The 144,179-nt window shown below is 39.9% G+C and overlaps 2 protein-coding genes across 2 annotated transcripts; both read left to right on the top strand.

Annotated features, from left to right (window-relative positions):
• Positions 1 to 9,309: 9,309 nt before the first annotated feature.
• On the top strand, positions 9,310 to 20,118 carry TMEM244 (transmembrane protein 244; the record flags this gene model as incomplete). The annotated part of the gene is made up of 4 exons (XM_081944486.1): positions 9,310 to 9,376; positions 14,776 to 14,901; positions 17,864 to 17,908; positions 20,024 to 20,118. 4 exons carry the CDS (start codon positions 9,310 to 9,312, stop codon positions 20,116 to 20,118), a joined length of 333 nt encoding a protein of 110 aa, XP_081800612.1.
• Positions 20,119 to 53,360: 33,242 nt separating this feature from the next.
• ARHGAP18 (Rho GTPase activating protein 18) lies at positions 53,361 to 120,605 on the top strand. Its single transcript, XM_081945866.1, has 15 exons — positions 53,361 to 53,632; positions 86,981 to 87,180; positions 90,711 to 90,946; positions 93,925 to 93,997; positions 98,480 to 98,637; positions 99,803 to 99,968; positions 102,189 to 102,280; positions 103,856 to 103,933; positions 105,993 to 106,152; positions 109,879 to 109,961; positions 111,107 to 111,313; positions 112,263 to 112,427; positions 115,944 to 116,068; positions 118,335 to 118,396; positions 120,169 to 120,605. Exons 1-15 carry the CDS (start codon positions 53,490 to 53,492, stop codon positions 120,258 to 120,260), a joined length of 2,040 nt encoding a protein of 679 aa, XP_081801992.1. The 5' UTR covers positions 53,361 to 53,489; the 3' UTR covers positions 120,261 to 120,605.
• The last annotated feature ends 23,574 nt before the right edge of the window (positions 120,606 to 144,179 follow it).

Here is a 144,179-nt window from a genome sequence, read left to right as displayed (position 1 = left end):
ATTTCCCCTGACAAACACGAAGGGACATTGTATCATGCTTGGTAAAATATTTTGGATCCAAATACACACACTGTTACGCACAGACGTACGTTGTTAAATTTACATGTTTTCACATGCTCACCGGGGATTGGTTGCCCAAACCCCGGGAAGTTTAAACAACTGTCATTGGCCGGCTGGTCTGCTGGAGCTCCTTAATTTACATGTTTTCACATGCCCACCGAGGATTGGTTGCCCAAACCCCGGAAGTTTAAACAACTGTCATTGGCCGGCTGGTCTGCTGGAGCTCCTTAAATTACATGTTTTGACATGCTCACCGGGGATTGGTTGCCCAAACCCCGGGAAGTTTAAACTACTGTCATTGGCTGGCTGGTCTGCTGGAGCTCCTTAAAAGACGAGCTCCAGCAGTCCAGCCAGCAAAGCGCAGTCACTTATTCTTACAATAAAAAGTGCTGAAACTCACTCGGGCCTGTCGCCTGCTGCTTCTCACTGATCTAACACACAACAATACAGAGAATTTTAAAGATGAATATTCAGTTGACAGAACATTTTCTTTTTAGGACTAATAGATACATGGATAGAAAAATAGTAATGGAAGATTATTTCATGATTATTATGGTGAGGTTATTATACGTACAAAGATGGAAAGATTCGGCACTATCCACCATGGGGAAATGGTTGGTGAAATGGACTAAAATTGCTCCATGGCTAAATTTACTTCTTTGATCACAGGAGGATCATGATTGACATTCATCAATGACTGGAAACTCCTGATGGACTTTTTGCATAAAAAAGAAAATGATTTTATGACTTACAGTTTTGATGATTAACTTCATTGATGGAGTTACAGAAAGAAGGGAATTATATTGTATATATAACTCTGGAGAGGAGGCTCATAAGCCTTTACTTCCTATTTCTTTAATGCTTTCTGTCCCTTTCTTTTCTTTCTAATGCTTTTTCTTTGTCTCTTCTATTCCTTTTTTTGTCTTTCACATTTACTTATCTTTTTCTTTTAATATATTTCTTACATTTATAATTTTTTAAAAAATAAAAACTATTTTAAAAAACTCTTTTAATTTTTTTTAAAGAAAAGACTGTTAAGATAAATAATAAAGGGTGACCTGATTTATCTTATGCTTCACTGTATAAATCTATGGTTTATGTTTTTTTTTTCCAGCAATAGCAATTTTGCATTCTTTTAAATACCACAGACTTGTTTTTTAAAAAATCTATTTAGTTTTCCTTGTCTTATGGCCACAAACCTGATAGCTAATAATGGGAAACTAATCTAATTTATATATTATACTACAGTAATTGTTACATACTAGTTTCAACTATAGTGGTTTAATCTCATTGGTCGAAGGGTCTGACAGCTCCCTATAAAAGGGCTGCTGTCAGGCTCAACCTTCGCTGGATTGTTCTCACTTGTTGTACTTAATAAAGAGGTGTTGCTACTGTTAAGCCTGTGTGTGCCTATCCATTACCCAATCTAACACTGGTGACGAAGGTGGGATTGGAAGGCAACTAGGCAAACCAAAAAGAGCGTAGCAATCCAGCAAGTACATCCACCTCAGAGCTCAGTGCGGCTTCGAGCAGCCATTTTTGAGTGGCAAACTCAAAACGCCCTCAGGAAACAAAATGGCCATGCATGCCCCACCAACTCCGTATGACCCAGTCACTGAGCACTGGGACTCGTATATGCTACAGTTTGACTGCTTCCTTGAGGCCAACGACCTCATGGGCCTTTCTGAAGGCCGCAAGAAGAACATGTTCCTCGGTTACTGTGGATGGGAAGTGTTCAAAACTGCCAAAGACCTGTCAAAACCAACGCCGCTGCAATCGGTCACTTGGTCCATGCTTCAGCAGACGCTGAGGACCCACTGCGCTCCCAAGCCATCTACACACATTCGCTGGCATGAATTTAACATTCGCAACCAGCCGGAAGGTGAATCAATCAACGAGTTTGTTGCGGTGCTACGAAAGGCTGTAGCGTACTGCGAGTTCCAAGATCTAGATGAACTTATTCTTGACCACATAATATACGGTGTGCGGGACATTAATTTGCAGAGGAGGTTACTTGCCACATCTGACCTCACTCTGCAAATTGCCTTGGACGAAGCCAGGGCATCAGAATCGGCTGCTAAGTCTGCAGAAACCCTGCAGCGCCAGGGCACTTCGCAGGACGTGCAGAAGAGCACACGCTCACATCGCAAGGCTGCAGAGGCCGAGAGCTCAGAAGGCGAAGAAGATGACAGTTGCCGCATGCGCAGTAGCCGCACCAAGCTGGCGCGCAAATTCAAACCACGTCTCCCGCCTTGCGCTAGCAGCAGAGGAGACCATGCCAGATCGTTTTGCCATTTCTGCAATGCTATCTGCCAGCACTGCGAGCGAAAGGGGCACATCGCCAAGGTTTGCCGAAGCAAGCACCCCCTGACGAACTGGCAGCCAAGAAGCCGACCTAACCGCCAGCAGAGGCCTGACCAAGGGGCATGGCAGCCACCACCACGGCGCTCAGAGGGCAACACCAGAGTCACCTACCATACTTCAATTGGCCAAGTCCGCACAAGGCGGTCAAAGAAGCTGAAGGTCACAGTCCTCATGGAGGGCTCTCCATGCGAGATGGAGATCAACATGGGATCATCACTGACCATCATGCCGTGGTCTACACTAAAGCAGGCTATCCCTATCTACATGCCCCTGACATCCGCTTTCGCAATTACCAGGGGAACCGAGTCCCCATCATGGGCCAGGGCACCTTCAACAATTTCAGCGGCCAGCTCCCAGTGACGGTGGTCAGCGGAAACCTGCAGAGCCTCCTGGGGCTTGACTGGTTCGAAGCCCTGGGGTTAGAAGTGACCGGTGTCAACAAGAGCACCGACGAACTACTTGCAGACCCTACCCCCAAGACCCCAGTTTTTCACATTGACTGTTTAGAGACTGGTTCCGTCTTGTTTAGTGACATTGCCCGCCACTCTGCCAGAGACTCCACGATCAAACAGGTTTTGAACTGGGTGTGGAGGGGGTGGCCCAAGGGGCCTGTTGGGTCTGATTTCAAAATGTATTATCATAAGATAAATGACTTATCTGTTGTAAATGGCAGTTTGCTGTGAGGGGACCGGGTCACTGTTCCACCCAATCTGTGCATTGCAGTATTAGAGGCTTGACACGTAGGGCATCCTGGAATTGTCAGGATGAAGTCTTTGGCTAGGAGTTATGTGTGGTGGCCTAACATGGACAGGAAGATCGAAGAATGGGTGTCTACCTGCACACCGTGCCAGGAATCCAGACCAGCTCCCCCAGAGGCGCCCACTAAGGAGTGGGAGCGACCTCAAGCACCATGGTCTAGGGTGCACATTGATTTTTCTGGCCCAGTTCATGGCCAGACATTCCTCATAGTTGTGGACGCCTACTCAAAATGGTTAGAGGTAGTCCTGATGACCTCCACTATGGCAGAAGCGGTCATCAAGGTGCTACAGAGACTTTTCTCCACGCACGGCCTGCCCGACATCTTGGTCTCTGACAATGGGCCCCAATTCACAGCCATGTAATTCGAGACCTTCTTAGCAGCTCAGGGAATCAGGCATGCCCTGGTCATGCCATTCCATCCGGCCTCCAATGGTCAGGCAGAGAGAATGGTTAGATCTGCAAAAGAGGCCCTCTCTAGGATGGACCCGGGAGATTGGCAAACACGGGTTGACCATTATCTGCTAATTCAACATATCACACCCAGTGCCACTACAGGGAGAAGCCCCTCCGAGCTTCTTATGGGTCTCTGGCTAAGGTCCCACTTAGACCGGCTACACCCAAACTATTCTGCTGCATCACCCCCTGACTCCACAAGCAAAATTCGGAACTTTAGCGTAGGGGATTCAGTTTACAACTATGCCGGGGGAACTCTGTGGATTCCTGCCACAGTGATAAAGCATCACTGGGCCTCGCTCTTATCTCGTAGAGCTTGAGGACGGTCAGAATTGGAGAAGGCACATTGACCAACTCCGTAGCCCCCTCTCCAACTCCACTCTTAGACAACCAGAGGTAACTCCTGCACGGGTTAGCCAAAGCCATACCCAAAGGGAGCAATACGCCACTCCTTCCACAGGCAGCTCAAGCTCGAGGGTACCGAGGAACTTATCTGGTTGTGTTGCAGGCCTGCAGTGAGCTCCGAGCGAACCAGCTCTAGAAGCTCCAGCCGCGGCCTGTGAAAGGTTCCAGGAGCTTCCACCAAGCGGAGCTGCAGAGCAAACAGGTCCATCCGACCTGCTCAAAGAACACCTTCTGACTGAACTGTGCAGGTCAGCAGAGCTACTCAAAAACCCGCCTACCTGTGTGACTACGTCACCAGTAGGATTGTTCCATCTAAGGGGGGGGGGGTGTTACATACAAGTTTCAACTATAGTGGTTTCCACCAAGGTCCTCTGTTCCGGCAGGAACAGAAGTTTAATCTCATTGGTCGAAGGGTCTGACAGCTCCCTATAGAAGGGCTGCTGTCAGACTCAACCTTCGCTGGATTGTTCTCATTTGTTGCATTTAATAAGGAGCTGTTGTTACCGTTAGCCCATGTGTGCCTATCCATTACCCGATCTGACAGTAATATAAACGTATTTGGAATTTAGACAAGAAATGATCAGAAGGATTCAGTGTGGAGGATTGTGGGATGATATTTCTCTATTTAAAAAAAACTATTATCAAACAGAATTACAGTACTTTGTGCCCATCTCTTTACAATCTAGCCAACAACATTAATGAATGAATATTATGCCATTTTAATAGGATGGCGGGTTATGGATTATCTTCAGGGTCAATTCAGATGACTTGCTGGAATAGAGTTCCAATGAGATTTTTTCTTGTTCTCATTTTTTTTAACCCTCTATCAATTGATGTTTTGTAATTAGGTGACATATTGTTCAGAGGTGCGGTGGCCTAGCAATTAAGAAACAATGTTTGTGGACTGGAAGGTTGGCACTTTGAGATAACAGTGTTCTGTGTGCCCCAGCTTATAGTCATGCTGGCCAGAGGTGGTATTCAGCAGGTTCTGACCAGTTCTGGAAAACCGGTAGTGGAAATTTTGAGTAGCTCAGAGAATCGGTAAATACCACCTCTGACTGGCCCCGCTCCCATCTATTCTCTGCCTCCCGAGTCCCAGCTGATTGGGAGGGAATGGGGATTTTGCAGTAACCTTCCCCTGGAGTGGGGAAGGAATGGAGATTCTACAGTATCCTTCCCCTGCCATTCCCACAAAGCCACGCCCACAGGACCTGTACTAAAATATTTGAATCCCACCACTGATGCTGACCACAAGATCACGGAAGTGTCTTTGGACAATGCTGCCTCCCTCAGCTAGGAAATGGAGATAAGTACACACACATACACCGATTAGGATATAACTGGACAGGGAACTCTCTCAGCTAGGAAATGGAGATAAGCACACACACACACACACACACACACACAACTGAGTAGGATATAACTGGACAGGGAACTCTTTACCTTTACTTTTTGAAAGTATATTGTTCAGTTTTCTTTCACTCAGTATTGTAATATTACTGTCCCTACGGCATTGGGCTAAAGTGTTAAGTCATCCGATCTCTAGGAAATATAGTAGTATATTGATTAGTGTCTTCAGCTGTCCATTTGTCTTGCTATTTTGATATGTATTTTTTATGATTGTTTTTTTTAAATTTCTGCCCAGAGATATCCTGAATTGGGTGATTAGACAAGCTGAAGAAGAAGAAAAATAGGATATAAAAGTTATCACTAGGCTTAGACTCAGACCATAACAACAGAAAAGTGACATTCCTTTACAACCGACCACATATCTATTTCCACCTTTCTCTACATTATAACCTGATATATTATAGATGATTCAACTTTGCTGTACATCAGAAAAACTAGTCTCTGATCTGGGAGAAGTGGATGCAACCATTGTTCCTTGCTTGCCCTTGTCCAAGAATAATATTCTGCTACTGATCTTGTGGGCTTGAAATTCACCATCTGCAAAAAGCTCTGGTAGAATATTTATGAGGAATTAATTCAGCCAGTGGGAAAACATTTCAGTCTCCCACAGTGCTCTGGACTAAATCAGATGTACAGACCTTGCTATTCACACATTTTCTAGCTTGGCTAAAAAAGAGATCGCTTTATTGCTACTAGTTATTTTAGAGTGAAGTGGAATAGAAGCCTGGTTCCCCCTCCTCAATTTTGCCTCCCCACAAGCTTAACAAATAACTCAAATCCAAGAAAATTCACAGAAATAACATTTTCTCATTTTATTTCCCTGGCTATTTCTCTTCTCCATTAAACTTTTAGAAGGTTCAATGGTGCTTAGGAATGATTTGGGATAAGAAGAAAAGGGGGCCTCTTCAGACTAAAGGTCACGGGTGAACACATCATGTGACGTATTGTGATGTATCGTGACGGTTTTTGTCTTTGCGGAGCTGGGGTGGGCGTGGCCTGTACGTGATGCATGCAGCCCATGGGCCACCAGTGACAGGCCTGCTATAGGTTGTCATTGACTTACAACACTTCGCTTAGTGACTGTTCAAAGTTGCAATGGCCCTGAAAAAAAGTGACTTATGACCATCACAGTATCTCATGGTCCTTTTATTTACATTCGGATGGTTGCTAACTGGTTTATATTTATGACGGTTGCAGTGTCCCGGGGTCATGTGATCCCCTTTTGTGACCTTAGGATGAGCAAAGTCAATGGGGAAGTCAGTTTCACTTAACAACCATGTTACTCGTTTAACAACTGCAGTGATCCACTTACCAGCTGTGGCAAGAAAAGTCATAAAAGACACTAAACACATTTCTCACTTAGCAACATAAATTTTGGGCTCAGTTATGGTCATAAGTTGAGGTCTACCTGTACTTCAGGCAGGACAAGTTGTAAAAGGAAGAGTGGTGAGAGGCTTTACTTCTATTTTTACTTTATTACCTTAGGATCCCAGCTAATAATTTCTTTATAATGTTGACTAGTCTATACTTTGCCAATCCCAAAGATGACAACACTTCCATTTTATTTTCTTGTGTAAGCTTTTCTTATTATTCATATGCCTGAAGAGACATCTAATTGCACACTCAGCCATTCTGAAAAAATATATTTAGCACTAAATCATGGCTTTATTACCTCTAGGGCAGCCTACTGCAATGATCTTTACATGGGGCTGTCTTTCACAACTATGCAAAAACTGCAATGGGTATAAAATACAGTTGCTTGCCTGCTTGTGGGGGAGAAATATTGCAGCCAGATGACACCAGCTTGTGGGTGCTGCATTGGCACCCAATAGGCTTTTGAATATTCAAAATGCTAGTTGTAACTTTTTTTTTTCTTTCATTCAATTTTGGCCAATTTTCAGAGACTGCCAGGACCCGTCCTTGCAGTTTTGTTAGAAATTTTTTTCAGAAGTCCTAGAACTGAGAGAGAGGGCAACTGGCCCCCAGATCATCCAGCTGCTAACTTTGTGCCTAAAGCAGGACTAGAACTCACAGTCTCCCAGATTCTAGCCGGATGCATTAACTACTACACCAAACTGGCTCTCAATTAACTTATATAAGTTTTTAGCTCTATCCCATTCAAGCAGAACCAGCCTGTTGATCTGCTGATCTAGGATAGAGACGGTCATAATTCCCTGCAAATGAGACTTTGATGAAGGAGATGAAGGAAGCAATTCAAATTGCTACTCCACTTCTGTAGAATAAACTCCCTCATCCTTGAAACGTGGATGGTTCCCTTTCCAATTGCATTTTGGAAAGTTTAGAGACAAGCTTAGAGATAACCTTTCAAGACAGAATTACACTTTTGATCTCTAGAAGATGTTACCATTACACCTCTGGATTGGTTTTTGGTTCACTCTTGCATTATTATGTTATCGGCCATTTTCATGATTCAGTAAGGAGTAAACTATGGAGAGTTGTTTTAAAACAGGGCAAAGTATAAAAACTGTCAAATATATAAATAAACCCCTTGATGCCAAAATAATGACATGCATGCAATTGTATTACCAAGCAAATGCCATTATACATTTCAATCTAAGTGTCTGGTGCTCTTATATAATTGATAGCATTTATATAATGATGTTATGATGCAGGTGTTACAATTTTCCTCCCATGGATGCTCCTGACCATACAGCCCTTAGATTTCATGCAATTAGTACCTAAGTAAGTATACCTGAATACACACACACCAGGGGTGGGTTCCTGCCAGTTCTAACCTCTTCTATAGAAGAGGTTCCACAAATCTACAGTGCCGTTTAGAACCGGTTCCAGCTCCCTCCTCCCGCCCATCCGCATATCTTCAAGATGAAGAGCAAGAGGAGGAATTCTGGGAGTTGAAGTCCACAAGTCTTAAAGCTGTCAAGTTTGAACAGCCCTGGGATTTTTTTTCTAAAGGGTTAGGGATGCAAAGGTCTTGTAACTTGACAGCTTTAAGACTTGCATGCTTCAAATGCCAAAGTTTCTGAGCCAACATTTTGGTTGCTAAGCAAGAGCGTTGTTAAGTGAGTTTCACCACATTTTACAAGTTGGCCACACCCACCCAGTCACATGGCTGGCAAGCCACTCCCACCCAGTCACATGGCCACAAGCCACTCCCACCCAGTCACATGGCTGGCAAGCCACTCCCACAAAGCAGGCCACACCTACAGAAGAGGTTCTAGAAAATTTTGAAACCCATCACTGACACACACACACAAGAGAGAGAGAGAGACAGAGACAGAGACACACACAGAGAGAGCTCCCCCCAGCTGGCATGGGACACAGTAGTCAGCCTTAGGCAGGGAGGGGCAGGAAGTGTCTGTGGTCTTGCAGGGCAGTGGGAGGGGGCTGCCAGAGAGAGAGCACATGCTCACACATACTATGATATTTTTCTAGTGATTTGGAACAAAAGATGGTTAACAAAACACATTGATTTAATTTTATTATTTATTTACAGATCATTTTGCTCAATCTGCTAAAATGTGTGCTAATATTCTACCTTGTGTATTACATAGTCCTGTGCTTTTGTTTCACAGCATTCAGGTAAGAAGACTTTAAGTATCTTTCTAAAAGCAGAAATGTGTGAAATTATGTGATGGGGGGGGGGGGAGAATTGACTTTGGCTTCATTCGTTTTGAATAGAACAGTAAATGTATATTTATGCTTAATAATTGAATTTGGTATGAAAAGGATGTTAATCATGTGACCCTATCTAATATTTGTTATCCAGTATATATGAAAATCTCTGTATTTGGGGAAACATTGGTAGAAGAGAAACGTTTTGTTCAGATATTCCTGAAGGATATATATTGACATGTTTCATATATTCACAGAATTCAAATGTTGGATGGATTTGCACCTTTTGATTTTAAGACAAAACCTTCATGGTTTAACCCCTATTATTTAGGTAAGTTTTCTTCTTTTCTATCTGTGATCATGAAACAACTAGAAGGCCATTTTCTATCAAAATGCTTCAAGCGCTTGATTTAAATTTAAATGCAAACACCAAATACAAATTATCCCACCATTAACTCCTTAAAAATTCTTCCAGGTTTCCATACAACATCAATCTAAGATGACTGATGTTGTATGGAATCTGGGAAGAATTTTTAAGGAGTTAATGGTGGGGTAATTTGTATACGGTGTTTGCATTTATGAATATCAATAGATTTGCTTTACATATTGAAAAAAGACACATGGTTTCAAGATAAATGCAGTGTGTGAGATATATAAGCTAGATGGCTTAACCTGCAGTGGCTATCTTAGGTGAGTCTGGAGGACGCAAACAGTATCAGATCTCTTCCTGTTCCTTCTAATTTGGGGATATATAATACTACATAGCTTTATGACATTTTTACTTTTTATTTCCCTTCCAAATTCTTTTGGAAAACAATCATCTTTACTCATATTGATCTAAGAACACAGAGAATAGGCCAGGAGTACCATGAACTCATGACTATTCTCTCTAGTCTAGATGATAATTTCTAGATGTTGAGACTCTAGAAAGAGTGCAGAGAAGAGCAACAAAGATGATTAGGGGACTGGAGGCTAAAACATAAAGAACGGTTGCAGGAACTGGGTATGTCTAGTTTAACGGAAAAAAGGACTAGGGGAGACATGGTAGCAGTGTTCCAATATCTCAAGGTTTGCCACAAAGAAGAGGGAGTCAATTTTATTTTCCAGGTGCTATTCTCCAAAGCACCTGAGGGTAGAACAAGAAGCAATGGGTGGAAACTAATCAAGAAGATTAGAACTAAGGAGAAATTTCCTGACTAAACAATTAATCAGTGGAACAACTTGCCTCCAGAAGTTCTGAATGTTCCAACATTGGAAGTTTTTTAAAGAAGATGTTACAATACAATAGTAGAGTTGGAAGGGACCTTGGAGGTCTTCTGGTCCAACCCCCTGCCTAGGCAGGAAACCCTATACCGTTTCAGACAGATGGCTATCCAACATCTTCTTAAAGACTTCCAGTGTTGGGGCATTCACAATTTCTGGAGGTAAGCTGTTCCACTGATTAATTGTTCTAACTGTCAGGAAATTTCTCCTCAGTTCTAAGTTGCTTCTCTCCTTGATTAGTTTCCACCCATTGCTTCTTGTTCTACCCTGTGTTGGATAACCATTTGTGTGAAGTGGTATAGGGTTTCTTCCTTAAGCAGGGGTTGGGCTGGAAGACCTCCAAGGTCACTTCCAACTCTGTATTCTATTCTGTTCTGTTCTGTTCTGTTCTGTTCTGTTCCGTTCCGTTCCGTTCCGTTCCATTCCATTCCATTCTATAATAAGGAGAAGACAAAGCTTGTCCTCTGGGAGCTGGTATTTTTTGGATGCTTGATTTCTGCAGGGCAAAGTCCAAGATTGCATGGGAGGACTTGGGAATCAGCGATCAGTTTATAGAGCTGTTCTGTGAATCTTAATATTTCTAGAAACCAGTGGGAGATTGTGGCAATCAAAATGCTTTTTCTCACCTTACCTTGGCATCTTCCATTCAGTTAGAGACACCCAAGTCACCTGGTTATTAATATAGTAATTCTAGGTGTTAGATATTTGCATAAACTGCTGTAGTCTTCACTCAGGTCTGCCGTTTAGGCGGGAACAAAGGGTTACTCTGATTGGTCGGGAGGTCTGCCAGCTCCCCATAAAAGGGGAGCTGCACGACCCCGTATTCAGCTGGATCGGATCTACTTGACTAAATAAAGAGCTGTTGTCACGATCGTCCGGAGTCTGTCCTCTCCTTGTCCGAATCTAACACTAACTATAATGAGTGAATTCATATTATGAAAAAAAAATCTCAACACCATTTAGGACCTTCATGTTATATCTGCATCCGCCCAATATTTATTTGCTCCATTAATACCTAATTGCCAACAGGGTGTTCTGTTGAGGAAAATATATTTCACCAGAAAAAAAAAGGCCAGAGGCTTGTCTAATAGGAATGAAAGTAATTATCCCAATAGATGAATTATTGAAATGGCATCTCTTCAAGTCACACATTATGGTAACTCACGACACATTAAAAAACGTTAACATTGATACAAAGCTTCTACAGATAATCACTAGCTAGACTGAAATTTTTCCCCTATGTGCCTCATGATAAAATTAGTTACATTGGTCATAGGTTGTGGCCTTGTCATGCTCCATCAACATTCATGGAAATGCAACTTTCACTATTGAGCAGTTGCATTCTGCTTAGTCACTAATTTCCCAGTGAATTATCCTTCAGGTCACATTACCCACACTAATAGCCACTCCATTAGACCTTACCTTTGCATTGTTCAGAGTACTCCAGAGCATGGGTTCTTTCTTAATCACTAAACAGATTGCAACCATTTCTACTTAGAAATGTTAGATATCACATCAGAGCTGGATATTAAATTACACCTTTTCTCATACTTAAAACTCCTGGTGTGACTTGACTCAAGACTTGGGTAGATTAAAACCTTTATTGCAGACCAGAGTAAAACCTTAACACAATGATTATCCACTGTGGAGCAAAGAAGTCTTTAGGTCAGTACTTCAAGAACTTAAAACTCATGAATGTTTCCTCACAGTTTTCAGAGTGAACAGGCATTAGGCCATTCTCTAGGGCAGAGGTCTCCAACCTTGGCAGCTTTAAGACTTGTGGACTTCAACTCCCAGAATTCCTCAGTCAAAGCTGGTTGAGGAATTCTGGGAGTTGAAGTTCACAAGTCTTAAAGCTGTCAAGGTTGGAGACCCCTGCTCTAGGGATAGCCTTGGAGATTACTTTACATAACAATTCTGTCTACTCGGAGGACTGCTGGTTCCTGCCTTATCAGCCTTAACATTTCCAATGAATAAGATTGCCTCCTAATGTTGTCTCAAAGTTCCAGATTTGTAAGCCAACAACTAGGTTATTATAGCTGTCAAGTAGCTTGAGTTTTTCCAGTCTGGGTATGATGAAAAGAGACTTGACAACTATGTAAGGGAAATGATGATTATAGACAATCTATGAAAAATTCATCTTCAATCTAATAATAGTTTTAAAAAGGTGTTTTCTTACCTTTCATAACTATAGAACAAAAGTAATTTTATGTAAGTGTCAGTATGATCAGAAGCAAAGAATAATGCCGTAAGGTTTATTATTTTTAAACTCTCATAATTTTAAGCTCTTCAAGAATTTTACCAATTTAAGTAATGTCTCATATATCTTCCTGACATTATTATTATGACATCCTCAGTAAAATGTACATCATGACAATGAAATGGAGCAAAGGTGTCAAGATGTCATTCCAGGATATGTTTTAGGGAAAACCATTAATTAATTCGTATGTATGTATGTATGTATGTATGTATGTATGTATGTATGTATGTATGTATGTATGTATATCCCTCCCTTCTTCCTCTTTCTCTTTTTGATGTTATTGGCAATTTTGTTTTCTAATTTGGTAAAATTGAATAACATTTGTTTGTTTTCTTGATTTAAAAAAATAGTGGTATTTGGGGATTGGCAGAGAGAGTTCTCTTTCTTTTCCTTTTTTCTTTCAAATCTTGGAAATTAAAAGAACAAATCATTAGCTGGAGTATTGTGCTCTCTACTTCTTTCTTTTCCTGGCCTCAGAAGTGCTGTGGTTACAGATGTGTGAAAAGAGACCAATTCCCTGGGCTTTGACCTGGGGGATTGCAGTACAGCAATTAGAGTAATGACCAGATGAACTGTTGAAAGTTGGAAGAATAAATTACAGACACAATTCTTAGTATCCTACAGAAATCAAAGTAGTATTGCTCTTCACTCCACAGATTTTCCTGATTACTGAGAACAGCTATGATTAAATGGACGTTTAAAAAAAGCCTAGGCTTTCTATTAAAATTCAGAAAACCTGCTTTCACTCTGTTATACTAAAATGGATATTGGTACTGATTCTGGATGATGCAGGATCAGCTTTTTGGAGAATAAGGTGGATTCCATGTGAAAAACCAAGCACACTGAGAAGCAACCATTCAAGACAATACTTGAATCTGTGCATTTTAAATTTAATCTTCTTCATCAGCCTACTGTTAATCTATGTAACAATGTACTCTTAAATTACTTAAGTATGTAATAGAAGTCCGATCATGATAGCAAGACTAACTATGTGCATTACATTCTTTTGGAAAGCTAGCAGCATAGTAAAAATTGTGACACTTTTCTATCTTTATAAAAATGAGGATTTAACAAGTTAATAATGTTTTGGTAACTGCCATGTCATCTATAGAGCTGTGGTGGCGCAGTGGTTTAGAATGCACTACTGAAGGCTACTTCTGCTGCCTGTCAGCTGCCTGCAATTTGGCAGTTCAAGTCTCAGTTTTCCATCCTTCTGAAATCAGTAAAAGGATTGTTGCTGGCAATATGCTGATTCTGTAAACCACTTAGAGAGGGCTGTAAAGTACTGTGAAGCGGTATATAAGTCTAAGTGCTATTGCTATAGGCAAGAAATTGTTCCTACACTATCAGCTATGTAGTTTCTTTTAATGTATTGGGTAATGCATACACTGGTCCAAACACCCTTCAAAAAGTGATCCTGTGGGACAGGATTGTCTTATTCTATATCATATCTCCTTACATAAAAACTGAGCACCCTAAACATTTGGTTTAAAAATGAACTTGACCCCACTTGCTATTCTCTCAGAGAGTAGGAATAGTTTAGGGGTGGCAGACTTATGAACATGTGGCAGGATAGAATGTTCTGGCATACCATAAATATATTGCTTCCATCGACTCCCCATAGCAATAGCAATAGCACCTAGACTTATATACCACTTCATAGTGCTTTAAAGGCCTATCTGAGCAGTTTAAGGAGTTCAGCTTATTGCCCCCAACAATTTGGGTCCTCATTTTACCAAAGGACTTCCAAAGGATGGATGTCTGAGTCAACCTTGAGCCAGTCAGGATCGAACTGCTGGCAGTCAGTAGTATTCGCCTGCAACATTGCATACTATGCCACCATGGCATCATCTATTTCTTAATCAGTTTTCCCGTCAGCAGATTAAACTGAAAAGCCCAAAAGACAATAGTAAGTGTAGTTATATACTAATACTATAAATAGAAGGCACAGGAAAAATAATAAAATTCAGTCTAAAATTATATATCTGTATCAGAGTTTGTGAGAAACACAAACCCAAATTTATCTCCAAGGATTTTGTGTTGGCCATCAGCCATGTAAAGATTACTTTACAGACTGAGGATAGCATACTGTTGTCAGACTGCTCCTATCTTTAATCTGATATTTGGAAATTTAGCAGACTTAGAATTAGAAAGCACTGAACAAAAAAAGTCCCATTTATTGTTTTAATGCATTTCTGTGTTTCTAGTTCTTATAATATCAATGGAAATAGCCTATGTCATCTCTGGCCTGCTCTTTGCCTTGCTAGTAGAAGAATGGGTTTGGGATTATGCCATTACCGTTACAATCATTCACATCACAGTAACTTCAGCAGGTAGGTATACTGTTTATTAAATAACATTACTCCATAAAAACGATAGCCGATGATTTTCGAAAGCAGTTTTATAGATATGCATTCACATTGTCGGTTTTATCTTCTTACTGAAGACGTAAAGTAGGTTAAAAGAAACAAACAGTGCCAACAGCTCTAGCACACTACAATATATTGGATTACAGCTGCTATTAATTTTAGCCAGTATAGCCCATTGCTTTGCTGTGGCAAATTACTTGAGTTGGTTAGAGGAAGGATATTCCAGAATCATCCATGCTTTCAGACAGGAGCTTTTTCTTTAAATATGTGTATATTTCCTTAATATACACATTCGCATACATATTGTATGTAATTATGTGATTTTCATCTTTTTTGTAACTCAGAAGATTAATTGCTTTTCAGTTTTTCTTTGCTGAAGGTGAAAAGGGTCACTTGTAACGAACATAAACATTCTGGCTGAAATGAAATATGCTGTACATGGAAATAATATGAGTATTGCTTTAAAATTGGACTGTAAGTGATAGCAAATGTTGAATGAATGCATCCTGGATGTATGTCACCAAGTTGGCAGGATGTGGGTGACAGTATGTTAACTTGCAAGGTAATTTCTAGGTTATAGTTTGCACAGAATAGGGTAAAATTGGCTTTGGGTGTACTTGTGACATACTCCCCCCCCCCGAAAAACAGGCCAATATTGTCTTTGTCATTAACAGGGAATGCCAAATAGGCAGAATTGAGGTTGAATAACCTAGTCTATAGCTTCTGTAGGCTACTAAACAACTTTTAGGTAATCCTTAATTTATGATGGCAATTGGGACTGGAATTTTCACTGATAAGCAATGTGGTCAAAAGGCATGCCTGCATCGCTCAGTGATGGCAATCCCTGCAGTCATGGTTGTCTTTGTTAACCTAATGCCAAGATTGCTAGGTGAGGCAATTTCCTGCTAACTTTCCCATTGAGGGAATTCATGAGGGGGGAGGGAACCCAGTGACCTGTGACCTTCCCTGCTGGCTTCCCCATTGATTTTCTGGGGAAGCTGACAGGGAAGATTGCAAATGGTGAACACATGATCACACGGCACCACAACTGGTCATAAGTGCAAGTTCATTGTCAGGCATCAAATTGCAATCATGTGATCACAGAGTTGATGGGATGGCAGAAACCCTGAGGATTGATTGTAACCACAATTTGCGCAGCATGGTTGTAATTTCAAATAGTCGCTGAACAAATGTTTATCGGTTGAGGACATCCTGTATATAAAAGCCTTGATTTGGCAAAGCCATGATATGTGGTGGAAATCACAGGGTACTTTCCATGGCTAATAGAAGGTTATGACTTGGAAATAAGAGGAGTGAATGGCAGACAGCATGTATTAACAAGGGAAAAATAGTTATGTTCTGAGTCTATGCAATTAAGAGAAATGAGAAAGATGTAAGAGACCTGAACGAAGGCAAAGAATTTTGTGGAGAAGAGTTGATGAATACATGCAAGGAAGTGAAGGTATAAGTTTAATTATGAAAAAAAAATGGCTAAACTGTCGTGAGAAAGTATGAATTGGTTGTTGTGGGTGCATATGAAATAGGAATTTATTAGTTGATGATAATTGCATGCCCTTCTCTAGGGGCTATTGGTTCCAGGGATGGAATGGAAAAAGTGTTCAATGTTTTGAATGAACCCCATGTATGTGGGAATGTTGCATCCAGGAAAGGCATGAGGGGGAGGGTAGGTGGCAAAGCTTAAGAGAGCACATGGCAGGGTGATATCAGCTGAGAATAATGCAAGGGGGTCCTTCCTTCCTTCCTTCCTTCCTTCCTTCCTTCCTTCCTTCCTTCCTTCCTTCCTTCCTTCCTTCCTTCCTTCCTTCCTTCCTCCCTTCCCTAAATCCCATCCCATCCCAGCAGTTAGGTAAATGGCTGCTGCTAGGTGGAGAGAGAGAGAGAGAGTGAAAGATTAGCAGACCGGCTGCAAAATTTTCATGGAATTTTGAAAATGAAGATCATGTGACTGCAGCAGCAATCCGGCAACAGCCAGTAGCACCAAAGCAGACACAACTGTCCCAATTTTCATTCCCTTGGGAGTCATGGCTCCTGGATTTTGAACACATTTTGTAAGTTATCCCATTTTGAGTTAGCTTGGTTCAAAAATGGTTGCCCTATTATGCCCCATTTCACCTAGTTAAAGATCGTGACAATGAGAGTTTAGCGGCATATAAATGTGCAACCAAACATAAACAATAATAGTTATATTATATGCTACCTGATATGCTACAATGACTCTGGGTGGTTCACAACAATCAGAAGAAATTACAATAAAATAAATAAAACCACAAACCATGGCAAGCTCAACAAAGTGAGTGGTCTTACTCTCCCTCTATGGATGAAGAACAAGGACTTCATGGCTTTTCTAAACCATAGTAGATTGGAAAGTCCATTGAGATAATTTGGATACAAGGTTATTCTTGTGAACCAGCACAGAACTTTTATTAATTCTGAAAGATCTGAAATATATCCCTTCCCCCAGCACATCTCAGAATGCAGTTGATTAGCATTTAATAATGGTTTAAGTCTTGACCAAAAGTGCAGCCATCACCAAGCATATTGTGGGTGTAAATTCCCACTGAACAATTCTTTAGAAGGAAAGGAGAATGGGGAGACATGTAGTATCCCCAACTACTGGTTCAGAGAGGGTAATAGATGCCTAATAGGCACATAGTACCTTGACACATGACATTCTCATCTGCACAAGAACATGCCTTTTTTAAATATAGTTTTTAAACTGTGATAATTAACAGCAATGTACTCTATTGGTTTTTTTTTAAAAAAAATCAATTCTTTCCTAAAATTGATTTATAAGCCCAGTGGTGTTATATTCATTAAGATTTTTATTTTTTCTTTTCAAAGATAATGTTTGATGTTGGTATTTCTAGTCCTAATTTCATGTAGATCATAATTTTTCATTTTACAGTAATGGCTGAATTTCCATTGATGTTGCACTGGTGGGCAGCTTTAGGTATGTTTAAACAATTATGATTTTATCATCCCAAACAGTAAATCTATAATTTTGATAGCTAGGAAACATCACTCTACTAAAACATATCATTTAAAAAGAAATAGGGAAACAAGTCAATGCATACATCTTCACCTATCTCTGTGTTTGCAACTGTAATCTTCAGCATGATTGTTCAATCATAAATCACACAAATATATATCTTTATATAAATATATATTTGACATTTTATTGAATGCTAGAGCTTCAAGATCTTAAATTACACAGAAAGACAGACATACACTACGTGTCTGGTATAAATAATAGTGATGAAAAAAAATGTGCTTTTCAACATCAGAATGGAAATTCTAGACTTTCATATTGGATGAATATGTATTGGATGTAAATCAGGGGTGGGATTCACTTATCTTCTGTACCGGTTCACAAATGTTAGTGCATGGGGCACGGCTGTGCATGTGCACCACTTCTGTGCATGTGCAATGCTCGCACATTACGCTGGAGCAGGTGGGCGGAGCCTCCCATAGCCACCGCTACCAGTTTGTTGGAACGGATAGAACTGGCTGAATACTACCTCTGATGCAAATGCATATGTCAAATGACATATTTGATTATTTTTGATTAATGGCTGGATGAGAAATCACTAGAAAACCAAAGGTATAAGGAAGTTTTAAAAATGTATAATGTAATGTAATGTAATGTAATGCAATGCAGTGCTATAATATAATTAATATAATATAATATAATATAATAATAATATAATATAATATAATAATAATATAATATAATATAATATAATATAAATTTTTATATTATTGTCAAGAAATTACATGTTCATAGAGTCTTTAGGAATTGAGCTTAGTCAGTGGGAAATATTAACTTTTTATTTTAATTTTATTTATTTATCAAATTCAGCACCCATCACACATGATTCAGGAAGGTGTACAAGAAAAGCAATAAAACCATATAAAATCTGGAGTTAAAAACAAAAATAAAACTGAATTAAAAAGAACAATTGCCAAGTTAAAAGGCAGAGGAAATGCCTTCAAACCACCAGTTCTCCCCAGGGTAGCATGACACTCCTAGACATATGTATGGCACAGGACCTTGTTACTTGCGGGATCACATCCTCCCACACACATCCCTGCGGCCAATTCGCTCTCACAGGGAGGGGCTTCTCCTGGTGCCATCCACTAGGCAATGCCAGCGGGCGACACCAAGGAGTAGGGCCTTCTCTGTGATGGGCCCAACCCTCTGGAATGACCTCCCCCCCAACATTAGAACCACCACTGACTTCCGCTCCTTCCGACAAAAATTGAAGACTCACCTGTTCCGATTAGCAGGCCTGGCATAATTATAACTGTTACCTCCTGGTAGACATATTATTAACTGGTTATTTTAGGGGAATTGCTTTTAATTTAATTTGTGTGATATTTCTAGGGGTTTTAAAATTATATTTATATATACTGTTTAACTGTACAGTTCTTTTAACTCTCTTTTTAACCTCCTCCATATTTAACTTTACCTATTTATTATATTGTGATGTATTCTTTGCATGGACTGTACACCGCCCCAAGTCCCTTTTGGGAGAGGGGGCGGTCTAGAAGCGCAGTAAATAAATAAATAATAAATAAAATGTAAGTAGGGACGTTTTGAAGTTGATCCTGTGTTGTTTATCCTAAAGTCAGTACAAAATTCTTTTTAAGAAAAGACTGTTCAGAATAGCAGATAAATTATCTAAACACATAAAGGTTCTGTATAAACAGTTACAAGTTTCCCACTTTGAAGTAGTGAGACTTCTGTCCTGGTAAGATGTTGAGTGTTCTAAGGAAAAAGAATTCTACATAGCATGGATATGTGAAATATATTTATCAAGATTTCCTTAATTGTGCCCAACATTATAATGGTTGGAACTGGTTCTGCAGGCATACTCCATAATGAAAAGAGGCAGATACAAAGTAAATGGTGAGATTTATTGTAATTTTTCTTATTGAACCTGAAAAGAAAGGGGGGGGAAATCTCCTTAAAAACAGAAAAAAGCAGTAGCCTAAATAAGAAATATATTTCTATCCAGTAATATTATGAACACTAATATGGTTTTCTTTCTTTCTTTCTATATAGGGTCTGGCCTCATTTTAATGATTTGCAGTGGTCAATGTTTGGCTTTTTACCTGTTCAAGAACAATTTTATTTATCCTGTTCTTGATGATTTCTGAAATATTTTGTTCAGCCAGTGTCTCCATTATCTTTTTAACAAAACATGCCTGTATCAGCAGGTAATTTTCTGAAGAGCAGAATCAGAAACAACACTTCCATTACCTATTATTATTAGTGCTGTTTGGATATTTTTTTCATATTCTGCAAATGTTAAACCTATTTTTTTCTGGCTTAAAAAGGGCTTTTTGTGTGGACAAATGCTGGAAAGAGATAGAAAGAATATTTAAAGATAAAGTCTTGCTCCAACACATAATAATGAATTTAGTCTGCTATTAATTAATTTGTGTATGTCCCATTATTATTATTTTTATAAATAAGTTGCAGTGAACTTACCTAATATTCCTCCTTGTATTTTCCACTGAGCAACAACCCTGTGAGGAGAGTTGGGCTGAGAGAGAATGGCTGGCCCAAAGTCATCCAGCTGACATTCATGCCTCAGGGGGGGAACTAGAACTCACAGTCTCTCAGTTTTTAGCCTAGGGTAGTGATGGCTAACCTTTTTCTAACGGTCTGCCAAAATTGAGTGAGTGTGCGCTATTGTGTGCGCACGTGTGCCCACACACATGGGCATGTGCGCATGACCCCCGACTTGTGCGTGCATGCATGACCCCATGCATGTGTATGCCCCCCTCATGTTCATGACCCCCTTGCATGGGGGGGGAGTTTTTGCGCTCTCCAGGCTCCGGAAGCTTTCCTGAAGCCTGGGGAGAGCGAAAACAGCCTTCCCCTGGGCGGGGGATGAAGTTCAGGAACGAATTTCCGGTTGGCCCGTTGGGCCTGTTTTTCGCCCTCCCCAGATTCTAGAGGTTTTTCTGAATCCTGGGGAGGGCAAAAACAGTCTCCCCCGCCCCTCCGGAAGGCCAAAAATCAGCTGGCCGGCGCGTGCATAAGCGCCAGAGCTGTGGGCTGGTGTGATGGCTCCACGTGCCACAGTTTCGCCATCATGGGCCTAGGGCCTTAATCACTAGACCAAATTAATTGATAGATTACTATGAATATTCTCACCATATTTTGTGAGTGTGCATGTATATTTGTGTAAGTGAGTGGATGTAGGAAATTAATATTGACAAATTCATATTAGAACGTGTTAACTGTTAGGGGTGTGGCCATGTTCTAAAGTAAAGATTTTACACAGATCTTTACCACAGCCGTTAAAATATATATTAATATAAATTCAGATGTTGTGGTTCCTTTAGTAGTACGGTAGGTCTCTGTACCATACTATATATGTAATAATTAATAAAACTGTTGATGATATCTCAGATATTATTATTTTTATCCCACCTTTATTATTTTTTAAATAATTGTAAGCGGCAAACATACATAATACTCCTTCCTCCTAATATTTTCCCAGTGTGTTGGGGAAGGACGGAGGGAGGAAGAGAGGGAGAGAGACTGACTCAAGTCAACCAGCTGATTTACATGCCTATGATGAGACTAGAACTCACAATTTCCCAGTTTCTGCCTGGTACCTTAAGCAGTAGACCAAAAATTATAGTTCAAGTGTAAACCACATGCTCTACATTCAAAACATTCACAATCAATCTCTTTTATTCCTATTTTAAAAGAATTAAATAAAAATAAAGGAATGAATTATTAGAAAACTCTACCTAAGCTATTGGAGATCAGTGCTAAACAGAATATATTGGACCCTGCAGACAGTTAGCCTGCAAAAGAAAACACACATTCTACAGATTTGGAAAAATCTTGTGGAAACAGGCACAATCTAGCCAAATAAGCAATTTATTACAGTGAATTGTTAAAGAAATCAATATTATTCACAGTTTATTTTCCCCATTAGTGAATCTAAAGCAATTATGCATTTATATTTATAGTGTTATTCACTTTTTCCTCTTCTTATGGGGGCACTTCAAGTAACTTATAAAATCTAAAAGTGATCAAAATAGCAGTAACTATTCACAATAATTATACCATAAAACATGCAATAGGCATTACATTAATTGGAAAAAGCATCTGCTCCCAAATGTATAACAAAACTGGGAATGAGAAAAGTGTTTTCCAGAACTGGAAGAACTTCGTAACGGCAATAGATAAGCAACTATTATTGTCCACATATGGGTTGTAATATAAAAGGCTATAAAGAAGCAACTTTGGCTGGAGGTAGAGTTTAGATGTACAAAAGAAGGGAAGGCTGTTGCACATTTATATTCAAAGGGAAATCCCTCAGGCATTTTTGGCATGGAAAGCTAAATCTGAATTTTGCTTTCTAAAGAATAATTATAGGAATGAGGAGCAGAGGTGGTATTCAGCAGGTTCTGACCAGTTCTGGAGAACCGGTAGTGGAAATTTTGAGTAGTTTGGAGAAACGGTAAATACCACCTCTGACTGGCCCTGCCCCCCCATCTATTCTCTGCCTCCCGAATCCCAGCTGATCAGGAGGAAATGGAGATTTTGCAGTAACCTTCCCCTGGAGTGGGGTGGGAATGCAGATTTTACAGTCTCCTTCCCCTGCCACGCCCACAAAGCCACACCCACAAAGCCATGCCCACAGAACAGGTAGTAAAATTTTTTGAATCCCACCACTGATAAGGAAGCAGAGTATTTGGTACCTTTGAGTCATTGTTGACTCTTGAATTAATCCCTGCAGTTTTCCCTTGCAAGATTTTAGAAATGGTTTTCCCTTGCTATGCAAGATGAGACTAGAACTTACGATCTCCTGGTTTCTAGCCTGATGCCTTAACCACTATACTAGGGGTGTCAACCTTGCAGCGGCATCATGTGATGTATCACAATTTTTTCCCGCTTTGCTAAACCAGGGACAGGCGTTGCCAGTGCGTGACGCATCCCGCCCATGGGCTGTGAGTTTGACACCCCTGCACTACACCAAACTGGCTCTCAGTTAAAGGAATACAAGATCTCTTATTTATGACCTATAATATTCAAAGGGCCTTTTTTGTAGAAAAGATAGAAATTCAAACAAATAAGTATATAACAAGTGTATCAAACTTTTATTATGTAGACAAATATAAGGAGCTATGGCTCAGTGGATCACAATCCATTTAACAGATAAATGGTTCACAAACAAACACAAACACACATAAATAAATAAAAGATGTTAGTTAGTTTAAGAATGCTTGTAAACAGTATAAAGGATATTATTCAGAACCATTTTTAAAAATGATATAATTCTTCATCAGATGTGTTTGACATAGATCAATTTATAACCTTTTAAAACTTGCTTTTTAAATAATAAATGCCCCACTGGATAATCTCAATTTTATTATACATAGAAATCCTGCCTTTTTAAAACCCGTTCAATTTAACTGTAGAGCACTTCTTAATAATATGTCAAAGGCCCAATAAAATACAGGAATTAAACATGTATCTGAACTTTTCTTAATATATATATAAAATGCCAGGTAAACATAGAATCCTATCTATTCATTCCCTGAAAATAAAATGGGTCAGTAATTTAATTACAAAAGACTTTGACCTTAAAAACAACCCATCTAATTATAGTTGTAGTTAGAAGAATTCATTGACCTTGAGGTCAACATATTTGCCTGCGGCAGAGTGCTGTTAGGATTAATGAAGATATGATGTTTATTACTTTGAGCTCTTGATTAATGCGGGTAGAACTTTGGTACTTTGGGATACGTATCTGGTCTGCAAAATCCCAGATGACCATTAACTTGTACGATATCTTGCCATTTGAAGTGGAAGGACATAATAATATCTATCTGTGGATATTTTTCCCCACTCTTTGGACTGCTTATTGCACTTCAGTACCTTAAGGAAAGATGTCTTTCTTTAAAGTGGAGCAATATAAGCCAACTCACCAAAGTACTGATCTCTCTAATGGTTCCTCTTGGTGGATTGTGGCAACTTTTTCCAGTGACAATTCTCTTTTCCATTTCCACATTTATTATAGCTGGAGTAAGAATTTTGTATGAGGTAGCATCAATTATATTTATGGGATTATCAATATGATTTATTGGAAGCTTTTAGAATTGTTTCCTTCATAAAGCTTCTAGAACTGCAAACATCCAGATAATCAATAGGTGGCAACAGATACAGGAAAGTGTAATTTTTTGGCTCCATCTAGTGGTCATCTGAATTTTACAATCCAGATCTGATCCTTTCAAAGCTAAGGCACCGATTTTCTATAAAATCATACAAGAAAAAAATCAGATTGAATTTATGTATAGTATAGGATTGCACCATTAGTCCTAAAGAAGAACAGAAGACAGGAAATGGCACATATAACTATGTACATAATTCCAATTATTCGTCCCACAGTTTAAATATGTATATAGCTTTACAGGCGTTTAATGGATTAGATAATTGCTCAAGTTAATCTACGAGTTAAGCAGGTACTTATTTTTAGCAAGAGCATCTTTATTTTTTAATCACCAGCTTCACCGGCATTGCTGTGTAGACTCAGAGCTGATATTGTTTTCATATTCTAGTTTTAACATGAGAAGTGTAAATACTGTACTTTAGCTAATATGCAATCAATGACTTAATACATTCAACAGCTAAGGACTATAGAGCAGTCACAAGGATCATGTAGTCCCATCTTCGCCAACATGTAGGAAAATCAATTAAACTATTTTAGAGAAGTGGCATGCAAACCTTTCCTCATTGTTGTTGTTACTGAATATGTAAATTTAATAACATCTTAAAAGTTGCACTTGAGAATAAATGTGGAAACAGTGTAAAGGTATAATTTTTTATGAACACTAATAAGAATGTTTCAAGTCAAGTTACAAAGGGACAAGAGAATTCTTGTATGGACCATTCTCATAAAATACACGTACACTCTATGATCATGGAACAGTAATTAACATGCACATCTTGAGCAGATATCAAACTTTGATAAATGATCATGACAAGTTCTGGGGTGCTGAAATAACCCAGTAATCCAGTTGAGGCAATCCAGCATTTCTTGAGAGGTGGAGAGAAGTCCAAAGTCCCATCTTTGTACTCCAACAACATTCATCTTTAAACAAGAAGAAATTCTGTATGGAAAATCTGAATGATTTAAAAAGAGAATATGAAATATTTGTACTGCTAAAATAAAGTTTTTAAATGTACAAGAACTCTCCAATTGTATGTGCTGTATAAAAGATTCCTAATTCTGTAACAGAGAATAAAACTCTTTGGTAATCTATTAGAAACTTTCTATGTGTTCATATGTTTTAACAATTAACAATTATATTTTATTTTGGATATAATTTTTCTTATTAAAAATAACCTTATGTTAAAACATATATTAAAATTTTTAAAACCAAAATTCAAGTAAAAATGGAACTTGGTTTTTTTTCTCGGTACAAATAGTTATTTCAAGAACAGGGATTAGTCTTAAGACCTTGTATAATCATGATTAATTATCAGTTCCACAGTAAAGCCTTGTTAAATACAAAAGGCTAATTTGACATATGTTTATCATGGCCCTTTAAAGACTCTTCCAATGTTTAGGGATTTATATATGTGTGTTCATAGAAACAGGCTCTACTTCTTTCTTTCCTCTCTTTCCGGTGTGGGATCAAGAGAGGCTGTAGGACTTCCATGAACTTTATTATTAGGGTTTGCCATAAATTCTCTAAAAGTCACTCCACTCTGCACTGGAGAAAATACTCAATGATGATGCAATTGTCAGCAATTAAAGATGTGAGTAGTAAAAACAAGAATCAGCATCTGTGAGAAAGGCATATTACATGGAATGGGAAAGGCTCTATTCAAAGCCACTCCAGATATTGTGTCCAATGACAAACTGTTTTAATACCACATTCTCCATTCCCTAGCTATCAAAGTGCTGTGTGGTTTCACTGTATCACAACAGAAGCTTCCATAGAAGCATGTCAGTTCATAGTGTTAAAAATCTTTACATCACTAATATAGCTCTGCTACAGTATGGGAAACATCATTAGAGATAGTAAGACTATGCAAACTGGTCCTCTTTTCTCTAGGATTCTGTTACTAATTCCGATTATTACAACTGTCAATCTAAAATAAGGTTATATTTTATTTGTTGCAATAACTTAGAATATAAATCTAATCAATCAATAGGCATTAGACAGAATGTGGTAGATGAGCCAGGCAAATTATTTGCTCTGGGAATTCTGATATTATTTTGAGTAGCAAATACCATTTTATTAAAAATTGTTTTAAAGCAATATGAAAAATAAGGAATTTCTTGTTGTTATAACTAATAACTCACACATATTTATGGTATACATAAGTACATATAATTTATCCATTCAAACATAAATCTTTCATGTATTAGTGTAATCTGTATTAATAAAAATAACCATTTATGGGGAAATAAGAAAAACAGTAGTTGAAAGAATTTATTAGACTTTCAATAATATATTAATTCAACAATGGCCTTGAGAAATATCACTGCCTATCATAGATTCTTGCTATGAATTTCCAGGTTTCCTTAGTGAAATATTACATACAGTATTAATAGTAACCTAATTTACAGCATATTATGCTATGAAATTAAATTGTCATTAGCCACAGTACATGTTTAGTGTTTTCATTTCAGATTGAAAACCTATATAATTATCCATATGGCCAAATATTAGCTAAGTCTTTAAGGTTTACCCTTTCCCTTTGTTAACGAATTACAGCTATTTCTCTTTCTGTTATCTTTTTATTTTTCATTAGAAGTTTTTTTTAAAAAAATCTTTAATACGGCTAGAAGTGTGTAGAGAATATAGTACAGTAGAGAATATAGATTCGGGGTGTCTTCTGATGTCTACGTAACTCTTTATGGGATAAATCTGAAATTCCTTGGGAGTAGCATTTCATGTTTAGCTTCTACTTCACCTACAAAGAATAATCCATAATTATGGACAAAGCTTATGAATGAATTCATATACTGTAGATAGCAATTTCTCCACATTTCCTTTTGGACTCACAGTTCCATGCAAATGAGTGAAGATAGCACCATGCAAACTGAAGGTTGTTTGTGGCAGAGAAAGGTACACAATTGGAACATCAGTTCAGTCTGTTACACAGCAACAAATAGCACAAAAACTATATTTGAAAACCCCCCAGATATCTTTAATGTATTCACATAATGTATTCACTGAATTCACATAAAAAGGTAAAGCAGAGGTTTCCCCTGTCCAGTCCTGTCTGACTTTAGGGGTGGTGCTTATCAATGTTTCCTCACCAAGGGAATCAGCATAATCTGAAAATATTTCAGATGTTTGTGTGGCCTGCATGACTATATCGCAAAGCATATAGAACGCTGCTACCTCCTAAGTGGTACCTATTTATGTACTTGCATTTGCATGCTTTCAAACTGCTGGGTGGGCAGGAGCTGGAGCAAGTAACAGGAGCTCACCTCCTCCTGCAGGGCTTGGGTCTTGAACTGGGCTGTCAGTTCAAGCTGTCCAGCTGACAAGCTCAGCTTAATTAGCCATCGCACCCCATAAACATTATTCAGAGCTGAAGAAGCTTCTTAGATGAGAAGCGAAACATATTCAAAGAAAAAACCAGAAAGTCCAGTTTCATATTGGAAAAAAGGAAAGGGGAAAAAAAAACACCTTTGGGACAACCAGGACCTGGATGACTGTGAATCTCCATAGACATTATTCAAAATAGAAATTTCTAAGGCTATGAGCAGGACCAAGACTTTTATTAATGGAATCTCTTGCAAAAGACAAAAATATGATTGCCAAAAGACTTGCTGGTTGGAAGTCCAATGCAGATCTCCTAGGATCAAATCCAAAACTTTTCCAAAAGGCCCACACCGACTCTCAAATAGTTTTACCATGTTCCATGTAAGATTGTCTCAATACAATACAATACAATAGCAGAGTTGGAATGGATCTTGGAGGTCTTCTAGCCCAACCCCCTGCCTAGGCAGGAAACCCTATACCGTTTCAGACAAATTGCTATCCAACATCTTCTTAAAGACTTCCAGTGTTGGGGCATTCACAACTTCTGGAGGGAAGCTGTTCCACTGATTAATTGTTCTCACTGTCAGGAAATTTCTCCTCAGTTCTAAGTTGCTTCTCTCCTTGATTAGTTTCCACCTATTACTTCTTGTTCTGCCCTCAGGTGCTTTGGAGAATAGTTTAACTCCCTCTTCTTTGTGGCAACCCCTGAGATATTGGAACACTGCTGTCACGTCTCCCCTAGTCCTTCTTTTCATTAAACTAGACATACCCAGTTCCTGCAACCGTTCTTCATATGTTTTAGTCTCCAGTCCCCTAATAATCTTTGTTGCTCTTCTCTGCACTCTTTCTAGAGTCTCCACATCTTTTCTACACCGTGGTGACCAGAACTGAATGCAGTATTCCAAGTATGGCCTTACCAAGGCATTATAAAGTGGTATTAACACTTAACGTGACCTTGATTCTATCCCTCTGTTTATGCAGCCTAGAACTGTGTTGGCTTTTTGGGCAGCTGCTGCACACTGCTGGCTCATATTTAAATGGTTGTCCACTAGGACTCCCAAGATCCCTCTCACAGTTACTACTATTGAGCAAGGTACCACCTATACTGTACCTGTACATTTTGTTTTTCTTGCCTAAATGTAGAATCTTACTCTTTTCACCATTGAATTTCATTTTATTAGATAGTGCCCAATGTTCCAGTTTGTCAAGATCCTTCTGTATCTTAAGCCTATCTTCTGGAGTGTTGGCTATTCCTGCCAGCTTGGTGTCATCTGCAAATTTGATGAGTTCCCCATTTATTCCCTCATCCAAATCATTGATGAAGATGTTGAAGAGTACTGGGCCTAAAATAGAGCCGGGGGTGCTTCACTGCATACTTCCCTCCATGTAGATGCAGTTCCATTGAGGACTACATGTTGAGTGCAGTTGGTCTGCCAGTTACAAATCCATCTGGTGATGATGCTGTCTAACCCACATTCTTCTACTTTATCTAGTAGTAGGTTATGGTCTATCTTATCAATTGCCTTACTGAAGTCCAAGTAAACTATATCGACGGCATTCCTCTGGTCCACTATTTTGTCACTTTGTCAAAGAATGCAATAAGATTAGTCTGGCATGATCTGTTTTTGACAAACCCATGTTGGCTTTTGGCTATTACTTTGTTTGCTTCTAGGTGTTCACTAATTCGTTGCTTGATTATCTTTTCCAGAATCTTTCCTGGTATTGAGGTCAGGCTGATAGGTCTGTAGTTTCCTGGATCTGTTTTTTTCCCTTTTTTGAAGATGGGAACCACATCAGCTCTTTTCCAGTCCTCTGGTAGTTCCCCGGTGCTCCAGGATCTCTGAAAGATATAGTTCAGTGGTTCTGAGATCTCGTCTGCCAGTTCCTTCAGAACCCTGGGGTGTAATCCATCCGGTCCTGGTGATTTGAACTAGTCTAGGGTAGACTAGGGTAGCTCACTTACCATTTTCTTTCCTATTTCAATTTGTGTTCCTAATCTGATTTTTGTGGTGCTGTTTTTGATAGGTTGGACTGTTTTATCCCTTTGTGTAAAGACAGATGCAAAACATGAGTTAAATAGTTCTGCTTTCTCCCTGTTGCTTGTCACCTTCTTGCCACTTTCTCCTAGCAATGGACCAATTGTTTCCTTAACTTTTTTCTTGTTTTTAACATGTTGGAAGAAGCTCTTTTTGTTATTTTTTACTTTTGTGGCAAGCATTTCTTCATTGTGAGCCTTAGCTTTCCTCAATTCATCTTTACATGCTCGGGCTATTTGCTGATATTCTGCCCCTTGAGGATTTTCATCCATGGAATTTTTCCCAAGCTCTCTCTAAGTTTATTGAAATTAGCTCTCTTAAAGTCCAAGACTCTAGTTTCACTTTGTTCTACTACTTGTGTTTGCATAATGTTGAATTCCAATATTGCATGGTCACATGCCCCCAGGGTTCCTGTGGCTTCAATACCTTCTATCATTTTCTCTCTGTTAGTGAGAATTAAGTCCAATATGGCTGATCCCCTTGTTCCCTTCTCTACTTTTTGGGGAAACAAAGTTGTCTGCTAGGTTTGTTAAGAACCTGTTGGATCTTCCACTTGGTGCAGAGTTTGTTTCCCAGTTGATGTCAGGGTAGTTAAAATCCCCCACTACTATTGTGGTGTGCTTCCTACATACCTTAGTTAGCTGACTAGCAAAAAGTTCATCTACTTCCTCTGCTTGGTTGGGTGGCCTGTAGTATAGACCTATGGCAATGCCATCCCCCCCCCACAACCTTTAATATTGACCAAAATGTATTCAAGATAGTTCTCATCATTGTTGTGCTCTATTTCTGTAGAGAGGTAATTATTTCTTATATATAGTACAACTCCACCTCTTCTTTTATTTGGTCTATTTCTTTTAAATAATTTAAATCCTTCTAGCTGTATGTTCCATTTGTCGGTTTCATCCCATCAAGTTTCTGTAATGGCAACAATATCGTATCTGCCCTCATTTACTTGAATTTCTAATTCACCCTGTTTATTCCTCATACTCTGTGCATTGGTGTATAGACATTTGAGTCCACTTTGATTGACCCTGTGTTTACTGTCTACATAACCTGTGTTATGCCTGACTGCCCCTATTTTCTTGCCACTTGTATGATTCATGCACATGGTATGGCACTCACTACTAAATGCTTGGTTTTGCTTGACAGCAGGAGTGATAATCTTACCCGCTCAAACATCTGTGTTATATGCACTGATAACCCTATACATTTTAGATTGCTGGGGACAGAAATGTTGTGTATCAATTAATTCTCTGTCCCCGCTGTTCAGTTTAAATGTTTATCCAGAAAATCTGTAAATTTAATGCCAAGTAACTCAGTCCCTTTCTTGGATGAGTGCAAACCATCTCTTTTATACAGTTTTTCATTAGACCAGCTGCAGACATCATGACTAATAAAACCAAAGCCTTCCCTTTTACACCACTCCTTTAGCCACACATTAAACTCTGCTACACACTGGCCCTTCCCTTTTTGTTCCTTATATACTGGTAAAACCTCTGAAAAGATAAGCCTACAACCTATACTACTAAGTTCAAACCTCAAGCTCTGGAAATCATTCTTCACAGAAAGTACATCTTTTTGGGACAGATCATTTGTGCCAAGATGTATAATAGCATCAACATCACTGTCCTTACTTGCATTCTTGACTATCTTAAGAATACGCCTCTGGTCTCTGCTGGCAGTAGCACCTGGCAGACACCTGACCTCTTTTAAAATCTCCATATCCTTTCCTAAATTTACATCCTTTATGATGGAATCACCAACCAGAAGGTGACTTCTTTTTGCATACCTTGCTCTTCTTGTGCGACTGATGTGTGATACCTGGTTTCCCATTTCGCCTTTCCAAAGTAAGTTCTTCATTTTGGACCAAGATCCCCTGCTTATTTGAGTCATCATTATCACAGCTACCTTGACCTGTTTCTTTAGTGTTCCCATTAGGGTCAGCAAGGAGGCTATATGTTATGCTGGGTCACAGCAAAAGCTTTGTGTTTATGGTTCACAACTCTCACCCTGCCAGATCCCACAGTTGTCCAGACTGCAGTCTCACTTTTGAGTCTCACTTTTGCCTATGTTTTGATCTGGCGTAGAGTCTGGGATGGAGTAATCTTTGCACACCTTCCAAACCACATCTTCCAATATCATAGGATGCCACTATTGAGACTTCAGCAACAGGGTGCCACTGTGGAGACTTCAGCAACATGCCAAATTCACATCCCCTTAAAAGTCTAGAGACTTTAAAGTGTAGAGATTCTCAGTCATCCAGGTCGTGACTGTCACGAAGGTGCTTTTTCAGGAGGCAACTGGACTTTCTGTTTTTTTCTTTGAAGACATTTCGCTTTTCACCCAAGAAGCTCCTTCAACTCGTGACTTCCCTTCCACACCATCCAAGTCAGAGCTGAAGAAGCTTCTTGGATGGGAAGCGAAACGTCTTCAAAGAAAAAACAAGAAAGTCCAGTTGCCTTTTGAAAAAAAGCACCTTTGGGGGTCACATCCTGTCCCTTCTTTGGCATTTTCGCCCTTCTCTTAGGGCAATCGTACACTTGGCGGTCCAACCCGCTGCTTTGATTTCCTCCTCTGGCTCCCCTGCACTCTTAAGGCATCACAGTTAATTTTGCCTAATTGGTGGGACTGGGATTACCTTAGGCCCATCAAGTAGATTCTCTATTACATCAGTGGTTAGAAGAAAAAAACTACATCAGGTGAGTTTGGGTGCCACAGTCCCCAGAAATAAATCTAATCAAGTTACAATGGGATAAGAGAATTCTTGAATGGACCATTCTCATAATGTACTCCCTAGGATCATGAAACAGTTATTAAAAAGCCCAATCTTGAGCAGATATCATGACTAGTCCTGGGGTGTTGAGATAACCCAGCAATCCAGTGGAGGCAAGCCCTTTCAGCGGAGGGCTTGAGCGACCCACTGGGGTTCGAGTCGAAATGATGCCGCGCTCGCAGGCGCGCTCTGCCGCCCTCTGGGTGAGCCGGAGTGACGGGAGGGCGCGTGAGGCGCTTACGGGCAGCGGCGGGCGGAGGAAACCCGCCAGAATCGCAGCTGACCGCCTGATTGCCTGCTCTTCTCATCCCGGTTGGCATTAGCGGCGGCGACGAGAGGAGGACCGAGAGCTGCTCGGCGTTGCCCGGGCAGGGGAGGCGGCAGAGCCAAGCAGCCCCAGCGGCCTACTTTGGTTGCCTTGCGCCTCGTTCTCCGAGGGTGCCAGAAGACGCCAAAAGTCAAGGAAAGCGTTGGAGACCTCTAGAGTCGAGAAGCTCAGCCAGGTTCCTCGCACTCCCTTTGGATCCCCGAGGTGGGGAATCCCGCCTAGATGGTTACCGTGGTGACCAAGCTCGTGCATTATCTGCACCTCAGGTAAGGAGTCACGTAGGCGGCAAGCGCCCGCTGCCCTCGGCTAGCTGGTTGTCGGCGAGCCCCTCTACAACTTCCTTCCCACGTTATATATTGCTCTTTCTCGGGCACTCCCAACCCTCCTGTTCCTAGGTTCCACAATCTTTCTGGCAAACTTTTTTTTTCCTGATACAGTATAATATCCTTGTTATTTGCAATTACTAATTGCAATTACTAAATTGCAGCATAATGCTAATCACTAATTGCAACCAATATCATTGTACATGTGTTGTGCACTGACAAATAAATAATTCTAACACTCAGGAAACCGTTCCAATACTGTGAACTTCAGTTTACAGTACTTTAGTAACATCATCGCCCTGCAGGCTATCCGGTCACTAAGGACCAACTATTGATTTGAGACTGGGGAACTGTGATCAGGAGGCTAGCGCTTAAAAAGAAAACAAAGATGTCAGCGCCTTCCTGAATGGATGAATGCATGGCAATAAAATCAGCAATGCAGCAGAGAGAGGAGGAGAGGGGGAGAGGGAGAGGGAGAGGGGGAGAGGGCTTAATTTATTTCCTCCCATTGCTTTCCTGATTAAAAATCAACACACTAATGCAATGAAAGTTGGTTTTTTTTGGAAGAACCAAGTATCAGATGGATACCATGTTTGACTGAGGATCTTTTTTTGGTGGCAATTTAGTACCAATCTGTAATAAATCTTAGGGGTTACCGGTAAACACATTCTGGGGACCCATGTCCTTAAATGGTACATTGCTTTTGTTTTCCAATTCTGCATTCTGCATAAGGATACGCACAAGGGTATCTATAAGTGCAACCTAGGAAATCAAGACTTTTTCATATAAAAAGAAATACAACATATTGTTTTGTTACAGAAATACAACATGAGGATGATTTTCCACACTGACTCATTAAGTGAGGGTGTTTCCAAAGCTAGGATGTTATATTGGCGTACATGCAATATTTTCTTTCAACAACCCCAGCAGTTTCAATATTGTTGTATTCGCTGTTCATTTGCTTGCCTAAAGCTCTACCATCTAGATAGGCATGAATATTCAGAAAAGAAAAGAATATATTTAAAATCATTGATATTTCCACCATTCTGAGAATTCACACCCCTTCGTACTGAATCCCCCATATAGCTTGACTAGTTATCAGAACTAATGACAGCAAATTTGTAGTGTCAGTTTCAACAGTGGCAGTAAATGCGATCTTTAAACTTTGACAGTGATAAGAGTGTTAGCTATGTTCCAAAGATCTGGATTTTAAACTTCTCTTCCTTTAATGTTATCATGTCACATCATAAACTGTTTTGCAAAATCTACTTAGCTGCAACAGGCCTGATTTTTGAGAAATATCTATTGAAAACCCAGCTATCTTTCAGAATGAGTTATGTAGCCCTGGTCAGTTCCAATTTAGCTATCTGTAAAATTTTTAACTCTATATCTCAGGGGAATAACTCAGCTGTTTTGATACATTTGTGAAAAAGTGAATAAGGTCTCAATATTTTTATATATTTCATAAGTTATAAATGTTTGAAGTATCATCTTACCATTTCCCATGATGAATATTGTCAACACTGTTTAAGCTATAAAGATCCAAAATATAAATTATATGTGTAGTTAGATTACAAACATTAAATTGTTTCCTTACAGCTGGTTCCGGTTCTACATTAGTTACATATGGATGTTTTAACATTAACATCAAATATTCCACAAGCGTAGGTAACATTGTAAACTGAGATATCCAATTTATTTAAACTATTCTTATTAGTTAGATCTATGTTTGTAATCTTGTCATGATTACATAAATCCAGGAATATTCGCCTTACTAATAGTATATAAAATATTTTGTTCTACCACTTATGTTGCCTTTATGTCTTATTCATTCAATGCATTCCTATTGCCTCTTACAAAAACTCAACATTTCTGTCCCAATTTCCAACAGCCCACCTTTAAGTTTCTCCAAGTTTTTCTTTGTGTTATGCTGCAGGTCCTATTTCCACAGTCTTCCAAGATTATTCTGTGTTGTTATAGAATAGAAATCCGTGGCTTAAAATTCACATACAGATTCCCTTCATTCATGCTTTGCTTATACATCTTGTTGCCCAATTTCTCCTACTAAAAAGTCGATCCAAACATTCAAAAAGTATTTCACACATAGGGGAAAAAATCACTTAGGGGAAGAAGTACAAAAGCTTGAACAAAAAAAGGCAGAAATTATTTTTGATTTAAAATTTTCAGTTTATTGAATATGAGGCTTATTGCCGTTGATTTTTAAAAACATGTTACCATAGGCATTCCTCAACAGAAGACTAATTCAGACAATACTTGTTTTTCTTTGTTGTTTTCTCTAAATGAAGGATTCTTGCCTATAGGTACCAACCAATAAAAAAATAGAACTTTATTACATTAATTTCATTTATTGTTAATTTGTGATTATCTGAATTCCCAAAAGTAAGAAAAAAGCATTTAGTGCACATTAAGCCTAATTAGTAGTCTGTTTTCATATGTTCATTTTCCTAAAAGTAAAATAGTAGCTTGATTTGTGTATGTGTAGGTTTATAGCTATGTGTATGTATATATGCATATGTGTTTGTGTGTGTGTGTGTGTGTGCGCACACAAACAAACCGATATAGCATGTACGCATACACACACATTATGGTTGGTGGCCAGATATTAAACTATATTTCATATATTTGACATCTGGCTCCTAATAACTTTTTAAGGCATGTTTTCTATTGTACACATACGGTGATTCACAAAATAATATTTAATAGTTCAGATAACTATTATAGAATCTGTTGTACCATTGTTGCTTCTAGAGGGTAAGCAGTGTGGATTTTTTGGTAGCAAAAACAATCCAGAATTTTGTGGTGTTTTAAAGATATTTGTGTGTGTGTGTGTGTGTGTGTGTGTGAGAGAGAGAGAGAGAGAGAGAGAGGTGTATGAATGTGGTCTTTTATTTATTAATCAATTTTATGTAGTCACCAACTTCACTGAAGGTGCCTCTGGGAAGTGCACAATAAATGAGTGAAATCACATATAAAATACCCACATATACAAAAAAAAAATTCTAACAATCACATTAATTTTAAGGCTTTTAAGCTGTCCTTTGTATATTCTGCATTTTCAGTTCCTAAAGCTGTTAAACAGCATGCATTATGAGTCTATCCCAAAAGATCTTTTATTCACTATTGCAAATGTGAGCCATTGCATTATCTGAAATGCTTCTCACTTTGTTGTCCTCTAGTATTCGCTGAAAGTAAATTGGAAATACTGTACCATGAAACAGATGGAAAGAAGCCAATACATATTTTACACAGTACCAGATATGTTGTAGCTGTAACTAATTAGACTGTTCATTTTCTTATGGCTAATTACATTCGGAATGTAAAGATTTTTATCATCTTCGCCTTAAATAAAGTCATGTGACTGAACTGTCCAACTCACACTAGAAACAGGCAGAAAAACACTGATACACTTAAAACAGGGCTAACAAATCTGAAGGATTTTATAAAACAAGCACGGGGGTATGTTATACATACAATATGGAATTTCTTTACATAGTCCTGTAATCTAGTCTTTCCTAACCTAGCATTCACTAGATGCAATTTGAGATTGCAGTGTTTAACATTCCTAATCAACATGGCTCAATTTGTTGCTGAAACTTGATTATGTGAATATTTTCCTATTATGAAGATAATATTCAAGCCCATGATGATGATGTTTGCTTATCTTCAAAAATACAAGCTGACCTTGTACAAAGATAATCTAGGTAGTGACAGGAAAAAAAAGAATATAGTAAAATGTAACTACATTTTTAAATTTATTTGACACAGAATTAGAAAAGAAGATTTTGTTTATCATATGAACCTCTTTTTATTCTAATGCTCAAGGTGGTTTGCAATAATAAAAAATCAATAGAAAACTTAATAAAATTAATGCAGTTAAAATCAACACTGGTTAAACTTCATTATTAAAATAATTGACTATTAAAATTGGTGGAAGAGATGCATTCATCCATCTTCCTAAATACTTTAAAATTGAATCAATTCTTGGAATGATTGGATTGGTAGTAATAGTATAAATTATGGTAATGAATGTATTGAAGTCATGTTTATTAGTCATAGTTAATACATTTTATCATGTTTATGTTGAATTTCCAGAAAATAAAAACATCTCTATTCATTTTTTTGCCACACTTTTTATGTTTAGCATGGCTTTAGTGATTCCATTCTGAATATGTTTTTATTCTGTGCTATTTTATAGTCTCCCTCAATATATTTTATTAATTTAATTGATAAGTAGCTGAGGAATCATTTTAACATGTCTTGTTGAATAAACTATAGTAATCTAGCTCATACATCATGCTAAGGCAGAAACCATGATTTACAATCCACAATAGGGTCAAGTGATAAGGCAAAATGAAACAAAACATATTATGAACCCAGATACGGTAATTAATAGAAATATAATATTATTTTAGATTATTCTACTTGCAAGGACCCGCATCAGAGGGGGAAAAAAAGAGAGTGGAAGAGAAGTACCAACACACACACACAACTTTATTTGGAGTTTTATATTGCTTTCTAGGAGGTTGTAATTGCCAGCAAATATATTTGGGTGTTTATATCAATGGCAAATTCTATTTAGTCTCAAGAACATTATCCTTATGTGGGCCTTCATAATTTCATAGCAGATACTGTGAACCTCAAAATCAGATTTACTCATCTAATTAACCCGGTAACAATAAACATCAAGTAAATGATTAGATATGAGCCACTCTATAGTTTCTGGGGAAAGCATGCCTTATTCATAAAATCATTGCACTTTATATTTTGATTTACATGCAACCTTTGTAATATCAGCTAGCTTTGCTAATTATGTAAGTTAAATCAACAGGAGAAGGCTAAATATGTGCTTGCCAAAATTCTAACAATATTGAAATGCAAATTGGGTATAAATGAAAATAAAATCATTTATATATTTTAATATAATTTGTGCTGAATATAATTAAAATATGTTTACATATAATTAAATAAATTCACCGAGAATGTGAAAGGTGAATTGCAAACAATAAACAAAGGAGACAGAAACGGACAGAACAGAAAGCAAATGACTAATACAAGAAACAATAAACAAACAAAGCAAAACAAAGATAGGGCAATTTAAATATTTTTTAAAAAACACACACACACACACACACACACACACACAGGATATTGGCTGCTATTGTTACCAAAAATACTAACACAGCAAGTTATTGTTCTATTCAGGAAAGAAATGTGGTAATACAAACTACAGTACTACATATTCCATACTCATTTGTCTCCATATTAATAGAAAAGATCTGAAGTAAAAAAAAAAAACAGTTCAATGCTGTAAAGCAAGTTAGACCTTCATGGAAGACATGGGGATCAGTGGCTAAGCCTTGATAGCAATGTGATTGTTCTGAAAGTCTAGTGTACCTCCTTGTGCATTGGGTGGTCACTGTGAGAAAGATTAGGTGGACCAGAAGTCTGATCCAGCAATACAATACAATACAATACAATACAATACAATACAATACAATACAATACAATACAATACAATACAATACAATACAATACAATAGTAGAGTTGGAAGGGACCTTGGAGGTCTTCTAGTCCAACCCCCTGTCTAGGCAGGAAACCCTATACCGTTTCAGACAAATGGCTATCCAACATCTTCTTAAAGACTTCCAGTGTTGGGGCATTCATAACTTCTGGAGGCAAGCTGTTCCACTGATTAATTGTTCTAACTGTCAGGAAATTTCTCCTCAGTTCTAAGTTGCTTCTCTCCTTCATTAGTTTCCACCCATTGCTTCTTGTTCTACCCTCAGGTGCCTTGGAAAATAGTTGGACTCCCTCTTCTTTGTGGCAACCCCTGAGATATTGGAACACTGCTATCATGTCTCCCCTAGTCCTTCTTTCTCTTAAGCTAAACATACCCAGTTCCTGCAACCGTTCTTCATATGTTTTAGTCTCCAGTCCCCTAATCATCTTTGTTGCTCTTCTCTGCACTCTTTCTAGAGTCTCCACATCTTTTTTACATCGTGGCGACCAGAACTGAATGCAGTATTCCAAGTGTGGCCTCACCAAGGTACTGCTTATGTTCGTATGCACTACGCAGGTGTTAAACTGGCAGCCCGCGGGCCGAATGCGTCATGCACAGGCCACCCCCACCCTGGCTCCGCAAAATCCATCGTGAAACATCTCAATATATAATGTGATGCGATTGAGTTTGTCACCCGTGCTCTATAACATGTGCACAAAGCCCTGAACTTGTCAGTATAGAAAAACTAGGAGTGTAAGGATCAGGCATTATTTTTTTTTCTTGTTTGGAATCCAAGTTCTTGAGTACTGTAAAAAAAAAAGTTACATTCCCCTTCAAACTCATCTACATTCCTGGTGACTTCATGAACTCATCCTTGTCATTTTCTCAGTCCCCGTATGGAAATGCTTTGTTTTGTCTTCTTTCTATAACTTTTTTTTTTGCTCTTCAGACTTTCTTGGAGCTCGGAGCTCTTCATGGTGTCTGTCCAAGTAATAACTAGATGTTAGTGTGCTCAGTGTTTTGGAACCAGCAAAAATTTGATCCTAGCTGAGCACAAACATTTAAATTACTTGCATAAGATTTCAATAAATATAATGCCAATAATAGCAGAGGGTTAGTCTTTTGAATCTACTCTGGAACAATGAAGCAGTAGTTCACAGTGGTGGTTCTCTTGTGATGTATAAAAATACGTGTAAGATAAAACAATTGGAATCCATTTCACTCTGGATGGCTTAATTAAAATGTAACATGTACATTTTCTGATAAATATATAGATGGTAGTTTGCCCTGCCCGTTGGGGTAGGGATGTGGTTTTCTTGTTGATAGTTCTTTTATTAGGGTATTGTTTTCTATTTGATTATAAGTAGAAATATATAAACTACTGTATATAAACAGGCTGCAAACCCTACGCTTACTCACACTGATTAGGTTGCCCAATTCAGGGGTCACCAACCTTTCGGACTTCAGGACCACTAAATTCATAATTTTAAATCCCGCAGACCACTAATATGATTTTTTTAAAAAAAAGTTAAATAGTATTTAGTGCAATATAAAAAATGCAACTAATTTTTCTGTGAACCACCAACATTTTCTCAAGGACCACCAGTTGGTGGTCTGTGGACCACTGGTCCAATTGGTTAATAAAATGTTTGTAAACAAACAAGTAAACTTGGAGAGTATTAAGGGCACCACATTCAACCCTGAGCTGCAGACATTATCTTCTCTTGGAACAGAAATAACAGTGTAGAAATGTAATATCTGTGCATCTGTTTCTTAATGAACAAATGGGTAGCGACAAGAGAAAGTTAGAAAGTGAATCGGAGGGATAAAAAGAGTCCTTATCTTAACGTGTTTGCAGATGTGTGTGTGTGTACATGATTCTGTAACCTTTTCTTTAAAACTAAAATAATTTTTTTTTGGTTGTGAGCAGCTGTTAGGGTCCTGACCCTGAACTTCTCCCAATGCTTTATGAAGCAACAGCTCTTTTGCACTGCTTGTGTATCCTCCCCAACTTCCTCTGTGTTTCTTCCGCCTTTTGCAAGCACCAGAGGAAGCTAACAGGAGGTTGTAAGACAGTGGTGGATTTCAATTTTTTTTAGAACCTCTTCTGTAGGTGTGGCCTGCTTTGTGGGAGTGGCTTGCTGGCCATGTGACTGGGTGGGAGTGGCTTGCTGACCATGTGACCAAGTGGGAGTGGCTTGGCAGTCATGTGACTGGGTGGGCGTGGTCAACTTGTAAAATGTGGTGAAACTCACTTAACAATGCTCTTGCTTATGTTGGCTCAGAAACTCTGGCATTTGAAGCATGCAAGTCTTAAAGCTGTCAAGTTACAAGACTCTTGCACCCCTAACCCTTTAGAAAAAAAAACCCAGGGGTGTTCAAACTTGACAGCTTTAAGACTTGTGGACTTAACTCCCAGAATTCCTCCTCTCACTCTTCATCTTGATGATGTGCGGACGGGCAGGAGAAGGGAGCTGGAACCGATTCTAAACAGCACTGTAGATTTGTGGAACCTCTTCTACAGAAGAAGTTAGAACTGGCTGGAACCCACCCCTGTTGTAAGAGAATGTGAAAATCTCACTGAGGCAAATCAACTCAATATTAAGCCATTAAAGCCAAGTTTTAAAGTTACATTTGCTGTACCAGTGGACACAATACTAAATATATAGGATTTATCATATCCTTATTTTCTAATCTTTGGATAAACAGCTAACACCCAAATTTGAAAAGTTATGAATTATTCTTTAATCAACTTTAGGAATGGTCTCAGAACTTTTTCCTTGTCTTCACTAGAAGCTCCAAACTTCTACTGACAGAAGATTTTAAAAAAATAAGCCAACAGTTCTGGAGAACATCAGGTTGGGAAAGGATAGCTTATTGAATAAGGTTCATGAACATAGATTTGCTATACAATTTCAAAAATTCCTGGATGAAATGTCTTACATTTTGACTCCTATTGATGCTAACCAACAAGAATAATGGCAGAAGATTGGGTGAAGCTATGATTCAAAACATAGAATATCCTAGCTTGCTTATCATTGTCATAGTAGTTCTTTGGATGTCCATTTAGGAATTTGATTTTGTACCTTAATGATTCTTCTAAAATGTAGCCCTTAGAGAACTCCAAATTCTGATGCCAAGTTGTACGTTTTGATATAAATTAAATGCTTCTCATGGCACTTTCAATTTTTTCATAGAATCCAACCCCTGGCATGCCACTCAAAGATCAAATGTGGCCCTTTACTCAGGGAAAACTAGGCACCCCTAGGCTAGTGGAAAATTACTCATAACCCACAGGGCTCATTCTGTGGGATTTTGTTGGCTAATTTGTCTCCCATGAGATTTAAATACCTGGAGATAGTCCAGACTCCAGAAGTTTGCAAGGACATGCCTTTGGTATGCTAATTATCCTTTTCCATCTGATTCAGGTGAGGCAATCAAAGGGCATATTGGCAGCTGGAAGCAATCTTTATAAAATTGAGGCAATTAGAGAGTACCTTTTCTGCAGAGAGAGAATATTACTATTTGTTTCATGTGGCTCTGCATTTTGGGTAAAGCTCAGACTAGCAACCATATTTTATTGAGGGCCATAAAAGAATAATCTGCTGGTAGTTACATTATTGCATGCTTGTGGTGTTTTATATGTAGTTAAAGGCAACATTAAATGAGAATGGCCATTTTTCTATTTCTGATAATTTTTTCCCTGTTTTTTTTCTGAACACCTTTTATCTCTCTCCTGCCAGAGAGCAAGCTGGTAAGGAAGTGATAGAGTATTTTTTTTACTAGAGAACTGCCTTGGTCTCTCGCAAAGGACTTTTGAAAGGAGCCTGAAAGCCCATAACCCCAAGTCCCAGATTTCTGCTCTAAAAGACCAATGTCTCCATGTGGAGAGGCAGGTAGGTCAGATTTGTGTATAAAACATTAGTAAGGGCCTACATTCTGTTACATGAATGATAGTAAAATAACAAAGAATCCAAATTAGATAGATCTATGTAAAGTGTCTCTTTATCTATTGAATACATACAACAAACATGAATGAATGTAGCACAAATGGTGAATCACTGCTTAGCAACCAGAGCAATCTTTTTTCTCCTTTTCTAACCACCTGTTTAATTGTTGATGAATGGAGGAAACCATTATCTCCTGGTTATTAAGTGTCTCCTGTCATTGTCGGGGAACAATGAAGTTTTCAGTTCCAAGACATTTCATCTTCATTAACATTCATTTCATTTACATTCAGATTCAAATTCAAGAATGTTTACAGTGGGAAAATCAAATTTATTAAAATGTATATTACACTGAAAGTGCAACAGGGCTTCCTTTAATTTTTAGAAGAGCATGTGACCCAAGATAATTGCTTTACAATGTTAAATTTTAAGATTTAGTGACTACAAAATCATATCAATCATATCTTTAAACCAAATCTGTCTCTTCAACAAAGGAAGAGGCTGACTTGCTCTATGCAGTTTAAGAAAATAATGGTAAAATGAGTTTAATTTGAAGTCACAGAATAGATACTGTGAAAACATACATACATACTTTCTACGTATCTCTTCCATGGGGTAGCATAAAAAAGTTGTAGGTAGCTTTATACCTAATTTTTATAATTGGCACTTATTACATTTCTATGAAGATTCTCAATCAGCCAGGTCATGATTGTCCCAAAGGTGCTTTTTTCCTTCTTCAAAAAGCAACTGGGCTGTCTTGGTTGCTTCCTTTGAAAATGTTTCGCTTATCATCCGTGAAGCTTCTTCAGTTCATAAACTGAAGAAGCTTCTTGGATAAGAAATCAAACATTTTCAAAGGAAAAAAAGCCAAGGGAATGCAATTGCCTTTTGAGAGAAAAACAGCACTTTTGGGACCTTTACTAAATTAGTCTAGTTAGTACTGAGTGTATTGACTGACACCTATATTTTCTAAATTAGAACAACTTACCAGGTTAGCTTTGTTGTAGCAGACAAAATAATTCTACTGAACTTTGATTTGGTGGAATTCCAGAGTCACCCCAAATAACTTCAGCTTGCAAAAACAATTTGAATAGGTTGAACTGCAGCATCACTCAAACAAAAATATGATTATGTATAGCCTGGCTTCACCTGACAGCTAATTAATAGTTCATGTGTGTTGTGTGAAGTTAGACAACTGGATTAATTTAGTAAGCCACATTTCAGTAAACAATGGTTGAACAAGTTGTGAGATCACAGCAACTGGGACATAACATTTCAGAAGCATGAATATGCTCAATCAGAGGCACAAATGAGTCTAAAATCTAAACCGACAATTTGTGAAAATATAGCTGTCAAAAAACAAAATCAATGCTCAGGGTCAAACTAGATATGATGTGAACTACATGAACTGAACTTTCTGTTTGTGTAAAGCCTGTAATCCTTTAAGGAGTATTAAGAATTTAAGTAATTTAAATTCTTAAACTTAAACTGTCTACAAGTAATTATTTAGTTTTTATTAACAAAAAAGTACAGAAACGGTGCTATGACACTGTGTGTATGTTCCTGGTTACTTTTACCCCAAATGACTTATCATTAATTACTGTAAAACAATTAAAATGCATGCATGTGTAAAACCTATCATTCTATGAATGGAATGTACTGGAAAATTCTTGACCTTTCTGTTTTTCTTTCAGTCCACAAACGTCCAAGCATTCAAGTAAGGTGAAGCAGGAGGTATGGAGATTACCTTCTTTGAGGGAGATGGGCAGTTTAGAAATGTAATAAACAAACAAACAAATCTTCCAGAAAGGAAGGGAGCACCCTCAGAATGCTATGATTGGCACAACCTTAAAAAGAAACAACATATTCTAGAATTGTCCAGAATGGTAGATTTTACAAAGCTATATTAAAAATGTGGGAATCAATTTGTGATAATAATTAACTGTACAAAACACCTGCAGACTTCTGGGATTTTTCATCAACCAACCTGAATAGGAAAAAAAAAAAACAGGAAGGGGGAGAAAAGAAATGTGGCAGATTTTGGAGCTATGTTTTTACCAGCCAATATTTGAGATGGACATTGATCAACCTAGTTTTGGTTGCGATAAAAGTTCTATCGGAACTCAGAAGAAACAAATACATCTTGATGGATTCTCCATTTTGGACAATATATTTATATAAATATACATTAATTTAGTAAGGTTGAAAAACTAGTAAGTCTTATGGGAAGCTGCCATATTTTGGTTTCGTTTATTTACATCATGTCTTAATAACTCTGGGTGTATTAAATTTATGGGAGACTATTGGAAATAACCTTGTTGCAGAACAACGTATTGTAGAATGTAAACATCTTTCCTGGCTATAACCACCACAAATGCTTTCGGGACTGAGACTTTTCTCTCATTTGAAAATGGTAGTTAATGGTCAAATAACTCAGAAAATAGTAACACAATGAGCTCACTACTGGAGGATTTTATTTTTAAAAAAGAGCCAATGTGTGCAGTTTCTGAACCAGAATGGGATTTTGGGAGATGTTATCTTTATCTGTTTGGCTCCTTACACTTACCTGGCTCTTACCACCCATTTTTTGCGGCTCCTTATGGTCAAAAAGCAGGAATGCAGTGTTTCTATTTACGATATCCAAGCACATATCCTTAATTCCACTAATCTTATTAGCAATAGTTATAAAAGCAACCACCAGAGAGCACCACCATCCCCTCAAAAAAGCAAATTGAAGGACAAAGGGTCAAGTTAAAACCAGTGTCCTATTTAAATAGAATATATTTATATTTGTGTAAATGATTTGGGCTGCAGTTCTTTGCATACTAAGGGCTACCTCCGCTTAAATCAATTGGCTTTACCTTTAGATAGCTGAATTAGCAACACATACTGTAGGGTAGTTATATATCTCCAAGTCCTTTTAAGTGTAAACAGAATTCAGCTCTAGGGTACTTATTCCTATGTAACCATAATCCTATAATCCTGTGATATAAAAGACAGAGCACTGAAACAAGTAATAAGCATACCAAAATAGTTCTGTATGCAAGAAGAAACAAATATCCACATTAGCAGAAATAATTATAATAGAAAAACAAAGCAGTCATGCCTCATATAATTGGCAGCGTTTAATAATGACATGTTGCAGTATATTGTTTTATTGTGAATAATCTTGTAATACCTAATATGTAACAAACTATTGAACTATTGAAAGAATCTTTTATAAATAGAAAATGGATTCCCCCCCCAAAAAATTCTCTAACAATGTGTTAGGTATTCTCAGGGGAGGAACAGTCTGCCTGTACTTTAAAACTACTTATTCCAGCTTTTTTCATCATAATCCTTTCTTTAACACAGCTATTAACATTTCACACATACCCACAGAAATGCAAAGGGAAAGGGTTTAAAACAGTGAATATGTAGACTTGCACAACCTTAGAGTTATCAAAGTATTCCATTACATTATTGTTGTGTTTTAATAATCAAGCGGTAAATGACATTGCCAAACAATAGTCTTAAATAAATATTGGATAATTGGCAGTATCTCCACAAGTATGAATGGTTAGTATGTATCATTTTAAACATCAGATTTTAAGAGGATTATTTAATATCAAGAAAAACTCTGTATATATAAAAAAAATCAGATACAAAGAGCAAATATGCTTACATGTGATAAAATTAATTAAGGAAAATGTGTCAGGAATACTTTCTGAAGACTTCGGAACTATATTATTTTTACTTTGTGTAACTTGATAAATTAATTAGCTTTATGTTCAATGCCTGTCTCTAGACTTTTAATGTGAAATCTTATTGAGGCCTTTCCTATTCATACCATCAGAAGCTTTAAAATGTATATATACATTTTAACTAGGTGTTATTAGTTTTGGTACTAAATATTATGCCTTCAAGTGAGACATTTTTATGTCAAATACTTAGATTGCATGTGGAATTCTCCATCCCCCCCACACCATAATGTTGGCTCTATTCATATAACTTTATGTCACAGGTTTCCTAGACCTTTGAGAATTGTGGAAAACTTAAAATTGGGAGACAAAAACCAGTATTTAGGTCTATATCAGAAGTGTCTTAGGCTCACACTAAGGAGTTTGGGCACACTAAGAGGTTTGAGTACTTAATGAGCAAAAATGAAATGGAATCTGTAATACTAGTGTTTTAAAAAAGTTCTGTATACAATCAGATTACCTCAAAAGCAGCTTGTGATATGTAACTATATTTACTAGTAAATTCTAAGTGTTTGCTTTGAGATAAGCACTCCTGGATTTACAATATTCTACACATTCAGTAACAGCAGCTTCTGATCCTCTGCAGAGGCTCTGTGCACTAAACTGAAGCCATTTGATAAAAATAGCAAATTAGCCACAGCTACAGAATTAGTTTAGAGGGGATGGTTTATTTTGCCACCAGTCTAGGTGTGAGTATCTTCTATACTCTCCTAAGCTTAAAGCAGCCTTTATGTTTACTCAATTTTAGTTTCTTTTTTTAAACATTTTATTTATATATTTTCTCTTTATATACAATAAGTGCTTAGTGAACAGTATACTGCCTGAGTCAATTGTTTACATAACAACATTAAACTCTTAGTTTTTATCTCTTTTATCCAACCATTGATAAATCAAATGCCAAGTTTGAAAATATTATGTCTCTTCTTTTTCTTTTATCTTCAGTGTTAGTCTGTCCATTTCTGCAGTCTAATATTTTCTAATTATTTCTTCTTCTGTGGGTGTTTCAATTTTAGTTTATTGAATCTATATGTAAGTTTTGTGCAATAAGAGGCTCCATTTATATATTGTTTATTAGAATTAGAGAGTGCCTGACTGCATATTGACTCTGTGTGTCTTACAATTAAATAAAAAAACAATGAGGAGAAAATCCTGTGCATCCAAATATAGCCTTATGTACAAGAACCCACTAACACCTGGGCTCTAATCTCTTACTCTAGGCTATTTTGATTTTTAAGAAGACTTCCCTTCTCCAATCACTCTATTATCTGAAGGTTTAAATAGTTTGATTTTGAGCTGCGTATTGTATATAGTTGATTCTATGTATGGTGGCTCAGGGGCTAAGACGCTGAGCTTGTTGATCAGAAAGGTTGGCAGGTCGGCGGTTCAAATCCCTAGTGCCATGTAACAGAGTGAGCTCCCGTTACTTGTCCTAGCTTCTGCCAACCTAGCAGTTCAAAAGCATGTAAGAATGCAAGTAGAAAAACAGGAACCACCTTTGGTGGTAAGGTTCCGTGTGCCTTTGGCATTTAGTCATGCCGGCCACATCACCACAGAAACGTCTTTGGACAGCGCTGGCTCTTCAGCTTTGAAACTGAGATGAGCACTGCCCCCATAGTTGGGAATGACTAGCACATATGTGTGAGGGAACCTTTACTTTTACCTTTATGCTCCCTGCCCCTCCAATCTCCAGAGTCTCCAAAGAATTAGGCAGCTGATAAATTTAAGTTAATTAATTACAACAATTCAAAATATCTGATTAGTAGGCATGGTACCTAGTTCTCAATATTTTCATTATAAACTGATAATGAGCCCTACCACGTGTTTGGCAGTCACCTTCTCCTGGTAAATCAGGGTAACAAATCTGGGCTCCAACAATTCAGATGATCAACAGATGGCAGCAAAAAGGAACATAAGACTCATTGTTTCCACCTAGCGATCATCCATATTTTGCAGGCCACACTTAGTAGCTTTAAATCAAGGGTTTCGAAATTGGTGTGCGTGGTGATGCGTCAAGGGGGGCATGATCATGCATTTTTTAAAAGAAAAAGAAATAGATTGGCAACATTTGTGAGGGCCGGCAAAATTGATGGGAAGATGGGACGGAGGGAAGGTGCTGTGGAGTTTGGCGAGTGCGCAGTAGATGTCTGTGCTTGAATAGGCCCATGAAAAGATTGGCAAGAGGTTGCTTGGAGAAAGTCCATTGTATGGTTCATATCAGTGAATAATGGCTGCTGAGGCTTTCTGAAGCATCTCAATAAAGCTGCCTGCAATTTGAAGAAAGGTCGCTGTGACCTTGGGAAGAGAGCCTGAAGTAGCCAGCAGCTGCCTCATATAAGGCTACTCTGGGCACGTGGTAGTGGAAGACAACATCAAAGGTCTATCAGAGTTTGCTGCAGAAAATCACTTCCAGAAAGCACACACAGCTGGATTCATTAACTTCTTTATATACAGATTAACACATATGTATAAATGTGTTAATCAACCTATATCAATATAGGTTTTCTCCAACGTAATAGTAGCTACTAGCAAACACAAGCAGCAGTACCACAGAGAGGAGTTTTCAGTTCAGAGCCTACAGTAGTTTTAGTTTCGATTCTCAGCACAGACTTAGATCTGTTTAAGTTCCTATTGGCTTACTTAGTTGCTATGCTTATTCATTAGCTGAGCTTGTTACCATGTCTGTCCCAGTCATGAATATTCTAACAAGGTCAGCTGGGTGCAGCAGGACCACTGAAGCACAGGATGGTGGAGGCAGCTGGGATATAGTTCTGTGGCATTGGAATGCTTGGCTGTGGCCTGGGATTGGGGAGTGGCTGGCTGAGAGTGCCCTGGGCCTTTATTTCAGCACCAGTACCAATACTGGTACCATAGCAGAGGAGTGCTACTGTATAAGGGGTCCAAAAGGCCATCGTTTCCACCCATCCTTTCCCTAGATGGGTGGGGGAAAATAGGTAGGTGAGGGGAATTCAAGAGGAACACGTTCAAGGTTGAGTCAGCCTTCCATCCTTCTGAGGTCAGTAAAATGAGGACCTAGATTGTTGGAGGCAATATGCTGACATTTGTAAACTGCTCAGATAGTGCTGTAAAGCACTATGGGGCGATATATATGTAAGTGCTATTGCTATTCTGAAGCAGAAAAAATGCTTATTATTCTTGGTTCACAACTCTTCGCAAATGTTAGAGAAACGAAAATGTTTTCAATTCACTTAATGGCCTATCAACAGGTCCTGTGAATCTAGGGTTTAGTGTTGAAAGGGAAAACCCATTTATGGAGTTATCAGCAAATGGGTTGGGTTGCGAAGCCTAAAAAGCCTTTTCCTTACCAATATGGCATTTGAAGGCTTTTCCTGACTGAATTGATGTAAACCTAAATTGCCTGAATTGATGTAAACCTAAATTGCCTACCACACATGAGATGTGGCCTTCATGGCCACAAGAGACCTAAGTCCAGCTCATTGTAAATTTCTTATTTATCACCAAATTGCTTTAATGGTTAGTAGTTCAGATTCTTGTAGAGAGCTTAAGCTTGCAATAGATCTTTATAGTCATTTGTCTGGATCTCCCTGGTGTTTGACAGGATAATTTCTATCTAATAAGTCTCAGTAGCAAGATGTGGATTTGTACTGATCACAGTACAAATTTTTCTATGTACAAATGACCAGGCTCTATTTCAATATGTTCAAGTTTTTTTCTTTCTGCCTAGATATGGGATCAAACCATCTGGATTGCTGTGACAGATGCAAATACCTTTACCTTGTGAACAGTTCTGGCTTTAAATATGCTTGCAGCTCAGTTTAAGCCCTTCCTAGCATCAAGGGCAGGTTATCTGAGGAAGCCTCACCCTCCAATGGTCTCGACATCAGGTGTGGCAGGAAGGTAGTGTTCCAGCTCCTGTCAATTAGGAAATCCCATCTTGTAAGACTCAGTAATGAAATGACACCTGCCGCTTAAGGTCAGTTTGGTCTTGGACCTGCTACCCATTTGGAAAGCCCTTAAGATTTGTCTGCTTTTCTGTTTTGGAGGTTGAGAATTAGGTGAACCAATAATATGATATTGATTTACTCCATTGCCATTTTATGTTATTTTGTTCAGGATGTTTATTATTTTAATATTCTGTATTGATATTCTATATGTTAGCCACCCAAAGTCATGTTTGCAAGATAGACATCCCATAGATCAATTTAAATAAATAATAGATAACATCTATAAAGGTCATAACATGAGGCAAAGCTAATTTAACAGCTGTCTTGTTTAGCTACATAAATTTTGGACTCAATTGTGGTGTAAGTTGAGGAATACCTGAAGTACAGAAATTGGCCATTTTCTGAGAAATGACAGAGAACCAATGTAATAACCAACTGCACAGTTCATTCATATTGCTCACATCTTGCTTAAAATAGGCACCATGTGGAAAACACAATGACTCTACAGTAAGAACAGTGCATGAGTCAATGTTTACTTCATCTTTCCAAGGGCAGATGTAATGAGAATAAGTTACAATATCTGTCCTTTAATATAGCGGCCCCTAACCTTTGGGCACCAGAGGGCGATTTTGTGGTTTTGCTCGCTGCCTGGATTCCACATGTGCACAGATGCTCACTTGTGCGGTTTGGTTCTTGGTGGGCCACAGACCGGTGCTGGTCCACCCATGGCCTGGGGGTGGGGGTTAGAGACCCCTGCTTTAACAGATAAAGGTAGTAGAGTGTGCCAGCATAAAAGCTGTTTGTTCATAGATATGAGTTCATAAAGAAAATGGGCAAAAGTGGGTTTTCTTCCTGCAACTATCAGGGACTGATGAATTAAACCAGGGGTCCCCAAACTTGGCAACTTTAAGACTTGTGGACTTCAATTGTTGAAATTCAGAAGTCTTAAAGTTGCCAAGTTTGAAGACCTATGAATTAAACAATGGAATTCTCAGTACGGCTGAAACCAAACTTGTATCCAGATAGAAAACTGCATTTCATACACAGTGGAGGATTGCAAAGATGGCCCTTACCATGTTTTCCCGAAAATACGACATGTCCTGATAATGAGGCCATGCCACATTTTTCTGGTGGGCAAAAATATAAGCCCTCCCCCGCAAATAAGCCCCCTGGACAACCCCCCACCTTTGGCCAGGCAGAGCGCCGCTCACCAACCTAGCGGTATCCCAAAGGTGGCAAGCCATGGGAACCGGGCAGGAGGCAAAGGTGATCGCATTGCTTGGCGCCTTCAGGATACTGCTAGGTTGATGAGCAGTACTGTGCCCATCTGAAGAGGGGGCTTGCCGGGCTGCTGCTTTCTTGCGAGCGGGCTCCCAAAGAGCCGGGCACAGCCTCATGGGTGCATGGCTGTGTTGCACTGTCGCAGCAGCGCAACACAACAGCCATGAAGCGACCACGTTCACGAGCAGCCACCCGGCAAACCCCCATTCTAGCTGGGCACAGCACCATTCACTGACCTAGGGGTATCACCAAGTCGCGTGAGCGCATGTTCGCTGCTGCCCAGCTCCCGCGGCTTAGCACCTTCGAAATGCCAGTGAAAGGCACTCTGCATGGCTGGAGAGGGCGGTTGCGTGAGAGACTGTTCCACTCTCGCTCACGTACCTCCCAGCCTCACAATGCCCTGCCCCAGCTCTCCCTGCAGAGCCAGAGCACCTCCGCTGCTGCCGCCGTCATCCCAGCATGGCTTTTTCAGCGGCTTCCAAACCAAGTCTTTTGGCAGTGGCCGCTCTGGGCGTATGTTCTATGGTTGTGGGCCAGCTTCTGGCAGAGCGTACAACCATAGAGCTTACACTCAGAGCGGCCACTGCTGGAAGACTCAGTTTTGAAGCTGCTGAAAAAGCCATGCTGGGATGGCGGTGGCAGTGGAGGTGCCCTGGCTCTGCAGGGAGAGCTGGGCCAGGGCATCGTGAAGGAGGGAGGTGCGTGAGCGAGAGTGGAACAGCTGCTCGCGAAAGCCCCCTCTCCAGCCGTGCAGAGCACCATTTACTGGCATTTCGAAGGTGCCAAGCCACAGGAGCAGGGCGGCAGTGAACAGGCACTCACACGGCTTGGCGATACCCCTAGGTCAATGAATGGTGCTGTTCCCAGCTGGAAAGGGGGTTTGCAGGGTGGCTGCTCATGAGCGTGGTCACTTCATAGCTGTTGTGTTGCGCTGCTGCGACAGCGCAACACAGCCATTCGCCCATGAGGCTGTGCCCGGCTCCTTGGGAGCCCGCTTGCAAGAGAACAGCCGCCCGGCAACCTCAAAACAATAAACCCTCCCCTCATAATAAGGCCCAAGCCATATTTTGTGGGTAAAAAGAAAATAAGACCCTGTCTTATTTTCGGGGAAACACGGTAGGAATTCGGACCGAACCACCTCAGATAGATTGATTTCTGCAAATGTGTACCTGGGCTCATACTACAGCAGCCAAGCCACTGATGTAAGCCACAAATGCATCTCAAATGCATCTCAGCTACAAGTGATATGTGTGAGGACCGCTAAAGCGAATAAAATGAAGAATGACAGGAAAATATATGGAACAGTTTTGATATTAAAACAGGATAAACCTCCAATTTTCCACTTTGTTTTCTCACTCTGCATAATACCGGATTGCTAGTCAGCACAAATCTGTAGGGCTGAGAGAAGAGAGAAGCTATATCTCACTGAAAAAAGAAGAAAATAAGCATAACATCAGGCTACACATTTTCACCAGGAATGTTTCTCTTTCAATCTCAGCGAGTCATTTCTCTCTGAGAAAGGATGTCTTGTAGAAAGCCTTCAAGTAAGGACTGAAACATGATCTTAATTACATAGCAGAAGAGGAAGGAAGGAAGGAAAAGAAGGAAGGAAAAGAAAGAAGGGAGAGAGAGAGAGAAAGAAAGAAAAAAAGAAAGGAGAAGAAAAAGAAAGAGAAGAGAGAGAGAGAGAGAGAGAGAAGGAAAGAAGGCAGGAAAGAAAGATATGCCTTCTGGGCTTCCTTTCTGAGTGCCATGGCAGAGGGAAATATGAATAAAAGATGATGTGCTGTATTTTACCGTTGCGGCGGAAGACAACTTGGCTCAGCCGCCCTCCTCACCTGCTGAAATCCTTAAGTTACAGCGAGGCAAGCGCGGGCGGGGAGGTTGGGGGGGTGGGGAGCGGGAGTGGAAGTGGAAGAGGGGCCGGGAGAATTCCCGCGAACGCTACTCGGGTGAATGGTGGAGGCTCATTGGAGGAAGGCAGCTAATCTCACTCCTCCCCTTTTCCCGACCGAAGCGCCGGCCTTCGAGGGGAGGACCCGAGAGAGCAGGAACTTCACGGAGCGCCTCTGTCTTTTTTCATGTCGGCGGCAGAGCCATTATGCTCTCGCTCCCATCATGAGCCGCTGGTCTACTTCCCAAGGTGTCGTCCTAACAGGGTATCATCCCAGCAGCGGTAGCCGCCGACGCCGCTGCCTCGAGGACGCCCAAGAGACGCCGGGAGCCGATGCCGATGAAAATGCCGAGGCGTCCCCCTTAAGGTAAGAGTTGGCGCTCCCACGCGATCTCGCTTGAAAAGAGGAAGACTGCTTAGCCGGGCGTCCGGGTGGCGCAAGACCCGGGGCTCGCGTACCTGTTGACGTAGGCGGGCTGCTGGGAGCCAGGTACGACGGACTTAGCCGCGGTGTGCCGTGAATCATATGACCAAAGTTTAAATAGTTGGAAGAGCAGCCTTGAGAGGTGCTACTACTGCTGCTGCACCCTGTGTAGGCGAGCGTGCAACAAATGTGCGTTGGGAATAGCCTCTGTTGCTTACTAAATAATATTGCATGCAGAAGTAACTCGTAATCAAACACTCTAAACCGTCTTCTCAGATGTCTGCGGGCCATAATTTTTTTTTTTGGCACCGAAAAATGAGGCAGCTGAGGAAGCTTTGGGTTCGCATGTGTCTGCAACAGCCCTCTCAACACATTCTTTCTCTGTTCGATAGTTAACCCCCATGTCCGCATGCCGAGTGTTTCCAGATGTATTTCCCCCACTTATATTAAAGTAATTCTACACCCCAGAAAATACTTTCCTTTAACCAAGGGGATTCAGTAATATAGTGGGTGAGCAAGTATTAGAAGTGTGTGCTAGTCTGCTCTTGTTTCTCCCCACAGGAGGAAAAAGCTATTTCCTAGATTACATTAAAATGCAATTTAGTTGTATCAAAAAGTTAAATAAGATTCCTTTTAAAGTGCAAGCTTTATTTTTTTTAAACCAGTAGCTGACGAATAGGCTGTTGTTTAAAATCCCTTTCACACAGATTTCAGAGGTGCAGTAGACTTTCCTGGTATGTACACTTTGCTTCACACAGCCCCTCCCTCTGCCACCTTATTTTTCCATAATCTCAGTTTTTCCTTTCTACCTATCTCTCAATTGAGAGTGTATGAAAAATACTGATTGCATAAGTTTTGTTCAGAAAGAAAAACTTCCTTCAGAGACAGATAAATTAATACAGTTGTTGCAAGACATTTGGGTGGAAAAAGGCTGGCATGATTTAAGTATACTGGAGTCATCAGGACTGGGATATAATCAATTCTGTTATGGAGAGGTAGTTTGTTCTCTGCATAATATTGGCACTGTGCAATGTTCTGTATTTCTTTAAGCTTCAAAAAGATGGACTTGATATGAAGTTGTTTATTCCAGTTTAGTTGTTATCTTTGAATGATGCCTGTAGAAGAGCTAGAAAAGTACAGGATCAGATCTGAATTGACAGATATGGTGGTCTGACTACAATTGACTTCAGAATTTCTGCCCTATAACATTATGGTTATGAAGGTCACCACATGACCTGACTCAATTTTACAATTGTTTTTACATTGGTCATGAAGTGAATCACTAGAGCTGTTAAGCAAATCACATAGTTATGAAAGAAATCCATTGTTCCAAATGGGTGTTGTTTGCCAGAAATTGGCAAAGAAATGCTAGAAACGCAAAAACATAGCAAACTGCAGTCATGTGATTGTGGGACATTGCAAGCAGGCACTAGTCTAGAAAGCAGGAGACCGTGAGTTCTAGTCCCACTTAGTCACAAATCAACTGGGTGCCTTATCTCAGTCCCAGGAAGGAAGCAGTGGCAAACCACTTCTGAAAACACCTTGCCAAGAAAATTGCAGGGACTGTTCCAGGCAGTCACCAGAAGTCAACAATGATTTGAAGACATCCAAAATGTAAAATTTATATAAAGCTAGAATTGTATACTGTTAAAGTTTTTAAAAGATATTTCTTACTTGAAGGTACTACCATATAATTTCTTCATTTTTATGGCATAAACACTTCAATACCCAAGCATATTTGAATTCTCTCAGTGAGTTCACTTTCTTTTATGTACTAAAAATAATGCGCATAGAGTCTGTACTGATTTAAAACTAAAATAAAGGCTTTTTCAGTCTTTTCAATGACTTCGTCATTGGAATTGGAAGACATTTACTTCAAGGATACTGGAAAAAGTCTCAAAAATACTTAAATATTTTCATATATTTTTTTACATTATAACTGCAGATGTATATTTGAGTGCCTCTAAAAATAAGTTGAGACATTAGCATCAATCTTTTCAGTGCCTCAATAATTTTTCAGGAAAGGAGTTATTTCTTTGTGGTATGGCATTTTTCTGGTGTGTTCAACTTTTGGTTTGGAACCAGGATGGCAGTATGAAGGAAATGACTGATGTACTTGATGAAGTCAGCATTTGCATTGTTAAGGAGAAATTTAGACCTGAGCATCCGAAATTCACAAGCTTGCCAAAATGTAATATTCTTTAGGATAGGAAGGAAGTGAAGGATCCCAAATGTGCTCTTGAGTTGCTACATACTGTTTTCCAAGTTATCTTCCCACTTCAGATATAGATCATTGGCTTCCGTCCCTGAAACTTATAAGTTGTGAGTTCCATCTGTCTCTTCTTACAAACTTGACTTACAGCAAAGCGAGATGTTGCTTTGATATAAAAAGTTGATGAAGCTCGAACTCTATATAAATGTGAGGTAAATGCGAATTTGAAGAAAGTTTGTAGAACCTACTGTCTAAAGGGCATTCATGGGTCAGTGTTTTGAGGCATCCTTCTGTATTTGCTGTTGCCATTGTTACATTCAACCTGATTCAAAACATTTATGCAACAGGAAATGAAAATAAGCCCGGAAAGCAAAAATATATCAGATGATAGCAGTTGCAAATTATAGACTTACTCATATCCAAAGTTGAGCTCCAAAAATAAATGGTGGTATTGTGGTTTGATGTCCTGTGTAGTAGTGGAAGAGTTTAATATGATGTGGGTCCAAGAAAGAAGGATGTGCTGCATACTTTGTCTTTTAATGGCAAGGAGTTACCAGTTATTTGGATCTGAAAACAGTATAGATGTTTTTCTCCCCCCACCCAAAAAATAACCCATTAGAACTCATTTAGTAAAGGGCTTTTCGATCACAAATTTCTGGGTATCTTGCCTAGTTTGGTGAGACTAATGTTCGTTCTTGTACATGGAACAATGCAAGTTCTTTACATTTCTTCAAGATAGACTTATGTTTTGCAGTTGCCCTGTCCCAGACACAGGAAGTTATGATTGGTCTTCCCTCTGTTCCTTTCCTGTGTTTTTCTTCAATTTCCCTGTCTTTTGTTCTTTCTGCAAAAAAATGGATAGAAAAAATGGAAGCTGCACATTACCTGTTGATTGGTAGTGCTAAGAGATAACCATTTGGAAGCATCACTGGTCTTGACAAAAAATAAACACAATTAGGTAGCCCATGACCCATTGATATTTCTCCGCCAGCTTCCGCATTGACAACAATGCCAGAACTGCTAACATACTGCCTTCATTCGAAACGTATAGCACAATCAAACATCAGTGCAGGCAATGTTTATGACAGGTTGTTTTATGTTATAAGCTGTTTTATGATAATGTTGTGTCATAAAATGTTTTACAAAATGTGCCAAATTTCAATTCCCTGGGAAGCATGGATCCAGATTTTCAACCCATTCTATAATTTAGCACATTTGAGATATCTTGGTTCAAAATTTATCCTAATGAGGCACCATTTTGCCCAGTTAAAGGTCATGGGAACTAGAGTTTAGTAGTCTATATATTATATGCTGGGAAAAATTTAAAACTTTCTCTTAATCCCCCACCCCACCCCTGAAAGTTACCTTGCCTGTTCATCTTTCAGTAATGATCAGATAAGGAAGTAAAGAAAGGTATAATAAAAAAGTAATAGATATATAGCAAAAATAGAAACGATGAAGTTTTCATGCTGAAGGATTCTTAATAAGTCCTTTATAATTATAACAGGAATATTCTCTGACTAACTTTTGCCATCATTATTTTTATTGTTATGCTTAATGAATTTAATAATACGTTATTTAGTTTAATTATGTTTAGATTTTATTTTAATTACTGTAGTTTATTAATGATGTTTTTAATTATTACATTACAAATTTTTAGTAGTTAGTTGTAAATTACTTTGAACCCATTTGGGAGTATAGAAAGATAAAGAAATGTTGCTTAATGTGACATTGTGGGATACAAAATTGATTTAATTTTTCTAGTTAAAACCTTTAAATCTATTTTCTCTTTTCCTCTCTACCCCTTTGTCCTTCCTTTATTTAGCAGTTAACTTTAGATTGTAAGAGTCTTGGACTGGGATCTGGCATCTTGTAATTTTAAAAATTTTATGCATGTGGGTGACATTATATAATAAAAGATACATAAAAGTGACAGTGAAATGGTCTAATGAATGGTTTTTCAAAGTGTATTCCATGGAGCACTAGAGAGTCTGTGAGATACTAAAGGGTGGAAAATCCTCATGTTCAAATACCTATTACGAGAACTTGCTTCCTTGTCAATAGTTTTTTACTTAAATGTGTCATAGATGGGACCTTAAGTTCATGAGAAACATTCATTTCCTTATTATAAATTTGGCTGTAGGAGAAGAGCAGGCAGAGCTGGGGGGCAGAGTTAAACGAGTCATCAGCCTAGAGTTGTTCATTATGTTCCCACAAATGTTCTATTATTTTATTTTATTTATTTTTCAAAATTTATAGACCGCCCCCTCTCCCCGAAGGGACTCGGGGCGGTGTACAGGCATCTCATTAAAAACAGGTATAAAAGATAAATACCCTTAAATATATTCCCTTAAAAGCGAATTAAACCTAAATTCAACTGTACAGAATAATAAAAGTTAAAATCACTAAAACACATACCCCTAAAAATTTAAAAATACAGACTTGATGGACTAAAATTGGTATTAGGCCAGGCCAGCTAAATTGAACAGGTGGGCTTTAAGCTTCTTACGGAAGGAGCGGAGGTCGGTGGTAGTTCTGATATCCGGGGGGAGGTCATTCCAGAGGGTCGGGCCCATCACAGAGAAGGCCCTACTCCTGGGCGTCGCCCGCTGGCATTGCCTAGTGGACAGCACCCGGAGGAGTCCCTCCCTGTGAGAGCGAATCGGCCGAAGGGATGTGTGGGGCAGGATACGATCCCGCAAATAGCTAGGTCCTGTGCCATGGAGCGCTTTAAAGATGATAACCAACACCTTGAAACGCACCCGGAAAGCCACAGGTAGCCAGTGCAGCCCGCACAGCAGAGGTGTTACGTGGGAGTATCTAGTAGCTCCCACAATTGTCCGCGCGGCCGCATTCTGAACCAGCTGCAGCCTTCGGGTGCATCTCAAGGGGAGCCCCATGTAGAGAGCATTGCAGTAGTCCAGTCGGGACGTCACAAGCGCATGGGTGACTGTGCAGAGGGTGTTCCAGTCCAATAGGGGACGCAATTGGCGCACCAGGCGAACCTGGTGAAACGCCCCCCTTGCCACGGCTGTCACATGGTCATCCATTGACAGCCGGGCATCCAGGAGGACGCCCAAATTGTGTGCCCGATCCACGGGGGCCAGCTGTTCGCCCCCAATGGCCAGTGATTAACGCAACTGGTTGAACCGGGGTGCCGGTAGCCACAGCCACTCCGTCTTGGACGGGTTGAGCTTGAGTCTGTTATTTCCCATCCAGATCCGTACGGCTTCCAGACATCGGGACATCACTTTGACGGCATCGCTGGGGTGGTCCAGGGTAGAGATGTACAGCTGAGTGTCATCAGCGTACAGGTGGTAATCTACCCCGAACCCACGAATGACCTCGCCCAGCGGCTTCATGTATGTGTTGAACAGGAGAGGCGAGAGGACCGACCCCTGCGGCACCCCGCAGGTGAGCGGCCTCAGGCTCGACCTCTGCCCTCCTGTCAACACACATTGCGCCCGACCAGAGAGGTAGGAGGAGAACCACCGCAGAACGGTGCCCCTCACCCCCAACCCCTCCAGGCGACGCAGTAGGATACCATGGTCGATGGTATCGAAAGCCGCCGAGAGATCTAATAGGACCAAGATGGAGGAACAACCCCCATCTCTGGCCCTCCAGAGATCATCCACCAGCGCGACCAAAGCCGTCTCCGTGCTGTGACCGGGCCGGAAGCCGGACTGGCGCGGGTCCAGATAATCAATTTCCTCCAAGTGCTGTGGGAACTGTTGCGCCACCACACTCTCTACAACCTTCACCAAAAAGGGAAGGTTGGAGACGGGACGGTAATTTGCTAACTCAGCTGGGTCCAGAGAAGGCTTCTTGAGTAGGGGCCTCACCCCCGCCTCTTTCAAGACGGCCGGCAAGAACCCCTCTCTCAGTGAAGCGTTCACTAGTTCCTGGAGCCAGCCTCGTGTGACCTCCCAGGATGCCAGTACAATCCAGGAGGGACACGGGTCCAGTAAACATGTGGTGGCTTGCAGTCGTCCACGTAACTTGTCCATATCGTCGGAAGCAACAGAGTCAAACTCCTCCCAGGATGGCACCTCAAGACCCACTTCCGATGTCTCTTCTAGACCACTAACGGAGACCCACTCGCTGCGAATCTGAGCGATTTTGTCCTGCAGATATTCCCCAAATTCTTCTGCTCTACCCTGCAAGGGGGCTTCCCGCGGCCTCTGTGAAAGGAGGGAGTGGGTAACCCTAAACAGGGCGGCAGGGCGGTTATCTGCGGACGCAATAAGAGTGGCACAATATTGTCGTTTGGCCATTCTTAATTCCACAAGGTAAGTCCGTAAATAGGCTCTCACCTGTGCTCGGTCAGACTCGGAGCGTGACGATCTCCATCTGCTCTCTAGGCGTCTCTTGCGGCGCTTCATCACCCCTAGCTCCTCGGTAAACCAAGGGGCCTGGGTGGTTCGATGCCGCAGGAGAGGCCGCAAAGGCGCAACCCGGTCCAAGGCCCCGGCGGCCGCACTATTCCATGCGGCCACTAGGTCCTCCATCCGGGTGCGGGTCAGGACTACAGGGAATGGCCCAAGCTCCGTCTGGAACCTATCAGGTTCCATCAAGCGCCTGGGGCGGAACCATCTAGGACATTCCGGTTCCGCCTCCCCGCGATGGGGAGTAGCGGTTGGAAAGTCGAGCCGGAGAAGTGAGTGATCTGACCATGACAGGGGCGTGATAACTAAATCCCCTACTCCCAGATCACTCCTCCACTGGCCAGAGACAAAAATAAGGTCCAGTGAGTGACCTCCCTCGTGTGTGGGGCCCTGAATTACCTGGGTCAGGTCCATGGCTGTCATGGAAGCCATGAACTCCCGAGCTGCCTCGGATGTTTCCCCTACCGATGGCAGGTTAAAGTCCCCCATGACTAGCAGCCTGGGGGTCTCCACCGCCATCTCGGCGATCACCTCGAGGAGCTCGGGCAGGGCCGCTGATGCATAGCAAGGAGCCAGGTATACAATCAGCAAGCCCAACTGTCTCCCTGGGCCCCATTTCACAGATAGGGACTCACAACCGGTTATCTGTGGCACAGTGGACTCTCTTGGTTCAAGGCCTTCCCTTACGATAACCGCTACCCCGCCGCCCCTACCCTGGGCCCGCGGCTGATGAAATGCACCGTAGCCTGGCGGGCACATTTCCATGAGGGGGAGACCTCCCTCGTGGCCCAGCCAGGTCTCCGTTATCCCTGCCAGGTCTGGCTCCCCCTCCGAGATCAAGTCGTTAATGAGGGGGGCTTTGTTGGTAACGGACCTGGCGTTGCATAGCATCAGTCTCAGGCCCCGGCTCTGTAGGTCCTGACCACCTAGATTGCGGGGGTTGGGACAAATGACCGGCCATATCCAACGGCCACGGTCTCCCAACCGGTTAAAAGATCTCGGCCTATGCTCGCACCTACCCCTCCCCACGACCGTTAGAATGGGAAGACCTTCTTCTGGAACACCACTACTCCCCCTTCTCTTAATCGCTCCGCTCACTCCCTTGTTAAACCCACCTGTCTGCCTGGCACTAGTCCCTCCCTCAGCCTGATTGAACCCATCCCCCGCCCTAGAACCCCTTAAAAGACGAATAAAAGATCTAATTAAAAACCCCCTAAGGTTGCGCTTCGTCCACCTCTCTAGATTGATAAATCCCTCATCAAGGTGGGCCCTCGAGAGGGCGGGGGGCCATACTTGCGAGAGGGGGGACTCCCGCAGTAAGATGAGGACTGTCCTCGAGTACATGGTAAGATTGCATTTCCGATAGGGCTACAGTTTGGTTGGGGATGTTTACAAGTCATTAGTTCCAGTGAGGGATAACGGCCCAAGCCTTGGGTAGGGTGGTGAGAAGATCAAATCAAATAGTCAGCAGGTGATGATTAGTCCTGCGCCAAGAAGCCTCCTACCTCCTGTCTCTTGCCAGGCCTCCAGCGCCATAGTGCTCTTCCGCCAAGAGCTGCCAGCCAAAGCTGCCAGCCTCCGGCGCTCCTCCGATGTTCTTACTAGAGTGGGAGGGGAAGCAGTGAAGCTGGAGGAGGCCAAGCCGATGTTCCTGCAGGCGCTCCTGCCCGGTCTCCTGTCGGCCGCCAGCGCCGCCAGCCTGCCGATCTGCCAGCTTCTCTCTCCAGCTGACCGCCAGCCTGCCGGCCTGCCGATCTCCAACACCTCCAGCACCGCCGGCCTGCCGACCTCCTACCAGCCTCTCCAGCCTCTCTCGGCGTCTCGCAGCTCCCCAGCTGACTCCACAGCCGACATCGGCGCCCGGCGTCTCTCTCTGGATTTCTCTCGGCATCACGCAGTATCTCTAGTTGACTCACAAGCTCACAAGCCGGCATCGGGTCTCTCCAGCTGGCTCCACCTCTTCTAAGCCAACCCCTCTTGATTTCCGTTGACCTTTATCTCAGGCCAATTTAGTTGAGTAGGTTCTTGCAAATAGACTTCAGCAATAAACCTTCCGAATTGAGACTTAAAGTATGGTCCTGATTCTTTGTGCCCGACAGTGGCAGCTATTATGTCTGCCCCAGCTTTTTTTCCAAAGAGGAGATACCAGGAAGAGACCAAAGATCCAGGGCTCCCATGAAAGTGGTGTGAAGACTAAAATAAAACCAGCCCACGGAACCTTTGGATTCAGTCTCTGATAAATGATGTAAAAGCCCCAAATAGTCCTACTGCTGCTAATTGGAGGAATAAAGAGTTGAATGGCAGAGGACTTCCAGATTGTAGAGTTGGTCTCCCTAAGAGAAATGCCTCTCCAGGGATCAGAACCCTGATGAGTCATAATTGAACTAATGCAAGAATAATTCTGGTGCTTTATATCATAACGCTGTGTTAGAGCCTAAGATTGTGCCTTTCCCCCTGTTTAGCATTATATGAACCATTACATTTTTCTGGACTACATGAACCCTGATCACTTTTCTCTTTTATTTATTCATTTGATTTATATAACTGGTCACCTCACTTTGACATGAGACTTACAATAAAATAAATAAAATACATAATGTCAAAAAGAAAAAAGAAAACACATGGCATTTGGGCAGATTCAGTATGATGTTTCTGGCTTTGGGATCCACAGACTGGTTTGAATATTGGTTTGTCTGTAGAAAGGGACGCGGTGGCTCAGTGGCTAAGATGCTGAGCTTAGTTCGGCGGTTTGAATCCCTAGCGCCGCATAATGGCATGAGCTCCTGTTACTTGTACCAGCTTCTGCCAACCTAGCAGTTCAAAAGCATGTAAAAATGCAAGTAGAAAAATAGGGACCACGTTTGGTGGGGAGGTAACAGCATTCCGTGCACCTTCGACATTTAGTCATGCCGGCCACATCACCACAGAAACGTCTTCGGAGAGCGCTGGCTCTTCGGCTTTGAAACAGAGATGAGCACTGCCCCCTAGAGTTGAGAACAACTAGCACATATGTGCGAGGGGAACCTTTACGTTTTAGCTTGTCTGTAGAGTTTCTATAGGAAAGGTTGATTTGTTTAAAACCTTCATTTTCTGAATATTCATTTTGGATCCCTACACTTGCATGGGGAAGAAGAGCAACTAAGGGAAAATTTGTACAATGCTTGAATCATAATATAATCTTTGAGAAGGAAGCCTCCCACCTCTCTGTCAGTGAAACTCACTTCTTAAGAAAGCTCATTGCAAAGCAGTATGATGGATTGTGGAGTGATATTTACTAAACAGGCTTTCCTAGGTCTTTTCTCTTACAAAGAGTAGCATCAAAAGCTGTTGTTTCATATTACTATTTGAAAATATGTAAATGTAATATAACTTTCTGCATTGAAAAGGGCAAACATTACTGATTAACATTGTTTTGGAATAGATGTTAGTGAATATGGGAGGCTATATATTTTAAAGACATTGTTCCTTCTTCTGAGAATCTTAAAATAGTTATCACCAAAAGAGTTCATTTATTCCTTCCTGAAACAAAGCAAATCTGTTTCCTCTAAACAGTAATTATTTCCTAATCCTCAGGAAATAAGGTACATATTTTCATAAGCATCTATGATATAGCAGGAACACTGGTAATGTAAATAACTGGAAAATGCATTCAGTCACATTCAATCATAGTAGAGAGATTATATGGAACTATTAAAATCCTATGCTTGTGTTATACAGAAGTGTGCAAGGAGATATGCGGGAAAATACTATTTTTATTCACTAAATTGATTGATGTGCGTAATTATTAAGTGATGTCTACGAACAGATGTCTCCATCTGGTAGCTTAAGGCACACAACTTCTCATAATTAGAGAGTAAATAGTGCATGTTTCACATCAACCAGTATAAGAGTCCATATATCTTTGCATGAAAGTCATGGAATATAAGTGTGTAACTTTATATATTGGGTTTGGAGTTTAAATATTTTTGACTTCTGAGAGCTACAAAGTGAGGTGGACAATTTGGCTTCTTTCAACTGTGTGTGTGTATTTGTTTTAACAAAAAATAGGTATAGAGCTCACATGCTGTTCATGAGCTGAAGTTTGCTCACTTCCAGTGTATAGAGGGAATGTTTCTGCACATTTATTATGCAGTCTATACTTTTTCAGGAATAAAGATATTTCCTGAATTAATTTGGCATAACAGCTTTGACCAGTTCTTGCATCCTTGTCACCTAGTGAGGTTTTGGGTCTCTTGTCATTAATATTCTGAGCTCAGCAATTAGTGCTTAGTTGTGCACATCTGGAAAGAGTAGAACACACCCAAGTTTATATATTCATGGTCTTAATCTGAATAATTAAAATATGTAGTTAATGACTGAAGATTGTATACTGCACCACATGTGTATGAAAATTTTGATGTTTTTCCATTGTATACAAATATTTAACTATTAACATTATTTACAAAAATAGAAAAATGTACTGTATAGTTGTAATTTTTGTTTGTAATTCTATAGTTCCTTATAGAAACCATGTCAGAATTATAAATCTTAATCCTAAAGAGATATGGATTCAAATCAGTTCACAGATCTGGTCTATGTTTTCAGGGAAGAGGTTTCTAATATAGAACACTAATACCTCAACTTGTACTGAAACTATTTGCAGAATTCCTGAAAGAAGTGTGTTACCACATTTAATACAAGAGGAAGAGATTATTGTTTGTTTAATTAATTGTTAATTAATTAATTAGTTAATTGTTCATTAAGCAATTTTTGTAGAACAAGCACATCACGAATAATAACTTCATGTCATTTGTTTCGCCTGATAAGGAGAGATGTAAGAGACGTACCAATGACAAGCCTCAAGAAAAATTTCATATGTAGATAGCAAACAAATCAAGAGAGTTTCTCTAATGGAGAAATCAAGAAAAATATTCATTTTCTGAGTTATTTATCTTTCAATATAGATATTATGTATATATGTATCTCTTCTTTTAACAGTGTTAAGGTATTCAGTAAATTTTAGGAATTCATAGATTTGAAATTAGGTATTCTTCTATATCTCCCTTGATATCCATTTGCAGTAAGTCTTATTCAATCTTGTGTTCTTCAAAATATTTGACATTTTGAGAACAGCATTCCAACAGGACGTCACATTGGGGAAGGGTTATATGTACATATGCTGGCAGAGCAATATCCTTTTATGAACAGTAATTAAACATTGTATTTTATTGTTTTTATTCATTAGCCGACCTCCTCCTTGTACATGTCTTGGTATATGTTTTTGTAATATGTATGTCTTGTCTATATATTTATTTCATATGTTTTGTTGTACGCCGCCCCGAGTCCTTCGGGAGAGGGTGTGGCTAAGAAATAAATATTTATTATTATTATTATTATTATTAATATTTTTGAAATACTCAGACTGTAATCTAGAATAAATTGATCATGTCCAAAAGGATTGGATTTATTTTGCCCCTTGGGAAAATAGACATGCTGCAGCTGCACTTTTTCAGTGCCCCAAATACACATACTTCAAAACCACAATTAATAGTCAAATGCTTTAATCTTAATTAATGCAATAATTTCTATTATTGGCCTATGTGGGTTTTTTGGTAGGATAGGGAGGAAATTGAGATCACATCCTTCAGAAGTAGAACATTTTACATTTACAGCAGTGGTGGGTTGCTACTGACGTTACTACAGATTCGCTGAGTGCACACTAGGTGTTGATGTTTGTATGTAGATGGCTTTGCTACAATACAATACAATACAATACAATAGTAGAGTTGGAAGGGACCTTGGAGGTCTTCTAGTCCAACCCCCTGCCTAGGCAGGAAACCCTATACCGTTTCAGACAAATAGCTATCCAACATCTTCTTAAAGACTTCCAGTGTTGGGGCATTCACAACTTCTGGAGGCAAGCTGTTCCACTGATTAATTGTTCTCACTGTCAGGAAATTTCTCCTCAGTTCTAAGTTGCTTCTCTCCTTGATTAGTTTCCACCCATCTACCTCTGTCTTGAAAACATGAACATATGTGTTTTCCATGTTTTACTAAGGGCTTGGGTGAAGATAAACCGTATGGAACCATTCCTTCAGATTTTCGAAGGTAGATGTGGCCAGGAGTTTTTATGATATTTGTGCCAGTGTATCCAGCAATCAGCATACTACTCTCCTGAATTGATTTACTAAATTTTGCTGCCCAGGAAGGCTTTTGCTGCCCAGGAACACTGCTTGCTACTGGTATATAGTAAAAATTTTACTGATACAAAAGGGCTACATACAAGGTGTTGAACATTAAAGTCTTAAATTAGGTTTTAATTTGGGATACTTGAAGGATGGCCATCCCCATATGATTTTCCCACAGTTGAATTAGCATATTTTCCACTTGACAATCCAACGTTACAGATTTTGGGGGCAACAGAAATGTATGTATGGAATTCTCATTCGTATTTAACCATATTTCAACCTACTTCATGTGATGCTGAACAGTTACGTTGTACTGTTCAGTTTTGGTTCTTTTATTTTTTGAGATCCTCTTCTAATTCTGGGTTTTATTGCATTAAATCTTAACCAGTTATGACATTTATTTTGAATGTAATATAATATTTTTTCATCTATTCTATGTAACATTTTAAAATTTACTTCTTTGGAGATTGCAGCATGGAAATCCTTTATTATTTAGTACAGTTGCTTATTTACTGCACAATAAGCTTTCTCAGTTGCAATGTATGGCTGTGAAGGTTGGACTATAAGAAAGGCTGAGTGCCAAAGAATTGAAGCCTTTGAACTATGGTGCTGGAGAAGACTCCTGCGAGTCCCTTGGACTGCAAGGTGATCAATCCGGTCAGTCCTAGAGGAGATCACCCCTGACTGCTCTTTAGAAGGCCAGATCCTGAAGAGGAAACTGAAATTCTTTGGCCACTTAATGAGAAGGAAGGACTCACTGGAGAAGAGCCTAATGCTGGCAAAGATTGAGGGCAAAAGAAGAACGGGACAACAGAGAATGAGGTGGCTGAATGGAGTCACTGAAGCAGTAGGCGTGAGCTTAAATGGACTCCAAAGGATGGCAGAGGATAAGAAGGCCTGGAGGAACATTGTCCATGAGATCGCGATGGGTCTTCACGACTAACAACAACAAAACACATTGTGTCTGTTCTTCCCCTCCACTCAAAATTAAGCCCTATTGTTTATTGATTTGTAATTCTACTTCTAATAAAGTAATATCTCCCTTGAATCATTATCATTATTTTTAAAGGAGGGACACAGAAATTAGCATGTTTTTTTTATCCTCCCCAGGCTCCAGAGGCTTTATAGGAACCTGGGGATGGTGAAAACAGCCTCCCCCCCCGGAGGCCCTCCCCAGCCCTAGTTCGGGAATGGACTTCCAGTTTGCTCGTAGGGTCGGTTTTAGCCCTCCAGAGCCTTTAGGGGCCTTTAGGAGGCTTCCCTGAAGGCTCCGAAAGGCAAGAAACAACCCTGCAAGCAAACCGGAAGTCACTTCTGGTTTGCTCGTCGAGTCGTTTTTTACCCTCCGGAGCCTTCAGGGAAGCTGCCTGAAGGCTCCTGAATGCTCCGGAGGGCTAAAACCAGACTTATGAGCAAACCGGAAGTGACTTCAGTCATTTCTTTGCCCTCTGGAGCCTTCAGGGAAGCCTCTTGAAGGCTCCTGAATGCTCTGGAGGGCTAAAACCGGCCCTTTCGTGCTCCGGAGGCGCCTCCGGAGGGTGAAAAATGGCCTCAGAAGAAGGCCGAAGTCAGCTGGCCAGCACGCATGTGCACTGGCCAGCTGACAGGGCAACGCCTCGCATGCCCTGACAAATGTGCCACCTGTGGCACCCGTGCCATTTACGGCCCTATAGTCTTCTAAACAACAGTATAGAAGTGTTTTGCCATGTCTTTATTTCTTCAACTTTCCAATTTAGTCTGCAGGTGTTCCTACCAATCTTTCATCCAAGTAGACCAACCTTGCTTAGCTTTTTGAGGTCACAAAAAGTCAGTTAGATATGGATTAATATCCATTTTTCTCCCCCTCCCTTCAGTTGTTTCTTTAAAACCAGATGCCTTTAGGCAGAGACCGTACTATTGATCTTTATAACTTACTGTGGGAGCATTTTTGAGTGAAATGCAGAATACAAATTGTTAGTGATTGCTATTGTTACCTTAGAATCAGGGAATTACAAGGTCATAAAAAAGGGAGTTTTATTGTTACCTTATAACCCCACTCTTTACATGCATATGCAGTGATGCTTTTAGTACTCACCTCTTCACCTTCGAAAGCTAGAGCAGTTTTATCATCAGCTTCTGTTCAAGTGGATTTGTTCAGAAAATAAAAATAGCCTTTTATTTCTTTAATAAAACACCAGTGTAAATGGATATGGTATTTGTCTATTAGGGTTTTTTTGGTAATAAAAGATACAAAGTACATTTGCATATTCAACATATCTGATTTGCAAGAAGAGATGCAAATTGGATGCCCACATAGTAGCAGATGCAAATTCATATATCATGCTTTCTACATAGTGCTTTTCTACAGTCTTTTCTGAGTGTGTGATCACAATTTAGGGGGGGGAGAGGGGGAGAGAGGGAGAGGGAGAGGGAGAGGGAGAGAGAGAGAGAGAGAGAGAGAGAGAGAGAGAGAGAGAGAGAGAGAGAACGAGAGAGAACTCTGTGAGATGATTTGTGACAATTTTTTTTCTTGCCCAGCACTTATACTAAAACATATGGCTATTTTTCCTTTCAAGATTATTCCTTTGAGTAACTTTTAACAATTGCTTAAGGTAGTGCAAAATACCTTAGTATCCACAAGAGCATTAATTCTGAATTATCTCAGTGCATAGGGTACCTTCGGATTGGTAATTTTTTTCCTGAGCATACAACTCAATTAGTTTCCGGTAGACTCGGCATTGATCTTTTATCAGCTTCATATAAATGGGAGTATTTATGCACTTTGTTTTTCGGTATGATATTTTAGGAATGCTTATGACATGCTGTAATAAACATTCTAGTTTTATCTAGCAAATACTGTAGCTGTAGAAACTTATTTTTTCCTGTGCACTGCTTGAAGAGTGCAAGCAATGGGTTAAATCAGTCTGGTTGCCCTAGGACTGAGGAATCTTTCCTTGGCCACGCCTCCTGCTGTTGCTTGGCCCCAGAATTTTTCCTTAGTCTGCCCGTTCAGGAACTTTTTGTGAGTTCCAGCTTAATTTATCCTAGGCTTGGACTCTCTTACTACTTATTCCTTTTTTCTTTTTCCTTGTATTTGGCCTTTTTTGTACTTTTTACCCCCTACTTAGTGTAGGCTATTTAGATTTAATTTTTTCTTCGTCATTCCTATCTATTCTCCATCGTTGGCTTTCTCCTTGAGACTCGGAGGTAGGCGTGGTGGTGGGAGGTGCTCCGCTTGCCGCGCCGTCTTTGGACGGCAGCGGAGAGCTGCCGAATCAGCTTTAAAGCGCAGCAGGGAGGCAAGTCTCCCGGCGGTTTGCTTTGTTTTTTTTTTTTCCAGTTTTCTTGCCTTTGGGAAGGCGCAGACTGCCGCGGTGTGCGGCCGCTTTTGAATGCGTGGCCGCCATCTTCTCTTCCTCCTTCATCCTCGCACTGGAGTGGTGGCCATTTTGGAAAGGCTTAATTTCACGCCTTTTTCAACCGGCTTTCACCTCTCAGTCATGCTTCAGCAGATAGCCGCAGGGTGGTTAGCTGGCCCTGTTTCGGGTCTCCGGCTAGGTCACTGCCACCCACAATGTCTCCCAAAGTGGTGCTGGTGTCTTGGCCACCTGGTGGTCATACACCGGCACAGGGAGGGCTGCTCATTTATTTCCACTGACTCTCCCTGCCTTATCTGCCTGGTCTAGCAGCCTCAGCTGCTTTTTCATCTTCTCGCCACCTGTTTGAGTGGCTGGATTTTCATTGGACTCATTTGCAGAGCCCCAGCTTTCTCTTCTGGCATTTTTTCATGGACCGTTCCAGATATCTCAATACCTGCTGGTCATCAGCTCCAGTGTCAGCCATCAGAGTCTCCATCACCGCCTGATCTCCACCTGCCTTGGCCTTATTGACTGAAGATCATGCCAACAAGCTATGGAGCAACCTGGCCCATCTGCCTCCCTTGACGGTAGACCAGGTCCCTCACAGGCCCCTAGCAAGGGAACATCTCAGGCAAGGGCAAAGGGGCGAGGAAGGGCAGCGTGGTCAATCAGGATAGTCATCCCTATAAAGCGCCTTCTGCGGCGGTGGCTAGGGATGCTGGGAGGCGGCAGCGGGCTCTCAAGCAGTTTGAGAAGGCCCAGCGCCAGGCAGCGAGAGAGGCCCCTCAGCCCATCCTCGAGTTGAGCCGGTCCTTCTACCGCCCCCAATGGGAGATCACCTGTCCATGATTGATGAGGAGGTGGAGTTCCAGGATTTATCCCCGGATAGGTCTCTGGCAGACCCGGGTTCTCCTACCCCTTTGTATGTTTCTGACTCAGGGCCCGCTCTTGTGGGGCCCAACCCTGGGGGGCTTTCTGGTTCTACCCTCGCCTAACAGTGTCTTCCCTCTTCCAGGGACACGGTTGGGCTGGACACTGGTTTAGCTCAGGAACCAGAGTTATCCGTCCACATGCAGGTGGTTGTCGCCCGTGCCATCTCTCAAGGCATAGCCGAGGGGATTTAGAGAATAGATCAATTGCTCATTGTTCCCAGTACTTTTCAGTCCAGGCAGGAGGCTCCCCCTACTGCCAGGGGGGTCCATCACCCTTCTCTTGAATCCTTGGCGCTCATTGAGTCTTCCGTTTTGGAGGACCCAGATCAGGAGGAGCAGGAGCTCTCGGAGGATGAGGACCTTCCTCCAGATGCCCCAGCTTTCTCAAGGCTCTTTAAGCCTAGCTTATTTAAGTCCATCTTGCACAAGGCTAAGAACACCACTCAAGACACCACTCAAGTGGGTACCAAACCTAAGACCGTGCAGGGATCTTCTGATTCCATTCCAGTTAACCCCAATGCAAGCATGTTTAATGTTCAGGCCCCTCAGCAAGAGCTGGTTCCTGTTCCCGATCTCTTTATGGATGTCATTCAGTGGCAATGGGTCCAGTCTGGTTCCCTGGCCGCTCCCAGTGGTGGGGACAAAAAGCTGTATTCAGTAGATCCCGCACTGGAAGACATTCTGGTCCTACCATCTGTGGACTCTCCTATAGCAGCCCTCACTTCTAATTTGGTCCTTCCTGTTGACATGTTAGAAGGCCTCAAGGCGGAGGACAAAAAAGCAGAGAAGGCCTGCCACAAGACTCATCAGGCGGCAGCCTGGGCTATTAAGGCGTCTTCCTCCACATCCTTCTTCAACAGGACTTCTATCATTTGGCTGCGTGAGCTTCAGGCTAAACTACCGGTAGGAGACACTCATCTTCGCTAGGACATAACCAAAATTATTGCAGTAATACTCGGCTGATTCCTCCCTTCTAAGGCGTTATCCTCCAACGTGACGTCCCGCCACCTTGTGTGGCTTCGTCACTGGCAGGCGGATCAGAAGAACAAGTGGAAATTGGCTTCTGCTCCGTTTAAGGGGAACAAATTGTTTGGGGAGGTCCTAGACCCCTTCTTGATCGAATCTAATGATAAGTGGAAAGTTCTGCCTACCTTGAACAAGAAACAGGACTGTAAATCCGCTCCCTATTTCAAGAGGAAGTCCTTTTGTTCCAATGAGTCCGCAGGATCCTCCTCCTCTTCCTCGAACATGCCAGTCAGTCAGTCAGTCAATCAGGAGACAGGTCCCAGGACAGGCAGTTCTTTCAGGATAGGGATAGGCAGCAGTTCAATTACCACAGGTCCAACCGGAGGGGGCTTCCAACAGGCCTTTCCGCAAATCCAAGTGACAATCAATGGTCCCCTCCCATTGGGGGATGGCTTCAACTGTTTGCCCCCCAATGGGAACTGACCACGGAGGATGCCTGGGTCCTCCAAACCATCAGGGAGGGACTTTCGTTGGAATTCCTGTCTCAACCTCCTCAGAATTTTGTTTGCTGCCCAACTCCCTCTTGCCCTCTCAAGAGGGAGCTTATGACCCAGGAAATTCGCCATCTCCTGGAAATCAATGCCATGGAGCAGGTTCCACCTGACCAGGAAGGGAAGGGGTTTTATTCCATTTTCTTCCTGGTACCCAAGAACTCAGGGGGGTGGAGGGCTATCTTGGACCTCAAGAACATCAACTGTCACATCGCATACAGGAGATTCAAGATGCAATCCCTGCAGACTATCCTAGCAGGGATCCACCAGGGGGACCTCCTGATGTCCATCGACTTAAAGGAGGCTTATCTACATATCCCTATTCGACCACAACACCGAAGCTTCCTGCGGTTTTTCTATGCTGACCAACACTATCAGTACAGGGCCCTTCCATTCAGCCAGTTGTCGGCACCCAGGACCTTCACAAAAGTTCTGTCAGTGGTTGCAGCGCACCTCAAGTGGAGGCCCGTAAGACTACAATGTTGCCTGGACGACATTCTCATCCAATCGTCATCCAGGAAACAGGCTTTATGGGACCTCCACATCACCATGAGGTCTCTCTGGAGTCACAGGTTCTCTTTGAACCTGGAAAAGAGTCACCTCACCCCAACTACCAATCTTCTTCACCTGGGGGTGGTGGTAGACACCACAACTTGCAGGGTGTTCCTTTCCCAGGACAGGATAGACAGTTTAGTATCCCTGACCCGCAAGGTTCTGAGCTTGAGACGAACCTCCGTGCTACTCCTCTCAAAACTGTTGGGGAAGATGATCTCCTGCATCTTGGTTGTCCCCTGGGCATGGCTCCATTCCAGAGAGTTGCAGTGGCTTCTCCTGCCCCATCAGAGCCAACAGGAGCAGCTCATCCATGACGGTGTGGCTTCCCCCGACCGTGAAGAGATCTCTCAAGTGGTGGCAATCAACAGCTCTACTGAAGGGACACCTGTTCAAGGAACCTGCGAGAGTGGTCATCACGACAGATGCCAGCCTTGCCAGCTGGGGGGCACACATGGGACATAGCGTAACTCAGACGGGCCCTGCGGATATACATCAAGCGTTCCGCAGACTTCCGCAGGTCAGAGGCCCTCTTTGTGTCATTCCAACCAGGCTCTTTGGGTAAGAAGGTGACATCTTCTACGGTTGGCAGGTGGCTGAGAACATGCATTGCAGCTGCGTATGAACATCAGTCCAGGGCAGTACCTCGACACATTACTGCTCATTCCACAAGGAGCGCTGCCATCACCATGGCCTGGGCTACCTAGGCTACCATTGACGACATCTGCGGAGTGGCTACCTGGTCTTCACCATCGCCCTTTGTCAGGAACTATAAATTGGACATGTATGCATTGGCTGAAACTTCGTTCAGCAGGCGGGTTCTCCAGACGGTTGTTTCCAACACCGAATCCCGGGACTGACCACCTGTCCGCCCTAGTGACATATAATTTGGGTATGTCCCATTGCTTGGACTTACCTGAAGGGTCCTTTTCTGTGCACTGCAGGAGAGTCCAACCCACCCTGGCTCCTCCGTCCAGGGATTCATGACCGTTGTGTCAACTCAGACATTCCTTTACTGCTTTATCACGCTTCCAGACTTCACGGATTCCAGACCATGTCAAAATTCTGGGGCCAAGCAACAGCAGGAGGCGTAGCCAAGGAAAAAGATTCCTCAGTCCTAGGACAACCAGACTTATTTAACCCATTGCTTGGACTCTCCCGCAGTGCACAGAAAAGGACCTTTCAGGTAAGCCAATGGTCATTTAAGTGGTATTAAATTTGGCATACTGGTAGTGAAAGGGTTTCCTGAACTGCAAACAACACACAAGTATTAATTTAAATACAGGGATTCTTTAAATACTTTCAAGTAAAAAAGGAGAAAAGTGATATAATTATATCAAGCTTGGGATCTCTGTGAAAGGTTATATTAGTTAATCTTAGAAATATGCAAAAATTGCTTACAAGGATTTTGGAAAAGGACAAGAAAGCTAGTATACAAATAAATAGGCATTTGTGAAAAGATTCTTCATTCAAATGGTTTCTGACTATGATATATTTGATTATACTTTCTGACTCTAAATTAATAACTGGATGATTTATTTCTTGAGTGTAATCCAGCTATGATCTTTAACCCAGAAACAATTCAAGTGGTATGAGGAAGAAGTAAATATAGAAGTATTTATAAAAGTTGATATTCATTTTGGCTTTCAGTTTTATAAACACTAGGATTGCTAGTTCATTTACTTATGTTTAGGAAGCTTCTGAGTTCAAATTTTACAAGTCCAGTCAAGGTGGCTGATAAGATAAAAGCAATGAATGTGATAATAATGTTATAATAGCAGCCAGTACTTACGTTAATTCTGATAACAAATTCAAAAACATGAACCCAATCCACAATTCGCTTCTTCCACAAGCCACCATCCTACTTCTACTTCCTTGCAAGTGATGAATCCATTCCTGAGTGAGAAGCGAAACTCTATATAAAACCAGTTTTTTTTCTTTTTCTGCTTCCATCATCTCCATCTTATCTAGGTTTCATTTTGTCTCACTATATTCAAACAAGGGTTCAAGAGTTCCCCAGTTTCTAGTTCCTTAATAGCAACAGAGGGCAACCACAGGTTAATACTGTATAGTTGGCTATGTGTAGAATTTGAAGAGGGTGCTTCACAAAATACACAGTATTGTACATATACAGTATACAGCATATGTATAACTCCTCATTGTGTTAAAGAAACTGCATTCTTCAAAAAACTTGCTATAGGTACTTTGAAGGCTTTCCTTAGTTGTCTCCGTATGCACATATTGCAAAAATAGCAATAGCACTTAAACTTACCGTACATACTTATATTCTTGTATGCTTTATAGCACTCTTACGTGTTTGCAAAGTCAGCATATTGCCTCCAACAATCTGGGTCCTCATTTTACCAACCTCAGAAAAATAGAAGGCTGGTTCAACCTTAAGTCCTGTCAGGTTCGTACTCCAGGCTGTGGGCACTTGCAATACTGCATTCTAACCACTAGGCTAAAATGAAAGACATTTTATCCCATGATACTGTTCAGTGTATCAAATATTCAGTTTTCTGGTCATAGCTTCTTTTGAGGCTTTTAAATCCCATTTCCCCTTTTTATATATTTCAAATGACTAGGCATATCCTGCCTATCTGATGGAAGAAATACTTGTATATCTTTAGCAGTTAACTTGCCTCTCTTTGAAATACACTTGGAAGGATGATGCGGTGTACCCACTGCCTAATTGCCAGATGTGCCATTGAGGGCTTTGAATGTCCAAATGGCTCTCAGAGAACTCATCACTTTGACTGCAGTTGGTTATTATTGTGACGATCCATAGAAAATGTTTAAGCAAAGCTATTGAGAACAGTCCATTGTTGCTATTATTATAATAACTTGGCAGTCCAGTCCAGAATGTGTGTCCAGAAGCTTCTGCCATAAAAAGCCAAGGAAGAAATGTGAAAGGATAGACCAGAAAATATACCTTGCCCGTTATATCTTAATTTGGTACTTGAGAGGGGGGATGGAGTGCAGCAGTGTCATCAACATCAATTTCATATCTGTATTCTACTCAGTGGTGGGATTCAAATAATTTAATAACCGGTTCTCTGCCCTAATGATTTCTTCCAACAAGCAGTTCACCAAACTGCTCAGAAAGTTAACAACCAGTTCTCCAGAAGTTGTGAGAACTGGCTGAATCCCACCACTGATTCTACTTAATGTACACTTACGTAAATGTGTGTACGCATTACCAAGCTTAGCTTCCTGCACTGAAACCATTTGAATAAAAAATATCAAAGACGTAGACATGTTATAATCACTACAAAATAAATAAAGCAGTGTCCCCTTTGTTAGTGTAATACACTTGTTTTGCATTTTGCATTTGCACAAATGAGAGTTATGCCATGATGCATGTGTCAAAACCGATAAAACCTGCCTTTGCTAACATTAAGTAGATCATTACAAGTATGTAATGAACAAAGTACATTCTGTCACTTTATTGGTCTAGTTATTAATTGAGATACGTCCTTGACTGACCTTGCCATAAAATCCTTGGCAGTGTTTGAAAGATTTTTTTTTTGAACAAAAATTATTGTAGCGTATAAATGGTTGAGCTTTTGTCTCAAAAAGTAAAGAGACAAAAAACATGATATTTATAATTGCAGCATACCTTCTAAATATAAGGATCTTCTAAGGAGTACAAAATATTGATTTAGGTTAGACATGAAGACATTTAGGACATTGGAGTACAGAGGATGTTCCATTTCTTCAAAGGACTGTACACATGGTTCCTAATTCAGATTAGGGCTGTGAGCAAAGAGGAGGAAGATCTGATTCAGACTGGGTTTTATGTAATGTATTGGCTGTTTCTGAAACTCTGCACTTGGAGCTTAAAGTTACTCACACATTGTGCTGTTAAGTGTCAGGTTATTGGAGGTAAATGAATAGCGTTCTATGGATTTGAATTGTAAGTGAAAAATATCAGTTGAGGTTCCAACTGGAAGTGAAGGAATTAACAGAGGGTGAGAAATGCAAACACCTTTTGCCTGTTCAGAATTATTTTACAGGACAGAGGAAATCTGGACAACTATTTTGGGAGTTGTAACATATATCCTGATAAAAGGATGTTGTTTTGGTCAAAAGAACAGCTGCATGCTCTGTCAGTATCTGAGTCATCCTCAAACGCATGTTCATTTATAGCAACAATATTATGAGGAAACTAAAATACAGAACTGTGGGGATTAAAAACTGTATGAGTATGTCATTGTTTAAAGACTTGTGAGTTAAAGCACTTGTTTTTTTTCCCTAAACATGAACTAGATCTCTCTGCACCACTCTTTCTAAAGTCATAACATTGCTTTTTTGTCTTGAAGCCAATGGCCTGGTAGAAAACAAACTATTTTCAATCACTATTTTTAATGATTATATTCTGTGTGATCAGGGATTGCCTCTAAATAGTGAAGATTTTGTTTTATCTCAGTATCTATTCTACTTTTAATGTTATATTTATGCCTCCAAATATTATCTCATTGCCATTAAGTCTCAAGACTTTTTCTGAAGGAAAACGATGTTAATTGAGCAATAGTTACTACATTCATCTGCACAAGACGTGGAAAACCTTTTTTTCAATGTTTTGTCATTCACTTTTATATGCCCTGTCTCAGTAGTATTACAGTACTTGGTTCAAACCTCTAAGGTAAACTGATGTTTGCAAAACATTTCTAATTAGTCTATTTGTAGGTGAATCTCCAAGGAAGGTTAGGTATCTCTTTTGTCCTGACACTTAACTAAATAATGCTTGCTAAAGAAAGTTGTTGCCATGTCATAAAAGATTCTTTAAAGTATAATAGAACAGAGTTGGGAGGAACTTTGGTCTTCTAGTCCAATGCCCTGCACAAGCGGAAACCCAATACCATTTCAAACAAATGGTTGCCCAATCTCTTCTTAAATGAGCCGTGATGGCACAGTGGTTAGAATACAGTACTACTGCAGGCTAATTCTGCTGACTGCCAGGATATTGATTCTCACTGGCTCAAGGTTGACTCAGCCTTCCATCCTTCCGAGGTTGGTAAAATGAGGACCCAGATTGTTGGGGGCAATATGCTGACCCTGTAAACCACTTAGAGAGGGCTGTAAAGCACTGTGAAGCGGTATGTAAATTTAAGTCCTGTTGCTGTTGCTAAAACCCTCCAGTGTTGGAGCACCCATAACTTCTGGAAGCAAGTTGTTCCACTGATAAATTGTTCTGTCAGGAAATTTCTCCTTATTTCTAAGTTAGTTCTCTCCTTGTTAAGTTGCCATCTGTCACGTATGTACGTGTCCTGCCCCCTCCTGTCAAATCAGGCAGGACGCCAGTTGATTGGCCCGTTCGCGTTTGCTTTAGGCGGGAAGTTTTAAAGGATTCTATTGGTTGCTGCGATGACAGCTCGGGGTATAAAAGAGCTGTCAGAGCACTTGTTTTCGCTTGCATCTATCCTGTTCCAAATAAAACTGTTGTATGAGCAATGAGCCTCGTAATTACCTCAGGCGCCTGAGATTAAACACCATCCTTTACTTCTCCTGCCCTCAGGTGCTTTAGAGAATAAGTTGACCCCCATTTCTCTGTGACGTAATATTCTCTGTATATTAAGTATATATACCTGTAGTATACAGTATAGTAGAGTATGGTACAGTATAGTAGAGTACAATAGAGTATATATGGTGTAGTGTGTAGTGTAGTGTGGTAGTATAGTATAATATAGTATAGTATAGTATAGTATAGTATAGTATAGTATAGTATAGTATATAGTAGTGATGGCTAACTTTTTTTTGCTCGCGTGCCAAAAGCAGGGGGAGCGCAGGTGGGTCATGTGCGGGCATGCCACACCCATAATGCTATGCACGCAACCCCAGCAAGCATGCACATGCTCCGCCCTGTGCGCATGCACACACAACCAGCACTCCCCCCTGCTTTTGGCATACTTTTTGTCCTCCCCAGATTCCAGAGGCTTTCTAGGAGGCTGGGGAGGGTGAAAACAGCCTCCTCTGCCCCCCCCCCCCTCCGAGGCCCTCAGGAGGCTTCAGGGAAGTTCCGGAGCGCGAAAAAACAGCCCTGCGGGCAAATTCAGGAATGGACTTCTGGTTTGTTTGTAGGGCCGTTTTTCATCCTCCAGAGCTTTCAGGAGGCTTCCCTGAAGGCTCCGGAGGGCAAAAAATAGCCCTACAAGCAAACAGGAAGTCACTTCCAGTTTGGTCGTAGGGTTGTTTTCTGGCTTCCAGAGGGCTCCTGAAGGCTCTAGAGGGCAAAAAACGGCCCTACGGACAAACCGGAAGTCTGTTCCCAAAGTTCCAGATTGCACGTAGGGCCGGTTTTTCGCGCTCCGGAGGCTTCAAGGAAGCCTCCGGAGGGCTAAAACAGCCTCAAAAGTCAGCTGGCCAGTGTGCGCATGTGTACTGGAGTTGACAGGGCATCACCTCGCATGTCCTAACAAATGGCTCCACGTGCCACATGTGGCACGCAGGTTCGCCAACACAGGTGTGTAGTGTAGTGTAGTGTAGTGGCTATAAAGTAGTCTTCATAGAACAGGGGCCCATCAGTTGATGGCCAAGTTGTTTGGACACCCTCACACAAACCTTGTAAACAGACACTTGAAACCTCAAAGTTATTATGAAAGAACAAACTTGTTACATTATTCAGAGCATCATCATGCTTAAACATCAAAGAGATAAAATGTAGCTTCTGCCCTATCTCGCTGCCTACATGACAGTTCAAAAATAAGCATAGCTATTAGCCCACCCCCCATGCTTTAAAAGTTGTTTATAACTATAACAGCTTGTTGTTTTCTCATTTGTCGTAAGGGCTGGATCTGACAAGACAAGAAGCATAGGGTTAGGGTTAGGATGAGGTCATTATGAAACACAATGCAGGGGCTCTTTGCATCCAAGATTCAGAAACAAGCATCAAGAAATCCACCATTACACAAAGACAGGAGAAAAAGACCTAAAATTAAAAACCCTTGGGCTATTTTAAATAGAGTGTTTGATTCTACAGTAACTGATCTTCATTATTAAGGCTACTTATGTCTGCCAGGAACACAGCATGTCTATCCAATGCTTTTGACTCTTCTGATGTTAGTCTGTGGGCAATGATTGAATTTCCAAAGAAAGATTTACTGATGGCCCTGGGCCATCCTGAAAACAAAGGCATTTAAGGTACTTCAACAAGCAGAATTATTTACATACATAAAAATTAAAAGCACAACACCACAAATTAATGACTTTAAAATGAATTTAAAAAAAATATTTTACAGTCTAGGCAAACCTCATAATAGCATAGAAAGACTTTTGAAGAGCAGCAGAAAAGTCAGTAAATGTAAATTGAACTGAATTGAATACATTATTTAGCCAGGTTTGATTAGACACAAAATATTTTTTTCTTTAGTGCAGAAGCTCTCAGTGTACATGCATAGCAAACAACAACAACAACAACAACAACAACAACAACAACAACAACAACAAAAGAAATGGTGCAAAGGCAGTCAAGAAAAGTGAAGAATTGGAGTGCACCTGGACCACATGGTTTCTGGCTAAAGGCACTTACAAGTATGCACAAAAGATTGTCAGCCCAAATGAACCAGATCTTAAAAACACCTGGCAATGATGAATGGATGACAACTGGAAGGACATTTTTGATCCAAAAAGATAAAGAAAAAGGAAAGGACCCTGGAAACTATAGGCCAATCACCTGTTTGCCACCAACATACAAGCTCCTTGCTGGTATCATTACAAACCAAATTTACGGATACTTGGAAAGAAATGACTTGCTTCCTGTAGAACAGAAAGGATGCTGCAAAAATTCAAGAGGAACAAAGGACCAACTGCTGATTGACAAGCTAATCCTAAAGAATTCAAAGAAAAGACAAACCAAGCTGTTCATGGCTTGGATAGACTATAAGAAAGTATTTGATTCAGTTCCCCACAGCTGGATCAAGAAATGCCTGAAAATCTTTGTCATTAGCAGCAACATACAAAAATTCATGGAAACTTCAATGAACCTCTGGAAAACGAAGCTTATGGCTAATGGAGAAGACCTGGGTGAAGTTGAAATTAAACGAGGCATTTTCCAGGGTGATTCCCTTTCACTCCTACTTTTTATACTCTCAATGCTACCACTGACAATCATTTTGAAGAAGGTGAACTGTGGATACGAACTTGCAAAGAAAGGATTGAAAATTTCACACTTGGTGTACATGGATGATTTGAAGCTGTTTGGTTAAACAAAAGCTGAACTGAATTTATTAATTGAAAGCACAAAAGAATTTAACCAAGACATTGGTGTGCAGTTTGGAATTGACAAATGTACAACAATGGCAACCAAGGCAGGCAAGGTCCTAGAAGATGATGGAATACAACTTGAGAATGAAGAAATGATAAAGGCAATAAAACCAGAAAAAGGCTACAAGTACATGGGGATTTTAGAGGCCTCTGACTTAATGCATAATAATGTCAAGGAATTAACCTCAGCCAAGTACATTCGTCAAATTCGCAAGATATTAAAGTCCAAACTGAGTGGAGGAAACATCATAAAAGCTATAAATACCTGGGCTATACCTGTAATTTGATACTCTGCAGGAATAATTGACTGGACACAGATGGAGTTGGACAATTTGGACAGAAAAATAAGGAAGCTTATGACAATGAATCATGCTTTGCACCCTAAAAGTGATGTTGACCGACCAATTGTATCTACCAAGAGCAGAGGGTGGTCGAAGACTCCTACAAGTAAAGCAGACTGTGGAAGAAGAAAGTCACAGCTTGAATGATTACATCCGGAAAAGTGAAGAACCAATGATGTAGGAAGTAAATAAAGGTGGCCTTTTGAAGACAACTAAGTTAAAAGCTGAACATAAGAAAGAAGTAATTGAGAAGCGAGCTGAAAATTGGAAAATCAAAGCTATGCATGGCCAATACTTGAAAAGTATTGAAGGCAAAGCTGACCAAAAACTAACTTGGAACTGGTTAAGATCAGGAATACTGAAAAAAGAAACAGAAAGCTTTATTTTGGCAGCTCAAGAACAAGCCTTAGCCACAAACTGCATGAAGGGAAAAATTCAATATGTTACCACCAACAGCAAATGTCGCCTCTGTAATGAGAAAGAAGAGACAGTCAACCACTTGATCAGCGGGTACAGCAAAATTTCACAAACTGACTACCTACAACGCCATGACCGTGTTGCTAAGATTATTCACTGGAAATTGTGACAAAGGTTTGGATTTGAGTACAACAAAAACCACTGGGACCATCAGGTTGAGAAGGTTTTAGAGAATGAGACAGGCAAAATCTTGTGGAACTCCAGAATCCAGACTGACAGGCACTTGGCCTACAACACACCTGACATAACAATAATTGAAAAGAAAAAAGTATGGTTCATTGACACTGCAATACCTGGTGATGCACGAATTGAAGATAAACAGCAAGAAAAAATCACAAAATACCGGGACTTGCAAATTGAGGTTGAGTGACAGAGGAAAAAGAAATCAGATGTTGTCCCAATTGTAATTGGAGCCCTTGGAGCAATACCTAAAGGGCTACCTCGCTATTTGAAAATTCTAAATTTACCTGACTTGAACATTCTGACTCTACAAAAAATCACCCTACTTGGAACAACTTATATCCTCCGATGTTAACTTAACAGTTCCTAGGTACTTGGTTAGGACTCGAGCTGTTAGGCTACCAACCAGCCCCAAAGGCTGTGAATCTCACCAAAGATTAACCAGATAATAATAATAACAACAACAATAATAGCAATAAGAGGGGGAGTAAAGAAGATAAGGATAAATAATGAAGCTACAGCTATACTACATGGATAAATACACATAGATAGCACAGTGATAACACGGGGTGTGTGTGTGGACAACTGTCCCTGTGCCTACTTGTTTTGGCCTGCAGTGCTCTATATTGCTGTCCCAGGGGAGGAGTTGAAACAGTTTATGCGCAAGAAGTGAGAGGTCTATAGATATCTTAGCCCTCTTTCTGACACACATAATATGCAGGTCTTCAATGGAAGGCACCTAGGTTGCAATTATTCTTCCTGCAGTCTTAAACTATCCATTAACTAGACAGTTACAGAAGTACAAATGACAGACTCTGTAAAACTGTATCAACAGTTCCTGGGGCAGTCTGAATTTCCATAACATTTTTTATGCCTTTTTAATGATGGTTTTAATGTTAGGTGTCCATTTCAACTCAAAAACTTATAGAACTCAAAAACTTGAAGGACTCTACTGCTGATGTTGTGCTTTTAAATATAGTAAAAAGTGGTATAATAAAAGATCTTCTAAAATCCACTCTCATCTCTACAGTTTTAAGCTTGTTCAGCTCCAGATTGTTCTAGCTGTACCACAGGGACAGTTGTTCAACTTCCTGTCTATAGGCAGACTCATAACTATCTCAAATGAGACCAATGATCATTATGTCATCTGCAAACTTCAGAACTTTAACAGAGAGATCTCTAGAGACGTAGTCATTGATATATAGAGAGAAGAGCAATGGAGAAAGCACATAGCCCTAAGGGGCACTTTTTCTAATTGCCTTGTGTACCAGCTTCACTTGTTTTCTATCTGCCAGAAAGCTGAAAAGCTTACAAGTATGAACAGTGAACTGAATCAGTTTAGAGTGAAGAATTTCTGGAATGATGGTATTAAATGCTGAGCTGAAGTCTACAAAAAGGACCCATGCATAGGTCCCTGGGGATTCAACATGTTGCAAGATGTAGTGCAGTGGCATATTGACAGCGTCATCTGCTGACCTATTTAGGCAAACTACAAAAGGATCTAACAATGGATCTGTGATAACTTTTAGGGGAACAGCACTAACCTCTCAAAGGACTTCATAACTCCAGGTGTCAGAGTGACCAGCCTGTAGTCGTTCAGCTCTGTGATGGAGGATTTCTTATTCTTATTTCTTAGGATGATGATAGTTGTGATTTGAAGCAAGAAAGGACACAAGACATCTCCAGTGATTTATAAAAAAATCTGTGTGAAGATGTCAGCCAGTTGTTCAGCACAGGGTTTTAAAAATGAAGAAGTTAATCCAACTGGGCCTGATGCTGTTCCGATCTTTTGTCTATGAAATAGATAAAATGGCAAAAGCTAATCCTGGTTCAAAGCTATTAAAGGTGTTAACATTTTCAAAGGAAATGGGGCAAGAAAATTAAGTTGGGACTTCATACTGCTAACAGATTACCAGTGTGTCCTGTCAGATCCAGTTTTGGGCATTTGTGTTGAAGCCCTAGGTAATTATTAGATTGTCAAAATAAATTTTAGTGAATTATTTCCATTCACTATGCTTCAGATAACATGTCAGTCTAAGCTAATTTTATCTGCAGAGGCCTCTCAAGTCAGTGATGTATTGAGAAATGTCTATAGATCATATTCTTAAAGATTTTTAAAGGAAAAGTAATCCCTCCTTAACACAATTTAAATATTCGTCTCAGTCTTGAGTTGTGATTGAGTAGATTCAATTTTACTTGGCCACTACTGTTCCAGAATAATGATTCCTTAAACTTTCTTGAATTTTGATGAAAAAGAGAGAAAGCTTGACATCATCTCACATTGGTCAGATTTCACACCCAATCCCTGGATAAGCTCTGCCAGTCTTATGTAAATGTGAAACAGCAGGAGGGAGAGAGTAGATTCCTTTGGGATGTCTTGAAGTACTGCGGGGTTGAGCAATTCTTTTTGTAAGTGAAAGCCAGGAGCTGAACTGCTGTTTAAAAGAGAAATATTTGTTGTAAAGGTCAGTGAGTTTTAAGAATCTGAGCTTTAGAATATTGAAGAGTTCTCATGTGCTACAGTTCCCACATCAGCAGTTCTATCTTCAGGCAGACCTCTTTTTTCTATCACCTATCACCTATCCATCATCTTCCATTGCTCTGTCTTCCTTTTGAGTGCAGGTGTTAAAAAATACTCTGCTCCAGGGGTGGTATCCACTTCCCTACAGATTTGGAAATGTGAGCACACGCGCATAGCTCTTTTGGTGAAAAAATGGCCTAAATGCAATGCTATAGAGCCAGACGTGGATGGGTGGGGCCACCTGCAATTTCTGCTACCTATGACACCTCCCTGCAGACCTATCCACCAAATATAATGAAAACAATTCTGTTTACATATTCCACTCTCACTCTTGGAATGAGACAACTCGCTGCAGCCAATTTGCCAGGACCAACTTGCCATGATCAACTCATGACTGCCAATTCTTCATGGCCAACTCACCACGGCCAACTTGCAACGGGACAACTCAATATGGCCAACTCGCCATGGGACACCTTGCTAAAGGACAATTCAATTTAATTATTAAAATAATTAAATTTTAGTTTTTGTCATTCACATTTCATTTTGTCCCTCCTTTGGTATCCTTTCCTTAATGATTCTATTCTACTATTTTTTGATATTAGTGTGACTCTTGTCCTGCAGCAAGTTGGCTGTAGCGAGTTGGCCACGTCAAGTTTTCCATGGCAAGTTGTCGTAGGCTACTGGTATTAGCATCAAAAGAGGATCAGAAATAAGGATTTTCCATTCCACTGAAAGGAACAACTAATTAAATTGAATAATTTAATTGCTGTTCTATTAGTCTGAAAAAATTTGCTAGGGCATGTGAGTGAATTATTAGTACTTGTAAAAGTAACTTGCGCTGTGCAAGCTTAATGATCACCAAATTCTTGTGTAGTCATTTGTGTAATCATTTCAGTGTCCTTTTCACATAAAAAGTTTGCTGGGGCACCATTTAACTGGATATAAGCATTTTAAATGCATGTGTATCCCATGGTAACAACTTGGCTTGTGGTTACTTTTAAATGCTAGTTTCTTGAACGAAAATATATCAGTTATCTGAATTGCATTTCATTTGTTCTTTTTGTGTCATGAAGTCATTTTCAACTTCCAATTAGATTTTCTTCATGATGATTTATCTATAACCTATTCTTTCAAGTCTTCTAATAGGACACTCATTGCTGGAACTGAATCCATCCACCTTGCTGCTGGTCATCTTCTCTTTACTTCCATCTTTCCTGGGATCAGAGTCTTTTCCAGATAGCTGGGTCTTTGCATAATGTGACCAAAATAGGATAATATGTGCTTAGAGTAAGAATTCCTATGCATAAACTGGACAACAAATTAGATTAAGCTGCAAATATAAACCTTTATGACAACAGAACAAATAAATTATGCATGTGTGTATGTGTGTACACGTTAAGTAACACTGTTAACAGTTTATTATTTTTAAATTATGTGTGCGGAACTGGCAAATTTTAATGCAGTGGACTTAGAATGTTACATTCTTAAGTCAGTTTAATGGAATATACAGTAAACAAATTAAAGCATTCCACAGCTTTGGACACAAAGATAAATAGATTCACCTCAGGGCATTGAACTTGTTTTCTTTATTTTAGCTCAAGTTGTCTGGGGAGAGTTTATCCATGTTTGAAGTACATCTAAATACACTCAAAAGGGCATGATGAGTCTTAATTTTGGGAAAAACTACTGTGAGAAAATATGCTGCTTCTTCATGAAAGACAGTGGAGCTCAGTGGAATGTTGATGATTAATGCTTTAAAAAAGCATTTTTCTTAGAGTTAGAAAATGTTTGTGATGTTCACTTAATGTTGACACATTTTTTTAAAAGTAACAAACAATCTTAGTATCTTACTTGTATGCCCATGTCTTTTCCATTGTCTCCTTCTGGATTGTTTTTCATGACTTATAGCTCTACTAAGATGTGGTTCTTTTACTGAGATTTGGGATCCTTATCTGTAGTGGAGCCTGTTTATTATTTAATGGTTTTAATATTTTTTCACATTTTAAATGCTTTAATGTGCTTTAGATTGCATTTAGTGTATTATTTTTGATTGTGTTTTAAGTGCTGTAAGCCAGAGAGCCTCATGCTAGAGATTGGCAGCTTCAAGTTGAAGACATACATGCATGCATGCATGCATGCATGCGTGCATGCATAGTATTCCCATGTGTCTCCAATTCAAGTACTAAGTAGGAATGGCTGCTTATCGTTTAAGCTTGGATAAGGTAAGCCGATGGTGCCATCTGTTGAGGCTGAAAAAATGCTTAATGGCTCTCAGGAGACGACTCTCACCTCTGTGGTTTGGCATGAACCCATGGAGTCATGAGGATTGGGTTTCTTGTAGACTTTGATGCCATTCTGGGCTTGTTCCACCAGCTTAAATATTTATTTTGTTGTGTTTGTTTTCTAGCCGGAGGTCTGGCCAATATACAATGAATCATGATGACTCTAAGAAGCCTTCAGGGAAGCTCCCTTGCGAGCATTCAGGATCTCAAGATTCACTTGACGAATTATCCATGTATGACTACTGGAAAGAACTTGAAAATATCCACGAAACAAGAAGTGGTAATCATGAAGAACATGACCTGGTTGTGGTGAAAGAACCTGATGGTAATCACAGTTAAACTCTATGAAATTGTTCCATAGATTTTGAAGGTTTGATTTTGCACTGTATGGTTTCTGCTTCTAGTCTAGGCTTGTATAGTACAGATTTAAGATTGATGGGTGTTTCTAAATATGTCACCCAGTAACAGTTCACTGGTAATAATGTGAAAAACATGGATGTGTTAGTATAGATTACTAAGGACTGTAGGAAAAGATACTTCCTTAGCGTATAATTTATGTTTGGAATTTATGGTGACAACATGTGCAGAGGGATTTAAAGAAGGATTATGAATAGTTATTTATTAATTATGACACTGAAAACTATAACAGATGTTGGAGTGTGTTTTAATGTTGGGCATTTGGTTGACCACTTCTAGAAGCAAGATGCTGTATATCATAAAGCTTTAATTATACCCAATAGGTTGGTTCTATATGTCTCCCATTGATATTGAAGAGAGAGGCTGTGAATTTTGTGATGCTTGCTAGCTATGTAATTATCTCCAGTTAGTATGTACACGTTCACCATATAAAAAGTAATAGGACTGGAGAAGATAATGGAATAAAATACAAGTCATTTGTGCATATGGGTTAGAAGGCCTACATCAAACCAGGTTCATCTTTACTGTTGGCTCCTCATTCACTATTTTATTTTTCTGTCATCGTAGCTTCTTGTGAAATGTGCTTTGGAACCAACCACAACTAATTATTGGGTGTGTGTTCAACATTACCACAATACTGTGATAGCCATTGATGATCAAACATTAATCAGCTTTAAACATGTTCCTTTAAAAAAACACCAAACCAAAAATAACAACAGTGTCGTAGAAATTCAGGAGTATTTTTTACTGTATTTTTTTCTAAAAAAACCCACCAGTATTATAAAAAGTCTGAATGACTGGTTTCTTCATTTATGAAATTGGAATTAGTTAATTCCTAAACTGCCTGGAATGTCGTGTAATAAAAGATTTCATCATTCCATTGGCTGGTTCACAGTAATGTATGTAAGATAATTCATGCTATGATACAATACAATACAATAATACAATACAATAGAAGAGTTGGAAGGGACCTTGGAGGTCTTCTAGTCCAACCCCCTGCCTAACAGGAAGTATATACTGCTGGCTTTGCTTCCAGATAATATGTGCAACATTTATTGCCCATTGGTTTATAGTTCAGGAGTAAGAAGGAATGTCAGTCATTGTTGATACTGGACAAGGGCCAAACCATAGCTGAAATAGCAGGAAGTTGTTGTTCCAATTTTATATAGAATGATTGTCTTGTAAAGCTAGAACCTGCAATACAACATCCACTTGTCATGCTTGAGGAATTTTGCTTTTAGAAATGATCTAGTATTTATTTTTCAACTATTTCTAGTATCTTAAAAATGCTCACTTTTAAAAAGCACCATTTAAAACTTAATAGTGTCACATACTTATATGTTAAATGTACAAGATTCAGTGTTGATTTAGTGCTAAAAAAAGAAAGGAAACAATGATATATAATTATATGCCAGGTAATACATTTAGCAGTGTGATTTCAGTGCTGATCATATAACTCTTCTTAGAAGCGTGTCAATCATGTATTTTATTATTAGGAATATTTAATTCTTAGGGTTTTTCATATTGCCAAAAGATATAAAAACTGTAACCTTGCAATAAAATATTGTAGAAATACTAACTTTTTAAATTTGGAAAGATGGGGTTGCTAAAAGAGCAATAGTAGCAAAATATTTTATGGCCAACTAACAAAATAAAAGCACAAACTGCATTACAAATACTTAGTATTTATTACTGTGTTAAAGAGTTACATTTAAATAAAATTAATATTTTATTGGAATTTTATTCCAATAAAATATTAATTGTGTTATTTCTGCTATGGGGGTCTATCCAAACATGATTTAAAAATAACAGAGAAAACTTTTATTGAATTATATCTAACAAACTTTTAACACTGTTTATCAAAAGTTCTGTTTTATATTTGGAGATGGAGAATAATTTAAACGAGTTAAAATATATATTTTTTAAAAAATGAACCATTTCATTTTTTTCATTTTATCTAAAGAAAAGCTGATATGAATAAATTTGCGAAGATAGCAGAAACACTATTGAGTAATCCTACAGTAGTTGTCTGGCAAACTAATGATTTATAATTTTTCTCTGTAGGACTCCTTCTGCATTCAGGAAAGTATTAAAATGTTGCCAGCTAGAAACAATAAGGAAATTATCCCCTTACTTAGAAATCACTAAGGAGCAAGGAGAGCATTAACAAAGACAATTGAATTTTGCAGTGCAATAGCCCATTTGCAGTAACAGCACTCATTAGCTTGATAACCTCTGATTAAATTGAGTTAACAAAGAGTTCCCAAAGAAAAACAAGTTGCTTGGAAAGGATAAAAACTACAGATGATATATTCTGATGCAACACATTCATATTTTTTGAAGGAAACCCATGCAACAAAACCCACAAATTTACAAGGAATCAGCAGTAAAGAGAAGTGGTGGTTTCAATACAGATATTATAGTAGATTCACTATGTACATCTACCCTGTACTTTCTCATGGAATTCAATGGCCATATTCATATGTAATAGCAAATCCTGTCTTGCTACATTTACTCTCTCAGGTTTGCAAGTGTTTATTTCCTCTCAAACTTTTTAATGGTTTGGGAGAAAACCAGTTTTCTCTATCTAGATGTAATAACAAATGTAAGACTGTGCAAAACAGTAACATCTAATCCCGTGATGGCACGCATGCTAGAGGTTGCACTCAGCGTCCTCTTTGATGGCACATGAGCCGTTGTCCCAGTTCAGCTCAGCTGCGCATGTGTGTGCGTCTCCTGCTGGACAGCTGGTCTTTGGGTCTGCCATGTATGCGTGGCGTGTATGTGTGTGTGTGCATGGGAGGGTCACACAAGCATGTATGGGGGCAGGGCACATGGCGGGATACATGCACGGGCGTGTGTGTGCACGCATTGTATTTTGGGGTTCGGTACGCGCTTTGGGCACTCGGACTGGAAAAGGTTAGCCATCACTGATATAATCTGATCCCACAGTTATGGAATAACCAGGGAAAAACAAAGCAGGCAAATACCCTTGAGATTCAGGACTTCTCAGTCATGTAACTTCCATCTATGCTTGCCATGATTATTGTGGGAAAGAGAAAAGATTTGTGGGATAGCAATGAAGAATAACACAAAACTTTTTCCTTTTTACAGCTTCATTGCAATCCCTAGTAATACTTTAAAAAAAACACCTTTCCTATATAAGTCAGTCGGTTTCATCTAATTTTTGTGCAGAAGTAATGAAACATGGTTCAGCTTAAATCAAGTGTTTTAGCCTCAAAAGATAGGTTAGACATTTTTTAACCATGTTTGAGTTGAATCACCAGTTGTGGCTCTTTTTCTTTTTTAATACATGAATACATACATACTCTCTCTGTACCATAGAGAGTATTTTCATTTTTCTGTTAAAAATACGGGGTTGAATGTAATGCAAAGTGCATCCATACATGTATGTCCTTCTTCCTTTTATTTGAGTAGAAGGTGAATTGGAAGAAGAGTGGTTAAAAGAAGCAGGTCTGTCCACCCTCTTTGGTGAAGCTGCTGGAGATTCCCATGAAAGCATGGTGGTTTTGGCTACCTTGACGAGAACTCAGGCTATAGCAGTGCAGAAGCGAGTCGATACCGTCACCCAGACAATGAGGAAGAAAAACAAACAGTACCATGTTCCTGATGTGAGAGAGATCTTCAAGCAACAAAATGAATCAATGGAAAAAGTAAGTTCCTGATTTGGGGCTTTGGTTTGACATTTCTGAAAAAGTTTTTTTAAAACAGTGCAGGATAAATGGGAAGTGAGATGCACTTTTTTCCATTTTAGCAAAACCCACAGTAGAGAACATTTCAGAAGAGCTGAAGATAAAGTCTGAATTTGCAAGATTTTTTTTAAAGGTTAGATTGCCTATGTAAAGGATCACACATACTTTCTTTGCCTTTTTCCCCCTTTTGTGAGGATTATATAGTTTAAAGTGAAATTAAGCAACTTTTCAAGGGAGCATATTTTAATGTAAGTTAGAGGACATGAGTTTTGTTTTGATCCTTGTGTCTTTCATTTAAACATAAATGAGAAAGGATGCAACTTTTGTTTATGAGTAGGCATTGAAATAAATTTGCACGACTAATGCAAATCGATTTTTCTGAATTGAGAATTCCCCAGCAGTTAAAAAATTGAGAAATGTGAATTAATTGCTCATATCACTATTCTACAAAGAGAGTAAAAATATTTTCTGTATAGAATATTTAGAATGAAAGAAAGTACACATTGTAAAGGAATACTTCCCTGCTAGGTAATGTCATTCAGTTGATTCAAATTTCGGAGACACCAATACAGTGTTCAATATTTTATTGAATTGTGTACAGCTATGATATTTTGTTAATTATTGACGGCAGTTTGATGTAGTGATTGCATTGTTGGACTACGACCAAGAAGACCTAGTGTGCATTCAAATCTACCCTTAGCCTTATGTCTAGAGGAAAGGTAACATATAAATGTAACATTTAAATAACAAATATTGAAGAATGGCTGATAAAATATAAGGTTACAGAGGCATAGCTATAAAAGCATTAGAAGTCTACTTCAGTGCAATTATTATTTCACTATTTTTCTAATGTCCCATGAAACGTGATGCACCTGCATCTCTGTTATGTATGAATACATTGTAGACGCTTGAGATTTCAGTGTTTCAGAATAAAAATATGAAAAAAAAAGTATTTATTTCTATTAGGAACAAAAGCAGGAAGTGGTAGATAATCTTAAAATGTAATTCCTAAAACTTGCAGACTGTTATGCAGCACATTCTCTATTTGTTTTAAGACATATCATTGAGATCATACACAGTAATGCAGCAAGTATTGGGCATTTACATGACCCTTCTCCTTTTGTGGTATTCCTATAGTTCCTTCCAGTCAGAGTTTATGGTTGGTTCATCATACTGATTCAACCCATTTCACTACAGTCTATTCCATCAATTTAGCTTTCCCTCTTGAAAATAGAGAAGCCAGGAGGAGAACAACAAATTAGTTTCTGCATGTATTAGCTGTGTGTATACTGATTTAATGAAACAGTGAAGGAGCCTCTTTTTAGAGTAATAAATTGCATTTTCATTCTTTGATACCATCAACAATGCTACTTTTTAATATGAAATATAACTATATTTATATTTGTAAATAGGAAAACAGTTTTGGTAGCTTTTTTTTCTTTTTAAACCAATAAGAAACAAGACAACAAATGTATTATTGTGAAAATACTGCACCTAGTTAAGAGATGGATTTTTCTCTGGAGCAACAAGATCTTTTATATAAGACAAGATTAGTAATGATAAGCTGTGAAGGAATTTTGATAACCTATTGGAAATCCAATATAGATAAGATCTGGATAAAAATATGTGCCACCATTACTAAGCAGTCTTAACTCACATGGATTCTTTCTTTTAACAAATAAGGCAATATTTTATTAACTCTCTCTCACCCATTTAAAACCTGTCAACAGGGAAGAATTGAAAATATGTTGAAAATAAAAATAATGTCACTGTTCCACTGTTAACATTAACATCTGGGGCACATTTGCTATTATATGGTTGAGCGTGTGAAAGTACAATGTAAAATAAAGTCTAAAGAAAAAGCTAAGCTCTCTCCTCATTTTCCACTTCAAAACGGGTATTCTGTAATGTGAATCATAATCAATATCAGGGGAAAAAACAGTCTAGAAAATCAGTGGATAGGCAGGACAGGCAAAAATAATATTTTACTCTAAGCCACCCAGAGTTGACACTTGGATGGCAAATAAATAAATCTCTTCCCCCATTTGCTATTAACAGGAGGCTAAATTGGCCAACTACCAGCATTCTTTGGATTAAAAGAATTGCAAAGTGACATTTCTCTGTTTTGAATCATTTGTTTTCATTTTTTGCAAGCAACGCAAAAGAAATACAAGTAAAGTTAAAAGAGCAATCCATTATATCTTTATGGAAATTATATTAAGAGTCTCTGTACGTTCTAAAATTCCAAGTATGCAGGTATTAACTGTATTCATGTTCTGTGAACTTTCATAAAATCAAATTGATTTGAATCAAAATGATTCAATGTATTCAACTAGAATACATTTGTTTTGGTTTAATATGCTTCAGAAGGCTGGTTTGGGCCGTAGATCTGAGAGATTGTAGAATTGATTTTTAATTCTACTGTTGGTAAAATATAGAGAACGCTATACATTGGTATGAAGAGCTTATTGTTTTATAGATTGTTTTAACATTCATTTTCTACTATGTTTTTAATTTATGTGAAATGTTAATGTACACTCTATATCCATATGCTAAATAAATAAATATAGTATAACCTCTGGTCAAGACCATAATTTGTTCCATAACTTGGTCACAAACTGATTTGATCGTGACCTGAACCTAATTTTGGAAATTTGGTGCTTACAAAAAAAAATGGTGTGGAAGGCAAAATTGGTCGCAGGAAAAAAATTTGCGAATTTTTTAGCCGCAACCCGATTTGGTCATGGTCAGAAGCGTTCGTGACCAGAGGTTCTACTGTATATCTTATTTAGTTTGTCTTAGAAGTTGTTTTTTGTCCCTCTGAAATAACCAAGTAATTAATACTAATTAATGTTTATTAAAACAGATAGCTTATCATTGATATTTAGTTTTCAGTCCTGTGTATCTAATTATTTGTGTACTTATTTCATATATTGTAGGAATCCAGCATTGATCACCAGCCTGTAAGAGCAGAAGGGAGAAAGGAAAGTTCACAAAAAGATGCCAAAGAAGGTAAATTTTTGTGTAAAATAAAAACTAGGCTATTCTACTAACAGCTGGTGAGCAACGTGACTAGTTCTCTGAAGAAATTCTGTTTATTATATAGCATAATAAGGCCAAGATATTGTTAGTAAAATAACAGGCCATGTTTTTTAGAAATCTGTTGGCTAAAAAGAAGCTCTGGTTTACCTGATCATATTAGGTCAAAAACAAATATTGCTATATGACTTAGTTAGATTTGTGGGCACAGTAATAGATTAAATATTTTACAGATACGTATGTTAAAAATTCACAATCATATAGCCAGGGTCGGAGATTACAAAACCCTAACCCTAACCCTTGTTCTACTCAGAGTTGTATTGCTTTCCAGATATGACTTGGCAACCTTATTGTATGTGTTTTGAAGCAGAGAGTAAGCCACATATTGTTCATATGTTCAGTGCAACTCAGAATTAGGATATTAAAATAGATTAAGGAACCATAAGAAGAAGTACAATTAAGACAGAGATGGGTAAATCATAATCCATAATTGCCAACCTATACTTGAGGGAAGAAAAGCAACAAAAGAAAATAGTAACGTGTCTGAACTAATTCTAAGAAATTGTATTAATTTGTGAACAGGCATAGTGACAACAGCCATGGAGTCTAGTATGTAGAGAATCAATCAGTGTAGTACCATTAACAGACATACTGCAAAATTCCAAGTTCAAATACTAAACAGCATATACTCCTAAGAACATTAGTAAAATCTTTCTCCCCTCATTTAAGCCATCAGGCAGCCGTTTGCTGATATGAACTGTTTCTAGGATGGGACGGTTGCCAAACTGCTGGGTCAGCATAAGGCTGAGAGGGGAAGATTGAAAAACACCGATCTTCTGCCAATTAACCAGACTCTGGAATCTTCGCTTGGAAAATGACCAAGCATTTATTTAAGAATTTTGTTCTTTTTTTCCCAATGCCTCTTCATGACTGCTTTAGAAATGGGAAGTTGTAAAAAACTATTTTCATGTGCTCCATACTCTGCAGCCCTGCATGCAAATGTCCATTAAATATGGCATTTGGCAACTTTACTGCCTAATGAAGCACTGCTTCCAAGTTGGGACAGGATGAAAATCTGTTCCGTCTGCTGATTTATCCAGGCTTATCTTGGAACAAACTCGTCTACATTAGGTATTCTTCAAATAATTATCAGTTCTGCTGCTCACAAAGCATTATATGGGCATGGCGTTCAATGGGATTGGAATTGGGGTTGCCTCATATATGAAGTTTTATTAATTTTAATTTTACCCTTCCACACCAAAGGTATTATATACCATCTATCAAAATCTCATATAAATTGTTCCAGCACAATTAACTTGGACAAATTTTGAAATATCTAGTAATATAATAAAAAAAGTAATAATACAATCAGTAGAGACCACAAATCCCATCTGTGAATACCAGTCCAACGAGACATGTGACCCTAGTGAAGGTAAATTAGATTTAGCTCTAAATGTTTATGGGGATACTTGTCAAGGTTATAAACTTTGACATCAAACCATACAGCCCGCACTATTTTCCCCAGTAGTGTGCAAATTCACTTTATATGATCTTATGGGGGAATGTAACCGTAGCATAAGGGGAGCTTGTATGTACTTTGGATGTAGATAGGTAAGTGAAAAGAGAAATTATTCTTCCTCTTTCATCTGTAACCCCCTGTGTTAGATCCACTGCTGCTTTTCTTCTGAAGTTTACAAGTTTCTTAGAAAGTCACCTTCAGCTGTGTGCTATTTTCAGAACAATTGCCCATAGAAAACAGAGATTTTTAAAAAAAAGAAATCCTCAATATATAAATGTCGCTCTTTGTATATCTTCCACTTCTTAACCCTGTTAATCTGAAACTTGTTATAACTAAACTCCCTAAATTGTGAATTTCATCCAGTTTCCCAAATATCTTTTTAAAAATCTGTTTCCAAACTCAAAAGTTTAAAGGCAGTTGGAACAAAACTAGTATATCTGTAAGCCAACAGGTAGCAGGCCACATCCCCTCATTGGTTTAGAGAATGCCAAAGAAAATAAAAGATGTAGCTGCTGATTTCTAGTGATAATCAATAAGAAACGTGGAGATTTGGGCTCCGCACTAAATCAGTAGGTTTCACAATTGATCTACAGGTAATCCTCAACTTACAATCATTTGTTTAGAGACCAAAGTTACAACAGGACTGAGGAAAGTGATTTACTGCTGGTCTTCAAATTTATGGCAACCGCAACATCTCAATGGTCATGAGATCAAAATTCAGGTGCTTGGCAACCAGCATGTATTCACAACAGTTGCAATGTCTCAAAATTATGTGACTGCCATTTGCAACTTTCCCATCAGGCTTTCCGACCATAAAGTCCATGAAGGAAGCCAGATTTGCTACTGACAGCATGATTCATTTAACGGTTTTAACCATAGCAGCAATTCAAAAAAATATGTCATTGGACACAACTCACTTAACAACTGCCTTGCTTAGCAATGGAAATTCTGGCCCCAATTGTGGTTGTAAGTCAAGGGCTGCCTGTATTTTGAACTGCTGAATTTCATCCAGATGACACGATTAGGGTATAGCTTCAGTAGAGAGAGAGAAAAAAAAAGCCTGGCCTGGGTTTTGGATCTTCTTTTCTCCTTATGGTCCATTATGCATTGGGGGAGAGAGGTGTTGTGTTAAAGGAATAGCTGTTCTTGACAATCACTCCCAGGTTTATAGTAAAGAATTGTACATGTTATTGGATTAGCATTTGAAGTGTGTCTTTGTTTTGCTTGTTAAACATTGTACTATCTTTCTTAGTCTATGGAGGACATGGTGTTAACCATCAGTGATTTACACTCCGTTTTTCTATTCTGGCAAACAGTCAAGACATCTAACAAAAATTTGAAAATAAGGACAATATACTTTATGAAAAGGCTTCGGGTGACTTTGTGGAGTCGCATGGAAAGACACTATGTGATAGCAGAGTAGCCAAGGTGTCAAACGGTAGTTCTGTAGCCCCATTTTCTGTCTGTGGCCTACAGGAAGGACTGGAACCACAGTTAATTAGGCCCTCCTAGATTCGATTCTGCTGAGATGGTCCAGAAAAATACACCAAAAGATCCAGAAGAATCTTTCCCATCTCTCCAATTCAGTTTTGAGCGTAGGACATCATCCCACACAACCAAAGTATTTTCAGCACTACATTTTGGCAAAAGCCCAGTTGAAACGCGTCCAGATAATAAGTATCATTCAAGGGCATTTAGAGCTGCAAGATCAAACCTTCTGAATCTTGTTTTCCAGAGGCTTTAATTGTACAGCTCTCCCAAGTGAAGACTGGAGCCCAGAAGGCTGATGCAATCTTGTGCAGACAGCCTCTGCTGAGAGTGCACACTCAAAGCCTGTTCATGCATAAAAACTTGTTTTCCACAGGTAGCAAGCAGATAAGCAGGCAGCTGGGTGGTCAAGGACATCTTCTCTTTGTCTTACCATTCTAACTAGGTCAGCCAGATAGAAAGCTGGGTGTTCAAAGACCAGTTAAAAAAAAGAAAGTAGGATTTTTTTGTTTGTTTATTTGTTTGAATTGCAAAAAAATCCACAGTGGCAAAAAAACAACAACAACCCAACCGCACAATGTTCTCTAAAATATCTGTCCTTTGATAGTGAATTAGTTCTCTGGGGAAGAAATTTACTGAGAACAATCTCAGTGACCAGATGATACATTCTTGGATAAAGGAGGGCTACAATTCCTTAAAAACTTGTTGTATATTTAATATTAATTTGGGTATGTGGCTCATTCAACCAGAATTGTGTGAGTATGATTACTTGGTTTTTAAAAATATAAATATACGTATTTCAAAACTTACAAAAATTAACCAGAGCATAGGTGAATGATAGCCCTTTCAATTTGATACACTTCTCTATTTAAAAATAAATAGCGAGTTAGAAAAATGCAGTGAAAATTCAAGCACAGGTTACAACTTACATTGCTACTTTTTCATACAATGGAGCAACCTGAAATTGAGTTCATTTAAGGGCTGAGGGAAAGTCAGGCATTATGATGGATAGCCTCTAAAACAAACATGAAAGTTAGGCTTGAAACATGGGGAGTTATAATATATGATAGTCCTGTGTAAACCTGTAACAGGTTGAGTCATTATTATTTGGTTGATTGACGATTAAATCCAGTGCATCTTTTTGTTTCACTGAAAGGAGTGTGATAACTCAAAAAAAAAAAAAAAGGTAGAGGGCAGGGAAACAAATTCTAATTTTCCTCTTCTGTGCAATTTCCAATGTTGCTTGCTTATTTGAATCTTCTCCTTTCATGAGATGGAATTTTCTATAATGTAGATAGTCATTCAATATCACTCAATTTAATCCATTATTTAATTAGCTAAACAATACATTTCCTACCTCCATTGGATTAATATTGGTAAATCCATTATCTTCATGTATTTAACAAAAGAATCCTGTAGATAAAATTTCTCCTCTCTTCGACATTTAGCATATGGTCAACATACTGATAATTGTCCAAGAGAAGATTTGCAACCAGCTGAAACAGACATTAATTTGGAAATATCATTTTCTGAACAAGCAGTTAATCTCAAAAATAACTCTGTAAGTGACGAGTTAAAAGACAAAGAAGATGACACTCTGCTTCCTGTAAGTGTTTATATGTATATATGTATGTATTTAACCAAAGTTATTAGGGCCAAATATTTTTCATGCATGAGCTAACAATGACTTAAAGATTTTTATTTTAATAAATGCAGAAAAGTGAATACTTGGGAAGGAAGGTAACCAAACCAAGAAAAGGAAACTTAGATCTATATTCAAGAGATAGCAATTTTTTATCAGCAGAGAATAGAATGGATGATTATGTCCCATGGGGGGTCATTGTCGAATCTTAGTGACCACATAGATAGATTTTCTCCATAAAGAATAGGTAATAGATAAAGGTAAAAATGCACAGCTGAACAAAAAGCACTGAAAAGAAATAAACTATTGCTGATGCTTGCATTTTTGTTCTTCCTGCCAGCTGTATCCTACTGATTTCAATTTTCCCAGGGCTTTTGGACAGAGGTTTGAGCCCAGGACCAGACAGGAAATCTGTTCCCACTGTAGTGTCCTTTCTACTTACAGTACATGTATCCAACTGAGTATATGGGAAAAAAATTACGTGCTTCTTGCTTCCTCAGCCTGTCATTGGAGGAGGACAGTGGTTTTAAGGTTATAAAACATTTAGAGTTGCTAAACAACCTGTAGGATGCTAAATTAACCACAAATCTGCTTAAAAGTTGTTAGTTAACTTTAATTGGGCCAGCTTGCATAACTAACCCCAATTGAATTACGTAAATGGTCAGAACAAAGGGAAGGGAAGTTTCTAATCAGAAATTTATGAAATACATGCACAACAATAACAAAACAAGTATTCTTCCCCAAAACATGTAGCTCTCTTCCAAGACAGCAATGTTTTAAAAATAGGATTCCCATGTTTTCCTTTCTCTGACCACAGTACATTCCCATAGCAGTTCTGAAGGGCTCCACTTTGTACCAAGATTGTATTTTCATTTAAGGAAACACAAGAATGACTTCTGTTCAGATTGCCTAACTTCAAAGGGGCTGCCAGATGGAGAAATTCTCTGCCACTTTCAAGGTCCTCACCTGGTGAAGGCAGTGCTCCAAAAGAACAAATACTTTTGCCAAAAGCCATGCCTGTTGCACTTTCAGAAATGTGGACTTAGTTCTAGTGTTTCTTGGTTGTTGTTTTTTAATGAAATTGTTAAAACCAAGGTTTCACACAACTGCATTATGTACATTTAAATAGAACTTCAGATTTTCAAAGGACAAAACGGGTACAACAAAAATTGGAGATCTTGCACCTCAGGATATGAAGAAAATCCATGCTTTAGCCCTGATTGAACTGTCTGCTCTTTTTGACATACTTGGAATTGAACTGAAACCACAGAAGGCAGCAAAAACTAAAGTGAAAGGTGAGTTTGTTGAATTTGGCGTTTGGTTGGTTGATTGGTTTTGCAAAATACATGTTCGTATAGATATTCAGGTATTTTAATTTGTAAACATTATCAATGGAGGGGAATAATGAGATACAGTTAGTTTGGATTCTATATACACTTAGAAATAAGAACAGAGTAGAAGGTCATTGTGCAATGACAAATAATTTCCTCACTGCCAGGAAAGCAAGGCGAACTTGCCTAGTGAGTTGAGCTCCATTCAAGAGAGATATTGCCTCCCCCCTCCACCAATCTACGATACGCAAGGCTAAGGTGCTAGTTGGTGTAAAACCTTGGCTCAGATAAGCTGATTTATATTCCACTGATTTCCACTGCAGTGTTAAATATCCTTAAGTACTTAAACAGACAGTAGGTAAGCTGCAGTGTGAAACTGAAGCTGTGCATTAAAATAAAATATCCTCAAGATAGAGGAGATAATATTTTATATTTATTTTTGACACAAGTTCATGTTTTCTGCCTGTAACCCATTTAGATGATCCCTCTGTACTTATTCTGTTCTGTAAGCTGGCTCTTTATGCGCTCTCTTACTTTCCTATCCCCCCGTTTTTTTTTAATATTCATGCTTTCTTTATAAAGTTTCTAGTCTTCAGAAGCTTTGCAAGTTTCTCAGGAAGGACTTTTTGATTGCTGAGAGCAATCCCTTATGGCTGAGTTCATCAGGCAGGGATGAAATAACCATTTGAAATGCTTAGCACTTCGAAGTTTTAGAACAAAAATTGCATCAATGATACAGAACAACTGAAATACTGCATGAATGCATTCTGGCCTAGTCTCCTTTTGTTAGACCCATGGACGCTTCTGGATTGGTTATGGTTTTTCAGGAGTGGTACGTGTTTGGACCCATGCATTGGTGAGTTCATCTGCCAAGCAATGCCATCTGATGGAGTCTTGGAAGTATGCCTTCTGAGTTGTGGCACCTCTGTAACAGCCACTGCCGGAAGACTCGGTTTGGAAGCCGCCGAAAAAGCCATGCTGGGGTGGCGGCAGCAGTGGAGGTGCCCTGGCTCTGCAGGGAGAGCTGGGCCAGGGCATCATGAGGCTGGGAGGCATGTGAGCCAGAGCGGAACAGCCGCTCGCGCAACCCCTCTCTCCAGCTGTGCAGAGCGCCATTCACTAGCATTTCGAAGGTGACAAGCCGCGGGAGCCAGGAAGCGGCAAACAGACACTCCCGCGGCTTGGCAATACACCTAGGTCAGTGAATGTCGTTGTGCCCGGCTGGAAAGGGGTTTTGCCGGGTGGCTGCTTGTGAGCGTGGTCGCTTCATGGCTGTTGTGTTGCGCTGCTGCGACAATGCAACACAGCCATTCGCCCATGAGGCTGTGCCCGGATCTTTGGGAGCCTGCTCGCAAGAGAGCAGCTGCCCAGCAACCCCAAAACAATAAACCCTCCCCTCATAATAAGGCCCAAGCCATGTTTTGTGGGTAAAAAGAAAGTAAGACTTTGTCTTATTTTCGGGGAAACACGGTAATTTACTAAAAGCCACAGTGAGAGATATCTGACTTCTCTGTGTATATGTGATTTTCATCCGCCTGCAGAAAATAACTCTTGTAACACATTTTAGAACGTTTTTACAATATTTCACACTTGTTATATAGTGTATTTCATAATAAGTCAGTATAGTAATTTTTTGTCAATATGGTCAGTGTTTAGCTTTGGAGATTTATATTACTGATTGCCACCCAAGAAACTTATCTTTTCACTCACTCCTGTCTTTTGCTTATTGTGACCTACCCAAGCTTGGTAGATACATGAAAAAACTTCAGAAAAATCAGCAGATGGACAGAATTGGATTTAATCCTTGTTAATAGTATCAGTGATAATTCAATGTACATAAATAACTTCACATATTCTCATATCAATCTGTACAAAAAGCAACGCTATTTATGTATTTCAGATAATAGCCCATGTCTAATTTTAATTAAGGTTTTTTTCCTCTTCCTTTTGCCCGTGTTTATGTGTGAAGTATTTTTCCTGCATATTTTCATAAAATCGTTTTGTCTTCTCTTTAACTGCATGTTTAGTAGGCTTTATTCTTGAAAAATGACAATTTTGTAATGGGGACTGTACTGAAAATAACTTTTCTGTCTGAACATGAAAATTAAAATAAAATAATATTTTAAAATGCTTTCATGTCACCACTTAATGAACCCCCCTTTCCTCCCCCCCCCTTTATTACAGAATCTGGTATTTTTGGTGTTCCACTCTTGGTTTTGCTAGAACATGATCAAAAGAGAATTCCAGGTATCCGGACACCATTTATCTTTCAAAAAGTGAGTAGGCTGACTGATGTCCTTTCATTCTACTTCCTTGAGCTTTGGGATTGAGTCCTGAAAGGTACTGTATTTTTTTAAAAAAAGACTAACATTTTATTATCTAGCAAAATATTTTTTTACTACGTATGGCATCTTTTTATGTTCAATGCCTTGATAAAATTCTTTCTTCTCTCTGTTGGATCAGTGGGCAGGTTAAACAAGTTGTTCTTAACTTCTTTTCACACAATCATCAAATTTGTAATACAAATAATTGTGTCTTATCTGAGAATGATCTCCCCAGAATTTTGCAGAATAAACCAAGATCACATGCATATTGCTTAACCTTCGTAGCACAAAAAGAGCGGCGAAAAGTGGGGGATTAAATAGCAAAAGGAAATTATGGAGAAAGGGACCTGTGTCCAGTTTAGGTTACTGCATCAATTGTAGCCCTACTTGGGCCATGGTGTCCTGGTGATGATAACACAACTATGTGATTAGATTACTGCAATGTACTCTTATAGAACAATTGTTGGGGAAAATTTCAGAAGTTGAAGTTGGTCCAGAATGAAGGGATTAGATTGCTAAATCTCACTATCTCACCACTGCAGAGTCACATTGATTTTCATACCACTTGCCTAAACTACTTATTATCAGTCAACTTCCAGGCCCAATTCAAACTTGGCTACTGCTACAAAGCCATACATGGTCTAGTTCCAGGTTACATCATACACTGCCTTGCCTTAGTTCTTTTGGATATCTCAAGGGGCCTATTGACAGTCCTATTTCCCTGGAATTATAGGGATCTTGGGCAAATTGGGGTCTTCTATCTTGGCTTCCATGTTTTGCCATATGTTTTCCCTGGAGGTGTGTATGGCAATAATACATTCCTCAAGGCAACGAAAACATCCCTGTTTCATTATGCATTTGGCAGTAGCTGATTGACTCTGGCAGGTATAAATGAAATAAAGAAGAACTTTGTAAACTGGCATCAAGTTAGATGCAATATCCAGAACTAATGTAAGCTGGGCAATACTCTTGCTGTCTCTGTGTAAATATTTTATTTTTACATGATAACATCTACCCTGGACTAATTCCTAAAGATAAAAATTCTGCACTTAAGTCATCATTAGTAAAAAGCCTCATTGAGCAGACCTGTTGTGCACTTGGCTAAATGCATTTGATTGGGCATTTATGAACTATAAATTCTCTTCTGCATATAAAAGATTTTTCATTGCTTAATATATATGCAAACAGATCTCTCCTCCATCCCAATATTTTACCTGAGTCAGGAATGGGAATGAGTCCAGAGCAGAAAGCAGGAGATGAATTTCAGAAATCGATAAATAAAGTCCATATTCCATGATGTGAGGTGGCTGTTCTCCAAATTGATTCTGGATAAACGTCACTTTATGCCCACATGTTACAATAGCAGTTGTCTCTTTTTAGCCTAAAGACATCCTGTAGTTGTGGTACTGCAAAAAAAAAAAAGTGCATGAAACAAGGGAGGCATATATGCTGAAATTGTTATGATAGTACCAATCTTTTTACTGTTTCATGATATGTCTGCTTTCTGTTTTCCATTTTTATGTTCAGCTCATTTCTCAGATAGAAGGGGGAATGCTGGAAACAGAAGGATTGCTTCGAATACCAGGAGTTGCTGGTAGAGTAAAGGTAAAATGGCCCTTCAGCTTAGGAAAAATGGTGCTGTGTTCCTTGACAGTGTTTGGTTCTTTGTTTACATTTGATAATGTGTGCTCAGTAGCAAGCCTCAAACTCAGACCTTTAAATAAAATTGTAACTTCTACTTATTCATTTTAAATGACGTAGCAGAAGTGGGTAGAAGCTACAGAGCAGATTGTCTGCTTGCCATTTTATGACTTCCAGAACTGACTGGTTCAAAACTATAGATGTTATATGCAAATCAAGACTATACACCCACTTTCACACACACACACAGATATATAAAATTACTGGAATTAAATTAAAGAGTGGCACTGAAGAAATCATTCCCTGTCATTTTACTCAGATGTTGTCCTCTGTATGGTTGCTTTCTCCCTGGGTACAAGAGTTTTGTGCAGTCGTTTTATATTACTGCTTTTCTAACAACTCATCATTCTCTATCGTATTTTGAAACTGATTTTATTTCTGTAGCTTTTGAACATTCATAAAATGTGAATTATAAAGCAAAAGCTGCAGACTGGACAAGTAGTTTATGCAATTTAAAAATACATGCACAATCTAAGGAGGTGAAATATGGATTCTTGTTGACCTGGCAAATGGCTGAACTGAAGCAAGACATGAAATGTGCATTTTATGAAGTGGTTTGGGGGGAGGATCAGCAAGTGGCTTTGAGACAACATATTAAAAAAGGAGACATCAGGCAGAGGTTGCTTCTCTTAGGCTCCCCGAATTACATCCAAATCCCTTGTAAAATATTGTCAGAGAAGGATTTGATCTGGGATAAAGAAGACAGATAATATAATTGAGATAGTAGTCTTCATAACATAGAAAGGTGTCTTATATCAAGTTGTAGAATTGTTCCATCTTGTCCCAATGGACTCTCTGTTTTGATAGTTAGGGCTTCGGGCAGGCATCTCTGCAAATGCCCTACAGGATAGAAAACTGCACATACGGCCTTTGGACTAAGATCAAAAGCCTTCTGCAAGACATCTGCTAAAAGATACAGCTGCTGCTTGAGCAGAGTGACACAAACATAAAATGAGCTTGGGCTGAAAAAGGAAATTGGAAGTCTTAGAGAAACAAAATGCTAGAAAAAAAGATAGGGACCAGCAGTATCTCCAAAAGGTGTCAAAATCTGTAATTAGGCACTTCAAAGCTGTGTCCCTGTTGTACGTGCAGTGGACTTTTGATACTGATGCTGTACCTACTATCTTGTAGATTTAAACGTGGGTAGGTGCTGTTTTTCTGGCCCCACCCATAACTAGTTTGCTGGGTAGCCTTCCAGAAGGGTCTATGACAATTTGCCATGGTCAACATGCTACGGCCAACTCACCACGGTTAACTCGCCACAGCCAACTTGCCACCGGACAATTCGCTGTGGGCCAAGAGTTACACTAATATCAAAGAAATGGTGGAGTAGAATGATTAAAGAAAGGGTGCAAAAGCAGGGATTGAATGAAATGTGAATGACAAAAATTAAGAATATTTTTATTTATTTATTTTGAATAATTAAATTGAATTGTTAAATTGTCCTGCGGCTAGTTGGCCATGGCAACTTGGTCCATTCTGCTTCCAGGTTTTAAGAGAATGCAGCCTGTTCTAGAGTAGTACCAAAATCCATCCACAGTCTTTTTAATTATTTGAAATTTTAAGAAAGGAATTCAGAAGCATCTCCACATAATTGATTTTAAAATTTAAAACATAGTGTATGTGTGTTTTGTTGTTGATGTTAACTAAAAGGATTTTTGGACAACTGCTTCCTCTTATGGACACTATTACTGTGAAGAAGAAAACATACATGAACTGTGGTTAAAATGAAAATCCAGACTTCTGGTGTATATGGCATTGCACACACAAAAAGCATAAAATTACATATTTTTAGTAAAAATCCTAGAAAATATTGTAGCAATCCTGATGTATGAGAGGGGAAAAGTGACACAGTTTATTACATTTCATGCGCTACTTTTTTCATGCAGGTTGTAAAGGACAATGTTTTTAAATATGAAATGCCACCCTCACAACCTGCGTTCCTTTCTCCTGTGTCACTTAGAACCTTTGCCAAGAGCTGGAATCAAAGTTTTATGAAGGGACTTTCAACTGGGATAGTGTCAAACAACATGATGCAGCCAGCCTTCTAAAATTCTTCATCCGAGAATTGCCACAACCCTTGTTCACTGTGGAGTATCTTAAGGCTTTCCAGGATGTGCAGAGTAAGTAGGGGTGGGTTTGTTTTTTTTCTTCTTTTGGTTCACTGTTGAGAGATTACGCAGAGTCACATGCTGAGCATACAAGATAAACATGGCTCAGCTCAGCCTATCAGATGCCTAGATTAGGCAACCACCGAAACTACTGCGTACACTTAATCTTTATTGACATATAGGTCTCAGATTTCTAGTTTCTAAATGTCTATTGAAGGAACAGGCTTCAATGCCAGCAGAATTATGTAGTCAGAGACTTCTTATTATTTGTTCCTTTTCCTCCAAAAATCCCAAACCGTATCCCAAATTGCTCCCCGGTCTGTGGAACAGATTATCAGGCAGAGTTAGGGGCTTCCAGAAGGAGGAATCATCATAAATTATCTTTCTCTCATTCTACTATAAAGAGCCTCTGCTGGATTAGGGAGTGTCCTACAATCAAAACATATTAACTGTCCCATGAAATAGCAGAAAAACAAAACAAAAACACTTCTAAACACTGGAAACAAATGCAGAGAAGTACTTCTATTCATTAATACATCTTACTGGTTAGTATAGATGAGTTATTATTTTCAGAATAGTCAGAGGCATTTGCAAAGTGTCTTATAATTAATTGCAATACAAAATGTGCTACATTATAAATTCTAGGAGCAGGCTTGGAAACAATACAGAACTACAGATCCTACCACCTCTTACCAAAATGCTTGTTGGCTGAGGCTGCTGGGGGTTGTTGTAGTCATCAGTAGCTAGGGAGCCCTAAGATCTCCTTACACTTACTGTAGGAGGCCATTTAGGTTCCTTTCGAAAATGTTATCATTTTATGTTTATCATTCTTTTAAGAAAAAATTAACGTCAGGCAGCTGTAGACTTTGAGCAGTTCAATAGTGATTTTTTTTCACCCCTTGGCTGCACGTACCCTTGTCGATTGCTAAGCCTTGTTCACAGTCCACAACTGATGTGATACAATTTTCCAGATGACAATTTTCCGTTAACTTACTAGCATGGGAAATCTACTTGCATCTTTTTCTCCCTCTTTGAAAGAGGTTCAAAGTAAGCTGGAATCCACATTCCAATGAGTTCATCTTGCATTTATGGGTATTTTTTTTTCCCCATTGGAGAGAATTCTGCCCCTCCTTCCATTTAGTGCTTTCCTCAGCCTAATTAGGGACAAAGCCCTTCAGTGCAGTTTTGGATAAATGGTATTCTCGTATTATTTACTGCCATGCAACCCCCTTGGGGCTTTGTGGGATAACACACTTCATAATGTTTGCAAGAATGCCCTTTACAAAGTTTATCTAGCACTATGATAAACAGAAGGATTTTAGGCTTCCAAGTGTATTTATTAATACTTCTATTCATTCTTTGCAACCATCTCTATATAAACCATTAGACAAATGCCCATAAATTAATATGAATAAATACATCAAATGTGTTGGTTGGGGAAAACAGATTTGTGGAATTTGTAGTGCTCTTTGAAGTTGATTATTTGTTTGCAGAAGTTTCATTACCTGACTAGGTAACACCTTCAATGCTAGAAGGGAGTTTGGTCTATGTTTATAAGCAGTAATTTGTGGGGGTGGAGGTGATGTTTTCTCTTTGATTCCTTGCATAGATTATTGTTTCTTGCTTGATTGTTCAGGCGTTAATCCATGCATATCTGGATGCTGATTGCTGGAGAGATGTTCTAGTGTTTTTGTTTTCTTCTTAGCTCTTTTATTGTCTCTTTTGAATGCTGTGTAGATATAGTTTATTTCTATGTGTTTGTTGATGGCTGATTTGTCTGATTGCCAAGCTTCTAGGAATTTCCTAGCATTTTTGGATTTATCTTGGTCGAAGATGCTATGGTTTAGTCTGTCATGTGGTAAAATTAAGGACTTTTCATTGTGTCTTCTGATTACTACTTGGTGTTCCTGTATGTGCTCTGCTAGCGTCCTAAAAAGTGGTTGTTACAATCCTTATACTGTATGTTGTAGAATGAAGACGATGTCTGCTTTTTTTATTTTTGGGCTATCATGTCTTTTGGTTTACTTAAAGATGTTTTGAAGAACTTTAGTTCTGCTATAGTGAGGCTGTATAGTCACGATTGCTAGTTATTTCTAGGATGTTTTTGATGTATGGTAGTGTTAGTGCATGTGACCCTCCTGAGCTCTGTTTTCACTGTCAGAAGGTTGCAGGCAGCGGTGGCAGCCAAAAACGGACCTCAGGAGCCCATTTTTGCTGGCAGAAGCACCGTGGGCCAGTCCTTCACTATTTCCAGGGCCGCCCCACGGGCCAGATCTAAGTACCTCATGGGCTGGATCTAGCTCCTGGGCCTTGAGTTTGATATCCCTGGTATAGATGGTCCCTTTCCTTCTGGTTACTTCATTTTCATGTCTGTGTTCATCTAAATAGTATTCTTACTCCCACTTGTGGTAGTTTGGGTTTTTACACCAAGGATCCCACAAATCCAATCATAAAGTACATATATTTTCTTCTATTAAAAACAGAATTCCTTTTTTTTCTTTTTTTGAGAACAAAAGTTAATTATTACTCACAGAAGACTGGAAGCTCTAGAGACAGCATAGTCTTGGCCAGTTTGAAAGAGGATGCTGATTGGCTGAGGATCTCTGTTCTCAGCAGTTGGCTAGCTGAGAGTAAGACAAGTTTTTGCTAAAGATGCTTTCTGCAATTTCCAGGTCCACCAAATTATATGTAATACCTAATTGTCGAATCTGTTTGAAATCTATACGTTGTGGGAAAAGCATGGGTTATTGTGATAGTATGTTGAGAATTATTAGCAAATGAGGAAGCAGTGGTGTGGCAGATCTTTTTATTTCTAGAGTTACACGTTAGTTTCAGCTATAGATGCTATCTTTTTTATTGCCTTATCAGCATTTGTTATATAAGCTCTTCCAGTGAATTAAATGGAGACACTAAGTAATTGGTATTAAGGCATAGTTATTAGTTTACACTCACCTAAAAGATTTGCACCATTCTGCCAGACTTAGAATATACATATCTGTACTGTGGAAAGTAGAGAGAATAAGAATGTTTTAAGGTTGATTTATATCTGATTCCCCCTGTCTGCATGACTGGTTTTCAGAATTTTGTGGTTATCCCCATTGTTTGTATATGTAGATATTTTCTGTAATTGACAAGGGCATTTACTGAGTGTATTTCAAGCAGGCATTTTTCAAATTTGCTTAGTTTCTGTCCTGAAAGCTAGATTATACAGTACATAAAAATATTAAGTAAAATATAGGCGGGGAAAATTGTAAGCATCCTGAACATTGCTGATAATAACATTGCTGTTGGCTCCTACTGATAGTTTTAGCAATCGTGCAGAGTTTGGCATTCCTGGATCAGCATCACAATTGATTTGGTAATAATTTGCACAGGAAAGACCACTGTGTTTCACCGAGCATCATAAACTCCCTCCAATTCATATGCATAAACGGCAGATGCATCTGGGAAGGTGTTCTCTTTTATCACATGTTTTTTTTTTTAATATCAGGAAGCATTGCCCCATGAAACAAAATAGCTAAAAGAAAAGAGGTTGCCATTATTTGAGACCTAATAAATCGCTGAGTAGCTGAGTCGTGAAAAACATGAAATCTGGAGCTTTTGTTAACCCATTGTCACAATTTAAATCTTTCACAGCATTTCAGTGAGGTTTGTTATATAATTTCATGTCCAGTAATGTCATTGTGGAAAATGCAAAATCATTCCAAAATTGATACACTTTGCACATTTCCTTGGCAGAGCTTCCAACCAAGAAACATCAGCTGCAAGCGCTGAATCTTTTGGTTCTTCTCCTCCCAGAGGGAAACAGAGATACACTCAAGGTTAGGCATTTGGTCTTATTTTTAAGTATCAGGATTGGCCATTGATAATTCCAGAATAAAAGTTTGCTTGTTAAATTAAAAACGACCACACGTTCTGATCATCCAGGTCTGCTGCAGGTTGCTCAGTTGGGATCCAAATGATTTTGGAGGCATAAAATTAAGATGTTCAGTTTGGAGGTTCAGATAACAAACATGAAAGCAACCTGATATCTTTTGCTTACAAAAGAATCAGGAAGGACATGATAGAACCAGTTATCTTAAAAGATGGTTTTTTTCTTCTTCTTTCCATTCTCTTATAGTAGAGGATAGACAACGCCATCTTAAAAGGATAGTTGCAGCACGTATTTCCTGCATTGAGTTTGTGGGATGATGTGGGAGGGAAGTTATATTAAAATGGCCTGCATTCTAGTTGCCATTGTTATTTTTTCCTGCGTAATTCACCCCAGGGCTTCTGGAGGGCAACATAATAATTGGCAAGCATCTAGGGCTAGGCCTTGCAAAGACCAACATAGATAGAATTCGGACAATCTGATAGTGTGACAATTGCTGTGTTTGGTTAACCCATATATTCTCTAGAATAAAAGCTACTTTAGTCCCTCTCTTTGCCATATTACTAAAATACTGTATTTTTCAGAGTATAAGATGCACCGGAGTATAAGCCCGCACCAAGATTTTGCAGAGGCAAATTAAAAAATAGTTTTTGCACTCTGCAAACCTTCCAAAAACAGCTCAATTTTTGCAAAAACAGGCTCATTTTGTGTCCAAAAAGGGCATGCATAGTCTTTAGGAGGCTTATAGAGTGCTCCTGGGGACTGGGGAGGTGAAGAAAATGAGCCAAAAAGGCCTGTTTTTTGCTCACTTTTGCCCTCTCCAGCCCCCAGGAGCACTCTGGAAGCCTCCTAAAGGCTGTGCATGGCCATTTTTGCAAAGGGGGCAGGGTTTTGGGAGGAAAAAAGGTAGATCTTATACTCCGAAAAATATGATAGTTAAACACTTGACTTTGATGTTGGGCATCACCTAGTTGCATCACCAAAGAAATGCACAAAATGCACTCGATAGATGTAGTTAGCATCTTTTTTAAATAGGCTGTTTGAATGCAAAGATTGCTCATACAGCTACTTTTGAAATGGTTCTCTTGTTTTCAGGTACTGCTTGAATTTCTTCAAAGAGTGATCGATCATCGAGATAAAAACAAGATGACCCTAAAGAATGTCGCCATGGTTATGGCGCCAAACCTCTTCATGTTTCATGGTTTGGGTGCCAAGCCCACAGAACAAAGCGAGTTTGTTATGGCGTCTGGGACAGCAAATGTCATGCGCTTTCTGATTAAATACCAGAATCTTCTTTGGACTGTAAGTTTGCTTTTGTTAAAAAGTGAGTGTTACCCTGAAAGAATCGTCACAGAAGCAGTGGCCCACAATTTTTCTGTCTTAGAGACAATGTGGTTCCTTTTAAAATGCTATAACTGCTGCATTAATTATATGTGAGTTTGAGGGAAAAGATGCCTTTTTCTTTTGATTTATATAAAGACCAAATGAACATCTATCCAAATTTAGAAACAGGTTGGTTTTCTTTGTGCCCATATTAATCAACAAGCCAAAAATTAATCCAGTTTTATTTAATCCAGTTAATGCATAATCTATTTTCCCCTTGGAAACATTTGCAAAATAATGTATTATGCATTGGTTCCTTTAATTTGATTATTCACTCTTCACACAATTCTTCTCATTTTGTCAACTGTTTTGTTTTTCACAAGAAACTGTAACCTTATTAAGCATACTTAAGTATTTAGCATACTTTATACATGGTTCTTAATGAAAACAATCAAATTTTCCCTTCTAGAAATATATTCATGTAAAGCTGTCTGAGAAACAACAGTCAGTGTCTGAATCCTTTTGTTTATGAGATTTTTTTAAAAAATTGAGTGTCATCACAATAGGAGTAGTTGCAGTTGAGATTTAAATGTTTTTGGGAGTTGTGGATTGCACAGAAAGGCCAGGTGCAATTGTTTAAAATACTATGGCACCTGGAACTGAGGCTGTTGGCTAGAGGAGTATGGTTTGCTACCCAAGGCAAACTATTTGTCCTTAAATATAGAATATATCACTCCACTGAGTATGTAGCAATTCGATATTGAAATAATATGTTTCACTTTACAAAAGAAACTTCACTGGTACAGAACATTAATGCATCTGCTGTTCATTTTTAGTTTTATTGTTGGAAAGCTTCCAACAGATGTTTACTAATGTCTTAAGGGAGCAATAGTAATGTTGCAATAAAACATGTTGTCTGTCTGCCTAGATTCCTACGTTTCTTGTGAACCAAGTAAGAAAGCAGAATGCTGAAAGTCAGAAGAAGGAACGAAAGGACAAAGCAATGAGGAAACTTCTGAAAAAAATGGCCTATGACCGAGAAAAACATGAGAAGCAAGATAAAAGTATCAGCGATCAAAAGAGTGGCAATGATGTAAGCAAACAACTTGTAACAAAAACCCACAATTCCTATTTCAGCTGTACTCACAGGGATTAGAGCCCCAAGAACAAAGAAAGTTGTATCTCTTTGGAGTATCTGGTGTATTTAACTGTAGAACCTCCTTGTAGTAAATTGTAGGATAATTGCCTAGTCTCTCAATCATACCTGTGCACTTCCTTACATTTTTAGAGTTCAAATGACCACCCTAATCTGAACAAAGAAGAGAAACTAATCCTTACATTTTGAGCAATTGCAATAGTGACACATTAGGAAGTTATGAAATTGGGGAATGCTGGTATAATCTGCTTGTAGATGAAAAAATATATACAGCTACCTGGGACGCAAAAAGTCTTTTTATTTTATTTCTCAGCCATGCTATTTGGGTTAAAGATTAAACTATTAGTACAGTTCCAAAATAAAGCAGTGTGAAGTACTTAAAATATAGGCACTGCATACATACTGCATATTCTAAGCAAACTTTCAATTTCTTTAGCTGCTTGGTATACTTTAAAAATCAAAACTGTTGCTAGAATATATACTTTTTGTTGTTTGCCACCTGGATAACTTTGGATAATGATATCTATTAAAATATCACCATACTATTAATATGATGCATAACAGAAATCAAGCCAAATATTTCCATATTATTTTTCTGAATGTAGATTTTCTTTCAATTATTCCACATTTTCTAACTGAATATTTATAATCTTATGGATTGGAGCCATCTTGTGGATACATTTAGAATTGCGTGGACCTGAGCATTTTCTTTTTCCTATTGAAAACAAATTGGTGTTCCTGGCCATGTTCACAGTGATGGAAATAGTCGTTTTTGGTTCTGTGGACCGAGAGCAGGAGTGGATATCTGATAGCCTGAGTTACATATCCCTTTTATGGCCCCCAGCAGTGGTCTTCATTTATTATTAAAAGTTTGCTTAATTGTTTCAAAAATACTCCCAATTTAAGAGAAATCAAGCAGAAATCTCCACTCTCCACATCTGGTCCTACATGTTCTGGTCCTACCCCCTTTGCATCATCTCTCTTTTGTTCAGCTCTTGCCTTCCTAAAACAAATTAGGCAGGGGTCTTGGCAACCCAAAGTTGGCCCATCCAGGTAAGAGAAAGACGCCCATTGGGTCATAATGTAAATTTGCACGTTTCTGTGTTATTTGAAACTTATGATTCTGTTATTGTATTCCTCAGTCTTTAATTCAAAGACAATTTGAAATTCCATGTGTGGTTACCTATTTTGACTTCTGTCCTCTGTATTTCTGCTATTTTGTAATAGCATTTTTGTTTTCCTATTCAATTAGTTCTCAACTATTCATTCAGCGGCTGTTCAAAGTTATGGCAGTGCTGAACAAATGATACTTACACCCAGTTTCCAAAGTTATGGCTGTTGCAGTGCCTCTGTGGTCCTCTGATCAAAATTTTGGCACTTGGCAACCTGCCTGTACTTACAATCTTAGGAACACTTCAACGCCCCCTACCAGCCTATATTTCCCCCCTCCTCCTATTTCTGTCCTTTTGGCCATCCTGCATAGTGCTACCGGGACTGAAATAGAAGCTGAGGCCTTCCCTCAAGGTCTTTACTTCAGTCCCAGTGCTATCCCTGCCGAGAAATACTGCCTCAAGTCCTGTGTTATGGTCAGTGCCATAATGCAAAGCCCCATCCACACCATTACCCTGCACTCTGAAGGCTTTGCTGCACCTCGCTGCCTTTTGCCTTATTTTTTCTGATGCTAGTGAGGAATGCCTGGTGTGGCCCTATGGAAGGCAGTTGCTGGGGCTGTGCCAGGCCTTTTCACCAAGGCCGCTCATGACACCTCCAAATAGAAGAGAAACAGGACCAGCTGTGGGGAAAAGATTGTTACGTTTACCTGGGGTCAGCAGGACCAGTAGGATGACAGAGCAAGCAAGTGCAGGGTGGTGGTCTGACATAGGCTTCCCCAGCAGCATGAAGCTGAGTCCTCGTCCCGATAAACCCCCTTTGTTTAATTAACAGTGAATTCCTCTCCAGCAAAATCCTGGCCCAGAGTCTTTCAAGATAATTCACAATTACTGACCTTTATCAGGTTTGGAGAGTGGCCAGGCCGATATCTTTCAGACGCCGCAATACTTGGCAAGAATGCAGGAATGAACTAATTGTCTCCTGCAAACTCCCCTCCCCTTTCACTCCTCTTTTATTCCCTATGGGACGGGCCATTCACCGTCCACCTGTGGCCTTATTCCCAAGTCGACCCTTGTTCCTTAGCTGTTCCCTTCATCTGGCAACTCTGCACATGTGCACGCTGGGAACAGGCTCCAGCTGTTCGTCTGCCACACTGATCTCTGACTCCGAAGGCAGCTGATAACTGTCATACGGCCCTGGCCCACTCTCTGCCTCCAACACAGAGCACTTGTCAGAGCTTTCCCCAGATTCCAGGACTGGTCCGTGTTCCTCCCCAACCTCCTCAGTGTCCGAATCTGCTGACGGCTCCACTGGCGGACCACAACAGGTGGCAAGGGCTGGCTGGGTGATAGAGTGAGCTGGGTGTAGGGCAGAAGAGCCAGCAGGGCAGGCAGAGGCAGTAGAGTGCAAGATGACCAAAGGCCAAAGATGGGGATAGATAGGCAGGTGGGGCAGTTGTGAAGTGTAAGCAGTCCCTTATCCTTCAAGCATGGGGCTGGGAGGGAATGGCTTGGATTGGGATGGGTCCTCACCTAACAACCTGTGGGATTCAGTTAATGACAGCAGCGGGGACTGCTGGGGTTGTTGTTGTCTATCAAAGCATCACATTGTGCCTTATAACTAATCCCTTAGCAGAATTTCCAAGTAGGATTTACCAGTCCCAATTACTGTTGAAACTCAAAGACTACCTATATCTTTAAACCACTAAACTACCTAGATAATACCTGCTTTCACATTCTGGCACATGGAACCAGAAGTAGTGCGCGATGATTCTGAATTACACCCTGTATCTTCATTTGAATAAAATGCTGTATGGCACATGTTGAAATTAAAATAGTGGGTTTCTTTTATACTTGAAGGTAAGATAACCTCTTTCTGAATATGAAATTTGAAATCACGCACACAGTTTCATATTTTGGAATTATATTCTATCAGAAGGTCGAAATGGCATTTGGTTAGAAAATTAAAACTTGATCCCCAACTGCTTTTTAAGAGTGTAAGATTCTAAAAGGGAGAGTTCCCCCCCTTCATTAAAAAACTGGATCTGATTCATATATAAATATGTTAGTTTAAAAGCAGGCTTTTAATATGTAGCTTCTAAATTGGTGGTTAAAAATCCACCATCCCATTTGTGAATAAGTATGTTCCATTGCTCTGAAAGCTAATTTTTAAAATTGCTTGAATTTTGGTAAATTGCATTGTGGGGGGAGGAAACAAGATAGGTTCTGCTTTGCACAGGACAAAATGCCAGATTTGGGCATTCAGTCTGCACAGATTTGGAAAAAAGACCTTCTCAAAGCCAGCTGCAAGGTGCTATGTTCCAATTTCATTATTGCTTTGCAGGCTGATATTCCAGAGGGAGTAATACGGGTTCAAGCACCTCATCTTTCCAAAGTTTCCATGGCAATTCAGCTGACGGAAGATCTAAAAGCTGGTGATATTGTTGCCAGGTTCCTCAGCCAGAAAAGGTAACAAGCCTGTCTGCCTTTCTCTCTCTCTCTCTACTAAGCCTGCCATTTTATGAAATGTTAATTTTGAACTCTACCAAAGCAGGGAATGGACAGACGTAATTAATTTTCTCCAGAGGATCAATGGTTGACCTTGAAGTAGGGGCACGGAGGGGGGGGGGGAAATCAATAAAAAGAAAGTTTTTAATAAAACCAACAGTAGTTGGCACTGCCTGTGGAAGGAATCACCAAGGTATCCATTGTAGGCAGTGGTGAAATTCAATTTTTTTTTACTACCAGTTCTGTGGGCATGGCTTGGTGGGCGTGGAGGGGAAGGAAATTGCAAAATCTCCATTCCCACCCCAATCTGGGGCCAACCAGAGGTGGTATTTGCCAGTTCTCTGAACTACTCAAAATTTCCGCTACCGGTTCTCCAGAACCTGTCAGAACCTGCTGAATTTCACCCCTGATTGTAGGCTCTCATCTGTGTTTAAAATGTTACCTGGCTGAAGAACTGCACCAATGTTGCTGAGATATGTTCTTCCACATAGCATTAATTAAAAGTGAATGCCGAGATAGAAAGGATTTTTTTAAAACCCCTTAAGAATAATTGTGCCAATGTAAAACAGATTTTGGATCAATTTTCACTTGTGATGAGTTTATGCAGGCATTTGTATTCAGATATTCCACTGTAGAAGAAGGGGAATTTCCTTCTGATTACACTCCCACTTTTAAAGGGGACTCTGGAATCCCCAATAATGCTCTGCTTTTCTCCTGGGGAATATGAGAAGGACACTGGTTCCCTCTTCTTTACATGCAGTGGGATCTTTTGATCTATACATCTTATTTTATGGAAGAGTTACTTCATCATAGGGTGTCAGGTTGCTCTCGTGAATATACAGTATTCATTTCTAGTGTCTCTTAGATCTTTAAACTGATTCATAGCCTGAAATATTGGAAGATTCCCAAGAGTATAAATAATAGTCTGCTCTCCAGGATTTAAATATGCAGTTCCATTGTTGGTTTTGTAAAATGGAAGTGGGTGACCTGCTTCATTTCTGAAACAAGGCAGCTAAGCTAGCTTTAGCATAGAATCTACCATGTTTCTATAGATACTGATCTATAGGTAGTTCTCGTTTAATTATCACAACTGGGACTGGCGACTCTATAGCTAAGTGACATGGTCATTAAACAAGATATCATATGCCTACGACAGACATGTATGTATGTATGTATGTATGTATGTATATATGTGTGTTTGTGTGTGTGTGTGTGTGTGTGTGTGTGTGTGTGTGTTACAACCCTTGGTATGCCCAAATATGGGAGGGAACTCACTGCTCCCCCTTTCTGTCCTTTGGCTCACTGCAGGAGACCATCCAGGCAGAAAAACCATATTTTTTTTAATGTTGCCTTTTTATATTTGTGTTGTGTTTGTGCTGATAAATAAATAAAGGGAGACTAGTGTAGATCTATTTCAAGCTATTTAGCTCTCATCAGCTAGCCATACCCATGCCCAGGTTCAAATCCCAATAAAGGTATGGCTAGCTGATGAGAGCTAAATAGCTTGAAATAGATCTATACTAATCTCCCTTTATTTATTTATCAGCACAACACACACACACACACACATATACTGTATATGACTTCGACTTGCAATGTTATTGCTGCCATCTGTATTGAGTCTGCTTGTTGGAAATTGGCTTATACATGTGCAAATGGCAACCACGTGACAGTTGTAGACACCCATGGATTGTGAATCACATGACTGCAAGGACCCTTCACGCAACTTCAAAGGTAATTAAACAAAGCAATCATTAAGTGAGAGCCACCTGACTTGAAAGTATATAAAATGATTGGCCCATTCAATTTCTAAAAACAATTTCAGAACATGTACTATGATGCTGGAAGTATGTAAAGAAACTATGAATACAAATTAATTGGATTTGTGTTAAATAATGATATCCAGTCAAAAGGTAGCAATAAAATTTCCTGGGTATTTTTTGTTTTTTTAAAAAAAGGGCAGAATGATTACTTCTTTGTGAATATATGGATTTTTTTTTCCAGCTGATTTTCCTCTCTTGTAATTCAAGGTTGCAAACAGCTTCTTTTCCCATAATCATTCAAGTGTGATATGTTATTGCAGTAAGTTAACAGATGGGGAAAAAATAATTTTAGTGCACTTGCAAACTCTGAGCCAGCAGGCCATTTTCTGGTGCACACTATTAGCTTTCAGTCGGGATTTATTTGGGATAATGGCTGATCATTTTCTTCACTTTTATTTTGCCAGTGGAACTGTAGAAGTTTTGAAGAAAGAAGAGCTGTTTTTACATGAAGTAGGAGGGAATATTGGTAAGCCTGTTAACGCTGCTTAGTTACGATGGACAAATCAGGTGGTTTATTTTTCCTTACCAGATTATTTAGAACAGGGGTGTCCAAACTTGGGAACTTTAAGACTTGTGGACTTCAACTCCCAGAATTCCCCAGCCAGCCATGCTGGCTGGGGAATTCTGGGAGTTGAAGTCCACAAGTCTTAAAGTTCCCAAGTTTGGACACCCCTGATTTAGAATCATTGAGAACAGAAGTGACACTCTGCTCAGTGAAAGAATTCAAAATAAAACATTCCTGATATGCTACTATCTCACTTCTATTTCAATATATTTGGGAAAGAGGCATTCATTCTTGTTCCGGGCAATTGATTTTATTAACAAATGGTTTTTACTGTTAGATCCCCTCCCCTAATATTCAGGAAATTATGTGCTTTCCTGTCAACTATGGAAATTAAATCTATTAAGAGCCATGCTAAAACCTTTTTATTGATGGACGCCTAAACACTTAAATAATTGTACGGATAGTCCTCGACTTACCACCACAACTGAGCCTGCAATTTCTGTTGCTAAGCAAAAAATTTGTTCAATTACATTTGCCCCATTTTACGACCACTTAACAGTTGTTAAGTGAATCACTATAGTTAGGAACACGGTTGTTAAGTGAATATGGCTTTGCTTGTCAGAAGGTCGCAACAGCTGACCACATAACCCCGGGAAATTGCACCCATCATAAATTTGAGTCAGTTGTCAAGCTGCTGAATTTAGATCAGGTGACCATGGAAATGCTGCAACAGTATTTAAGCATGAAAAATGGTCATACGTCACTTATTTTTAGTGTTGTTGTAACTTCGGACGGTCGCTAAATGAACATTTGTAAGTCAAGGACTACCCGTATATGATCACACAACTTTAGTCTTCCGCATGATATTAGCTGATTCCAGAGAGAGATGGGCCTGTGGGAGTGGAAACTACAACAAGCTGTTGTAGTTTGTCAGATGACCTTGTTCAGAGGTGGATAAGGCCAGGATAAGGGGCATGCATAAGCGCACCAATATGCCTACCGTCCCTGTCCTACTGTCCCCACTTATTCATATCCATTTCCTGTATTCATAATCATGTTTATTCTTATATCTGTTATCTTATACATGCTTAAATAAATAAAGTGCTGATTTTGTGTATCTGTAAGGATTTATCCCCAGCAAAGACCCTTGCACTATGCTAAAAAAAAAAAAGACTTTTGTTAAATTTTACATTCAGTCACTGTACTATTCAGCAGAGAAGAAATTTTTATAGATTAGAATCTGCTTCCATGAGCAAATAGTTTTCACTCAGGGACGATGGGGTAAGCAGGGACCATTATGCATAGCTACCATCTGGAGAAAGCATGCATAGAGTGCGAAGGAGAGATTCCCAGTCCACAGATTGAGGAATATTGAACATGCCACAATTGTTTTCCAAAGGTGGTTAGAGGCTGGTGTAGTTATGGCAATTCTCCCGATACAGCAAAGTGACTTGTGACAAGAGCAAACAATTATTTAAATGCTTCCATTTCAGAAATCAGGCAGGAATATCAGCCAGAGTTAAGCATCCCTTAAAAGTGGAATGATCACATAAAAATGTTTCGCGTATAGCATGCGATATTGAAGTTACAGTCCCATGTTGGTGTCTTGCCCGATTTTATGACTTTGACAGAAAAAAGTTCCACCCTGTTCGGCGAAATTTCCTCTAAGAAAATCATTAATTGAAATCCTTATTTGGTATTTTAAGAGTTCATATGATATGTTTCCATGACAGGTGAACGATGCCTAGATGACGACACTTTCATGAAGAACTTATATCAGGTGAACCCAAATGCCGAATGGATTATAAAATCAAAAAATGGCTGAAGTTCTGAATCTAGAAAGAGACTTTCTGCAACACTGTGATATTCAGATGCAGCAAAATAAAAAGACATTGAATTCATTTGAGACTTAGATGAGTTACCTTACTGAGGAGTATTGTGCTACAGAGTTAGCTTCTTCTTCTCTCAAGTAAAGGACAGCCACTGCAGCAAAGCTAACAGGACAGGAAGCTTTCTGATCTCACTGATTTTGTTGGAAGGACTGACTCTGCAGTTCTTGTTATAAACACCACTGTGCCTTTGGTTTGGTCTACTGGATTATTATTTTCTTCAGGTGGTTCTTGACAGAGCTAGAACCAGTTTTCTTAATAAAGATGTGTATTTAAACATGTGTATAAGAAAAGCATTTCTTCATTGGTTCAGAACATCCTCAACTGTACTTTTCTGTCACAGGAGATGGTGGTGGTATAATATGCACTATTGACATTAAACAGGCATTTGTTTGTTTATACTAGTTCTGTAACCTAAAATAATGGTTGTTATTTCTAGGAATATATTTATTGAACATAATGTGAATGATTTGATACAGCTTTCTTTACTGGGTAGTATTTCCCAAGATATGGGCAGGGTGGCTCAGTGGCTAAGATGCTGAGCTTGTTGATCAGAAAGGTCGGCAGTTCAGCGGTTCGAATCCCTAGTTCCGCATAATGGAGTGAGCTCCCATTTCTTGTCCCAGCTTCTGCCAACCTAGCAGTTCAAAAGCATGTAAAGATGCAAGTAGAAAAATAGGAACTACCTTTGGTGGGAAGGTTCTGTGTGCCTTTGGCGTTTAGTCATGCCGGCCACGTGACCATGGAGACATCTTTGGACAGTGCTGGCTCTTCGGCTTTTAAACGGAGATGAGGACCGCCCCCTAGAGTTGGGAATAACTAGCACATATGTGCGAGGGGAACCTTTTCCTTTTATCTTACTTTCCATGATCAGTAATAAAAATGACAGGAAAATGAAGAATTTCAAGAAACCACGTCTCTTCTTTTTTCTGTACATCAAAGGTAATCCTGAGGAGTTATCTACCATCTTTTAATCCTAATGAGTTTCATTTTTTTTTAAAAGAAAACAATTACCCCATTGATGTTTGTTTAATAAGCATAAGACAAAGTAAGATGCAATATGCAGTCAAGATTGGATATTCACACTTTGCAATTTAGACCTGTCAATGAAATACTCAGAATGCTTAAATGCTTAAATGTCTGCTGGCTATTCATTTCACTCAGCTTTTCATGATCTAATGTGTGTCTAAGAATTCTGGGATTTGTCTAGGTCATCCTCATTTAGTGACCACAATTGGAACCAACCAACAAGTCACGTGATTACTAAATGAAACCATCAGCTTTCCTTTTCTGTATAGATCTATGAAAGTTGTAAATCCATGGTTTGCTCGTAAAGCTATAAATAAATGGATTTTTCATTACTGTCATAACCGTTAATGGCTACTAAATGAGGCAGTTGCTAAATGAGGACCACTTACAATGCCAACATACTTTGTGGATGCCAGATTGCAAAGATTGAAGAATATGGACTTGTCAACAAAAATGTGGGGCACTTGTCCTATGGTCTAAGACAGGGGTGTCCAAACTTGGGAACTTTAAGACTTGTGGACTTCAACTGGCTGGGGAATTCTGGGAGTTGAAGTCCACAAGTCTTAAAGTTCCCAAGTTTGGACACCCCTGGTCTAAGAGTTATCTCTAAAAGCCACGGGTCCTAAGACACTCTCTAAACCTGTAAGTTTTAGTTTATTGGAAATGAAAAATCCTTAAGTACATTGGCACTAATTCTACTGACTATATTTAATGTAAGTTAAATTTATACTGAAGTAAATTTACATTTTGGCCATTTATTCTTCCTAACGTACAGTTATTGGCCATTTATTTTCCTATTGTACACTTTGAAGTGTTAAAGTTTTAAGTGTGACTCTTTGATTAGAAAACAAAGCATGCTCCTTGTCTTAGAAAGATCCATGGTCAATATATAAGCCCCGGAAATTTATTTACAGTGATTCATCTAAGAAATTTTGTTTATTAAGAAGGAGGGCATTGAAGTGCAATAGACAGTCAAATATTATCATTAATGGCTTTGAAGTATAAATTCTAATCTTGATACTGATAATGTATTGCTTTCCATTTGTTGTTACCCATTCTAGACAGATGAAGCTGACTGAATGATACATAACTTAAAATATGGATATCCTAAATTGAAGAGATTAAGAGAATTTATAAACATACATACAATACGTATACAGTATATCAGTCAACAGAGCTTCATGGGTTGTTGTTTTTTTAGAAATATAAAACAATAATTCTCCAGAGAATTTATAAAGTATGAGAAAGAATATACTTTTGTTAAAAAAAATGCCTGCGTTTCTCATGATAGCATTTTTACCAATCTGTTGGGTCCTTGACCTTGTCATTCTCTGTCTTCGTGGATTGACAAAGTTGCATCTGATTTGCTATTCAGTGGCAAATAAAAGATATATGAATCGCAGAGAAATTGAACTGAAATCCTTCACTGGGATTTGGTCATTGTGATATTCCTTGTTAATCTACTCTCCCACCAACTGTGTAAATCTAATTAATAGGAAAGGTCACATGAACTTGCCAAAAAGGACAAAAATGGAATCATCATGGTAACCAACAATAAGCTTTTGCTGCTTTTGCTTTCTTTCTTTGGAGAATGAGAATATTTGATCAATAAAGTGGAAAGATGAAAACCTAAAGAGCAGCATCCAGTAGCTCCTTAGATGGTCTTTCTACTCCATCCTAAGAGCATCCTCCCTCAATTGATTAATGTGGCACGATAGGCAGAAGGTCTTGTTAACAATGGGGCTGCTACATTACTGGAATGCATTCCCTATTTCCCCTGGCTGATTTTGGACTCTGTCTCAGACCAACCCACCTCAGAGAGGGGGGGGGGGGTTGTGGGGAAATAGGAGTATTAGCCATATTTAACACCTTGAATTATTTATAAAAATAATAAACGAGAAAGATCTGAATTAAATAACAAAACTATTACTATGGCCCTGGGTGTAGTACCTAGCTTTTACGTAAGCTCACTTACTCATTTATTTAAAATTTTATGTATCTGCCTATCCTATAACAAACTCTGGCCATCTCTCAATCAAAAATTAAAAACGACATAAAAACTATTAAAACCAAACGTATTAAAAACAAAAGCTTAGGACCAAGACAAACTTCCGATGCGCAATCTCCTCTTATTCCTAGCCCTGTGCTTGGAGACAAAGCCAGGTCTTCAGTGCTTTACGGAAGGTACGAGGAGAGAAGCTTGCTGAATTTCTGAGGGAAGGTTCCAGATAGCAGGGGCTGCCAAGTTCCTCACTCTCCTCAGAGGCAATATTTGGAGAAGGGACTAGGAGCGTGCCCAGCCTATCTGACCTGGTAGGATGTCCTTAGAGCAGTGTTTCTCAACCTTGTCAACTTGAAGATGTCTGGACTTCAACTCCCAGAATTCTGGGAGTTGAAGTCCAGATATCTTCAAGTTGACAAGGTTGAGAAACACTGCCTTAGAGAAAGGTGGTTTCAAAAATAATCTAGCCCTATGCATGTAGGTGACTTGTATCTTTACATCTGAAAAGAAATGGAGTCGGTGCAGCTTGCTTAGCCGAGGTGTTACATATAAAGAGCTGTAGTGGTCATTAGATGAGACATTTCAAGAGCTCTCTGTTGCTGGATTATTATTATTATTATTATTTATTTTATTGAACTTATTAGTCGCCCCCTCTCCCCACAGGGACTCGGGGCGACGTACAGAGCAATAATCAAGATAGCACCATATATCGTGCAGAGGAGGTAAAAATAAGTCCATAAATAAGCATACTTACAAAATTTAAAACCCCAAAAATATTAAACTCTAAAAACTTTAAAAAACAAAATTTCCCATTATAAAATGACCTGGGGTGGCAAGATTGTAACGTTATGCCAGGCCGGCTTGACAAAACAGGTAGGTCTTCAGCTTCATACGGAAGGAGCGAAGGTCGGTTGTTGTCCGGATGTCTGGGGGGAGGTCATTCCAAAGGGTAGGGCCCACCACAGAGAAGGCCCTACTCCTGGGCACCGCCCTCTGGCACTCTCTAGAGGACGGCACCCGGAGTAGCCCCTCTCTGTGTGAGCGAATGGGTCGCAGGGATGTATGGGGCAGGACGCGATCCCGCAGGTAACTGGGCCCTGTGCCATGGAGCGCTTTAAAGATGGTAACCAGTACCTTGAAGCGCACCCGGTAGGCCACAGGAAGCCAGTGCAGCTCGCGCAGGATAGGTGTTATATGGGAGAGTCTCGATCTCCCCATAATAACCCGCGCGGCTGCATTCTGGACCAACTGCAGTCTCCGGGCGCACCTCAAGGGGAGCCCCATGTAGAGAGCGTTACAGTAGTCCAGGCGGGACGTCACCAGCGCGTGAGTGACTGTGCGCAAGGCCTCCCGGTCCAAAAGGGGCCGCAACTGGCGCACCAGGCGAACCTGGTGGAACGCCCCCCTTGCCACGGCCGCCACGTGATCTTCTAAGGTCAGCCGATCATCAAGGAGGACGCCCAAGTTGCGCGCCCCTTCCACCGGGGCTAATTGCTCATCCCCGATGGTCAGCGATGGAGTATGCTGATTGAATCGGGAAGCCGGGAACCACAGCCACTCTGTCTTGGAGGGGTTGAGCCTGAGCCTGTTGTCATCCATCCAGACCCGTACGGCTTCCAGACACCGGGCCATCACTTCGACAGCCTCGTTGGGGTGGTTTGGGGTGGAAATGTACAACTGCGTATCATCAGCGTACAGATGGTAACTCACCCCAAAACCACGGATGATCTCGCCCAGCGGCTTCATATATATGTTGAACAGGAGAGGCGAGAGGATCGACCCCTGAGGGACCCCACAAATGAGGGGCCTTGCGGTCGACCTCTGCTCCCCTGTCAACACACATTGCGTCCGGCCAGAGAGGTAGGAGCGGAACCACCGTAGCACGGTGCCTCCAACCCCCAACCCCTCCAGCCGGCGCAATAGGATACCATGGTCGATGGTATCGAAGGCCGCCGAGAGATCTAATAGGACAAGGATGGAGGAACAACCCCCATCCTTTGCCCTCCAGAGATCATCCACCAACGCGACCAAGGCCGTCTCCGTGCTGTGACCGGGTCGGAAGCCGGACTGGCGCGGGTCTAGATAATCAGCTTCCTCCAGGTGGCGCGGAAACTGCTGAGCCACCACACTCTCAACAACCTTCGCTAAAAAAGGAAGGTTGGAGACAGGACGATAATTTGCTAGCTCCTTTGGGTCCAGAGAAGGCTTCTTGAGCAGGGGCCTGACCACCGCCTCTTTCAAGGCGGCCGGCATCAGGCCCTCACCCAACGAAGCGTTCACCAGTCCCAGTAGCCAGCCTCGTGAACCCTCCCAGGAGGCCAGCACCAACCAGGAGGGACACGGGTCCAGTAAACATGTGGTGGCCCGCAGTCGCCCGCGCAACCTGTCCAAATCTTCGATGACAACAGGGTCAAACTCCTCCCAGCATGGTCTCTCAAGACTAGTCTCGGACGTCCCCACTGGAGCACTGGAGTGGGTCCAACCTCTCCGGATATGATCGATTTTATCCTGCAGGAACTCTCCAAATTCCTCTGCCCTGCCCTGCAATGGGGGGTCCCGCTGCTCCTGTGACAGAAGGGAGCGGGTCACCCGAAACAGGGCGGCAGGGTGGTTCTCTGCGGACGCTATAAGAGTGGCACAATACTGACGTTTGGCCACTCTTATTGCCACAAGGTAGGTCCTTATGTAGGCTCTTACCTGTGTTCGGTCAGCTTCGGAGCGGGAGGATCTCCACTTACTCACCAGGCGTCTCCTAAGGCGTTTCATCGCCCTTAGCTCCCCGTTAAACCAGGGGGCCCGGGTCGATCGTGGCCGTCGGAGAGGCCGCAAAGGCGCCACCCGGTCCAATGGCATTGGATTAATGCCATTTTAGTTACTATTTGAAAAACTCACAGCTCAAAGGTTTGTTTTTAGTCCTACTATAATCTGGATCCACAGATACATACATGAAATATACACCAAAAGGTATCAGGGACGGTTATTCCTTTGTAGATAAATATATATTTTTGGTATAAAATAAATTGTTTGCAATAAAAAACAGTTTATTTAGCTCAAATGTGTGGTGTTCATCTTGCATCAGCCCTATTACTTGGAAAAAGCAGTACAATTCCTTTTTTAAAGCTACGTCATTGCATGTTACTTCTACTTAACCTATTGTCAGTGTCATTTTTGCATTGTTTAAAAAACAAACCACAATTTTAAATAATTTCTCTTACATTTTGAGGGCCTTTGAGCATTAGTTTTGTCACATATTGTTTTCATCACCCAGGGCAAAGCTTATATATGTGCCATCAAAGTAGTATAGTTTAATTTGGTTCCAGTTTGAGAAAGTTTGTGTGCTATTCAAATGTGTATGCCGGAAATGTCCAACCTTGGCAACTGTAAGACTTGTGGCTGGGTGTGGGTTTCTGGTGGTTGAAATTCACAACTCTTAAAAGTCATCAAGGTTGGATATGCCTGGTTTACACTATTTTGAACATTGATAGTTGAAAAGTTCTTGGCTCAACATTGTGCTGTAGATAGGGGGGGGGGATTGCAGTAGAAAACGTGGTTGTTTATATTTTATTTAGTAGATTATTAAATTATCAGTTTATTTTTATATTTCTTTGTCAATTATATTCTTTGAGAATATTAAGAGGCAATATGGTGTAGTAGTTAAGGTACTGGCTAGAAACCAGGAGTATGAATTCCAGTTCAGAAACTGGAAGTCAGCTGGCTGACCTTGGCCAGTCACTCCTTCTCAACTCTAGGAAGGAAGTCCCAAAGATGGTTTTTCTTTGAAGAAGTTTCACTTGTTTTGCTCTGAAGAAGTTTCACTTCTAATCCAAGAAGCTTCTTCAGCTCTGACTGGATGGTGGAGAATGGAAGGATTTATACTCCTTGCAGACAGCTGGTCATTTGCATCCTTTTGGAGGGTTGTTGAAGCACTTGGAGGTTTATCTATGTCCTTAGGGTCACCTGAGCAGTGCAAATTGGTGTGGAGCCTCCTTGGATCTACTGAAAGGACCATGTGTCAAGGTTCCAAATAACATCCAAAATTGAATCGGAGTCCAAGGCAAAGTATTGCTCAGAGTTCCAATTTATTAAGAGAGTCATGTTGGCACATCAGGGAATCCCGAATCTGAAAGCTTCCTGGTTTTCCCCACCCAGTTGAAAGCTCAAGATCCTGCCCCCACACCCCAAAGTCCATCACATGGCCCAATCTTCCACTGCCATGCTGGCAGTTCCACCCATCCAGTTCCAGTCAGGTGCAGAGGTGTAGAGACAAAAGACGACATTGGATTTTAGAAAGGAATTTTATTTTGACAACATCACATTCTACTCCTCACTATTTCCTCTCCCAATTCCCCACTAATAAAACAGCATAGTAGAATAGAATATTAGTGTGGCAGGCCAAAGATCCCAAAAGGAACTGGCTGCAGGCCTGACACTATGTTGTAGACTGGAGATAGATGATGTCGTATCTCTCCCCCCCCCCCCTGTTGAGAAAGAGGACCGCTGTACAATTTGACATATTAGATGGCCTCTTTGACTCCTCTTTCAAACCAGCGATCCTCTCTGTCCAAAATGTGGACTTTGCTGTCTTCAAAAGAGTGGCTTTTGTCTTTTAAATGCAGGTGAACTGCTGAATCCTATCTTGATAGGTTTGTCCTCCTATGCTGTATCATGTGTTTATGAAATGGTTGTTTTGTTTCCCCAATGTACAAATATGCACATGTCTCACTCTCATTGTACTGCATATACCAGGAAAGAGGCAAGGGCAAATCACAAAATGTTGCCAAGAAAACTGCAGGGCCTAATTTAAGCAGCCATCAGAAAGTCAACACTGACTCAAAACAGGAGTAAAAGGTATTATATCTTACTGCTTCTAAATGACTATTTCATTTTCATTTAAAAACACACACACACCCCTGCGCAGATACTAAACTCTTCTGTTCTATTCTTTTTTTAAAAATCCTGATATTTTGTACTTTTTTTGCTTTTTTCCGTAGGATTTTCCTGCACAGCTTCCATAGGTGGCAGCATTGATCTACATCTGGACTATAAGTTACAAAAGAAACAATACAAATTTATGGAATGGTTCAAAAAAACAAAACAAAAACAAAGCAAAACTGAAGAGATTATCTAGAAATTTTGACATCAAATTGCTAAAGAAGCTTTCCATCAATTGTTTGTAAAAATGTAAGACAAAAGTATCGGGGAAAAAGATTTTAATGTGGTTGTTACCTATATTGTCAGCATAAAATATTGACACACAAAAAAAGATATAAAATGATGTCTGATGCAAATTTTTTCAGCTCTCCCTCTTTGCCCTTATATTATCGACATCTCTTTAGATGATCCACTTCATCTAAAAAGTTATTCCTTTTCTAAAGCTACTTCTTTCTTCTACAGCTAAGTCTATAGCTGCCCACTTTGTGCTGATCAATTTGCTATTTTACCTAGGTTATTGAGGAAAAGCAGTAAACATTTAAGAGCTGATTTAGAGGAAAGTATCCAAATATAGGACAACAATATTATTCGATAAAACTTAATTTGGTTTGAAAACTTAGGTTCCAAGAAAAGTAATTCTTGATGCTAGCTAGACTGAATTAATTGTTCTGAAAGGCAACAAAGAACAGTTTGGGAGAACAAAGTTTTACTTTAAATTAAAATTACATTCACAAGCACTAGGGTCCTGTAGGGTTTATAAGGTCTAAAGTGAAGGGTTAGATGGGTTAAACAGCCAGCATGGCAGTGGGAGATTGGACGATGTGAAGGACTTGTGGGTATGGGGGCAGGAACTTGAAATTTCAACTGGGTGGGGAAAACAGGGAAGCTTTCAGATTCGGGTTTTCCCAGATGTGCCAACATGGCTCTCTTAACTTTAAGCAATAATTTCCCTTGGACTCTGATTTACTTTTGGATGTTATTTGGAACCCTGACATACCAATCACATGATCTCCGGGACACTGCAACCATCATTGCTAGTTGCCATGAGCCCAAATCATGATCAAATTTTGCAGTGGTCATAAATGCAAGACTGGTTGTAGGTCATTTTTTACGCAACCTCATAACTTTGAAGAGTCACTAAATGAAAGGTAAGTCAGTGGTGGGATTCAAAAAAAATTACTACTATGGGTGAGGCTTGGTGGGCGTGGCAGGGGAAGGATACTGAAAAATCTCCATTCCCTCCCCACTCCAAGAGAAGGTTACTGCAAAAGCCCCATTTCCTCCTGATCAGCTGGGACTCCAGAGGCATAGAACAGATGGGGACGGGACCAGCCAGAGGTGGTATTTACCGGTTCTCCAAACTACTCAAAATTTCCACTACTGGTTCTCCAGAACTAGTCAGAACCTGCAGAATACCATCTCTGTTGTAAGTTGAGGACTATCTACGGTATCAAGAAATTGCATGAACCAAAATATGACTTTAAATGATTCAAAAAGAGATGCTTTGTCCATGCTTCCACCCACTGCTAAGTATCCCTTTTCAAGGCTTTGCTTGGCTCTAATCAGGAGAACTAGGTTCTTCTGAAATATTATATATAATTGTAATGATTTTAAAAAAAATATTAGAAGGTTCAGTCTAGAGACCCCTTATTCATTTAAAGCTGGGAAACAAAGGTTGATCAAATATTTTCCTACATTAGGATTTCTACTGTGAGTTGCCTCTTTGGAGTCAAGAAAAGTACACAGGACATAAATAATAATATTTTATTAATGAGCAAAATGGCAGAGGCTGAAACAGAGCCATGCTCAGCTCAATTATTAGACTAGTGTGTGAATCTGCAGGATTAATTCCCTTTTGGAACCGTGATCAGACGTCTGTGGTTGACAGATCAGAAGCTTCCTGTGAAATGCTGATGAACTTCTAGTTAATTAAGCATTTTGGCTGGCAGCCAGTTTTTTGTTTTTTTAAATCGTCCATATTTTGGTTGGTTTTCACTTGAAAAGCATAAACAACTGGTGATTAGCTACTACCCACTCCCCCAAATTCAGAGCAGTTTTCTTCTCAGACTAAGCTACTTGATGGATTTTTAAAAAAAATCAAAGCTTGACAGTATTGTCCACTCTCAGGAAGTCTGGTACCAAAGAACATGCAATTTTAGCATCTTCTTGCGGAGGTCTAAGCAACTTCCAGATTAAGTTCCAGAATCCAGAGCAGAGGTTGTATTCTGCCAGTTCGCACCGGTTCAGGCGAACAGGTAGTGGCAGCAGTGCGAGGTTCTGCTCACCCACCCAGACGTCATCACGGACCTTCTGCCCATGTGGATAAGGTTCTGTGCATGCCCAGATGTGCTGTGTACGAGCGAAATAAGCGCGCACACTCCTGCTACCAAACAGGTCATGAAGATAAGAGGATACCATTACTGATCCAGAGGTTGTTTCACTAACTGCCTGTCAACTGGCGAAGGCTTCCTGACCTGCTCTCGAGTAACCATAGGTGTTGTGGCCCAGCAGGAGCCGTTGGAGTTGCCACCAGACTCCGACAGCGAGGGTCCCTCTGAGTCAGCTCAGGAGGATGTGGAGGACCCTGGACAGGGTTCCGACTCTGAGCAGGGCGCAGAGAGGCTGGTTGGTCACCAGGAAGCGCCTGAGGCATGGAGCAGTGGTGAAAGCCAAAGGAAGGGGGCTCCTGATGTCATGCCTTGGAGCAGTGGGGAGGAGTCACAGGACAGTGAGTCAGACATCAGCAGTGAGCTATTAGATGCTCGTTACCGGTGTGCTACCCGGCGAAAGGAGCAATTGAGCAATTACAGGAGGTAATTGCTCTCAGCTGCTGATCATTAGACTCCTCTCCAGACTATAAAGGGACTGCTTGTGGACACACCTTTGCAGGAATCAACTGATCATTGGAGTTGGAGAAGCTCAGATCTGTGTCGTACTTTGGCAGGCTGGATTGCTGCCAAAGGGTTTACCTGGATTGCTGCCAATCTGTTCCCTGGACCTTGGCAGGCAGGAGTGCTGCTAAGGTGATTATCTGGAGCTTGGTAGCTGGATTGCTGCCCAGGGTGCTATCTTGACCTTGGCAGGCTGGATTGCTGCCAAGGTTGAACCTGTATGTCAATAAACATCTGGAAGAGACTTTATTTATTTATTTATTTATATTTGGTGCTTCTAGACCGCCCCCTCTCCCAGAAGGGACTCGGGGCGAGTGACTTGTTATACAAGAGGAGGGGTCAGAACACATAGGTAGGGTGATGGGCAATTGAGCCTTGCAGCTGTATTGAGGAATTTGCACCTCAGCCAAAACAAAGCACATTCCAGCTGGCAAATGTCAAGACCATCTCCATGGAGATCCACAGTGACCGGAGGGAGTAGCTTCTACAACCCGTGAAATTGCTTTGTTGGGGAATGTGACTGATGACACACCTTGGGGAGAGGGAGAAATAGGGTCAGAGCCAAGGCACGAATTAAGTGAGGTCAGAGTTGGCTTCACTTGGATCATGCCAACATGATGCTCCTAATAAATAACTGGATTTCTTTTGAACCTCGGCTTGAGATTCATGTTTTAATTAAGGCATTGGTCGGAACCTGGACACTCCCATTGTTAATATAGCTGCTTGTTTTTGGAGAATATTCACTTGGCCATTAATGTTTATTTGTCTTCTGGTTTCAGAGGTGATTTTGTTTCTTATAGGATTATGTGAAGTGATAGATACCAGCAGAATCCTAGACATGCCGATCAAGAAGGTAGCCCTGTTGTTTTCAGTGAGGTTTATAGGATTGCAAAAAAAGTCAACAAGCAAAATGAAATGGAGAAATTTTGCTGCAACTGAAAATACTGTGGTCAACTCCCACATCTTCGCCACAGAACTTCAATCTTGTTGGATGCCACTGCCAGTTTTCTACACAATGATCTTAACGCTAAGATTTTTCTGTTTCTAGGTTAATCTAGTGAATTCCATTACATGTGGCTTTACTTTTGTTGTTTATAGTTCTATCTTGGGCTAACTTGGTTTCTTTGACTGTCTTAAAACATTTACTCCTTTACTTTAGCAATAACCCGAGGCAAGGTATCTTTTCTGGAACTGAGACTGTTGCAGACCGAGTTTAGATCCTGAAGAAGGAATGGATGACAGAAACCAGAATTAATGCAATTGGCAAGGTTTAATTGATTTTTTTTCTATTGATTTTATTAATTAATTAAATGTCTACACGACCCAGGTCACCTAAGTGACTCTGGGTGGTTTACAACAACATTATAAAGCAATAGGAACCTACGAATGAAAACATAGATGAAAAAGAATGAAGAACAAGTTAAAACTAGAGATAAAAGTGGAATTTAAAGTTCAAATTCCTTTGTCGCTACTGCTTAGGTTGCTTTTGGGAGGCTAAATCAGGAAATAGCTGTGTAGTTTAGGCATCAACAAGGGAAGACTGTGAATTGGTTGTATCATTCAGTATCTAGCAGGAATTGGGTGCCAAATTAAGACAAAAGCAGTAAATGGTAATGAAACTGGGATTATAGCAGAAAGCTCTTTACAGGTTTTGTGGCTGTATGAAGAAAACAAGGGAGAGACTAGCAGTCTTGGTGCCTAATTAAAGTCCCGGGTCCCAGTTCATTCACTGCCCAGAGGATACGGCTGCCTTTAAAGGACCAGCTTAATCTCCCAGGCAGATGGGGGAGGCAGCAGCCAGATGTTTTCATATATATATATATGTGTGTGTGTGTGTGTGTGTGTGTGTGTTTAAAATATAAAACACTAGAGTATATAATTTTCCCACTGATGGGTTTTATGAGCATATTTTTGCATGCTATTTATTTAGCAAATTTATATTGCTGCCCAATTTAACTCTAGGTAGTAAACAAATAACAGAGACCAAAACACATTTTTAAAACAACAACCATGGAACAATACCAATTTGAAAATGATCGAGCCACTTGATATTCTATTCTATAGTGGGTTAACATCTTGTTTCCAGCACCTGGAATAAAAGTCAGGCCTACAAGGTCATCCAGAAAGCCAGAAAAACTGGGGCCAGATTATTCCATAGGGCTGCTGTTGATTCAAAGAAGACACCCTTCCTGGCCGTCACTAAATGACCTTGTTTTACACAAGGGACCCAGACTGTTCTTTCCTATCTTAACAAATGTGGTGAAATGAGGAAAGATAGATAGTCCTACAAGTAATCTGGTCCTATGTCATGCAGAACTTTAAAGGTGACAACTGCACCTGGCATTGCACCCACAGAATCTTACTGGAAGGTTCTTGTAGCAGTGGGGGGGGGGGGTTATGAGATATAGTGCTGCTGTATTGTGGATCGAGTGCAGCTTCCAAATGCTTTTTAAAGGCAGCCCTATGAAGAGCACGTCACAATAGTCCAACCAAGAAGTCCTGAGTGACTGCAAGCAATGCCTCTCGATCTAGTGCAAAATATCAAATTTGCACAAAGGCTACAGCTGTAACGTAAGCTTTATAACCAATCAGGAGTGCTATAGATGTAGAACATAGGGGGCAAAGCTCAATGTCCCAGTTTTAGGGCCCAAACTCCTGCCAGATAAACAAGCAAAACTATTACAGCCACAATCAATTCCAAGCAAACCAAGTGACTTTATCCAATAGATATCCAGAATAACCCTTATAGTAACACTTATAGCCCTTAAAGCAGGGGTATCAAACTGGCAACAAATGGGCCGGATGCATCACACACAGGCCACACCTACCCTAACTCGGCGAGTGGGGAAAAAATCGTGAAATGTCACATGATGGCAATGTGACGCTGTGAGCTTGACACCCATGCCTTATAGTCTTCAGTGGTTTCCAGTCTCTCCTTACTCAGGAGGAACGAAGATACCTAGAGCAGGATCACAGATACAATAAGAGCAGAGAAATAAGCAGAGTATGAAACTTTCTAGGAATTTATCAATCTATTTGCTTTCTATCTTGATAGGTTTATATCAGTGGTTCCCAAACTTTTTCGGTCTACCCCCCCTTGGTGCTACAAACTGATCCTCAGTGCCCCCCCCCCCCAATGGTGGAATTCAATTTTTTTTACTACCGGTTCTGTGGGCATGGCTTGGTGGGCGTGGCTGGGGGGCCATGTGACTGGGCGGTTTGTATGACGGAAGGAAGATAGTAACAGTAAAATTCAAAACTGTAACAATTAATTGCACATTTATTCGAAATCCAATTTAAAAACCTTTGTAGTTAATGTTAATTCAACAAAATTGTTGAACACGATCCAGTGATACCAGGTTTTCAAAGTCTGATAGTCATTTATCAAGAACCTTAATGACTAGTAACTTAGTAAACTCAGTAAAATTTAGTAACTACTTCACTGTTCAGTAAATTCTTAATGTGATGGATGTGCTTGATTATATTTTTTTCCCAATACAACTCATGCAAAGGGTCATCCACATGTACATTACATTTTCCACACTTTTAACTTACATATTTGTGATTCCTTATACCTTCTTTAAGCTAAACAACACATTGACATATATATCACTAATGCAGTTTCCTATCTCTTCCATTGACATAATTAACACCTTTTCATAAGTAAAGTTCAGTTGTCTCTCTCTCACCTATCTTCCACCCTCTCTTCCCATTCTCCTTTCCTCTCTTCCTCTCTCCCTCTTTCTCCTTTCCTCTCTTCCTCTCTTTCTCTTCCTCCCTCCTTCCCCCTTTCTCTCCCTATCTCCTTCCCACTCTCCTTTCTTACTCTCCTCTCTCTCCATCTTTCTCCCTCTCACTTTCTTTCTCTGTCCTCCCCTCTCTCACTTCTTTCCTTTTTCCCTCTCACTTCCTTCCTCCTTTTCTTCCTCTCTCTCTCTGACTTCCTCACTTCCTGTCTCCTTCTCTTTCTCTCCCTCCATCTCTGCCTCCCTCCCTCCCTCTCTCCTCCTCTCCTTGTGAAAAAAGAAATAGCTTGGCAAAAAAGAAAAAAACTTTTCCCCCTCCTCCTGGCTGTTCTGTTGCCCTCCTCCTCCGCCCTAGATTTTAAACTGAATGATAGGCTCAGCTCTGCAATGGGGAGCTCAGCCAGAGGGAAATAGCTTGGGAAAAGAGTAGATACCTTGGCTGGGGCGTGGGGGAGGTAGCTAGAATTGAAGCAAAGGAAGACTCACTGGGCAGAGATCTGCTGGGCTGTGTGGTTGAGATAAGCGAGGGAACCAGGGAGCAGCAGCAGCAGCACCTGTGCCTCTAGGCAGGTGAGGTACGAAAAGGAGTGAGTGGGAAGGAGGGGAGGGCGGAGCCAGTCAGTGGTGCATTTTACTGGTTCCCCGAACTGCCCATAATTTGTAGGCAAAGCAGACCATCTGGAAAGCATTTGGCTTGAGCCAAGTTATCACCTCTAACACTGAACTTGGAAAATATCCCTCCTCAATATTGTAGAATAGATTAGATGCTAATAAAGAGGGCTAGTGAAAAAGTGACCAATGCTTCTGGAGGTCAAACCTTCATAGGAACAATGGAGGGCCTTCACAAGATCCAGAGAGCTAAATTTCTTATACTTGAGTATTGGAATGGGGGAACACTGAAGATTTTCTAAGGCTTTCCTGACATTTGTGAAGTGCAACTTTTGCAATTTATGTAGCCTGATAGCTAGAAGTTATACACTGAAGTTCAGACGCTTGTTGGGGAAAAAAGCGACATTAATTCAGAAAAGAGATTTTTAAGAAACCTTTTTATTTAATTATGATTGCAAAACTCCGTAGAAGGTGTAAGCACCTTTTAATTGGCTGACCTGAATACCTCCCTCAGCTTGTATTAAAATGATTAGGAAATAGCTTGGTGAGTATTCTTAAATTAAAATCATTTAATTGAAACTGTGGCCTAAAACTAAAGCAATTGAAGCAGATGGGAGCGCCTTAGGATGACCAGAAAGGACAACCTCCCACTGGTTTTAAAGACCGTACATGCTTAAAAATAAAGTTACCCTTTTGTGTAGAAGTATATGGAGAGACACAAGGCATTTGGCGAGATAATTGGGGTGTCTCATATTGGTGGCCACAGATGGTCAATTAGCACCCAAAACCTGAAAGAGAATCTGCACAAAATGTCTTCAGAGTAGCAGATCTGAAAAACCAGTTGGGCGACGATGGGCTTTCAAATGGGCTGTGTTTGTATCATCTTGCAAGAACAAAGTGCTATGAATCCTGAGTCCATCTAGTGGTTTAAGCATACTAATAAGGAATAGCTCTCCAGGACTTCAAAAAGGACTTTGAATGCGGGAACTCTTTGGAGAACAAGTGCTCCAGCATGAAGGCTTTAGATCAGCACTTAGAAATAATGACATTAATAAATGTACAGTAGTAACCGTTCCACATCAAATATATTTTAGTCCAGGTGAAGGGAAAGAAGCCAACTTTATCCTTCTGCGGCTCTGGATTTTCAACCTTAATAAGAGCCGTGAAAACAGTAATACATACTGTATATAAAATAATTACTTTTCCACATCAACTGGCATTACTCCAGTCATGTTCTTAAAACAATATAGATTGAACAGGCTCGCTGATAGGAAACTGCAAAGAAGCAATTTAGAATTACAATAATACAATAGATGGTAGTTGCTCCAGTCTACTCACCATGAATTACTTTCAATATATCTGGCATGTCTGAATTTCTAATGTGGTTTCCTTGTAATTACCTAGTTGCCTTGAAGGGACAGTACTTCCTCTATCAGCCTTTTAAATTAAGTCCAGGGAAGTTGCAAAAAATGCTTATTTAGGCAAAGGAGGAACACCAGCAAAATGAAAACAGAGGCAAAAGCACATTGGATATCAAGGAAATGGTGTCACCAAGTTAGTACTCCATCTCTTTGTGGGATCTGCAAAGCAATTCTTTTGAAATAATTTCTTGCAATAAGAAAGGCTATTCTTTGCTTTGTGATGATTACAAATGGTTTTTTTAAAATGAAATCCAACAAGCAGCTGTTCTAATTTGTTGCTGCATAAGGCCATAGCTTACATTACCTTTTCTGCCCGTCTTTGGAAAATAAGAAAATTGTAGCCGAAGGAAACCAATGCGCTCTTCCTAATGTCATAGCCAATATTATAAAGAAAGGCAGCTTGATGGACTTTTGTTTACCTGGTACTATGTGTTTTGAATTTTTGATTGGCTTTTCCTAGTGCATTACCTCAGGTGTCCATTTTGTTCTTCCAAACAAATGGCAAAGAAATGGAGAAATGGCGGGCAAGGGGGGGGGGGGGGGGAGAAGAGTCTTTCAGAGCTTCACAGTTGTTCCCTCCCAGCTATCCCAGAGCTATTGGGGCCCTTCCTGCACTAAGTTTTGTGGAGGTAACTGTTAATCCAATCAAACAGAAAGTGATTAAATAGAAGAACAATTTGATTGCATCCACTTCACACTGCCCAGGTTCCAAGAAGGCTCCTAGAAGGCCACATAAAAATATATTGTGATAGTGAACTCAAGAAGTTGTGATAATTTTATGCCATGAAAAGCCTAATTTTCAGACTGGGCCAAAGGTTACGGGCGTCACTACAGAGGCTACTTCCCATTTTTCTTCTTCTGAGGTTTAAATAAGATTAAAGCTTATGTGTTTTACTTTCTGAAAATATTTAGAGTAACCATTTTTCATGGAGGGGTATTTGGACCTTTTTGTTCCCTTTTTGCTTTGTTGATTGTTTTTTTTTTAACAATGAAATGTCTTCAAGAAAACAACCAATCTCAGAGAGTACCAAGGACCCCTCAGAAGTTGATGTTTTTATATGTGTGTTATAATCTGGCCTTGTTCCTAGAATTTTACTGGGATTCAATGACACTTTTCATTTTTAAATCTGCTATATTTTTCCTGTGAGGGCATCCACTGTTTTTCTTAGCAGCACAAATCCTTTAAAAAGGAAAGACAGATTAAGCCCACAATGTCATTTGAATAATAGTGCCAGGAATCCTCCTTTCATCAGCTATGCCTAAAGTGAAAATATCAGAATCTTCACATGGGTATGTCTGCTGATGTTTGTATTTAGTGGAGTGAATTAATTAGCATGGAAGAAGTGTTTTGAAGATAAAACACATTTTGTAAAGACTAAGCATTAATTTTGTCACAGCCTTGTAATCACCCCCAGATGCTCCACAAATTAGTTCCCTAATAAGACTTTAATGGTGCTCATTTATCTTTCCCATATCAGGTGTGGGTCACACTTGTTAAAACAGCTTCTTTCTCTTAGGTAAGGAATATTTCCATAAGCAGTGTTTAAATTGCTTTTCAGTTTTTGTGTGCTGATCATGTCAACGTCCGTTCATTCTTCATTCCGAAGAGAAGAGTATAATCAATGTAAGTAAACATTCCTGACCATGTTGGTTTTACATTCATCTTACAAACCACTTGAGTTAAGCAATCTATGCCATAGGCACGAATACATTAAGACTGCTTTCCCCAATCTCCTGGTCTCCCCAATGAAATGGGGCTTTTGGAAATCCCAGATAGGATAATTACTGTGCTGTTTGAAATTGGGATTGGAAATTGCTGCCTTAAATAACAAATGTAATGTAATGCCTTTTGATTACACAATAATTAATCCATTAGTAAGCATTGGTGATTGACACTTAATATATAATAGCTAGCATGGTAATTGTAGTCTGTTTTAAATTGAATAAAAATAATTAGTGGGCTACGTCTATTAAAAAAAACGTGACATGAGTTGAAACATAGTCTCATGAAATGACACCTCAGTTTTATTGTCCACTTCCTGAGTGTATCTGCAGTCTAATATCTAGGTCTAGACCCCAAATATTTGAGATATAGAAACAAAGATAGATTCAAAGGGGAGTGGGGTCGAATAGAAAAGTAAGATGGTAATATGGAACCCAAGTTCTTTGAAGGAAGTTTGAAGGAAAAGTACATTTTCTTTAATGGATGCTGTCATGTGACAAACTTGGAAAAGAGAAGGCTATATAGTCTGGAAGATGAGAGCACACCTCAGAGATTAGAATTGTTAGGTAGAAGAGGGAAGAGGCTTTCTTTAATCCCAGAAAATGGACTACACTGAATGAAAATTAAAGCAAAGTAGTCTCACCTGAATATTAGGAAAAATATTAGCATTGAAATAATTAACTTGAACCGGTAGTAGATGGTCTCTTATTATAGGTCTTCAGAAGTTGGACTATTTCCTGGTGGAGGTATTTTGTACCAAAGGAGGAAGAAGTACCAGATGTCCAGTAATAGTTTCTGCAACTCTATAATGTTGATATTTCACGTTAATGCTGTCTAACTAAGACAAGATAAAGCTGGTTGATAGGTCTCAGATCTTGTGCCATTGTTTTACATATATATTATCCATCCCTCTATAAGTCATTAATTTGAAATGTTCTTTGACAAATACATGGATCTTGAATTATTGGTTTGCAGTATCAGGTCTTCTCTATCATCAACAATTGAATACTGAAATGTGAAGGATATTAAGTCACCTGTGGTCTAATTAAGAGATCCCACACACCGTAGTCTAGCAGGACTATCAGATTCTCTAACAGCTTTGTTCCCTATGCTGTCCATCTGGTAAACTTGTAAGATTCGTTTTTCTTGCCATGTACATGTATACATCCAAACTACGTTAGACTGTTGTTTCTCTGCGTCATAGAATATATGTGGGTATATGCAAAAAAAATATTGTTTGTGTAATATATATATATATATATATATATATATATATATATATATATATATATATATATATATATATATATATATATATATATATATATATATATATTGGAGGTGGTGATCCTTTGAAAGCTGTATGCGAGATTTCATTTTAATATATGTCAGTGAGTGTACATTTAAAGTGACAATAAAATTATTCTAAGTCTAAGAGAATACGTGAAGGTCAAATGTCTTTTGAAACTAGGCTCTTCAACAGTTAAAATAGTTTTTTTAAAAGAAAATATATAATCAAGCTGTTCACAACTTCTTTTAAATTGCAAGAGTTGATTTCCATCTGCTTTACAGTGCCCACTTATTGAAGCCACTTTAATATTTACTTGTCAAGTGAAGAGATATTTGTTTTAAAGTGATTGTTCCAGCATGACAAATCAATGATCCTCTGCGAGCAATAAGCCAGCTAGTGAGCAGGACTGTCATAAAGCATGTGCTGGTACAAGCGTTTCAGAGTTTTTATCACTTCCCACATAAGCAGGAAGTGACAGGGTGGCACAGATCTTTAAAACTGGCTACGGCTGACTTAACCTAAGTACTAACAAGGCTATTTAAATGTAACAACCTGTTCTAGTTCCATTCCATTAGAGTAGAAAATGAGATTTGGGTACTCTGTTTGGTGAAATAATGTTATCCCACTGTGCTATCATCAAGCAGGCCTTAGCCAGCAACTGATCTTGAGTTGGATAATACAATACAATACAATAGTAGAGTTGGAAGGGACCTTGGAGGTCTTCTAGTCCAACCCCCTGCCTAGGCAGGAAACCCTATACCGTTTCAGACAAATAGCTATCCAACATCTTCTTAAAGACTTCCAGTGTTGGGGCATTCACAACTTCTGGAGGCAAGCTGTTCCACTGATTAATTGTTCTCACTGTCAGGAAATTCCTCCTCAGTTCTAAATTGCTTCTCTCCTTGATTAGTTTCCACCCATTGCTTCTTGTTCTACCCTCAGGTGCTTTGGAGAATAGTTTGACTCCCTCTTCTTTGTGGCAACCTCTGAGATATTGGAATAATGCTATCATGTCTCCCCTAGTCCTTCTTTCTCTTAAGCTAAACATACCCAGTTCCTGCAACCGTTCTTCATATGTTTTAGTCTCCAGTCCCCTAATCATCTTTGTTGCTCTTCTCTGCACTCTTTCTAGAGTCTCCACATCTTTTTTACATCGTGGCGACCAGAACTGAATGCAGTATTCCAAGTGTGGCCTTACCAAGGCATTATAAAGTGGTATTAACACTTCACGTGATCTTGATTCTATCCCTCTGTTGATGCAGCCTAGAACTGTGTTGGCTTTTTTGGCAGCTGCTGCACACTGCTGGCTCATATTTAAATGGTTGTCCACTAGGACTCCAAGATCCCTTTCACAGTTACTACTACTGAGTATGGTATCACCTATAAGTACCTGGAGAGTTTGTAGCCATGTCCTGCACTGCCAGTCAACGCTGAGATTTGCAGATAAAGGCTCTGTTGGAGCAAAACAGTTATTCAATCAGCTTGCTGAATTGGAAGTCGGTCAGTATGAGGTTAAAGATGAAGACAAGTCATTGAGTGAGTTCTACAGGCTTTCTACTGATGGAACTGTTGCCCTTTCTCCTATAGCTTTACATGTGCTCCAGAGGTGCTATTTAGCCGGTTCTGACTGGTTCTGGCAAACCAGTAGTGGAAATTTTGAGTAGTTCAGAGAACTGGCAAAAAACACCCCTGACTGTCCCCACCCCCGATCTATTTGCTGCTTCCCTGGGTCTTCTTTGGTTGCCCTGCACAGGAGAACAGGGCTGGAAAGCAGGGTAGGGAGAGAATGGGGATTTTACAGTATCCTTCTTCTTGGAGTGGGGTAGAAATGGAGATTTTGCATTATCTTTCCCCCAGGAGAGGGGAGAGAATGGGGATTTTGAAGTATTGTTTCCCTGCCACGCCCACCAAGACATGCCCACCAAGGCACGCTACACCACACCACACCCACCAAGACATGCCCACAGAACCAGTAGTAACATTTTTTGAATCGCACCACTGATATGCTCTTTGGGGAAGATTGGATGGCCATTTCCATCTCTGAAGGGATGACGAGGAAACTGAAATGAGAAGGATGAAGTCGTGCAATCTGAATCTTGTAATCTATTTGGGTGAAGTTTTCAGTCAATACTCATAACCTTCAATGAAACTTGGAAGATGGAAAGAAGGAGGTCTGAAATTGAAATGTTGTTTTAAATATTGCATTTTCTTTGTCCATCTATTTTCCTACATTCCCCAAAGGTGGTATGCCAATATATTTTAAAACAGAAATAATTAACGCAATAGCTGATAACCTTCATTGTGAATAATAATGTCCTGTTTTGTAGGATATTGTGGGGAAAGTTTACCACAGCACTATGAAAGGCACTTGCTTGCCAAGTTACCACATCTTGTTGAAGAAAGGGATGAATTCTATGAATTTGGCTCTTTCGCTTTCTTTCAATTTCTAACCAAACAGGATATGATAATTTGAAAAACTAGGTCGCTTGCTAAATCATAGCAAGTGGGGACGAGGCAAAGGACAGTGAGAAACATAAGATGACTGAGAAAGGAGGACGAACCTTTTGTTCTATTAATACTGTGCTCTTAAAGGTAAAGGTTCCCCTACCACATATATGCTAATTGTTCCTGACTCTAGGGGACGATGCTCATCTCCATTTCAAAGCCGAAGAGCCAGCCCTGTCCGAAGATGTCTCTCTGGCCATGTGGCTGGCATGACTAAACACCAAAGGTACACAGAGCGCTGTTACATTTCCATCAAAGGTGATTCCTATTTTTCTACCTGCATTTTTTACGTGCTTTCGAACTGCTAGGTTGGCAGAAGCTGGGACAAGTAACAGGAGCTCACTCCGTTATGCGGCACTTACAGGAGCTCACTCCGTTATGCGGCACTTACTGTTCTCTAAATCTTGCTGTCATAAATGTACCTAATTTCTGGAACTCAAAGAACCCCAATAGCTGCCACCGGCAGTCCTGATGATAGGCAGGCCTAGTGTTTTCTCACATTACTTGAAATAAATAAGGCCAAGCTGGGATTAGGTGAAGGTAGCGCAGTTCCTAGAAATATACCATCTGGTTCTCTTTTGGCTTAATGGGGCTGATAAACAAGGCACCACAGCAGACTCTGGTTTTCTCAGTGAAGATGATGAGAACATCTCTGTGCAGATGAAATAGTAACACTTAAAAATGGTGTGTGTGTGTGTGTGTGTGTGTGTGTAAGCCCCCCCTGTGTGTGTGTGTGTGTGTGAGAGAGAGAGAGACAGAGAGAGAGAACACAAAAGTCACTATTAAACTGAAAAGTTGAAGATCCATGAAGCACCATCTACTTAACTGTACCATGTCAGAGCAAAATTTCAATGGTAAATTTCAGCAATTTAGCACATGGATGTGGCTCACTTGGATTGAGTGTCTTTATTTATTTAATTCAAATTTGTTATAGCCACCCAATTCTAATGGACACCGGGTGATACGTGAAACACTTAGTGTTGTATACCGGTGAGCCTGGCCAGCAGAGGGCGGTCGAGAGTAGGGCTCCTCTGATTGGCCCAGGCGCACCGGCCAGCCGGCGGGAGAAATCCCTTGTTCCAATTGGTTCGTCGTCTGACAGCTTCTGATATAAATAGCTGTCAGACGACTAGTTGGTGTTCCTGTCAGTTCTTGTTAAAATAAATTCGTTGACTTTACACACGTCTCCGTCTCCTCATTCGAGGCTACAACACTGGCAACGAGGACGGGCGACGTGGAACCCTACACCGTGCCTCCAATGGCTTCTAACGCTGCCTTTTCTCCGTTCCGGCCAGAGGCTGAGGCTTGGGAAGCTTTTCTCGAGAGATTCGAGTGCTTCCTCATAGCCCATGATCTCGTCAGCCTCTCCTAGGAACGAAAGCGCGGTATCTTCCTGAATTACTGCGGGGCGGAGATGTTCGCCACTGCAAGGGCTCTCGCTGCTCCTGATCCTGCCAATTCGCTGCCCTGGGACGAACTCCTGGCTCGCCTCAAGCAACATTACGAGCCCGCGCCATCTCGTTTTGCCCGGCGGCAATATTTCCGCCGGTGTATTCAAAAAGAGGGCCAAACCATTGCCCAGTACGTTGCCGCTCTTCGCGCTGAGGCAAGTTTGTGTGAATTCAGCAATCTAGAAGACGCGCTGCTAGAGCAGTTTATCTACGGTCTACGGGACGTCAAACTCCATCGCCGCATCCTAGCTAGAC

Source organism: Natrix helvetica (genome assembly GCF_964273705.1).
Source record: "Natrix helvetica genome assembly, chromosome: 2".
Lineage (NCBI taxonomy): Eukaryota > Metazoa > Chordata > Lepidosauria > Squamata > Natricidae > Natrix > Natrix helvetica.
The sequence above is the reverse complement of the archived record's forward strand: the minus strand, read 5'-3'. Positions and strand labels throughout refer to the sequence as shown.

What these genes read in the sequence shown, in the direction of transcription:
- ARHGAP18 (XM_081945866.1), top strand. Translation starts at nt 53,490, where the DNA reads ATGAGCCGCTGGTCTACTTCCCAAGGTGTCGTCCTAACAGGGTATCAT. An exon ending in AGCAAAAACTAAAGTGAAAG is followed by an intron (nt 99,969 to 102,188) that starts GTGAGTTTGTTG and finishes CCTTTATTACAG; the next exon opens with AATCTGGTATTTTTGGTGTT. An exon ending in CACCATTTATCTTTCAAAAA is followed by an intron (nt 102,281 to 103,855) that starts GTGAGTAGGCTG and finishes TTTTATGTTCAG; the next exon opens with CTCATTTCTCAGATAGAAGG.